Consider the following 144,179-nt stretch of genomic DNA (forward strand, 5'->3'; position numbering starts at 1 on the left):
TCCCATTTGACCCCTTAGAATTCCACTCGGCAGAATGTGCTGGTTGGCTGCCTCTCTGGACGCCTTAGTCTACACAGGCGCCATGTGTTAAGATCTCAACTCTTCCATTTCATAGAAAATGTTTTATGATATAATCCAGGTGTTTGCTGTTGAGATATTACGTCCCAAGCCTTTCTCCTGGGGGTCACCCTGGCCTTTAATATCCAAACAAAATGGAGTGGTACAATCAGAAACGTCAGGTACCCTGCAGCCCCCCCAAAATAGAGGTGCTTCTCATTGCTCAACACAATGAACATGTTTCTAACGACCTAGTATGTAAAAAAAAGTCAATTCTAAATGCCTCTAAGGTACTTAGAGATTAAAAGAGTGATGGTCCCTTCCTCAAGGGCTTTTATAATCCAGTGAATTTTCTTTCACCCTCAAACCAAATCTCAGAACAGCACCACACAAGAGGCAGGTGGAAGTTCATTTCCTATACGGGTTGGAAACCTGAGGCCCAGGGAGACAAAGTGACGTCAGACAGTCAGGGGTAAATCTTGGACTGGAAGCCAATGCCTGATTCTCTAAAATATCAGGGTGGCCTGCAGTAGGACTAATCATACAAATTACTAGATCAATTACTTGCTGTTTCTGCAGGCCTTTGGGACCATGTCACCTCCTTTCTCCTAGTTCTGAGGTGTTTGTCATCACATTTTGCCCACAGTAGGAGTTGGTAAACCCGTAAGTGTAACCAAAAGCTTCAGTGACATGGAATTTAGCTCCTCGGGGCTCAGTTTCCCCATGAGGAATGAAAATTATGAGGCCCCAATAATTTCAGATGAAATCAAGTGAAAAGTCTGGGGAAGAAAAGAAAAAGGAGAAATCTTGTCAAGTTCTTGTCAAGTTCTTGAAAAACAGGAAGACTCCGCTGTTGCCAGGCAATTCTCTCTCTCTCTTTCTCTCTCTCTCTCTCTCTCTCTCTCTCTCTCTCTCTCTCTCTCTCTCTCTCTCTCTCTCTCTCTCTCTCTCTCAGCTTCAGATTGGGGCCCTGACTGGGAACGACTTCCTTTGTCCTCGTATGTGTCTTCCTAGCTTCCAGAATGTCCTCTGATGGCTGAGATCACCTTATGAGACCAGAATCTCTATCCTGATTTGTGCCACCCTAGAAATATCTATTTCTGAGCTTCTTTCTTTCCCAGGAACCCAAAGTCCTTCTTTGTATGTCATAGATGTTATATAATCTATATGCAGACAGCATATATGAACACATTACACATGCAAATTGAGCCGGTTCCTTGGAAGTTCTCTGTTCCTTCCTTGCCAGCTGCCAGATTTGGCAGGCCAGCTGACACCCAGCCAGGCCATTTTATTCATCACGGCACAAAACCAGGGTTTGGCTCCTCTCTTCTTAAGAATCACAGAATACAAATGCTAGAAAGAGTGGAGGGTCCCTCAGTTCTCCCTTGACAACTCTGGCCCTTTCCTGGGGCTTTCATTAAGCATTTGGCCCAGCTATTGTAAACTTGTCTTCCTTGTGATGGAGTACTTGCGGCTTTATTCTTTGGGGAGCACTGAAACAGTGTCTAAAGAACAGCTGGATGTGTATGAGAAGGAGGATAGTCTCGGCCTCTGGGGAGAATGTCCATCAGGATCCAAGGTTTCTATGTGGCAGGAATGTGTGTGGCATGACAAACACTTCCATTTCATAGAAACCTTATGATGTAATCCAAGTATCTGGTTGGGATGTCAGCTCCCAAATCTTTCTTTGGAGGTGGAGTTGGGGGCACACTTCCCTTTAGCATCCAAGAAAAATAACTTGAGCCCATCCACATTCTTTATGAAGACTAGTGCCCCATGTCTCTCGGACGTCTCAGAGGGATTACATTCCTCTTGATGTTTCTCTCTCTCTCTCTCTCTCTCTCTCTCTCTCTCTCTCTCTCTCTCTCTCTCTCTCTTTCTCTCTCTCTCTCTCCCATCTTTCTTTTTCACTGAATTTTCATCCTCATGTAATATCACTTCACCTATGCTGTCCCTCTTCCTTCATTCCCCGAAGCATCACCAACACAAGATTACTGAGTGTAGAAGACAGTTTAGTGATAGTTGAGATAATAGAGGGAGAGTTACAGCAGTTCAGATTACATGAAACTGAGCATTAGTCACCACAGTCCTGCATTTTCCCAGCCACTCCCACCATAGAGACTTTCTCATAGGTGTTCCTTCCTTGTAGGACTCCTGCCTGCTGACATTCACTGGGGATCTGTGGATGTCTGCTGGTCTTCAAATTCCTCCCAATTACATCCTCTCTCTCGGGCTATGAGACTCTAACCCAGAAATCCTGCTACTTGTGATGCAGAAAATGTTGGTTCTTTTTCTAAGCCTCTTGCACCCAGCAAATAATGTGGTATTCCTCTGGGTTAAAAATAATCTAATTCATTACTCAATCTGAAAAAGAGATATACTTTCATTCTGAAAAGACTCCTTAAGAAAACCATCAGTAAATAAATCACTTGCAAGGTGATTTGGCAAGGCCTTTGGACGGCTTTGCTTTCCAAATGATGAATGGTATTCTTCCCCTAAAATGGAGGTTTGTAACAACCATTGTATTTGTTTTTACTGCCTTTATTTCCAACTACCTTGTCATAATGCTAATGGAATAGCAAATTCCCAGGGAAGTAAGTGGCTCCATTTCCCTGATGAAGTAGGGGTTTCCTCATCTGAAATATGAGGGAGCATGGACCAGATGATCTCTAGGATTTTCTCTAGCAAATACTGTTCTGTATCTTTTCTTTCCTGCAGATGTGGAGGCTGTGGTTGAGGGAGATGGGCAGGAAGTAAACCCAGTGGGTTCTAAAATACTTATCAGTGGTACATTGGAATGAGCCAAAAGAACCAACTGGAGAGTTTGTTAACTAAAAAATACAGGTTCCCAAGGCTCACTCCTGAAGATTCTAACTTAGGAAATCAGGCATGAGGTCCAGTATCTATATTTTTAAAAATAAAACAAATACCTCCACAGGTAATTTTGATGAGCAACAAAGTTTAGAAACCATTGGATTTCTTTTTACTAAAGTATAATTGGCAAACAATATATAATTTATTTCAGATGTACATCATTGTGATTCAAGATTTATATACATTACAAAATGACCACAAGTCTAGTACCCATCTGTTACCATACAAAGTTATTACAATATTATTGACTACGTTCCCTATACTGTATTTTACATCCCCATGACATTTGGGAACTGAAAATTTGTTCTTCTTAATCTCCTTCACCTATTTCACCCATCCCTCACCCCTCCCCCACTCTGGTAACCACCAGTTTATTTCCTTTATGTGTGAGTCTTTGTTTTGTTTGTTCTGTTTTTGTGTTTTTTAGATTTCACACATAAGTAAAATCACATGGTATTTTCTTTGTCTGACTTATTTCATTTAGCATAGTACTTTCTAGGTCCCTCCACATTGTCACAAATGACAAGATTTCATTTTTTATGGCTGAGTAATGTTCCGTTATATCTGTCTCATTTTCTTTATCCATTCGTCTTCTATTGCCTTAAGTTGCTTCCATATCTAGATTATTGTAAACTGGATTTTTGTGATAATAACCAATAATAACCAAAGTGATTGTTAAAACAATCAATTTGAATATCAAAGTGGAAAAATAATATTAATCTATTTCAATAGATTTAGTAGTAGACATGTCTAGGGCACAAGACAACACAAGCCGGGTATTTTTGTCGTGTGGTTTTTTTTAATGACATCAAATACCAAGTGGCTCTCCAAAGGGTTCATTAAATATTCATTAAAATATAAGTGTCAGCAAGCCCAAAGGGCAGAGCCTCAGTGCTTCCAAACATACAGCTTAGACTGGCAACCGGGGCTTAGCAAGGTCTCTTTAATATTTATGAGTAACCTAACATATCTTTTTAGCTTTTGCCCCATACTAAGGCATTTTAGCATAACTAAGGATAGCTTTGCAAGTATAGTATTCTTTTTGGATTAAAAATAATCCAACCAATACTTTCCTGTTCTAAAAGGAAAAAAAAGCAATACATATTTTATTCCAATTTATGTAATTATCAGAAAAATCTCTTCACTAAAACTATGACGTTTGCAGCATAAAGCATGAAGTCATTTATCAGTATGTACCTTTACATTAAACAGAGTAAATATTCATAGTTTCTCTAGATCTCAGTTGTCCTGAAAATAATAGAAATTCTCATTAATGTGGAAAAGCGCTCATTAGAAAAAAAGAAACTGAAAACTGCTTTTGACAAGACAAGTAAAACTTTTTGTTTCAAAATACATACATTTTTCTAGCTTTTGGATTAGTTGTCACGGCTACATAGCACATTGTACCAAAATTTGCTAACTTAAAACAATACACATTTACAATCTCACAGTTTCAGTGAATTACAGATCTGGGAGTGGCTTAGCTGGGTGGTTCTGGCTCAGGGTCTCATGAGGCTGCAGTATTCTGATTGTTGTGCTTACATGCCTGACAAGTTAGGTGCTGACCGCTGGCAGAAGCTCCTAACCCCTGGCAGAAGCTCCTAACCCCTTGCATGGAACTCTCCATGAGACAGTTTGAGTGTCCTCACAATCTGGCATCTGGCTTTTTCCAGAATGAGTGATCCTAAAGAGAACAAGATGGAAGCAGCAAGGTCTTTTATGACCCAGCCTTGGAAGTCACACTCTGTCATTTCCCTAATGTCCTATTGGCTGCACAGGTAAGTTTTATTCAGTACGAGGGGCCTCATCAGGGTGTGAATATCAGGAAGCAAGAGTCATGGCGGGTAAGGGGGTGTCATGGAGACTGGCTGTTACACTGCTTGAAACTATTATAACATCAGACCTCAATAAACACTGTATTTCATTAGGTCTAAAATATCATTGACTATAAGAAACATCTTTATTTTATGTAACAATAAGAAAGAAAAAGTTGGTCATATTGGGAGACACTCTGAATAAAGCTGATCTACTCATGAATATAACTTCTGTGTAGGTCTAAATGAGAATAAATCCACTCCACAAGAAGTAACAGCAGAAGACTTGCAAATTCCAACTTACCCTGGATGAAGGTGGGGGGAAAATTCCCTGGAGAATTTGAATCTGAGCCGGTAGCATCCCCAAACAGATAACTTTAAATAGAACTTAAGATCCTCTCATAAGAAACTTGATTTCAATCCAGGTTGAATGCAACTGAAGAGACATTTGAATTTTAGGGGATAGGAAAATGTGGGTAAATGTGCATCTTAAAAATCAAGAAAACATAGTCATATCAATGAAGATTCAGGTAAAATGTACAGAAACAGTTTATAGTCAGCATTTTGGAGAGCAACATTACAAAAATGGAGTCTTATAATATTTTTGAACAAAAAACCAGAACTTCATTCCATCTGCTATGTTTTGTTGGCCAATACTGTGTCCTTTCTCACATCAGTTTTGTAGTCTCAGCTAATTACAGAAGCAGAAAATGAAGAAAAGCAGAAAGTTTATGAAGGGAATCAGTGTAGAATCAGTAGAAATAGAATAAACTTTGAATTGGACCCACTTAGGTCAGGTATTTAAAGCTGTGTGATCTTGAGCAAGTTTCTTTACCTCTCTGGGTCTCTAGTCACATGACCTTCAGGTAAGGTCCAGGCAGTGCTCAACCTCGCAGAGTTATAAGAGTTAATATCACATGTATGAAACATCTAGCATAATGTTTACAGTATTTGCTCAACACGATAGCTATTATGATGATTACTATTTATCAGTCTCTAAGATTACACTCCTTTTTCTTTTCTTTTTTTCTCTCTCTTTTTTTTTTTTTATTAAGGCTCAACCAACAGGAAACCTGATACCCAGAAAGATGACTTTTCTCCTGCTGCTCATTCAATGACAACTATAAATAATGATGGAGCCCTAAGTCATAATTGAGCATGGCTCCTGGACTCGAGTATTAGTCCAACTGCACCAGCCAGGCAGCCCTGTCTCTGTCCCAAGGAGCTGTAAGAGAATGTCCACAATTAAAATAGTCTTTGATTTTGTAACCATGTGGTTTGCATGCTGAAACAGGAGTTTTTAAATGAGTAACAATAACCGTAGGTGCTGCCGTTCCCAAGTTGGTACAGAATGGAGAATAATCACTAGATGAAAAGGAGGAAGTAAAGAAAAAGAGGAAGGACATGAGAGCACACAGCTTTGAGTCTCACAACTGGCCAAGGGGTGAAGGCTCAGATCATTTTACAGAGAAGGAGAGGAAGTCCGCAATGGCTAGTGGCACGTCCAAGGTCACGCCAGTAGGTAGCGGTACACGGAAGGCTGGACCTCAGCATTCCAGGTGGGAAGCACACATCGGACATAGACTTCTGTGATCAAACTGGCTGAAACCACAGGGTTTATGTCAGTTTACACTGACAGTCTTGTGTTCCGTCACTTAAAGAAGTGGGCATTAGGTTGGGTGCCCAAAACAGCCTGGTGTATATTTTTGTCCATTGTAAATAACAGCACCCTTTCCACTTCAACAGTGTCTGGCTAACCAATAAATTATATGGACACCCTCGTATTTGGCCTCTGAAAGGGGGTGAAGAAGTGAAGATGCTGGGCACGCGTGCAGTGCCTGCCAGGCCTCAGGGACAAAGCACGGGGAAGTATTCCCAGACTCTGCTTTCAGAAGGCAGGCCCACGTGGAATGGCCTGAAACATATGTTCACCACACACTTGTTTTCTTCCCCCAGATCTTAGCTTAGGTATCAGTGAAGGTCAGAGTCTTCTGTCCTTTATACACTACTGTCATGTCTTCATGCACACAAGCCTGTCACTTGCTTCCAGCGGGACCAGCTCAAGAACAGGAGCAGGCCAGGTGCAGACACCACCATCGAGCACATCTGACCCCCTCCCTCATCCCCCAGACGAACACCAGAGCTGGAGAAAACTCTTTCACCCTTGAAGGTATGCTTGGAAATTTGGTGCCCTTTGGGAAACAGAGGATTAGCAGCATTTCCTTGGTGTTGACAAACACATACCTAAGTCTTGACAGAAGGGAGTTGGAGGCAAACACCATGTTTCCTAGAAATACAGCGTGACTCTACGCATCCTGACACTCAGTGAATAAAGGAAGGAAGCAGTGGGAGCAACATGGTTTTGAGCAGGTTTCCCAAAGTGTGACGTGTAGAGCCCCTGAGGGGTGTGGTAAGACGCCAATTCCTGAGGTCTGAGGTCAGCTGGAGGCTGCAGCTATGAAGAAGACTTCAGGTGATTCCAGTGCACACCACACGTGGGGAGTCACTGATTCAGGACCATGTTTCAGTAAATACCCTCTAGACCATTCTTCTCTCTTCTTATCTTTTACACTGCCTTGTGGTTGCTTAATGGGCTTTGTTCCTAGAACTGAAGGTGAGAGCCCTGAAGAGAGATTTTGAATAATGACAGAAAGAAAGAATTAATCAATCAATCAAAGAGAGGCAAAGGGAGCAAGGGAGGGAGGGAGAAATCAATCACGTGAAAGTTGGTCACTAGAAGAATTTCCAGCTACTCCATGCCTCAGGTAACACAGCTGACAGGGCTCATGGAATTCAGAACGTTTCCCTGGTGCTGTCCAAGTGGGTTACAGGTCTGTTACCTGTCTCCCAGGCCTCACCTTCCATCAGCTTGTCCGTTTGCTCCAGTGTGCCATCAAATATCTTTTCTATGTATGATGTAATGGGAAAAAGATTGGGAAGCACTGAAATTATTTCAGCACAAACATATGCGGTAACCTTCTAATGATTCTGCACCCACTTCTAACGTGTGTGGGTGAGGTGTGTGTGTGGCGGGGTTTCCCCACCCCACCAACAAGCAGTTTTCCTGCACCAGCTGAGTGTTACACAATTCAACTCAATCCTGACACTATCTACGCGGAAATAGATAGCGCCAGATTTCACTGGTTGAGGGCTCAGTCCTATAAGATTTCTTCCCTGCCTCCTCCAACCCACTTCAGATGCCAGTCACAAGCCCAGGTTGTCACTTATGCTTCTGACAGACAGGCTATAGATTAGAGGTCCCAGTGATCCCCTCCTTGGGTTTGATTCATTTACCAGTGTGGCTCTCAGAAGTCAGAGAAACATTTTACTTACTAGAGCATCAGTTTATTATAAAAGGATGGAACTCAGGAATAGCCAGATGGAAGAGATGCAGAGGGCAAGGTGTGTGGGAAAGGGCACAGAGCTTGTTTCCATGCCCTCTCCGGGCCTGCCACTCTCCCAGCACCTGCCCGCGTTCACCAGCCCAGAAAATCTCTGAACCCCATCTTCTTCAGTTTTCATGGAGGTTTCATTACACAGTCATGATCAATTAAATTATGATTATGATTGGAGATTGATTCAATCTCTAGCTCTTCTACCCTCCCCCAAAATCAGGGGGTGGGACTGAAAGGTCCAACCATTTATTTACAGGGTTGGTTCCCCTGGCAACCTTCCTCATCCCCCTGAGTGATCTAGGGGGCTTTTCAAAAGTCACCTTATTAACATGACAAAAGACACCTTTTTCCCCCCTCTTAGCACTTAGGAAATTCCCAGGGTTTTAGGAGCTCTGTGCCAAAAACAGGGCTGAAGACCAAATATATATTTCTTAATATAAATCACAATATCACACCTTCTGTTCACTGGTTTGTTTGGGGGTAGGGAGCAGTGCTGTTAGTTTTCTTGCTATCGCAAGAGACAAGGAAGCAATGTTGTCATATCCAAGTGGTTTTCGTCCACGTCCAACAATCGATACCTGACTGGCTTATCACCAAGAACAGAGGGGAACTTGTGCTGCTCTGTGTCTTCCCTTCAGAGAAGGCAAAGCTCACAGTATTAATCTGACATGGAAACCTCCAATCGCAGCCCCCCCTCCCCTCCCCGTTTCCATTTTCTCAAGTTAACTTCCCCCAGCCTTTGCCACGTTCCTGCATATTTCTGATGCATCAGCAATAAAAAGAAAAGCATAGAGTGGAATCAGAGTGGAGAGGAGAGTGAAGGAGAGTGGAAACTGGCCGAGGTGACTGGCCGTTAGCCGGGTGCATTCACTTCAAGATCTTTCTTAACGAAACATGGAAGAAGGCAATTCATTTCATATCCTTTGAGTCCCTGGAAACTGCACAGCTCCAGGAGAGAGAATGGATGTGTTTTTTCCTTTGAAAGTATCATTTGAAGACCGACTTGCCCTTTTGAGTCTTCCAAGTAGCTCAAAGATGTGTGAGGTTTTATTTAACCTCACACAGAACCCCAAACCTCAGCTGCTATGCCTGTTGGTTACTCAACCCACGAACCCGTCAGTTTAGCCTTCTGCTCTCACCCACATGGGATTAAACTAGGTCACACTTGCTGGGGAGTCTTCTGAGAAATGTTTAGTGGCAGCATGCCACAGACGCCTTTTATCAGAGCAAGAGCTACCACAGGATAGACAGACATGTCCTTGACCTGTCGTTTTCCACTGGGGACAGAGAAGGAAAAGCCATATGCTGACTTTTTGTGGGCTTAAGTAGCAGAGTCAGGGCATACGACAAGGGAGTTACATGGATATGCTGCCCGTTCAGCACAGCCTTTGTCCACACAGTGTTTTGAAAACAAAAAGACCCTTATTAATTCAGTGCCCTCCCTCACACCCCCTGGACACCAGCCAGGCCCTTGGCAATTCTTCCAAGCTGTTTTGTTGTTGTCTGAAAGAGATTGTGGGCCTTTCTTCATATCTTCCAGAGAACGAGGGCCAAATGTCACCTATCACCATGGGCAGTGGATGACGAAGATGGTCTATAACCATACCATACATTCAGCTATCGAAAAAAAATTTGTTTTTTCCTGACAGAGTGATGAATATTGCAACAGAATGTGGTGATGTCTCCCTGGTTATGTCAGCCCTCGCTCAGATGTGTGTAGATGTGAAGAGACTAACTGGTTCTCTTGGATTGCTTTTAAATTCCCACGACTTTGAGAAAAAAGACGAAAAGAAGGAAAAGTGCCAAAATGTAACAGCATGTGATACAATTATAGATAAGTGTTCCGTTTTCCCTACTGGATATATTTTCCAATGTTCTATGACAAGCATTTACTGCCTTTATAACCAGAAAAGAGAGACACTCTCCTGGCACCAGGACAGTTATCGGCAAATGAATGAGCTTAGCGGCAATTTCTCATTAGAGGTGGGGGAGGGCAAACATGCTGGGGGCATTTCCATGAGACATGCAGTTGGAATCAGCATCAAGAAGTCTTGGCTTGATGACTTCTTGGGGCCTTCCCTCAGGAACATGCCTGAACCTTCCTGACCCTGGACTTGGATTTGAAAGCATATACTTCTGAGGTTATCACCCAGCCACACTTTTAAAATCAGTTAAGTGCGGGCTTCCAGAAACCTCCTTGGGAGCTGGGGAACCTCAACTTTAATGAAAGCTACCATCAACACATCCAATCTTGGCGAAGGGATTTGGGAGCAAGATTGAAAGAGGAAGAAAGGGAGATTGAATGGACTGGTTCTGGGCCATCTCAGTCTCTGTCTCTGGCCCATAAAAGTGTCCATTGTCAGAAATTCTTTTGGGGTTTGCCCCACCCTGGTTTAGCAAACCGTTTCTACAAACTGTGCTTGCCTGGAGCACAGTTTGGGAGCAGAGGACAGAGAAGTGTTGGGATCTTTCTAGGAAGACCTATTAAATCTTAAATGCTTAAAACAGGAAGCTAATGAGAATTTTATCTCTTGCCAACTCCCAGCATTGATCTTTACTGGCATACACTGGACAGAGAAATATTCAGATGCTTAGTGCAGTGGAAATGGTAACTTGGTAGCTCTTTATTTATTCCAACCTTCTTCTTAGAACTTTCATATACAGCAATCATTTTGAAAAGATTAAAAACAGAATTCCTCAGACCCTTTGTGACCGGGGTTTCCTATGATTGACGTGTGCCACTCAAATGCACTCATGCAGCCTTGAATTAGGGATTGAGGTAAGTGAGGAGCGAGGCAAGACTGCCAGGCATGGCTTGGTTTCATAGTCAAGGGGTTTAATGGTAGCTTTTGATCCCAGGATCTCAGCTGGAACAGAGTGTCCCTAGACGACCCAGTACGTGCAATAGCTTCCTCCTGATCCTTGGAGTATGGCTGAGGGGGAGGACCCAGGAGCCCTGCACTTGGAGATTCCCTGATTCCCCTGTTTCTTGATGTTACCTAGAAAGGTCTGTCCTGCAATCATGTTCTTCTGAGAGTCGCTCCTGGGGGCCTGGACTAGAATCCCACTCCTTTTGTCCTTCCAACAATTTTGTAAGCAGCTAATATTCTGTATTAAATCCCTTTCTGCTTAAAATAGTGACAGTGGACTCGATTATCTGCAGCCGAACCCTGACTCTCAGCAAAGACATGCTGAATGTCCATTATGTACCAAGCCCTGTGCCACTGGATGAAAGTACAGACATTACGTCATCAGGATTGAACACCTCCCATGTGCCACCGATGACTGATAGCCATTCTCTTTGAGACCTTGTTGATGAAATCACATTTGGGTAAACATAAAAATAATTACAACCAGTTAGTGCTATAACAGGAGTTTACCTGGACGCGAAGCGGGGTCTGGAAGGCTTTGCAATATTTGTTGAATCTACTCACCCTCCACATTTTCCCCTATAGCATAACAGGTCCCCCAATACAGTCATTTCATGATAATGTTGAGGAGATGCCTCGGGAACTTAACTCTTGTTTGCATCAGTTAGCCTAGAGCCAAATTGGTTTCCTTATACATCATTTTGTTTAAAGTCGCAGAACTTATGGATGACGTTGAGGACTTACTGGAGTACATTTGACCAATGGAAAGGTCTAGTCTGCTGCTGAGCTGAATATGCAGTGAGGGTGGATAAACACCAAACTAGCACAAGCAGAGGGATGGCTCTTAGATGAATCCAAGAGTTTTTTTAACTTGGAACTCGATGGCCCTCTCTTTTAACACAGAGACTTCGGCTCATGCTGGCTCTTCCCCAGTGATTCTTCCTAGACACCATTTATTCATTTAGCTGCTCCCAACAGAGAAATTACTCCCTTCGTGTCAGGCACTCGGGGAAGGCACTGTCACTCTCTGATGCCACTGGGGACTCATCCATCACATGCTGCCAGTTGTCACATCTTCAGAGCAGAAGGATGACCTGGGTTGTATCTTTTTGGCAAGAGGGAGGCGGGACTCATCCCCAGGGGCACACTGGGCCCTGTCCCAGCTCCCTCCAGACCTCCAGCCTGCCTCCCAGTCATTGTACAGCACTGACGCTTTGCACAACTACCCTAGGCAGACATTTCCCCTCATTTGTCTAATGACAAAAAGAAAAACAAACAAACAAAAAACCAAACAACAACAAAACCAGGCCCAGATGGAATTAATGCCTTGGCCAACATCACACTGCACGATCCTCTGCAGTGGCTGCCCATTTGGATGAAGTCCAAACTGCTTAACGTGTGTGAAGCCCTTGGTGACCAATGACCCGGCTTCACCCTTCTGCCTCTCTCTGCAGCCTCCAGCCAAGCTGAACTCTGATGTGTGAGACTCACCCTCACCATGCCTACGCTTGGCCAGCCACTTGAGGCAAGCCTTTACCATCCTTCTTCAACTTCTAACCCCACCACTGCCTACGCTCCCTTCTGGCTCATTCCCACTCATCCTTGGGGGGGTCCCAGCACCTCATTTATTCCATCAGTCAGTCCATCCACAGGCATTCTGCTAGTACGTACCCTATGTGCACCAGGCCCTGAGGATACTGCCATGAACACACAGAGCTGGTCCCTGCTTATGGCCCGGTGAAGGGACACAATTAAACAGGTAATAGCATAATGGCAAAATGCTTTGATAGTGGCATGACAGGATAAGAACAGAGTGTCTGTATTAAGTGTTCTCCAGAGAAACAGAAGCAATAGGCAATAGAAAATGTGTGTGTGTGTGTGTGTGTGTGTGTGTGTGTGTGTGTGTGTGGAGAGAGAGAGAGAGAGAGAGAGAGAGAGAGAAGAGGGAGTTAAAGGATTTATTATAAGTAATTGGCTGATGTGATCATGGTGGTGGGCAAGTCTTAAGATCTGTAGAGTGAGTTGGCAAGCCAGAGACCCATGTGAGCCAGCAGGCTCAAGACCCAGGAAGAGCCAAAGTTTCAGTTCTAGACCAAAGGCAGTAAACGATCTAATGCCCCAGTTCAAAGGTAGAGGAATTCTCCCTTACTGAGGGAAAAAATCCGTCGTCTTGGTCTACTCATGACTTCACCTGATTGGATGAGGTCCACCCACACAAAGAAGAGCAATCTGCTTTACTTTGTCTACCAATTTAAATGTCACTCTCATCCAAAAACACCTGCACAGAAACACCCAGAATAATGTTTGACTTAATATCTGGGCAGCCCATGGCCCAGCCAAGTTGACACATAAAATTAACCATCATAGGATGCTATGGGGACACATAGCTAGAATCCTAACCCTGGAAGTGTTTTCATGATGCCTTCCCAAGACTCCATTCTGGGTCCTTTCTCTCTGTTCCCATAGTTTTCATCACACTCCTTCTCATGTCATAATTCAATGGCTTCCTGGTCTCTCCCACTGGACTGTAAACTCCTCAGTATTTATATCGTGCTGTTAAGACCTTGCTCTGAAGTCAGATCAACTAGGTTTACTTTCTGGCTCTCCTACTTTTAGTTGGACATGTGGGCAAGTTTCTTCACCTTACGCCTCAGGTTTCTTATCTGCACAAAGGTAGAGTATTAGGACCTACTGGCCTCACAGGAATGTTATGAGGGTTAAATGAAGTAACACATGGGAGGTGCTTAGTGCTGTGCTGGCACATGACAGGGCCTCAGAAAAGAGTAACTATGACTTTCATTCACTGTTGAAGTCTAGCCCCCACCAGGCTTTCCAGCACATGACAGGCTCTTGATTAGATTTGGATGACACTATCCTGACTCTTGTTTCCTGTCCTGCCAGCAACTGTGTCTCTGCCCGAGAGCATCTCAGGACCTCATTCTCCCAGAGCCCTGCTGGCATTGCACAATTCTCTCGAGAGAGGCACAGTGGAAAGGGGAAGTGTCTGATCTCGTCTGAAGGAAGGTGATGACAAGCTAGATATTCGTGGAAGGCTGTGGAGTGCCTGGAGCAGCTGGACTGAGAATTATTTCCAATAGGTGACAAACGTGTTTTATTTAGTGACTGGCACCGCCCAGCTTGATCAGTTAACAGCAAGACTAACTTCAATCAGGCAATTGATTTTTGGCCAATCATTTTCAAAAGGATACCTCAGGACAACTCATTATCAAGCACTTGATTTCCACTTCAAGGTTAAAGAGTACCCAGTGGAATGAATTGATGTTGGGCAGTTTCATCTTTTCCCATCATTAAGGATTTTCCTGTCTTTCTGAGAGAGTTGGAACCAGTTCCTTATATTGTCTGAACTCAGCAGTGTACAGATATGAAAGAGTGTTATTGCTGTCCTAACAGGGTCTTCCACCTGCAGCCGTGGAATGAGCCCAGAATGGGGTCTCCATACAGGCCCTCACCTGTAAAACAGAGACGATCATCCTCCCCTATATGCTTTAGGGTGGCAGCTTGTGATATATTTAGATCAACTACATGGTACTTGTGACAATGCTGGTGAGAGAATGCCACATTACACACTTAGAGGGTGGTAGCATTGTACGGGAGGAATTCAGCCTGAAGTCCTTGCAACACCCGAACTAATTTTGAAATGGAAATAAATGTAATGTGGGAGTAAAACTTCTCACAGCACGTAAATCAACAACCATTCAGTAATGCTTTTTAAAACAATTATCTAGCATTCGATCTACTCTTTCAGCTAACTCTGTCTTCTGAAGCGAACAGCATGGTACATCATGGTGTTGGCCTTTGTCATAGCTTTTTATTTCTACACCACCAACTACATTAATTCTCATTGCAAGATATACAAGTGATGTTAAATATAACAACAGTGAATGTTAAACTAACAACACAGTGGCCCCCAACATCACTCTGGTTAGGGTCCCTCTGTACATACCACTATGTAGTTTGGAATTGGGTATTTATTCATCAGCTAAAGGGCACTGCCTCAGGGCCAGAGCATAAGCACGGTTTACAATTCACTGAGCCCAGTATGACAGCTGGGTGTTATGGATTCAACTGTGTCTCCCACCAAAAGATACTGAAATCCCAACCCCCTTTACCTATGAATATGACCTTGTGTGGAAATAGGGTTTTCACAGGTGATCAAATTAAGATGAAGTCTTTCGGGTAGACCCTAATCCAATATGACTGGTGTCCTTGTAAGAAGGGGAAATTTGGACACAGACACAGGTACACATAGAAAAAAGACAATGACAATATGAAGACATAGGGAGAAAAGGGACACCTACCCGCCAAGGAAAGCTAAGCTGCCGGAAGCTTGGAGAGAGGCGTGGAACCAGCTCTCCCTCACAGCCCTCAGAAGAAACCAACTGTGTCAATGCCTTCATCTTGGATGTCTGGCCCACTGAACTATGAGAGAATGAATTTCTGTTTAAACCACTTAGTTTGTATCTAGGATAGATGTGTAAATAATAATAGAAATAACAGCTAACATTTATTATTTCTATGTGTCAGGCACTGAGCTGAGCCACTCACTTAATTTAATTTGCACAACATTCACTTAATTTGCACAACCCTATGTAAGAGATACAATTATCACCCCCATTTTTCAAATGAGTGAGGTTTAGTTACTTGGCTAAGGTGGTACAGCTAGCACATGGGAATTCTATGATTCAGTTCTTGGCAGCCACAACACACCTCTTATGGCTGGAAAGACCTAGAAGCCACTAGTTTTATAAGATAGAATTAATTCCATGATCAGAATCTCTCAGATAACATGGTGGGCTTACACATATTCCTTCATCACATACCCTCTGATGGCCTATAATGCCAGGAAATATTCTGGGTGCCAGACATCCAAACCTGGTACAGATTCTGCCTGCAGGGGGCGCAGCATCTAGGGAACAAAGGCCATTGCATAAATCTTCCGCTTCATTTTCACCCCTCTGTACTAATGCTTAGTTCTGCCCACCCCAAAAATGGAGACTTATCCTATATTACGCTTCTACAATATAATTGTGATGGTTAGTTTTATGTGCCAACGTGGTTAGGCTCTAGTACTCAGTTCCTTAATCAAACGGTAATTTAGGTGTCGCTGAGAAGGTACTTTTAGACGTGGTTAACTTCTATAATCAATTGACAGTATATAAAGCAGATTAACCTCGGTAATGTGGATAAGCCTCATTCAATCAGTTCAAGATCTTAAGAGTAAAAATGGAAGTTTCCCAGAGAAGAGAAATTCTGCCTCAAAACTGCAGCATTAACTCTTACCTAAGTTCCCAGCCTGCCGGTCTGCCCAACAGATTTTGAACTTGCCAGCCTCTACCGTCACATAGCCACTTCCTTAAAATAATAATTCTCTTTTTATATATATAAAATGAATAATATATGTATTTCCACAATTATTTAAATAATACATTTTATATAACATGCACACACATACATATGCATGTATGTATACATATATATGTGTGTGTGCAATTGTATAGCTATATGCATATGTGTATATGTGTGTTTACCCTATTGATTCTGTTTCTCTGGAAAAACCTGACTGAACAATAGTTTAGTTGAAAATCATAGGATTAAGAGTTGAAAATTTGGGTCTGACTCATTACATACCCGCTCTAGAAACTTTGGAAATTTCTGGAAGGCTTAAAATTCTCTTCAAGCTTTAAAGTTCTCATCTATAAAGTGGCAACCAATTATTTTGAATAGTAACACTTGCCTCACATTCTTCATAGAGTTGATTTGAATATCAAATGATACAGATGAAAATACTTTTTAAGAAAATGCCACACTAATAGGAGTCATTAAATTCTAAGGACCTATTTCTTACAAATGATAAGCAACTATTTTTCTCTTTCAGATTTTGCAAAATTGGTCTCAAAGCAAGAATGAAAAGGGGGCGCTCAGCTTCAGATGAAATAAATGAAGATGGAACACTGGAGGTCACGCACGGTGAGTCAGTTCAAGGACATAATCCATACACTGCCGCCAGCGCTGTCCTTGCTGGGGCACAGAGAGGACAGAGGAAGACAGACAGGACCTGTAAGCTCACTGTCGGCGTGGAGATAGAAGGAAAGAAGATATTTTCCATCAGTCCTGCAACCTCCTTAGGAGACGCGTGACCAGGACAACAAATGGGCTGTGTGACTGCAGAGCTTGTGTCGGGATGTCCCTAAGCACCAGGTGAGCAAGCCACTGTGTGCTATGAGAGGCAGGGAGAGAGCCACCAGACCTACCACAGAGCAGAAACGGCCTTCAGAGACATGCATGCTCTTTGCTGTGTTAGGCACCGTGTCACCTGGAAGGAAAGCCACCTCACAAATGCCTCCTTGTAGGTTAGAAGACATGGGATAAGAAAAGAGAGATCCAGAGCTTGGAATGCCAGTGGAACCATGAGGAATAGGTGTTGTGAGGGTAACACCCCGTGCGTTCATGCAGGGGTGCAGGATGGAGGGATGGACATGCATGGGAAGGATAAATATCAAAGTCAGGTTCACAGTTATCTCTACAGAGGGAGAGGGATGGGTCAGTGAGGGACACAAAGAGGGCTTCAATTTGACCTGTGAAGTTTCACTTCTTAAGCTTCGTGACAAGTAGGTAAATAGATGATAGGTAGATATAGCTATTGATATAGATATAGAGAAATATGGATATTTTAATAATCCTTAGATTTTTTTAATACACCGGAAATTCTTGTTATTATTTTTTTAAATTACTGCTGAGTAATTTATAGCTCTAAATAGATATTCCATGAAGTCAAAGTCTTTTAGGGTGAATATGAAAGAAACTCCATATTTTCTGGTCCCAAATGATTAATTTATCAAATGACGATAAAAATCAACGACTCTTTATAATCATTTTAGACGGAAGTGTCAGCAGGTTCTGTTTGATTAAGGAGACTCCTCTCTTTCTTCCCCTAGAGGTCCTTTTATACTTGGGTTTTTCTGTCTTAAGAGGGGAACATCGCTTCCTAAGCTTCTTTCTGGACACAACTGGAAATGCTGGTCAACATCCTTATTAAAATACTGTGGACCAATGGAAACAGATTTGGAGGGTGGGTGAAAGCCAGGAGTGGTAACCAGTGGGGTGGAGATAGGCAGGGCTAGTGGTTTAAGTGGTAGAGCTGGCTGTGGCCTTAGCCAGGCTCACAACAAAGACACACTGAGAATGAAAAAGAATGCAGCCTAAGGCAGCGTACCAAAAAAATCCTATGGATGAAGCTTCCTGGGAGCATCAGCTTGTAGCTGCCAGAGAACGGTGAGACCTGCAAATAAAGCCCGGAGGCCAGGAGGAATTGGACTGAATAATTTAAGAGGTAAACACAGCCCAAAACCCCAGAGGGAGTGACTGCAGGTTTAATTAAAGATGATCTTCCATAATCTTGCCCTTGATTTGAAAAACACGGCTCAGAAATGCTAGAAAAAACATGTGTGCCTCGTTAGATGGATTTCTCCTTCTTTGAACCTCAGATGTGGAGGGCCATTTTCCCACCTGGAATTTGGCCTTCTGGGATGGTTATTGGATTTGGGATTCTTGCTAAACTTCCACCTCCACCCCCGGCCAAATATAACTCCAAGTGGGAGAAATGATACAAACATATTTCAGTGTTAAGAAATAGCAAGTGTAATACACAGACAACAAAGAGCAAAATAAAATTTTTTCAGATTCTACAAGTGTCTAACTACAGCATTCGAGCGCTTGAGAATTACGGGTGACAGACACCAGACCCTCCCAGGCAGGTGCTCCAGTCTTGTTTCTAGAGACACGTCCTAATTGTGGCCTCGCAGCCTTAACTCCACTGAACTTCCCTGGTTCCACACTTGTGCCTGAACATGGGAACAGACCACGAAGGCAGAGGGAGAGGAGGGCCTGCCTGAAGGGTAGCGATCATGTTTTGAAACTGGAAGTGAGCAAGAAAAGTATTCTAAGTACCTACATGCAATATCTTCTATTATGTAAGAGTAAGAAGATGCTGTATGTATGTGTATGCTTATATACATATAAACTCTAATCCTGTTATTTTCCCACTTCACAGGTAAAAAAGCAAGGGCAAACACCTAAGGCAGCGCTGGAAATCACATAGATAGCAGGTTGGAGAGCTGGACTAGTATGCAGGACTAATCCCAAGCCCAGGGCTGTTGATTGATTGATACAGTGATTATTGATTGGCCCCACATCCTTGCAGCTACTCAAGCTTCCAATAATGAACATATTACCTTGCTTCTGTAGATGTTTATACTGTGCCAGACCTTTCACATTAATTGCTTATTTGCTCTTTCCTACCCTGTGAGATAGTCAAGACGAATGTTCTTCATTTTACAGATAAGAAGACTGAAGCCCAGACAGAATCACTTACCCAAAGACACCACGCTGGGTTGTGACAGATCCCAGTGTTCTTTTCATTCTCTCAACCTCCTGGAGTCTACCTGAGACACACAGTGGTTTTATCACAATGAAGCTCATACCTGTCCCCAATGCCTGTGCAAGCTTCCATCTCATGGCCCCTCTGGTACTGTTCTGAGCTAGACCTTTCACTACAATATTTGCATTGTGCGAAGTGTCTGTGGAAGCAATATTCAGATGGGCAAACCAGAACCACAAACTGCTTAATCTAGCACCAAGGGCCTGCCTCAATACAAGTTTTGCTGTTTTTTATTTTAAATACCAAGAGATGCCCATGCGTTGTTTGAGGAGGCCTATGTCACAAGATGGGAGCCCAAAGGCATGATGGCTCACACTTCCCCGGCTCAATTAGCTGTCTCACTTGGCATCTTAGTTTCACCTACAGCCACAAGCTATACAGGTTAGCAGATCTGGCTTTGTAATTGTTTGTCTACCTTGAAATAGAAACTTTGTCTACTGATTGTTTGAACCCAGGCAACTTAATCTCTCCAAGCCTTGTTTCCTTATCTGTATTGTGGGAATAGCAACAGCCTCATGGGCAAGTACAGCAAGGAGGGTTTTCTGGGTAATGCATCCAAGTTCACAGTTCACCCAAGTACACCCAGGGGGAGGTAGCTGAGGTTGCCATCAGTTGCTCAAGCCAGGGGTTGGTGAGCATGACAGCATCCCCAAGTGTAAGCATCTTGAACTTAGAAACTGTTTCTCTGTACTCTGTACTCAAGCAGTCACGTGAGCTGGATAGACAGAACAAGCAGAGGCTGGGTGGGCATTTAGGATTCACAGGAAAAGGGCCACCTGAGTCTGTTCTAGCTGCCACTGCTTTCTACTATTCTGGAGAGAAAAAGTAACCCTCCCCCTTTTCTTACAAATTTTACAGAAGGAAACCAATCCCCTCTCCCTCAATTCTTCAACATGTCCTTATGGATATATTTTTACCGCCCTGCACTTTCAAGGTCTATTTAATCCTTTCTACTGGAGGTGGATACTATTTTGTCCTGTTTTCTCACATTCCTCACTGGCACCCTTTGTGAATCAGACTGGGATCCAATTGACCGTCAGCCTTTTCTCTCAGAGGAACAAGCTCTCTGGCTAAATTTTCTCTGCTAGGGCCTGTTGGGACCTTCCAGATGCTCTGTGCAGTCATGTGGGCCCAAGGGCACAGGCCAACCTTTGCTGACCACCTTCATGTGGCCTTGGACACAAGTGTGAGGTTCACAGAGGCAAGGGGCAGGGACCTTCTGAAAAGTTGTCTTATTCCTCAAGCTTTGTTTCCTAACTCAAAGAGTGAATATATTCTTACTATGAAAAATGTACTAAAACGTTACAGAAATGTAATAGACAATAAGTGGTTTCCCTACTCCTAACCCCATGTTCTTACCCCAAGATAACTACTGATGACAGAATAGTCTTTCACTTTTTCAAAAATGTATATACTGGTTTTAAAAAGTGGAGTTACATTAAGTACTCTCCTGTAATTTCCTTTTCCCTCTAGTAACCAACACCATGTTGGTATCCCATTCTTTTTAAAACTGTGTAATGTTTATTGATGGGCATGGGTTGGTTTCTATTTTTCTCTATTATAAACAATACCGTAATAAAGAGTCTTTACATTATATATTTGTACAAGTATTAGGTACATTTAAAAGAGTTTAACTGCTGAATCAAAGGGTATTAATACATTATATTTTAATAAATATTTCTAAGTTGCCCTCCAAAAGTGTGGTTCCAGTTTACATACCCACCCTGCTCTGTCACGGGGCAGAGTTTAACCTTTTTCAGTTTGGCTCCTAGTTAATAATTCTGATAGCATGCTGCTCATATCACAGGGTTTCTGTAAGAGTTAACTTAAAAGGAAATAACATAAAAGTGTTTTGTCAGCAACCTAATGACATTTGAATGACAGTTATGATGGTACTCCTTCCCCTGCCTTGAAGTAGCCCCTCACAGACCCTCCCCTTCAATAAGAAACTTGACAAAAGCAAAGATGATTAAAGCTTAAGATCAATCCCTGCAAGGAGTATGTGCTGGTTAATATGAAGGAGAGTGCATGTTGGAGGGTGAGGTCTTCACACTAAGAAAGTAAGAGATTGTGGTTTGCTGGTGGGAGGATGGCAGGGCGCCAGGAGGAGTCCCTATGTCTGCTGAAACCTGATCCTCGTACCTCGCCTGCTACCTCTACCACTCATAATAACCTAAGCTTGTTTCTTGTGGTTTTCTTTCTTTTAAAATCAGTGCACTATAGTTTGGCCTCAGGGCCATGATTTAAAATGAAAGAAGGGAGGACAGAGGCAGCCGCAGCAGCATTATTTTAAAAACCTGAAATGCACTATTGTGGCAAGCTTCATCCACCTTTTTGTGAAGACAATTCCCTCTGACAACTACCGATAATTTAAAAGCTTTTATGAAGCCTTGGATGGAAAACCAATGAAACTTCCAAACTCGGCCAATTCAATATAAGCATCTGAACAGTTAGTCATAAAACATTCTTCCCTAATCCGCGGCAAACATTAACATTGACTTTCCCAATTACCAGTGAGTAACCACCAAGGACTTCTCATTAAAACTCTGACAACACAAAAATAACAGCCCCCTTAGTAATGAAATGAGTATCTGAGGGAGATTGTTGAGAGAATGATTGGTTATGATTTTAAAAGCTCATCATTTCTGCTTGTTTTTCCCTGGACAGTCATCACTGAATGCACATTAAGTCTGATATTTGTTGTTGACAACAAAATGGGAAACTGAACTCTTAAAGGGTTTCTGCCTTCAGGCTGTGGAGCTGGATAGAAATGTGCTTTGCCTGATTCATCATAAGGATGGATGAGTCATTGTTAACCTCAGGTGGTAGAAGGGTGAGCAAGTGCTTACACAGGGGCAATTTCTGGTCCTAACATTCAAAGTGAAGCCTGTTTGTAGTGGCATTAACAAGTGTCTTTCTTGTTCCCTCCATGTAAAGATCGTCAATTATGGAGCAGCACTTTGGATTAAATGAGACTCGTGATAAAATGCGAGCAAAAAGAGCAATTAAGAGCTCATTTCCTCCTAAAAGTTATTAAATATTTTATGGGACTTAAATTTCCAGCCCAAATATAACATAATAGCTTTCTTTTTTGGCACACCTATGAAACAACAGAAGAATGCACAGAAGGTAGTTTGTCACGGGGCAAGACATCATGCTCACCCTTTCCCATCTTGGTTTTTTCCCCAGGGACAGGATGACAAAGCATGGAATTTTCTTCCACCCATTGCTCTGTATCATACACTGGTATTTACATGCTTGTCTTAATTTGTTTGTTTGGTAACCTAAACAACATGAAAGAAGGTGAAGGGAGGCTGAGGAAAGGTATTTCTCCAGGTGTCTTTCCAGCACCTCGTGTGCATTGGTGAAGCAAATGGCGATAGCAATTGAAGCACACCATATTGGAGGTAAATCTCCACCAATGGCTTGTGATCATGAGAACCCATGGGCGAAACCCATCACGGAAAGCAGGAGAAAGAGACGTGACACCCAGCTCCTGAACAAGCCAGTATATGTGTGTGAGGGGGTGTGAAACCAGCCCTATTCCCGGCTTCCCTGCCAGTCAGGCTGTTACTTGTTCCTGGAGCAGTGTCTGGGGAGAAGCTACCATCCATGGAAGGAATTCAGCAGAGTGGAACATCTGAGTAAGTGGTGTAAAGAAAAAGATGCGGAAATCTGATCAGGGAGTTCTGAGGCTGAGGAGAGGAGGCTGGGCTTGCACCCCACTATTCTGGGACACTCGGAAACCCTGGCTTCCTGTCTGGCTGTGGCCTTCAAAGCTCCAGGACTGGCTTTTCATATGTTCTAGGTATGGACGTTTGGAGAACCCAATGACAGCCTAGAGACTCTTCTCCCTGAAATATTCACACCTCTCTGCTCTTTTCTCTCTGCCACTCCCTGTGTCTTGCTTCTTTTCTGGCACTCCCTCCTTGCCATATGAGCTGTCTCTGTGGCTCTGACTCAGCCTGCTCTCTCTTCTGCAAAGTTTCAGAGGTTGTGAGGACCCCCTTAAACCTATATGAGCTGTTGCTTTAAGAACTCCTAGCTTAAAAATACAGGCAGAAAGTTGTCAGCTCTAAAAGGAACACAAACGCTTAAAACAGAAATAAGATTCAAAAGAGAAAAGGATGCTATTTTTTTTTCAAACAGTGTGTGAGGTTTTGTTCAACTCCTCACTCATCCCGATTTCAGAAAGTGGTGCTTCATTAAGGCTTTGGGGGTATCCTGTTACAGTAATACCAGCCTACACGACAGACTGTAACATTGATCTCCTATGTTGGGATTACAGCCAAAATAATGGGTGAGGTGCTATGCTAAGTGCTTCAAGTATTTTTAAGATAAATTATCATATTTATCCTTTCAGTCATGAGCTATCAGAAAGGGGGATTGAGTAAGTAACGCCCTTTTAAGAATCTGATCAGCACCAATGAAACAATTTCCTTTTACTAACAAAACTCTCCAGCAACTTGTGACCCAGCAGGGTATGTTGGGTCACACTTTATATAGACCACTTTCTGACCTGATGAGAACCAATCTGGTAGCACCAGATATTCCATGCGCTCATTTTCTAATTTTAGTTTCAGTCACCACTGGGTAGACTGTGATACTGCTGAATTACAGTCATAAAACTGCTTTCGGAAATTTAATTTGGAAACTTCAAAATAGCAAGTGATAATGTGCTACTCATATTAGATAGGCACATATTTTAAAGAGAAAGATGTGAGGCAAGAACTGCCATTTGCTTGCCTTCTCCACCTCACTCTAGGTTGCCAGTTTTTTAATAAATTAGTTTGGCTTTCTTCCATCACTCATTTTCCCTGATATCCACCAGTCAACATTCCTTTTCTGTTGCTAACAAGGCAGAAGAGAGAAAGGGGCTTCTGTGAAAGTAAATTCTGTCCACAGAACAACCGTTTCCAGGCATGAAATCTCTTTAAAGGAAAATTCTGATCCCACATAGTTGAAAATGATTTATCAAGTTAGGATCTAAATATAAGAAAGTATTACTAGCTACATGAATGGCACAAGTCATATTGAAAGAGACCAAGAAAACTGACCATTGTCAAGATTTGTGCAGGTTATGAGAGCTGACCCGACTGCACTTTGGCAAGTTAGCCAGTGAGAGTATCAGGGATGCAGTAGAAAATCCGACACTCCTGGGTCAGAGAGAAAGGACAGTTTATCACTCGCAGCAATAGCAGTAACCAGAATAGCAGGATATTTTGGCGCTGATTTCTCAAGTTCCAATTCCCATAGAGGGTTGCAAAGAAGGCTAGGTGACAGCTGCACATGCAGTGGGCTACTATACAGGAGCAGAATTCTGAACTCAAGGAACCCTCATCTTTTATAATGGGCAGTAAGCTTGACTGCTCTTTGTTCTAGAGGGAGAAACTATCTTTAGTGTCCAAGGCTGTTTACTATACATAAAAACATACGTGAACACAATTGTTCAGATCTAAGGTAGTCTCTGTTCACAAACATGCAGAAACAGGAGAGACTCATTGTCGTGCGGGGCGGCAGGTGGGGTCTCTGGTTCCGCTCCCCACGTAAGAATGCAGGACATGGTGAGGCCAAAAAGGAACACCCATGGAGCCATAAGTAGGGGAGTCAAACCAATATATTCTCACCGGCGGCATCCGCCTCTCTGCAATCCGCTCTTGCTAGCCCCCATCTTTTTCTGCTAGCGTAGCCACGGCAGTTATATTAGTGGCCAATGGCTTACGGGTTACAGCTGACGGCCAGCTAGCCACAGCTGCTGGCCATCTGATCACAGTTGATGGCCATTTACTACCCGAGCCAGCACCTTTCTATGTGAGGCCGAGAGCCTGGAAACTGCTTTTTGGGGCTTTGTCCCCACATTCATGTACAATTATTTCCCAACAAACATTAACATTGAATTAAAAATATGTATATAAATGTGATCAAGTGTATACAGTCATGTGTCTCTTAACAATGGGGATAGGTTCAGAGAAGTGCCTTGTTAGGCAATTCCATCATTGTGTGGACATCATAGAGTACACTTACACAACCTAGATGGCAGAGCCTACTACACACCCAGGCTATATGATATATGATATAGCCTATTGCTCCTGGGCTACAAATCTGTACAGCACGTTACTATACTGAATACTGTAGGCAACTGTACCACAATGGTATTTGTGTATCTAAACATAGAAAAGGTACAGTAAAAATATGGTATGAAAGATAAAATATGGTACACCTGTATAGGGCACTTACCGTGAATGGAGATTACAGGACCGGAAGTTGCTCTGGGTGAGTCAGTGATAGAGTGGGAAGTGAATGTGAAGGCCTCAGACATCACTGTCCACTCCCATAGACTTTATAAGCACTGCACACTTAGGCCAATTTATTTCTTCAATAATTAACCTTAGCTTACTGTAACTTTTTTGCTTTATAAACTTTTTTTACTTTTTGACTCTCTTGTAATAACACTTAGTTTAAAACCCACATTGTACAGCTAGCTATCCGAACATATTCTCTCTTTATATCTTTACGCCATAAGCATTTCCTATTCAAATTTTTTTTTTAAATTTTACTTTTAAACCTTTTTGTTAAAAACTAAGATGCAACAAGAATGACAAACTCAGTCTTAGTAAGGTGAGTGTGGAGGTGGGCCCAGCACAGAACTAAGCCATAGGGCAAATATCTGGGTCCCACTTGCAGCCTCTCCAGCACCATGGGAAGGAAAGGGGTCATCACCCAGGTGCTCTCCCACCTGCTTCTCCAGGTGGTGGGCCTAGAGCCTGGGCCAGACTGGCTATCTCAGTAGTAGTCATGGCTCAGAAAGAGCTCATGTTCCCAACCACTGTGTCTTCTTGAAAAGAGCCAGGTATAATCTCATATTCATCTATTGTGGATAAACTGATTATGCACAGCACATAAGTCTTTCATGGGGAATCTAAGTGGTAAATGAAAAACGGATATTTGTGTGTTCCAGGAATTGCAAACCACCGTACCCTGAGCTGCACTTTCTCCCAAAGCTGCCTTCTCAGGGACTGATGCAAGGCTGTTGAGCTGCTAAGGCCAAGTCCAGGAGCATTTTGTTAGGGAAGAAGGCAAGAAGAGCCTGGCAATGGAGGGGCAGCAGCACAGAGCCTGGCTACACTCTGCTCAGGAGTAGGGAGCCCCTTGGTTCTCAGGAGAGAGAAAGGAATTACTGGTAGGTGGCCAAGGACCCTCTCCAACCACAGAGCATCCCACCCCTCCACCCATTAGCTCAGGGGCCAGCTCACATTAGCTGCAGCTCCTGCCTTTCACTCATGATGGTGGGACAGAGAGTAACCACGTGCAAGAGGCAGGAAAGCTTAATGGCCAAAGGGTATGGAGTCAAACAGGACTAGGTGTGAACCTCACCTCCATAACTGTGTGACCTCAGGTAAGCTGCTCAACCTGTTTTTTGGCGTGTTTTTTTTCTTTTCTCATCTGTAAAATGAGGATAATGCGATCTACCTCATAACATTAATGTTGGGATTAAATGAGATAAGGCTGTAAGCTATTAGCACGGTGATAAATAAATGGGAACCATTATTACAATTGCCGTAAAGCATGCCACTCCCAGTGTTCAAGTGAGCACTGGACGAGAAGCTGGAGACTTGAGAGTCATCCCTCAGTGCTGTGCTTTCATTCCTCTCCTGTAGGGAATAAAGTGAGAAAGTCAATGTGCTACTGTCATAGCTGCCACCTGCTATAAGAACATAAACATGGTGAGCTGAGGTCAAACTCGTGCATCATACTAGACAAGAATGACCCAGTGGTGCACAACCTGGGAGCTTGTAAAGAATGCCTAAGCTCTGCTCCTCCAGCTTCTGATGCAATTGGTCGGGACTAGCCTCTAGTCTTCAGTTGTCATTAAAGCTTCCCAGGTGACACAAATAGTCATTCATTCAGGTCTAAGAACCTGAAGGTGTGTGTTGGAGGCAGCGATGAGGCAGGCATCCAAGAGGAGATCCACGCTTATGGCTTGAGCACACAGGGGGAGTGATGCCAGGTCCTGAGCCAGGAATGAGGGGAAGGCTGGGAGTGTGTTACAAGGTAGGGGTAGAGGCCTGAGGAGGAAAGGTTCACTCTTACTTCATCTGAAGACCCTAACTTGGGCTAGTTAAGCCTAAGGGAAATCCTACAAATTCGTTTTTCTGTATTCATAGGGTGCGTGGCATTCTAACAGTAATTGGAATATCTAATTAATTTGCAATCTTCTTGAGGATTTATATCAGATAGGTAAATGGGAATTTTAATTAAAGAAAGGGGCATGGCCTAGGAGAGCATTGCGATAGAAGGCAGGTAGGGCCAAGTGCACAGCGATCGTCTTGTTTTCTTCTCAACCCAGGGATGTGTCCCGGCTTCTTTGCTTTCATCAGGAAAGGGCCAGGATCAAATGCCTGAAAAGGAACAGCTAGACATAACTGCTAGGTACCCTCATCTGCAGAGCGCCTGACAAAGTCAAATCATCATGTGAACATCTTTTGTAAGGCACACGTGTAAGCAGAGTTGTAAGCAGCTCCATTTATTTGAGTAAATAGCTTGTAAATAAATCATTGGTAAACATTACAAAATTAAATACAATTTTTCAAAAGCTTGCCAGTATACATAAATTTCACAAACATAGTTCTTTAAAAAATAAAATATGTTCAGAGCACCCTTGATAGAAAATGCCTGAGCCCTGTCCTCTGACGGGTCCTCCTAGAGACACCTTGCGAGAAGTGGGGTTTCTGTGGGGAGGCAATGGGGACCTCCTGGAGGGAAGAGTTTCTACTCTGACCTTTTACCCCACCCACGTCCATCTGAATTTTGAGCCTCCCCAAGGAGCTGGTATGTAACAGAGGGGCCGGGCAGGAGCCCCAGGCCTAGCTCCAAGCAAGGGGATAGGGGTGCAAAATTAGGGCCAGGGGCCAGAGTCCTCACGACAGGCCACTGAGAGAAACCGGAAATGCAATCTCCACCATGCTTCCAAACCAGCAAATGCTCCTCTATCAACTTTCTTGAGAGAATGTGAAGCTTTCTCACTTCTCACCTGTTCAAGTCAGTTTCTCCCCTCTGGTCTGACGCTGTCCAGGCACAGAGTGACCGGAATCTACTTCTAAGAAGGAAGATACATAATCTGCTAACTTCCTTATGACCTGCTTTCATGGAGAAAGACTAACACACAGTACTTGGTTGAAAGCAGAGAATTAATTGCTACACAGTGCTTCCATTTTCCATTGCAAAACACCGCTCAGCTAGCATGGGCATTTCTCGAGTGAAGTTCTTCAAATTAAGGGTTCATAAAACTTTAAAATACCACAAATGAGGCAATAAGTAAATGACCTGGCAAAGCATCCCAATTAAGGAAATAATATAAAGTCCATAAATTAAGCCCTTGACTAACTCAACATTTTTGTAGTGTAGCTCATTAGAATAACGGATACACTGAATTCTTTCACTTTGGTGCATAAAGTGGATGTGGAGGTCAGCAGCTCTCCCATGAGGAATATTTAGTGGCCTCTTGGAAACACATGTGCTGTGACCTCCAGGTAAGAGATGACCACAAGTTTATTTCAACAATGTGAAATAAAACTCACATCTACATTGTAACTTACTTGTGTGTAGGTATATACAGGTATGAGAAATTCGGTATTGAGTCAAATGTACAACTTAAAAAAAAAAAGTATTACCAAACTAGTTGTAAAAACAAAACAAAAACAAAAAAACCATCATCCCTGTATAGTTAGGTCCTAAACATCAGATTTCCCGAAGAAAATACTGTCTGGCCCAGCCCATCCTTGGATGTCTACCTGGTTTGATAATCCCTGGTTGGGCTGAAACCAAAGTCGTTGATCTCTTTGCTATTAAAATAGTACAATAACAACACCTTTAAAAAACAAACAAACAAACAAACGCTCTAGAATAAATGTCTAATAGATCCCTCCCCCCCAAAAAAAGTTGCTCATAAGGACAACTATTCTTTAATAAAAGTCCTTGTGAAGTCCAAATCCCAGAACCCTTTTTTGATCTCCGGGTGAGTTCCACCCTGCTCCAGAATTACACAGTCTTCTTCTGCGGGGGGCTCAGTTTCCTCATGCCTCTTATCCGAGAGAGCAGCTCCTTGATAAATTCCTAAAAGAGATCAGAAGAAGTTAATATGAGGAGGCTCTTATTAAAATGTGGGTTTAAAATCTGCATGAAGTAATTGATGTCAATTGAGGTTAACCTTAGTTGATGAGTTTGGGTGGATATATTGACCCCAACTGGTACAATACAGTAAATTTAAATGATACTTACTATACACACTCTACATTTTCTATTCTGATTTCATTGAAAAGATAATGCTGTGGCAGAGTCACTAAAATGATTCCATAACCTATTCATGGATGAGAACCCACAGATTGAAGAACAACCTAGAATGGTACCCAGTTCATACCGTCAGGCATCTTTCATTGTTGCTACATGCTTTAAAATATTTGGCTACCAAACAAGTCGCATTTATTACATGATAATTACTTTGTCTTCCTCTTTTGATTTGTCAGAGACGAAGCTGACAGCCAGTCAGACTTTCTGATCTGCAAATGACAACCAGTGAATGCCAGGACTCAACAAAAACTCTAAGAAACCTTCCTCTCCATTATGGCCTTCTGCAAAACAGCTCTCAGGCAATCTCCCCCACCAGTTACAACCCTCAGTCAGGAGCTCCCACACTAATGATCCTGCAACTCCTCTCCAGCTCTAAAACACAATAAGCTTAAATATTTAATCAGCCACTGCAATTTCCTTTTTTAATAATCTTTTGGTATTATCAAAGTAATATGTACTTTTTATAGAAAACTTAGAAAATACAAACCAGCAACAAGTACTGCTCAGAATGAACTACTATTAACATATTTTCTTCCATGGAAATTATTTTTACCTAATTGAGATCACACTGTATAAATGTGTTCTTTTTTTTCCCCACTTAGAATTATGTCAAAGCTTTTCCCCACAACATTAAATTGTCTTTCCAAAAATTAATTGTAATACTTACACAATTCCTTATTATATGGATTTTCTATAGTCTGCTTAATTCCCCCATCACTGGATATTTGGTTGGTTCCTGGCTTTTCAAAATTATAAACAAAGCCACAATTCACACCTTTGTGCATAAATCTTTGCCTGAAATTTGGATTATTCCCTTTGGAGACTGATCCAGAAGTGGGTCAAAGGCAAAAACATTTTAATCCCTACCATTTCTGAACTTGGAAAGAGTAAAATCCATGTGAAGTAAAATGAGGCCCAATTTTAATTTTCTGAGTACTATTTTATCTAATTTAAAGAATTTTCTAGGATGAAATAATGCCAAATTTTCCCACTTGTAATCAATTTTCATTTTGAAAAGTTAAATGTGTTTCCTATTGCCCCTTTTACTATGTGGTTTAAATAATACATCATATGCTGCAAATAAAATTTCAATTCTGTGGTTTTTTGGGAATCTGTTACTCAATTGACCCCTGTGAAAAGTTCCAGCATTGGAGTGTAGACTTCCTTTCTTTTTTAAAAGCAAATGTCAGAATTACAAACCCTACCATTTATCTTGTTAATAACTCTGGTAATTTATCTGCACTATGTTAGTAACATTTTTTCATAAAGATCATTATAAAAATAAGGACTAAAGAAATCATTTAGAGTAATGTACCCTAAACTACAGACCTTTTTTCTTCAAGACAAAAGTAATTTGGTAATTTGTATCAAATTCAAATTTTCTCAAAAAATTGATCATGATGTGTATAAATCTGTGATTAAAAAGTCAATAAATAACTCGCTTTGTACTTATGATATATTAACATTAATGAAAAATAATTTTAAATTTATATTAACATACTTAATTTATATATCTACAACTTAACATACTGTACATATTTCAAACTGTTTGTTAAATTTGAGTAATGAGGTGCTCAGCTAAGTTAAAAAGTAGCAAGACCAATATTTATTCCCCAGGTAGAAACTTGACAACACTTCTGGCAATACAAAGAGTTTGTTGATTACAGATGAGTCACAAAGAAAATTCAAGGATCTCTAATCAAAAATATTGATTGATGGCTCTTCGTTCATCATTATTTAAAAATATTCTATATAAGTAACAACATATCTCATATGACTTTGGGTTTCAGCTTATGGCTGAAGGCATAAATATGGGTACCAGCAGCACCTAGATCGGTGGCTTTCAGCCAAAAAAAAAAAAACCACATTAAAAAAACTAAAATACTATGGGTGACTCACACATAGTTACAGTAACCTAGTAGACAGAGACACAAGACTAAAACAAAAGTTTTGTGAAAAAAATATAACTCTTACTATATGACATTTTCCATTCTATTTTATTTTCACAAAACATTTCCATTCTATTTTATTTTCATGACGAGCTAATGGGTTATTACCAATAGTTTATAAACAATGATATAGACCTGGGCTATTCAATACCATAGCCCCTAATCACACGTGTCTATTTAAATTTAGATTAATTAAAATAAATAAAGTTTTAAATTTAGTTCCATAATCATACTAGCCACATTTCAAGTACTCAGTAGCCACATATGACAAGTGAGTGCCGTATGGGACAATGCAGATACAGAATATTTCCATCATCTCAGAAAACTATTGGACAGCAGACAACAATACTTTGAATCACAGGACTAGATGAGATAACCTTGGCAGACAGTGTAAACAGAGAAGAAAAGAAGGCTGAAGAGGCCCTCTAACAGGTGAGGTCTTGTAGGAAGTAGAGGCAGCAAAGGAGATGGAAAAAAGAAAGCGATAGGAAGAAAAACCCAAGAGAGTGTGCTGTTAAGAAGCCAAGAGAAGTGGTGGCTAGAAGGTTTTCTAGTGTTTCTAGAAGGAAGAGGTGCTCAATGAAGTCAAGAGCTGATAAGAGGTTAAATAAATCAGAGACAAAGTCATTAGATTGGCAAGACAGGGGCAACTGTGTGTCACTTGGGGTGTGGGTGGGGGGTGGCTGGAATTGCCCAAAGTATCAACTGACCCCAGCTACTATGGAAGAAGGTTCTAGAGGTTCTCCTTTAAGCACTGGAAAACTAGCTAATCTGGGGAAAATTAGGGAAGAAGAGAGGCATTTGGGGAAGGGCAGAGCCTGGGATCCTTGTGCACACACACACACACAAACACACACGGGAGGGAGATAAAAGAAGCAATAGAAAGAAAAGAAACAGTTCCACTGACCTTGGAAACTTGACTTTATATAACATGCAGCCACTTGATTTATGAGAGACTTCTAAGAAAGAAAGAAGCCAAAGCAGGTTTCTAAGGAACCTGGCAGCAGGTGTGAAAAACAGAAGGCCCTTCCTCACTCTGGAGTTTTGGCCATGTGGCACCATAAGAGGGCATGGCATCGCAGTGGCCACCCTCTACTCTGAGTTCTCATCCCTGATCCCTCTTGAGCCCTGTAGCTTTCAGCTTCCAACCCCTCCTACCTGCTTCAGACTGTGCCAGAAGCGGCAGATGGACACACGTTTTGTAATTATCACCAGAGCCAGGCGTCTGGGAACCTTCCCTCGTCACTCAGTGATTCATCTGTTACACTCATTGATGATATGGCAATGCTTAAAGAAAGATGGGTCCCTCAGAAAGTAGGAAAAGCAGAAACCACAGTATCACTGCAAATCACTGCTTTGCGGCTAAACTGCACTTATGCCATTCTTTCCAGCCTATCGGGTCATTTAAAAAGATAAGTAAGATAAATGGATATCATGCAGTAGCCCTTTGAGTAGAAGTGTTTCCTGACAAAAGCACTTTTGAAAGAAATGCCTAAAAGTGCTGCTCGGTGACTGGTGTCACCAACTACAGTAACTGTGTAGATTGTGCCAGCTCCAATAAAGTGTGCCCAGCAGAACGCTGGATGCCCAGCCTGCTTTTCAAAACAAAAATCATCTACCCCTTACACAGAGTACATGTGGGGTGAAGTGAGACAGCAGTGAGGATTCTGAAGGCTGGGATCCACGTAGGTCAGCGACTTCCCCGAGTGCAGTCTCCTATTTGTCACCCCAAGAAATACACCGGTCACCGCCTTAAAAATACTCATATGTGTTCACAGGGACCATCTGCTCCTAATCTGAGTCTCACCACCAGGTAGATGACAACAAATCAAGTCAGCTCCCACAAGTTACCTGACACTTCTTCCCAAAAGCCTGATATTCAATAGATGAGGTAGAAATCAGGTGAGTGACCAGGTGAAGAGAGAGCAGAATTTCTTTTTTTTTTTTTTTAAATTTGAGACATGATTAACATAAAACATTCCATTAGTTTCAGGTGAGCAACATAATGATTTGCTATATGTATGTACAGAGGGTGCTAAAATATATATAGACATTTTAAGAAAGGAAAACTATTCAAATTGTAATACACAAATATACCGATAACAAAAGATGAATGCAAGTCACATTCGACTTCTGCAATTACAAGAGTGCTCAAAGTGGTGCCCATCAGTGTCCAGACATTTCTGATTATGGTGAACTACTGCTTGAGCCACGTGGACCAAAGTGTCCACTTGTGTACATTTTTTGGCACCCCCGGTATTGTGAAATCATCGCAATAAGTCTAGTTCACATTCATTGCCACATAGTTACACCATTTCTTCAGTGATGAGAACTTCTAAGATCTATTCTCAGCAACTTTCAAATGTACGATACAGTGTGGTTCACTATAGTCACCAGCTGTACGAGAAGAATTCCTAGAACCAACAAAGTTTAGATAAGTGAGGACAATGGAAGAGTAGAAAGTACCTCTTTTAAAACATCATGGCAACCCTGAAAACTGTTTCAAATGACAAAATGTCCTCACCCGAAGAACCGGCTAAGCATTTAAAAATCACACCTTAAACCTTTATATTCAGGTCACCCCGGAGGCCAAATGGGGCAGGCAGTGAATCAGCACTGACGCACACAGCTTTGGGGGTGTCCCCAGCCCTGTGTGACGCTAGGATTCGCTCCCTGCAGTCACGGGCATTATTCAGCTTCACAAGTACTATCATCGCTTCCCACTGAAATACTTATTTCCCCCCTTTTTTGGGGGGGAAAGGGGTGGATCGTGTTGTTTATGGTGAGAAAGGTTCTTCTGCTGACAGAGCACACCACAACTGATCCTATTTTTCATTATCTGCAAAGAGGCTTATGACTCTATCCCTGGTAAGAGTTTGCACCTGCTGTTACAATCTCTTCTGTCAACAGAAATTTCTGGAGGTGTTAACCAAATCCTGGGTGGTTGTTCTGTCCCCAAACCCCTCTCCCCCTTTCACTTAAAACCACTGACACTATTTTGTCCATTTAATTTCTTGACTATCTGCCTTTAAAGATTAATCTGTTCTACTGGTGATTGCAGTTCCATTAATCTATTTTAGAGATTCAGACCATTGCTCTTGAGCTAATTTATTTTGTACCTAAATTCTAGCCTTTATTGGTATACAGAGGGACAGTTTGTTTGCTCTCACAATATTCCACCTTACTGGCATTTAATTCTTCCTTCACACACTTGCAATTCAGACAACATAAAATAAAATCCACATAAATAATGCACCCAATGTAAATAATCAATGGAATTAATTCAGCAAAATTATAATCCCCACTTTATAATCCCCACGAAACTAAAGTAATTTCATCAAGGGTCGGTCCCATTACCAAGGACGGAGAATAGCATTTGCTATAAACACCTCAATCTTATCTAAATGAAAGAAATCCATTTCCAAACTGTTTGAAATTTGGTTTTGATTGCAACTGCCTTTGCTGAAAAGTACAGAAATCCGAAAGTCATGTGTTAAATTGCCTTTAACTCATATTCTTTCTTCTGTCCAGGTAAGTCTGAATACTAGACGAGAACACGGGACTTTCTGATTAGCTTTGAAAACATGATCCATTGTTCTGAATTTAATTAAAAACAAAATAAGAGGCCATAAAATCACAATCAGTCATTCAAAAATGCCAACCATGTAAAGGTCCATTGCCCTTTAAAACCTGTACTTCCTCTGCTACATCTTAAAAAAAAAAAACACCAATCATTAATTACTGGGGGAAAGCATCCAAAGGCAGGATGCATGTGGCTGTCCCTATTATGGCATTTCTTTCTTCTTTCCTTCTGTTACATCACAATTACTATTGTCATCATCATTCTCACTATTCTCATAGACATCCTGCTTCTAAGAGTGTGTAGTCAAGAATTTAACCTTGCCCCAAAAGAGGTTTGGTCTTTGCCCTCAGCTCCTGGGAGGCAAGTTCTAAGCCTTTAGAATTTCATTGCCTGGTGAAAATGTCTTTGTTTACCTGGGGGCTTGGGGCCCTGCAAGACAATCTAACAATGTGATTTAGGGTAGGGGCTTTGGGTCACATGGTACCAGCTTGATATCCCAAAGGACTGGAGACTGAAATTACCATGAGGGCAGTCAACCATGATTGTGACCAAGTCCCAATAAAAAGGATTGGCTCATCAAGTGAACTTCTCTGGTTGGCAAAATTCTCTATATACAGCCACACATCATAGGCCAGAGTCCACACTGTGAATCCAGTGGGAGAGGACAACTAGAAGCTCTGCATTTGGGATTTTTCTGGATTGTGTCCCATGCATCTCTTCCCTTGGCTAATTTTAATCTGTAGCCTTTCATTATAATAAACCAGAACTGTGAGTATGACAGCTTTCAGTGAGTTCTGTGGGCCCTTCTAGCAAATTATCAAACATGAGTATGGTCTTGGAGACCCCGGAACTTGCAATGGGTGTCAGAAGTGAAGATGGTCCAGTGATCAGGTCCCTAACTTTGCAGAGTACGGAGTAGAGACCAGGAAATACATGCAGAGTTTTGCTCCATGACTGCACGTCTCTGGCTAGCTCACCTACCATTTCTGGGTTGATTTTCCTCAACGAAATCAATCTTAATCAGATTTATAAATAGTCCAAGGTGGAGACTGTGCTCCCCTAGTAAGAATTCAGACAAAGGCAGTGAGAAGTAGACGAGTGTCACAGGATGTCGACTCAGACATGGGCCCAAATGCCACCTGCAGCACATCCTGGCTCTTTCTCCTGGGCAGAGGAGGCCTGTTGTATAAAGAGCCCTATTGAAAGTGTGTGAGCAATGGACATACTGGGACCAAAAGCCTTCTGGTGTCTAGGTGAGGTTACTCGAGTTTCTGGTTAATAAATCCCACCCCTTTATTATAACCTAAATTACACTAAACATAATCAGGCTGTCATAGCCAATGGCTACAACCACTAACATGTAATTTTCATCTGATTACAGTCGTTCTTTGGAAACTCCCAATTCTCTCACTAGTCAGAAACATTGTTCTGAAGGTGACAGCTTTCCAAGGTTGCATTTCAACTCCTTCAGCCAGCATTCAAACTCTATTCCTCACCCTCAGCCCAAAACTACAATCTTTTTTGAGGAAACCCCATGAGAGGCCAGATGGCAAGGCTCTCCTGTGTGTAAACACTCAGACCCATTAAACTGAAGGGAAATGGCTGCTTCCTCAGCTTTCTCTACAGATCCCCTGATAATCACATTTTGTTAAGCAATTTGATTCCTAATTTAGAGAACCACAGGATAAGCTGAGACCCTGGCATTTCTGTCATTTTATTTCTAATTTAATATTCTTTGAGCACTTAAATTCTCACCATAGTTAACTGTGGCCTTATAAGGGATTGTTTTTAAAATGTACATACAAGTTCTTTGCTTCATTTAAGTCCCTGAATTAATTTCAAGCACATGGATGTCCAATACAAATTTGTTGAGCAAATGAATGAAGAGAATATAGCAAAATACCCAGCCTCATCTCCCTGATCACCCACCGTCTCTCTGTGTTGTAAACATCCAGTTTATATTTTCTCTCTTCTGCAATTAGCTCAATGCACAGGGACTATGTACAGTATACATAAACTGAACGAAATTTTAAATAACCGGTTAAAATGCTAAATGGATAGAGAGCTGATATGAGCAGGATGAGCTGACAGTGGTCACCACCTTCCCCTGGCCATGACATTTCCATGACCTCGCTGATTACTGATTACTGAGACCCGGAAATGCTTCTCACCACATAGTCTCAGACTTCGTCATCCTGCATAAACCCCTGATGCATGTCAACTTACAGGTTTTGATGGTTGAAGTAATAAGCAGCACCACAACCTCTGTTTTACAGAAATGAAATAAATGCACAGAAAGAAAAACCTGAGGATTATCAGAGAGCAATAGTACTGCCACAGTGAGCTATAAAAGAGATTTCTAGCAGTTCATCGATTGGACTGACAGCTCCCTGAACAAACGCTAAGGCAGGTGCCCTCAAGCTCACATTAAATGCATTTGCTGTCCACCATCCCAATACAATGGGGGTGTTCCTGTGTGATCCTAAGATTTGAAAAACATACAAAATTGGAGAGAAAATTAGAAAAAGCTCCTCTCTAGGCTGGCTCGCGGTCCCAATACCCTCACCCCTGATTTCTACAATTGTCCACAAGGCTGTCACTACTGATCCTCCAAACTCAAGTAATAACCAAAACATAATTACTCCTTTTCTTCTTGCATTGCATAGAAACATCCATTTGCTACCCTTCAATCAGCTCTACTGTAAGATCAGCTACATCAGAAATGCCACTTACTTAAGGGGAAAGGTTAAAACACCGTTCTTACTAATCAATCACTAATACATTAGTGTGGTGACTTACAATTACACTGCTGTGTTTCGAAGGATCCCAGTCAGGAAAGATTTGCACGTCAAGAGTTGACAGTAAGGAATATGAGACAAAATGGGGAAACACAAGTCCTTTGCTTATCAAGAAAGTCAGGAAACCACACAGGATGACGTGAACCCAAAGTGTATGACAGAAAGTAACACACCAAAAACAGTATCACTTCTGTGAAACTGGCAGATTCTTCAAAGTCAACTCTTCAATTTGAATCATTTGAGAACATTATTACTGGTGAAATCTGGCATTTTGTGTATTTAATATAGTACAATGGAGAAGAATCACATAGAACCAGATTCAACCAGCATGTGCCAAGCTTTATGCTATGGGCTTTCATACACGCCTTGACTTCTGCGCTTATTAACTATGTACCGTATGTGTCGAAGTCCCTAATTTGAAACAAATAGTGTCAACCTCTATTGTGAAGATGAGATGAGCTAATGCACGTGATGTGATTAGATTGGTACCTGGTATGTGCTTAGTAATTATTTAGCCATTATTATTGTTGTTGTAAGTATCACTAAAATTATCACCTTTGTGAAAATCCTTACTAAAACCCAGGGAGGTAGTTATTACTTCCATTTTATAGAGGAGGAACAGTGGTTCAGAGAGATTAAGGAAATTGCTGGAAGTCACACACATTTAGTGCTGGCACTGGAATAACACTGTTGATTCCAAGTCCAGTCTTCTTTCCACCACCCACCCTACCTATGCAATGACGCTATAAATAAACATTATCTGAATCAGCAATGATGTATTCCTTACATTCCTACGTCAAAGTGGCATCATAGTTGTATAAAAAATTCTTTTGATCAAAACAATAGCACCACCAGAGAAGGCTACTTCAAAAAGAACATCATTTACTATTAGGCATTTAGTTGAGATAGGACAAAATCCTTTAATGTCCTGAAAGTCTTAGTGAGTTGAGAAGCTTTGGAAGACTGGCAGGATGGAGAAACAAAGAGCACAGGATTAAGTGACAGAAATTCAAGTTGATTCCTGGCCTCTTTGCTCACTCCTGTGAGGTCTCAGATAAGTCACCCAAACTCTCTCCTTCAAGTGATGATTGTGAGAATTAAATAAGATTTTAACACTCGTGACCACAATGTGAACTATAGAGCTCTGGGGAAATATAAGCTATTATTTTTATCATCACAATCCAGGTGCCAATAAAACTGGTTGCTTATGAACATGATAAGCTCAAAGGTACAACTATCCAAACTTTTCTGAAATGATCCTTTAATAGACAAATGAACTTGACCGAAATTCCTTAGCATTTTAAGGCATTTAATTCCTAGAAACTGTGAGCTAAACAAAGAACAGAGATGTTCACATTTCCCCTCAAGCCAATAAATGAAAATGAAAAAAAAGTAAATAAATGCATAGATAGGAATGAAAGAGTAAGTAGCAGGGAAAAAGCTAAAAGTGTTATTGTATTTAAGAAAAACATAAATATAACATAAATATAAAAATATATACATCTAGAGAGGGAAACTGAGGGGTGGAAGAGGCACTGCTATTTTTTTTTATATAAGCACAATCATATTTTTGGTTTTCAAAACTATAAATATATATTATATTGATTAAAATATGTATATTTTAATAACTAAAATTAAATTAAAATCTCTATGACTGCAAGATGTAATCAATATGAAGAAAAACTAGAGACTGCAAGAATAAAGCTCAAATAGTAACTGGCCTCAAACCAAATGATCTTAAAACACCCTAGTCATTTAAATCTTACACACTGGAAAAGCATGCTTTCCTGTCACTTTGTAATTATACCACTTCAAAAAACAGAAGTCCTACCACCATTGCTTTGAGATTGCAAACAGACTCCAAAACATCTGATGAATCTTCTAAGTTCTCTGACTTATCACAGGAACAAAGTGAAAGCACTTCTTTTACCAATATTTTCATTAATAGATCAAATCCTACATTGTACTTTTGGTCATTAGAGTATACAAGTACATTAGATGTGTTGGTCTAATCAAAATAATAACCATTGCTTTCTACATTAATATTTCTACACTTGATAAATATCAAAACAAAGCATAAAATTTCTTCTTCCAACAGAGGCAACTGTTTGTGAACAACAGAATTGGCTTTAAGCTTCTTAAAACTACATACATATACACTAATAGAATGTATTTTCCTGTTATAAATCTAAACTTTTACTAAAATGATCCCAAAACCTCTCACAATTACCTTTGAAGTTTGGCTATTATATAAAAGCAAGCAACACACGAGATCTCATGAGTGTTATGTTTTCCTAAACCAGGCATATTTAAGCTTACAATTAAGGAAGTTAGTACTAGTCAAACATACGCACTTCACTTATGGATAATAATTGCCACTTAGTATTTACATAATCAAACCCGCTTATTGTGGGTTAGCTTTAAAAATAGATAACTTGATTTAATAAAATCCAATTGAAACATGGCATTTAGGAAACAGGATTTGTTTACCTCTGTTGGTTTGTGGCAGTCTACAAGAGCTTCCTAGAATGAAATACACAGAAGGTAAGTTTCATTATTTTAAAATTCAGTATCATTTTTAAAAATGAAATTAAAAATTATTTCATCTTTATAGTATAATTCTAAACATGGGAAATCAACATTTCATACTGACTGCCTAGCGTCACGCTTTAGTTTAGCACCCGTTAGTCATCTAAAGATATAAAAAGCTGTGCCCTTCATATGCAGGAATGCCTTGCACTCTCCAGAATACACACACACTACACACACACACACATACACACACACACACACACACACGCAAACACACGCAGACACACCCCTTTCCTTTGGGGTCCCAACTTGGTTAATAATAAACTGGATATATTTAAGTTGCGACAGCCTGTGAGAGATGATGACAATTACACTGGGCCGTGACGGGCCTGGCTGGGAGTCAACCACAGAGCAGCTTGTCACATCTCTGCAGGCGTCGGTGTCCTCCACGGGGAACCGAAGGGGGTGACCTGATGGCAGCTAATGCTCCTTTCAGATTCTCCACTTTAAGAAAACATTTTTGTCATTTCACTCTGTATAGAACTGAGGCCTGCTTTTTTTTTTTTTTAACTTTCATTTCCCAATTACATTTACCAACAAGAAATCATCATTAAACTGAGACTGTTCACCACTCAAGAGATGCCAGTAATTATTAATACATTAAATATATTAACACATTCAAATGTGCCCTTTAATTATGTGCTCTCTAGTGATCATTTGTCACTGGTGATGACCAACAGCCATTAACAGCAATTATCAGTGAACATTAAGAACATTGGCAGGTCAAAGGTTAATTGGTTTTAGAAACTTTCTAATACAGATTTTTAAATGATAGATTTGACCTCCTCTGGGAAGGGAAATGAATATTGCATTACTCTGGACTAAGGAAACATAAGACATCTCAACATCCATAGTTGTACTAGAATAATTATCAGGTGAGCAAACGCCAATAAAAGACATTTTATTAAACAGAATTATGTTGTAAACCATCTTATCTAGAAATTAATTTCACGGATGATACAATCCACAACTGCAAGACCAGAGTCCTGGGTTTAGACACTCTGGTTCCAGCTCAGCCCCTCTCCTCATACAACTGTAGGACACCACTTCCTTCTCTGGCAAATGGATCTCTGGAGGCCGAACCAGCTCTCCCTCCCAGGAAGATGAGGCACAGATCCGAAAGGAGCTTCGAGAACTGGCTGTAGTCAAGAGCTGCTTTATCACCAGAGATGAACTTCATGGGGGTGAACGCTTAGCGTCCCACTGCTTTCCTCTCTGCAAGCTGCCATGCCCACGTGCTGTGCCAACATCTCCACAGGGCAGAATTGGTGCATGCCAAGCTCTGGAAGCCCAAGTGGATTCTAGCATCTATGAGCAAAAGGTTCTAGATTTTGAAAGCTGCTTACCCGTAATTTTAAAGCTCTCTCTTCCTCACTGTCTGCATCAAGAAGATCGTCAATGTCAATTTCTACATCTGGCATTTCTTCTTCCTGGAGGACAAATGTGAAGGCATTCTATTTAGTGAGAAGCTGTATTGCACCAAACCAACTTTGCTGAGTTAAATAAATGACTAGTTCATCAATTAAGGGGGAAAGAGATACTCGGAGGAAGTGGAGGGAAAGGTGAAGGAAGGGGAAATAGGAGGGAGAGAGAGAGAGAGAGAGAGAGAGAGAGAGAGAGAGAGAGAGAGAGAGAGAGAGAGGAGAAAAGGTGTAAAGGAAAACAGAAGCAAAAGAAAGAAGAGGGGGAAGGAGGGGAAGAAAGAGGGAGAGAATAGGAGACAGGGAAAGAAAGGGAGGTCGGGAGGGGGAACAGAGGAGATTTAAGAGTCACAAAGCAATACAAAGTAATACACGTATTTCAAAAATGACAAGTTTCTACTTCTTGGCAGAAAACTGCGATTGTGAGTAGACAATAGAGACAGGCAAATTATAGAAAGAGTGCTAAGAGTTGCAGTTTCCTACCCAGCGTCTCACTTCTCTTGGTGACTACTGCATCTTTGCTCTTCCGTGAGGGTTCGGCAACTCCTTTTATGGTTCTGGGTGGGGTAAACCTGATTCTACCACAGGTTTCTGAGGCAGGGTGCGTGGGTGAGCCTCGCTTGAACACCAGCCCATTAGTGATTCAAGAGAGGACTCGTGTCCCTACTGGGACGAGTGGGGCTCTGGGAAAAGAAGTTCTTCCAATAGAAGCATCCTCCTCATTCCACTGAGGAAGCTCTTAGCCTGGAAATGCCCTGACCTTGAAGGGAATGACTCTGACTCCACAATGGGCAGAGTAGGAAAAATAAGAAAAGAGGGTTCTGGATAACGGCACTGAATCGCTGAGGCAAACCACCTATAAAGGTGGCGTATACCCTCAAGTAAATCCCTGCTATTATTATTTCAGCCAGTGTGATTGGAGTTTAATACTCCCAAAACCAAAGACATACAATCCAGAAAAGAGGGTAAGGAAGTCCAGCTGGAATGTGGTGACAGACCTCACTAATTTGGAACCTGTACTTCCAACCCAAAGTAGGTCTTTGCTACTTTTCATGTTCTTCTGTTATCTGATTTTCAGCATACCTATGAGAACACTGAAATCAAATCACATTTAAGAGAGGCTGTAATTTTGCATTTCACCTTCCCATTAGGAGTCACCTGTACCCCAACTCCTCCCAACCACAGGGATGGGTGAGGCGCGCCCCAGAAAAGAGAAGGAGACACCTGTGTGTTCATCTGGGACTAGCCCGTCTGTGACACCTGCATCATCTGGTCAGCAGAGGCAAGGCTGACTTTCTGAGTCTTTCTAGTAAAACGCATTTACTAAGTAATAGTTTTCAATCATTTTTTTTCCTATTCCAACACAAAAGAGGACCCAAGCGTTTTAAGGAAACTGAGAAATATGATATACTATTGTGAAATAATAAGAAATACACACACACATACATACACACATACAACCAGGGTTGCAAAAAAATGTATACAAGTGGACACGTTGGCCAACATTGCTCAAGCAGTAGATTGCCGTAATCAGAAGTGTCTGGACGCTGATGGTAACCACTTTGAGCGCCTCTTGTAATTGCAGAAGTCAAACATGACTTGTATTCATCTTCCGTTATTGGTATATATTAAGCATTACAATTTTAATAGTTTTTTCCTTTCTTCAAATGCGTAAACATTTTTTTGGCACCATGTGCATTGTGTGTGTGTGTGTGTATGTGTGTGTGATTCCCACCCCTGCTTCCTGGCACAGTGCTCCTAAAACCCTTCTATATAGAGGTGCTAGGAGAATTTTTTGTTCTAATAATTAGTCTTTGACCTCAGTTCCTGACACAGAGATCTTAAATCCTTTGGAATTTCTTGGGTGATAAGAGCATCTTTTGTTTAATGAGGAGACTCTTGGTGGGCTCCAGGATGGGGGCTGGTCATAAGACCAAGCCATAAATAGAAGCTTGGAACTTTCCACCCCAACCTCCTTCCTCCTGGAAGGGGAGAGGGGCTGGAAATGGAGTTACTAATCAATCATGCCTATGTGATGAAGCCTCCATAAAATCCCAATAGAATGAGGTTCAGGGAGCTTCCGTGTTGGTGAACACACCCATGTACCGAGAGGGAGGTGCACTCACCTGCACAGGGACAGAAGCTCCTGTGCGGGGACGCTTCTGGACCCCACCCTCTGTACCTCTTCAGTTGGCTATCGCCTTTCTTATGTCCTTTGCAGTAAACATATGTACTTCCCTCCGTTCTGAATCCGTGGAGGGGGTCTGGGAACCCCGATTTAGAGCCAGTAGATCAGAAGTACAGGCGGCAATCTGGGACTTGAGGTTGGCACCTGAAGTGGGGGCAATCTCATGGGATTGAGGCTTTAACTTGTGGGACCCGACAGTATCTCCGGGTAGAATTCAGCTGAATTACAGGACATCTAGGTGGTGTCTAGGAGAATTGCTTGATTTGTGGGACACCCACACATCTGGTATCAGAAGAGTTGTGAATGTGGAAATAGTGTGAGAGTAAAGGAGAAACATAAAGGAGTGTGGTTTCCTACCCAATTACCCTCAGTCACACTAGCTCCTGAAGTCAGGTCCTCAGTGGGCAATGGACAGTTCCAGAAATAACCCTCTAGTGAACCCCGAGTGATTTATTTCTGTTCCTATGGAGAATTCGTTTCGATCCTTTGATTGGGTGTTCAGTAGGATAATCAATGTGTCTTTGGCCTCATCTACAAAGTTCCACCCAATAGAAGAGAGGTTTTGTATTCATCAACTTTTATATTTATATTTAATTATAAATAGGAAGTGTAAATGTTGAGAATAATGCTGCCGAGTGACCATTCAGTGGCTAGGGGTATAGGTCCAGAGCAGGCAGCCTTCAATCAGAAGCCAGCTCTGCCACCAACTGCTGGTGGCAACTGGGCAAGTGCCTTTCGCTCTCTAGCCTCAGTTTCCCCACCCAAAAAATGGGAAAGTAAATAACAACTACCTCACAACATTGATGTATGGGTTAAACTAGCTAATTGATATCAAGTTCTTAAAATAATAGTACCTAGCACACAGCTAAGACTTCTTGATTACTGATTATTGTTTCTTTACTATTGTAAGAGATACAGTCCATATTGGAAAAGCTCAGATAGAACAGAAATAACATTGAACGTAAAGTAGAGGGCACTTCTAACATCCTTAATCTTATTAAGGTTAAAATCTTACGGTTAAAGAAATTAATAATAATATAATACTAACAAGAGATGAGAAAAAGCACATCTCCTTAGAAAATTCTAATGACCTTGAAACAGAATGATGCTTCTTGCTAGAGTAGTGATAGACCTCAAATTAGAACATCATCCCCTAGCTTCCCAGGATGTCAGAGCGCAGTACAGGGGTGTGAGTGTGTATACAGCTATGAGACTATTGGACTCATAGCTGCCCGGCCCTGGAGACTCAATCCACATGAGTCAGTGAACACAGGTAGTATACACTGCCCTCCTCTTAGAGGCGGCTGGGCTGCTGTCCCGCATTAGAATCCATCAGTCCCACACCTCTTCAAGCCAGTCTGTCTCTCAGACTGGTACAGAGCCACTATTTCAAATGAGATGCCGCTGGGCACAGGGAGTGTGGGGAAAGGAGGGAGGTGGGTACAGATGTGGCCTCCAAGGGGGTGGAGGATGGCAGAAGATGCCGGGAGGGTCCCAAGGCTCCACACTGTTGTCAGGACACCAGGAACGACCTCCCTGGATGTGCGTGCTGCTTCCCCCCCTCCATGGGGACCCACCTCCCTGGCCACCCCATTCCCCTCCCCCACACTCCCTGTGCCCAACGTCCTCTTTGTGTGTATATGTGAAACCTCCACTGAAAGGAAGCCTGGGGGAGAGAGGGCACCATTGAGGGAGTCACAGATAGACAGTGGGACAGCTGTCAAGGATTTGTCAGACTTCTCATGGTCAAAGAGCCAGTGGGGACTGAAACACCATCCAAGAAACTAACCAGATTACAAGACCACGGGTGGAAATCACCAGGGCAAGTGTAGGTAATGCCAGAAGGGCGAGCTCGCCCAGGTGTAGAGCCCAGGCAAGGGGGAGGAGGTGAGGAGGCTGACAGGCACTTTGCTCATCCAGCTGTGAGGTAATGGGGCCTGAATGCCAGTGGTGGCAAGAACAAAAGGAACATTTCAAAGAGTGATAAACAGGAAGGGAAAACCAGATGGAATTCGGAGGTGAAGTGGGTACTGGATAATGGAGAAGGAAAAAGTAGAGAAGGTCCAGGTTTGGAGCCCGAGAGCTTATAGACAAAGACACCATAGTAGTACACCTGGGACGTTGAAGACATTTCACGAGTTAAGCCTTCTCCAGCACCCCTAAACTTCAGAGCTGTCACGGCTCAGAGACACACTGCAGTGCTGAGTGACAGAGGCACAGACCCTACAGACAGAACCTGCAGCCTGCAGCTGGACCTGTAACAGCCAGGCTCAAGCGACAGGCTGCAGTAATGCAACTGAGGCAGTTTCCCGAAACACTGTCAGCCTGTGGTGAAAACATATCACACACACACACATACACACACACACACACACACACACACACACTCAACACATACCACATGTACACGCGCTTCTAACTAGCCTGAAAATTTACACCATGAACCCTGTCAAGTGTGGTGTCAGCTTTTAAAAAATATATACACTCACCTCTCTCAACAACAGTGAAAGGAGCAGGAATACTTAAGCTAAAACAGCTCGAAAATGGATTATGGTTTTTAAGCTCCATGACGGAGAGCTTAACAGCTCCCTAAAAGTGACAGTGGCTCACAGCACAGTCTCCATCTCAAAATAGGAATGTAAAGTACTCTGGGATTAGAGTACTATGAAGGTGATGACAGCTGAGGGAGACCGTGGGGCAGCCAGAGGCTAGGGAGTAGGGAACGGCCTATTACGACAGCCAACACTTCTGAGAGCTCACCTTTCTATAAGTCTACAGGGGAAACCAGCACAGGCAGAAGCTAAAAAGAATAGAGACAAACTGAATCCTGAGAAGTACGGAGTTTTCTATGAGAATATTTACATTTCATGTTTTCATTTTTAATGGCAATCCAAAATAATTTATTGAATGGAAGCCTGTTGAGTCTAAGAATCGTCTGAATGACCATTCTATAACCAAGTTGGCTGTGTTTACACATTGGCATCAAGCAGAATTACGTTAATTGTCATGAGCTAATGAGAAAAAAAGCCAAAGTGTGGATTTAATGCGTAAATGACTTATTCACACCAAGCATAGTCAGAAGGCATCACCCAAAGGACACTGAGCTGTAGCACTCTGTACCTAATTCCTAACACAAAAAGAACAACGTCAGCCATCATGGTAAATTCATGTTGAGTCCCGTTGGCTGGGTATTTATGTTTAATTTGCGATTTCGATTTGACTTTATAATTGGAAGAACTATAAGCAGAAGGAGTTTATACTTAGTTTTGAGTGGTACATAGTTAAATGTTATAATATTAAATATTTAAATCAGCCCTGGAATCTACAAAACATTTTTCCCACTTAAAAAGGAGCCTCGCTTACCTACAGCACATTATCATGGGATATCAGAACATCGGAGATGAAGGGGAGATCCGGGAAGCTTTCAGAAGGAAGACAAATCACACACAGAAGGACAGAGAATCAGTGTCATCAGGCTTCCCAACAGCAATGCTGCCAGCTGGAAGCCAAGGGAGTAACGATTCCAAAATCCTGAGAGGACACGATTTCCAACCTGGATGCCTTTCTCCCCCAAACTGTCAACTAAGACAAAAACCATAAACATTTTAAGACACATTAGTTCTTATGTCTTAATACATTTACCTCCCATTTCAGGAAGTACTGCTCTAGCAAAACAAAGACACAAACTAGGGAAGTCATCTAGAGCTGTGAATCATTGAGGCCAGAGGGCATACACTAAAATCAGGACTGAGGAGGGGAAGTTTGAAGCCAGGAAGTGAAGAACAAAAGTGAATGGAAGCTTAAAAAGCTGGGAAGCTGAGTGGAAGGAATGAAGATGAGTTTATTTTATTCTGAGCATGGAGTCCAGCTCCTGAGGGCATACGTCTGCACAGGTGGCCAGGCCATTCAGAGGGGCTGGGGTAGGATGGCCTCAACTTATACCTGAAACAGAACTAAAAATGGGGTAAACAAGCATAAGTCATTCCGGTTTCAACACCCTTGGCAAATGAGGTTGACCCCATGTTACTAGTATGTCCCCAACAGACACTTCTTGTAAAAGTTCAGTATCCACCAATGGTGGAAGCTTACTCAGAGCCAAATGGCAAAATTTCCCAAACTTCTCCTCTAAAAAAATCAAAGTCCCCTGACCAAACTTGATCCTATGGTACTGTGAAGAGATGTTTGTTTGTTTGTTTTAATACTCATACATGATGACTTTTATTGCATCTTTAAAGTATCACAAATAATTCTGAGGAATCACTAGACATCTTGGCATTTCTATAACTGGACAACTTAGATCTTATTCATCAGCCTGCTGAACCGTTCCTTTTTCAGAAACAGACACTATCCCCAAATGTTTTGATGTCCTTGTTTTTAACTGCTGTGGCTTGTTGAATCAAAGCAGCTGAATTCCATATAAGTTCAATATCATTTCCTTCAAGAATTAATTCATCTTTCTGGGCTTGAGATACTGAACAAGCAACAGCTGACCTCATCTGAACCCTGTGGATGTATTTTCAACCCAAGAAATTTTGGATTTCAACAAGAGAACCATTCTCCTGAGTAACGATGTTGATGGGCAAGTGAGCACACACAGACCTCATGTTGTAACAGAAGCCAGTGTAAGACCCTTAATCACGTTCTGGCCATGACTACTGTGGGGACAGAGCCAGGAGTGCAGTTTCCAGGCTCTTGGCCTCACGTGGAAAGGTGCTCACTCGGGTAGTAAATGGCCATCAACTATGATTGGATGTCCATCATCTATGGCTAGTTGGCCGTCAGCTGTAACCAGTGAGCCACTGGCCACTAATATAACTGCCGTGGCTACGCTAGCAGAAAAATGGAGGCTAGCAAGAAGATGGTGGCTGAGTTAGCAAGTGAGACTGGTGCAGGAAGACTCCTTGTTGGGGTGCTGGCGGATGTTTTCTTCCTGTGTCTCCAGCCCAGCCGCCAGCGAGACTACAGTGGTATGACTCCCCTGTCTATGGCTCCGTGGGTGTTCCTTTTTGACCTCACCATGTCCTGCATTCTTATGTGGGGAGCGGGAGCTGAGACCCCACAGGACACCCTGCATGACAACTACAGATAGTGCAAACAGTAGCCACTTCCTTTCTCTTTCCCCACCATTTGTCAACCCGGAGCCTCTTCTTGTTCCTTCCCAGGAGACTGAGTTCTGCATTGATGTAACTAAAGTCCCTCCACAGGGCACCTCCGGGGCCTTCACAATAACTGTGCGTCCCTGCAGAGTGACGTCCACATTTTCTGGGACATCCACTGTCTGATTACTGAGAATGGTCTTCATCCTCACAGGAAATGCAGCAAACAGCGGGACATTTTAAATACCACCCACCAAGGCTGCTGTTCTTGCCACCAGGAGAGCAGGTCTGACCCTCTCCCCTCTCTTGATCCCACACACCCCACAGCGAAGGTTCATTTCTGGACCACTCAGAGCATAAACACACATGACAGCTGCAGCAGAGAGAAAAGCCACAGGACATGTGCTATCCCCAGCACCCAGCACCCAGACGGAGTGCCATCCTTTTCTTCCTGCTCAAGGAAACAGACTGCGATACGAGTGATCAAGACAAATGTGTTTTTTTAATACCCTAGACTACGTTTTAATTTTTTTGATAGTTCACTAGCTTTATGTGTTACTTTCACTCTTATCACTGAACAAATCACTTCTGACATAGCTTCGTGTCATCGCAGCTCAATAGAGAATTCTTGCCCTAACAATCAACAAAAGAAATGCCAGCTCATAGACATAAAGACGCACGTTATTGTTCATGTGAGAGTATTCTAGAACGAGGCACCTCTGCAGCAGGCTTTAAGAGCACTGGGCAAATCCATACAACATCAATTTCCTAAGTACCTACTATCCTCCAGGTACTTTCTAAATGTCAGAAATAAACAAACCACAATTGACAAAAATACTTGATCTCATGGAGACTAAACCCCATTGGGGAAGACACACAACAAATACATTAGTATAATATCCTGTGTAGCGTATGGTGATAAATACTTTGAAGGAAAAATAAGCAGAAGAGAGGGAATAATAGGATAGCTGGAATTTGAAATAGGGTGGTCAGAGTAGTGACAGAAATATCTGAATAAAAGACTTGAATTAGGTGAGAGCAGAAGCTGTGTCAGTATTTGGGGGAAGAGCATTGGAGGGAGAACAGCAAGTGCCCAGGTGTGTCTGAGAAGCTGCAAGGAGCCAGGGTCAGTAGAGTAGGTTGGAGGTGGGGACCCTGTAAAAACTCTAATTGGATCAAAGAGTCCCTGGGTTTTGAGCAGAGGGGTGGTGTAATTTGATTTACCTTTTAGAAAGGATCACCCTGGATGCTTTGGGAGGAATGGGCTGTTGGCGGGGGGTTGGGCCTAAGCAGGACCACTTGGGAGATCACAGAAGTAACCTGGTAAGAGAGGACACGGGCTTAGGCCAAGGCGGCAACATGAATATATTCTATTCTTATTTGGGTCACTGCTAATCCAAACCTCAAAGAGCAAACAATATGTCTGCAGCTGCACCAGTTATGACGGTTGTCTGAGCGAGAGCATTTTACAGGTTTCAGGTATCAAGAGCACACCTATTAAGCAGAGGCAGCCGGTGGGTGGGATGGTGGGTGTGAGCCCCTGGCAATGCTGACACAGGGCTGAGGGAGGGCACTTGGCGAGAGTGTGCCCAGGCGCAGACGTGAGGGGAAGCGAACTGGATGCTGACTCAGGCAGGGAGGAGCGGCCTGGGCAAGGAGGAGCCAAGCTGAGGCGGTGCTGTCCCAAGTCTGAACCCCCTTTCCCTCCCCCGCCCTCCATGTAGGGTGTTCTTCCTCTGTAAGGCATCAGGCCTCCTCCACCGCTAAACATCTGCCTTTCTTAAAACCCGGCATTTAGCAATTTGTTTTAACAAATTAATACCTCTGGAGAGAAAAATCATAGCTCTCCAGATACAGTTTGAAAAAAAAACCTCAGAGTCAGGGCAGAGATGGTGTTCTATGTCCCATCCTTAGTCTCAATGGCTCATAAGGCCACTTCCTTCTGTGATAAAAGGACCCTGCGTCTGGGTCAGCAGGGCACAGAACAGGAACCCGGTGACCAAATCCTCCATCTTCCCACACAGGCCCCCCGCTGACCTGTTTCTCAGCACAAATGAGACCAGCAGGGGTGGGGTGGCAGCATGCCCAGGGCATGGAGTCTGCAGAGAGGCCCAGGGTTTAATATACCTCCTCTGCCACTGAACAACCTGTGTGAGCTGGAGCAAGACAACTCACGCTCCTCACCCTCTTTCCCCATGCCTGCAAAATGGGGATGACTTGTCTAATTCTCAAGGCTGCATAGAAACCTGCAGGAAGGTGCCGGGGCGTGTAGCGCAAACCCAGCAACAGCCAATTCGTGACACGACCTCAGAGGGTGCTACGTTGACAGGAGACATTTGATCAGTTGGTTCCTCTTCTTTTAAAAAGTGCCATATAAATGTCTCTTCTAAGAAATGTTTCACTCCAGAGGCCTGGAAATTTCAAGTAAAGACTTAACACATTACCAACTTGTTGAAAACCACAAGGATGAAAAGGGGAAAAAGGGTTGTTTATTAATGTCCTAAAACCAATAAGTAATTTTTATAAGTAGTACTTGTTTTTCTTTTCTTTTTATCCCCCGGAATCAAAAAACCCGTATACATTAAGGTATCTAAAACTGTTGCAAATATTTTTTATCTAAAATACAATTAAACTTAATTATAAACCAAAGGAAAAAAAAGAAAAAGAAAAGGGAAAAAAGAAAGAAAGAAAGGAAATGTAAGAAAAAAAATCCCCAGAGGCAGAACTGTCTGGAAACAGTAACACTTTGCTCTGCGTTTCTGCATGTGGTCACCAAATGTACACAGCAGCTCATCAGCAATGCCAAAGTGACAAGAGAGTCAGGAAGCTGTTCCTAATAAGGTTTTGAAAATCAGTGATGGCAGTTCATAAAGATCGCAGGTACACCCTTCTTAGCCACGGCATAACTGAGGACGCCCTAAAAGCTCTGCCTACAGCAGACAGACGGCCAGCATCCCCTCCGACCCTCAGCTCTCCCTGACGGCGCCTACATCACAACAAACCATGCAGGTCCTGAGGAAGCCGGTGGAGACAAACATTGGGATGTACATCATAAAAAGACAGAAGGGACTGGAAGCTCAAAAATCTGGACAAGGCAACTCAGCAATGAGTTCAAACTGGTACGGGGCTACAGGCAATGGATAAGCACACTGGGAAAGAATAAAGAAGTGCTCCAAAGGGAAGGGCTGGTGTCCCCCAAGGAGAACAGGCAATAGCCGCCCAGCCTGTCTCCAAAAAGTCACACTTGACTTCCCATCCATTTAGTGGCCAGGGCTACCTTCTGATAGAAGATGGTGGATACCAACTTTGTTAGTAAAACTGCTTAGGGGCCAAACAGAACTCTTTAGACTAGAAACCCCCAATTTGCCCCTAGGATGCCACAAAGCCAACAATAATTCAAAGCCCTGTTACAGCCCAATTCTTAGAGAAGAGACAGTGCCCCACGTTACCAAAACTGCTGCCACACTGCCGGTGACAGCATCATTCCGACGGAAATATGGAGTCACCACGGTATTTGAGTTCCTAAACACAGAACAGTGAATCCAGATGCTGTCTACCTCCTATCTTGGGAAGGCTGCTAAATCAGCTATGGCCAAGTGTGTTCAGGTCTGACAGGCGCACAGAAGAGTTAGACTGAGAAGACGGTGTGGAAAGGCCACTTGGAAGAGATGCCAGGCAATGAAAAGAAACTGTGATTCCCCTATGGGGACCTCCAGGTGCAGACCAGCAGCCACGATGCAGCTGAAATTTGAAAGACTATGGTTGAGATGAGCTATCAAGCCACAAAAAGACATGGAAGAAGCTTACAGGCATATTGCTAAGTGAAAGAAGTCCATCCGAAAACACTACTTGCTGTATGATTCCAACTATACGACATTCTAGAAGAGGCAAAACTATGGAAACAGTAAAAGAAATCAGAGGATGTCAAAGGCTCGGAAAGGAGAGGTGAACGGGTGAAGCACAGGGCATTTTACAGCAGTGAAATGATTCTGTGTGATCCTGTAATAGACACATGTCATTACTGTCAAATCCTCTAGAATGCATAGCACAGAGTGAACTCTAATGTAAACGATGGGCTAAGTTAATAATAATGTATCCACCTTGCTTCCTCAATTATAAAAATACACCAGACTAATACTAGATGTTAATCACAGGGGAGGTAGAGGGACAGGTGGGGATGGTTGAGAGGGTATATGGGAGCTCTGTAATTTCCTCTCGATTTTTCTGTAAACATAAAGCTCTTCTAAAAAATAAAGGCCACTACGTTAAAAACAAAAAACAACAAAAAAGAAAAGCTACTGTTTTGGTGGTGCTAACACATGGCAATTATGAGAGACTGACCCTCCCATTAATGGCTGTGCTGATCCTTACTACAATACATGAATGGGTAAAAGGTTGTGAGTGTGAGTCAAACTGCAACATTCAGCCACCTGAGGCACATCCGGGCACTAAGCTCAACCTCAGAAACCAGAGCCAGTGTGAGGGAGGTGCCATGTGGAAGCTCCCAGAGAAGGAGTCACTGGGGGTTGTCCCTGCAGGAAAGGAGCTGCAGTCAGGACAGCCTGCTTGGCCTGAGTGGAGAGTCCGACTCCTCCCTGAAAGGAGCCAGGGTTACTGCTGACAACATGTGCCAACCCTCAGAACAGTAGAGAATGCAGATGGGAGAAGGAGAAGCAAAGCCGGAGACCAAGAAAACCTGGGGCATGAAGGTGTGGGCGCAGTCTGGGGAAGCAGGCAGCACCTCTGCCTGCGTGGCCCAAGTTGGGGTACAGAAAAGGGCTCAGGACCACCCACGAGAGATGTTCTGCCTCAGGAGAACTTGCAGGAGTTTCTTTCATTATCTTCCTCACACTGCTCAGGAGGAAAGGGAGGGGAGCTCACACTTGACCCAAGGACCACGCCAGGGTCAGAGGAAGGTCCCTGGACACAGGGGCCCAACTACCTTTAGTCAAATTCCAATCTTAAAAGAGAGGCCTGCCCACCCCTCATCCCCCAAAAAAGTCACGTTAATGTGAAATGTGCAGACCAGTGAGTGTTGCTTTGTGAATAATTACCATAATAATTTACACGTAATGAGTGCTTATACTGTGCAGGCAATGTGACTAGTCTGGGATATCTGGCCCCTACCCCTGCCCCCTCCTCTCCCTCTGTCCCCAATCCAGCACCAATTCTATGGCTTAACCATCTCCAGAATCCACACTTGTTAGCACCTCCACTAACCCCAAGTCTAAGTTAAATTATCTCCTGCCTGAATTATAGGAATCTCCTAACGGCTTCCACACATCCACTCTCATTCCCCATCCAATCCAGTTTCCACTCCGTAGCCAGAGTAGCAACTCTCTAAGAACACCAATCTGTCATTGACTGCCCTGCTGAGAATGGATTCCTACTGATCTTAAGACCAGAATCCTTAATGCAGCCTGTAAGGCTCTGAGTGCCAGGCCCCTGGTGACCTCTCCAGCCATATTCAACACACTGCTCGCAGGTATGCTGGCCTCCTCCCAGGCCTTCCTCACGTTCCCCACTTAGGCCTGCCCAGGGCCTTTGCACATGCTGCATGCATGTGGTGTGGTATGCTCTTCTCATTATTCGAAGTCAGCAATCACTTCCTTGGTCTCCTCTGTGACAAGGTCAACTTCCCCACCCCCGAAACTGCATTCCTAACACCATGTCCCTCTCCTCGGTTGCATTTACCACACATAAAATTTTACATCTGTCCATCTCTCTCCCTAAATGATAAGTCCCTAGAGCAGTGCCTTACACAGTACATTGCACATAGAAAGCCCTTGATAATCATCTTTTTGAGTTAAAGAATGAACAATTCCCGGAGAGGAGTAATATTATCGTCTCTATTTTACAGACGGGATATTTGAATATCTCTACCACTGGTGCTGAAAAACTTTGTTTTGAACCCGGATAATCTGACCCCGACATGTATGGTCTATGCCAGTGTGTACTGCATGCTTCCCAGGGGACAAGATCCCTCCCCTGATTTCAGTGACTGTTAAAGCAGCGAGGGAGAATGGCGGAGGCCTTTTAGTAGTGTGGGGACGGCAGCCAGCCACTGCCATGGCTCCAGGCACCTGACACGCAATCTGACACATCAGAAGCAGCCAAGACTTCCACAGCAATCTGGCACCCAGGAAACAACTCCAAGTTTCCATGGGTCACACCCTGTGGGAGACGGACTTGAATGGACTCAAGGTTTTGGGGTGAGTTTGGGAATGACTAACCATTTCCAGAGAATATGTTAAATAAACACCCAGCTGGAAGTCTGGGCCTCACCTATTACAAATATGGTGGAGATGGTTGATTTAGGTATTGTTATATTCTCTTGACTGTCAGAGGGGAGGCCACATCTGCACCTGAGGGGCTTGTCCAAAGAGACGGGGAGCCGAGGGCTGGGCCAGTCTCTAGTACCCTCCACTCAGTGGGAAAGGAGTGCTCCCCAGACCCAAAATGGGAACTGGGTGGCAATGATTCACCTAAGTCTGCAGACTTGGGTAGAGAAGGGTTCAAGATGAAAGGGGAGAGGAAAAAAGGCAGCTGTTGCACAAAAGCAAGTAATCAGGACCCTGACATTGCCAGTCTCCAGGGGATAAAATAAAGTTTTTCTGGTATTTGGAAACTTAACTGGTTCTTAAATGTATGTCCAGTAATTTTGTGTTGTTGCTCTCCTATAAAAATACTCAAGTTTCTAAATGTTAACTGTCTTCAACCATACCACTGAAAATATAAAGTGTACTTGAAGAGAATTTTAAAGTGTACCTAGAGGACAAAGGAAATCAAAGGGTGGAAAAACCCAGGGGTAAGATAAAAGCAGTGGCCATGAGCCCCAGTTCCTGTCTCCAGTTGTTGACTTACCACTTGGAGAACCTCCTTCCAGAGCACTTCTCAGCTAGAAGTTTGACGTGCTTTTTCTCAAGTTGTGATTCACAGAAACGCCTGTCTCAAAGGTCCCCGGTGAAAAATGCAGATTCCTGGGCAAACCCCAGGAATGTAGGATGGAGCTCAGGAGTCTCTATTGGTAACAGGAGCCGCTGGGCATTTGTAAGACGATGGAAGCTTGCAAACCCTTGCTTCAGAAGGTTTGAGTGTTTTTTTAAGTAAGGGAAGCCATTCTGTCACCAAGAAAGGAAAAGGCACCCCTTATGCATGGTTGCTGATTCCCACACCCCTGTAGGACCTTTCATGACTGTTTGCTGGCTGCCTGTTGGAAGCTGGGCACTGCACTGGGTGCTGAGGATTCAATGATCAACCAGACGTCAGACCCACACCCGCAGCTCGAGGGTGAGACAAAACTGTAAAAAAACTACGGATTGAGGCAGATGGCTGCGACACAAAGGAACACACTGCTTGGCTGTGGAAGCGGAACTCAGCTGCCTGAGTGAGAGCCTGCTGCGCTGTCCTGACCAAATCAGGGTGACTAAATCAGGGGCCACAGGAGGCTCTCTCCCTGCCCAAGGCTGCTCTGCTGCTGCTTCTGAGGCCCTCTGCGAACAGATGGCATTGCTGAGGTCACCAGAGTGCTTCTCGGTGCCCGTGGAGGACTCCATTTTGAAAATGAGTCAAAAAAAGAACCCCACCTTCCACAGCTTTTGTAATTGTACAGGTCTTAAACACAGGGTGAGACAAGGTTAGTGAAAATGCCAGGGATAAAAGGAGTTCGGGCCAGGGAACAGAGCCATTCCCATACCGTCTTACCAAGGAGCAGCCAGGCTCCTCTCCCGGGGATGGAGATTGTCTGACAATGGTGCGGCCAGAACAGGGGCACACAGCACCCCTCACTCAGCCCTGCCCCTCATCAACTCCGGCAATCAGGGGCACAGATGTCATCTCCAGATTGCCTGCACCACATTGGGAAGCCATGCTCCAACTACCCGGATACCATCACCACATATCCCATAACGGTCTGGAAATCAGCAATTTGCCAACCTACAAAGCAACTCTTTCACTTCTGGGCCATCTGCCCCCCTTCTCCCTAATCTCATAGATCCCAGGCAAGCAACGAACCTTTCACTCAATTCAAACATTTGTGCCTTCTGCACGCATGCCAAATGCCCAGAGGTCCACTGGTGCTTCTTCTGGGAGTGACTGATGGTGGTAAGAGTCACACACGGCAACTTCCCAGATAAACAGTAGTAACTAGAAAGCCAGTCTTCACATGAAGTGGACCTGCAGCTGGGCCAGCTTAAATTCATCAGGCCGGAGCCGAGCCTCTTGCACTGGGCTCCTTTCTATTAACTTTCTCCTCTCCCACAAAAGTACTTCTCACCCAGTACCTCTCCAAGGCCTACAGAAGGAAGTTTGGCTGATAGCCCTTGTCACCCTTCTGCAGCCCTCCAAGGATTGAGATTTGAGTCATTCTCCATGGTTACATGTTTGGAAACTACAGGGTTGACACAAGTAGCAGAAGTTCAAGCTGTAGTCAGTGGTGGGTGGAAGGGCAGGTTTATGTGAGGGGGTGGGGAGGGGAAGAAAGAACAACCATACCATCCTCAGCCCTGGAAATTTTCATCTGTCCTTTACAAATGCTGTCAGTCTGATATGCTAGAGTTTCACCTTTACAATAACAGCTTTGTAGCTTAGACTCCAGGCAAGTAGCATATATTATAACTCCAATAATTCCCAAAACTCCAATTTTGTTGTTGTGATTTGGTCACAAAGTAAGCTTCAGTTTGTAAGGCAGTAAGGCAGTAAGTCGGTACCTCACCTATATCTGTGACATTTGCTCCTGGGACACTCCTTTCAGATCACAAGTAATGGCAGATGGAAAGGGAGAAGGGGCTTTATCTTTAATTTCAACAAATGAATTGATTTAACTACAGGTTTACTTTTCAAAAGAGAAAAAAAAAGTGGGTGGCAAATAACAAGGGGGCAAATTCCTTACACTGATCTACATTTTCATTCCTGGGAAGAGGTGTTGAATGGTCAAATCTCTCCCCAAATCTTTATTGATTTTCTCCTCAGCAGGAAACAATTTGGACTGAAAAATGACATACTCAAAACAACCTTGCAAATTAAAAGAAAAAAAAAGGGTCTTGGAACAGAAATTAGGTTCAAGAATCTGATGTCCTGCTCCTCCTAAACTGCTAAATATTGACACAAATACAGAGGAAACAGAATGTTTCACACCTAGTTGGCACTCCACAATTATCTGTTCAGTTACTGACTGAATGATGTATTTTGAGTCCCAATGGCTGTCTACAAACTAACTCGGTTGTTATAAAGGCAAGCAGGGTTGAATTTATGATTGCCCAGTTGCCCATGATGACCATAAATCCTTGCCAGCCTCGAGCTGTTTCAAGCAGCTCAGCTAGCAGTTCAGCAGGCATAGGGACAGCATATCGTGATGAGTCCCTTCTGAACACCCTGGTGGCGTTATTTAGAAAGAAAGGGTCTACTAGGTGGGAGCACAGTTCTCAGTCTCTATGACATAAGACGGGAGAATCCCACTTCTCCACTCACTGAGACAGGTTCTTCAGCCCAGATGATGACCAGGTTGAAGAGTCTCAGGCTCCTATCTTCGGCATATGGTGCACATCAGGAGACGGGGAGAAGACCGTCCAGGCCAACCACTGCCCGAGACCTGACACTGACTTAGTACCTGGATTTCCTATCCGTTGGCCTCCCACAGCTCTGTGGTTCTTAGCACATTAAATCTCATCAGAGTCACTAGCATATTCAAATTCATCATGTGTATCTGTTGTCTCCACCAGCACACTGAGGGCTTCTGAGGACACGGTCTGTGTTTCATTTATTTTTGTTACCCCCATACATAGCATGGTATGCAACCCACATACTCTCACAGTGAATTTTTTTTCTACAGTGTGAATACATAGAATTTTTTTTCTACAGTGTGAATACATTTTTTTTCTACAGCGCTCTCCCAAATAAAATGTTTTGGCCTAAAACTACCACTAAACAGTTTCTAGAATATTCAAGTTAAGAATAAGAGGAATCCATATAATTCTATGGGTTATTAATTTCCTTTTGAAACTAACCCAGAATTGGAGATGAGATGGTCATGCAGCTTATATAAGAAAAGCTATAAACAGCAGTTGCTCTAGGCATGTAAGAAAGTCCAAGGGGAAAGCAGAGATACATTCTTTTTATAACTCTTGCCTTCATTGATCGATTCATCCCAGACAGAGAGCCTCTTGGATCAATTGTTATATTTATGAACTGGCTCAATTTGACCTTTAAATTCCATGTCAATAATTGTATTCAAGCCGTATAAGTACTTAAGCAGACTTCCGCCTTTACTCACTGAGCTGCTAAAGAATACCAATCGTCTACCACCAAGCAATTTAAATAAACAAAACAGGGTCTTAAATTAAGGAACAAATTGTAAGAGCAACTTTTATGTTTTACAGCCGCCCTGGCCAGGCGTTTTATCAGGTTAATGAATGACAGAAGTGTTTGTGCTACAGGCGACCTGGAATGAGAGTAGCCACCCGCCTTCTGAGTAAAAAGGTCAGTGATTTCAGAGTGAGGAGAGAGAAGCCAATGTAATTTAATGAAATGTAAAATATCTTAAATGGAAAGTATTTCCTCATTTTAAAGCAGCATTCAAAAACCATCCTAGCATAATAAACGGTTGCTTGGTAGACAATTGGAGAGTTATTCTTTCAATTAATGGGAAAAGATTGATTTGTAATTGACATACAAATGGTGGTGGGACATCATTTGGTTCTCTTCACTATGTTACACACATCACTGAAAAATCCTGTTGACGGTATCATTTTGTACACATTCTTTAAACAGATAACAAACACGGGTGTGCAATACAAAGATAAATCTTGGCTCAAGCTGTGTCCAAATCCTCAGAAGTGTTATGAATTGGTTGAGTAACCATTTCTTGGGATAAGGGAAAGGTAATCAAAATAGAAGAGGGATATGGGGTGGGGGGGGGGAAGGAGATAAGAAAACCATGCCCACATCAGCATTCAATAAATGTCTGCTAAAGAACTGGAGGAAAGCCAGGGTAAAGAGGCTTGGGACATTGGGTCAGGAGCCACATCACAGGAATCACAGCTGAAGGAAATGGGGACTAAGCTATTATCACGAACAGCTGTTCAAAATCAGAATGGGCTGTCTAGGAAGGATATTCCAGATCCAAATGACCCAGCAGAGGCTGATGGGAGAGTGCCCTCCCTCCTCCATTCTGCTTCCTAAAAAAAAAAAAAAAAAAAAAAAAAAAAGGGCCTGTTCTCTGGACAGGCTGATTAAGAGGCCTGGAGTGGCTTTTAAAAGCTCCCCAGATGACTGTAAGCATCAAGTTTGGGAAACACAGAACTTGGTAACCTCTAAGCTTCCTTCTCTCCATGAATCCAAGCCTGGCCCATATCTGCCAGTGGACGACTATATATATAAATGATTTTTTACTTTGCAGCTAAACAAGGGATTAAGAAAAGAGATTTGCAGCAAAAGAGAACTGAACACTCAGTATATTCCAGGGTCTATCTCTTCTCACTAAAAAGTTGACCGAATGTACAACTGTGCCCATGTCATTCTGTAGCACACTCAAGTACAATTCAAATAATCTGGGCCAGGTCTTAGAGACAATTAAATGACTACATACAAATCAAGTCCACAAAATGAATGAGAAAAGTAAAAATGGATCAGCCTAGTTCTGAAACCAATCAAACCTCCAGTACTGAATTTCCATGCTTTGTGAGGACCCTAGGCTGGGCATTCAGTACCCTTCTTAGGAGACACTGCACTTCATAAACTGAAGACTTAGAAACAAATGGTATTGCAGACCAAGTGACTCATTCCCACACTGAGTCTGAAAGCTCCCATCTCTAGGAGCATCCACACCTGGAATGCTCGTCCATCTCCATCTACACTTCACATTCCAGCTCAAGACCACTCTGATGCCTGAAACAACTTCCTCCTAGAACAGCAGGTAGGGACAGGTGTCTCTCTTTTAAAGTCTCAGCTTGCTATGGCACTTAATAATTGTATAAAAGTAAGAGTTCTGTGCATGTCTTTTGTCTTATTATGTCTGATTTATTTTAGTGTCCCTCCCAATTCTAAGTGCTGTTTTTTTGTGCATAGTTACAATAAACATTTGGTGGATAAATTCATTCCACAGATATTTATTGAGTGCCTACTATAAGGCAGGCATTGTTGTAAGCACTAGGGATAGAGCGAGAAACAAAATAGACAAAATCCTTGCCCTCCTGGAACTTCAACATGCAAAATAATGTTAGATAGACAAAAGTGCTAGAAGGAAAATTAAAGCAAGAAAGGGAAATAAGAAGGGTTGAGGGTGTTGCAATTCCAAAAAAGTTTATCATGGAAGGTTCCTTGTGAGTAAAGCTCAGAAGGTGGTGAGGGAGTGAGCCATGCAGCTACCTAGGGAAAGAATGTTCCAGGAAGAGGGACCAGCAAGTTGCAAAGCCTCAAGGAGGAAACACTTTTGGCCTGTTTAAGGAACGAGGAGGCCAGTGTGGGGGAGCAGAGTGAGTGAAGGGGAGAGAAGTGGAAGATCAGAGAGGTAATGAAGTGGGGCATGGGGGTCAGATCACGCAGACCTTGTGGACCAGTGTAAAGACTCATACTGTATAATTCAATTTATATTAATCGTATCACTCTAGTTTCTGTGTCGAAAATAAAGTGGTAGGGGATGAAGGAGGAAGAAGGGACAGCAGGTGGAAGCTACTAAAATAATCCAGGCAAGAGAAGTTGGTGTTGTGGACCAAAGTAGAGGAGCTCGGGCTCTAGGTATATTTTAAAGTTAGAGCCAATGGGATTTGCTGACCAGCTGAATATAGAAGGCAAGGGTCGAATGACTCCAAGGTTTCTGACTTGAGTAGCTGTTAGGATGTGGTCACCGTTACTGAGATGAGCAAGACAGGCAGGAAGGGCAACTGGGAAAGGGACAGGGCTGAAGATGAGAGCTTGGCTTTGGACAGAGCAAGGCTGAGCTGCCTAATAGACATCAAGTACAGGTGTTGAGGAGACAGCTGAATATAGAAGAATGAATTCTGGTGGAGGAGTCCAGGCTAGAAATATGAATTTGGGATTCATCAGTATACAGATGGCAATCTAAACCATGAGACTAAATCAGAGCCCCAAGAGGTGGAAATAGGAAAATCAGAAAAAGAGGTCTGAGGGCTAATCCCTGAGGCCTCCAATGCGTAGAAATTAGAAGGGTGGAGGAGAACCAGCAAAGGGAATGGGAAGAGTTTGGTGTATGGGTAGCCAGATGAAGAAGAAGGTATTTTAAGGAGAAGCTGACTAACTGTGTCAAACCCTACAAGTGAGAAAAGGACTGAGAATGGGCCACTAACCAAGCAACACAGATGGCCCAGTAACCTAACAAGAAGAGCAGTGTTGGTGGGGGGAACCCAGAGTCAGTTCAAGAGATGAAGGGTGGTTGGGACTGGGTCTGGTGTTCAAAAATATAGAGGAGTTTTTCAAAGAGTCGTTTTGAAGGAAAGGAGAGGGTTGCTAATTAGAGGAGGAAATAAGAAAGTCAAGAAAGGGTTCTACGTTTTCTTTTTTAAAATGAAGAAATAATAGCATGTCCATACTCTGACGGCAATGATCCACCAGAGAAGGAAATAATTATGAGGGAGGAGAAATTATCAGAGCAATATCCCTGAGTGGGCAAGAAGGATGGGGCCCAATGCATAAGTGACGGTCCCTAACTTGGGACGTGGAGAGTTCATCTACCGTAAGGAGATGCATAGTGTATATGGGCACAGAGGCCGGTGGGGACATGTGGGAAGCTCCCTCTGATTCTCTCTATTTTCTCAATGAAACAGGAAACAATCTCCATGGCTGACAATGGAGGAAAGAAGAATGGTACGAATTTGTCACCTAGGAAAATGGGAGAACAGATGGACTAGACAAACGAAGTGTAAGTGCTGCTGCCTGCTCGGAGTTAGCCATCATGAATTCCTAGTGAGTCCAGGCAGAGAAAGAGCAAGTGAATTAATAAATCTTTCAAAAGAGATCAACAAACCAGACCCTAGACAAAAGAAAGTCTGGGTAGCTCTCTTTTTTCCTCCAGAACAAGTAACAGCCACACTGGGTACAGTATGTAATTGGACACTTAAGGCAGGTTCCTTTTCAGTGGACTTCACACATCACTTTGCACACTGTTGACACTCCACTAAATATTTTCTCTTAAAGGAACATTTCTCAAACCCAACATCACCTTGACCTTCAAGCAATAATAGTATTTCAGAACCAAGACTTTAAGCCAAGCAGACCAGGGTTCTGGTCCCAGCTCTGCCAATTACTATCTGTGTGACCCAATCTCTCTGCACCTCAAGTTCCTTAACCACAAAATGGGAATAAATAATAGAATCCACTTCACTGGACTGGCTCAAGATTAAATAGTATGTCCTTTGCCTAACAGCGCCTGCCTTATAGTAAGCGCTTCACCAGCGAGGGTGGCTATAAGTCTGATCAAGTCAACAGTGGACCCAGGCAAGAAAAAAGATCAGTCTTGATTCAAATTTGTTATCATGAGTGATGCCTTTGTTTACAGAGCTCAAAATATAAGTTTTATTATTCAGTTTTTAAGGATTACTGGCCTCTGACCAGAAGATTGCTTAGCAACCATCTGATCTACACCCTCTAACAATCAGTAAATCGGTCCCAGAGTGGGGACTATTCTGTCCATTGATTAATAATAAAAAGTCAAAGTCCTGAACCATAAATCAGCTCTGAGTCAGTGACTTAGAGCCAATGTGTTTAGATCCTTTAAAAAACCTCTGTAAACACAAACTATTACAAAGTACAGTCCTTGGTCTGGTCAAGAAGTGCAAAATTGAATAAGACAGTCTTCTTTTTTCAAAACAATAAGAGCTAATCTATATCAGTAGCACTGCACCAGTAACTCTTACAATTAACAGTGTACTTACTTCTCATCTCAGTCCTAGTTGTGGGTGCAATGATTACAAGTGAAGAAATGAAGACTTACGAGAGCTTATGTGATTTGTTCTGAGTCAGGCAGTGTGACTAAAGTTGGTTTGACCAAAACCATCTTTCTCTCGCCTTTCACCTATAAGTGAGACAAGGAATGAAGGCCAGGCTGAGACTGGAAGGCCTTCTGAACAGTGATGGTCTTGGCCTTTGTCTTCCTGCAGCTTCCGGGAGGTGTTCTGTGTCAGGGGTGGGGGTGGCGATGGGGTTGGGCCTTACAACCCCACAACACAGGGTATGTATGGGGTTACAACCCACAAAAGATCTGTGTGACTCACTATACAAGACGTAGGAGGAAGTGGTGGGTTGTGGATTCAGTATAGAACCAGCCTAGGTTAAGATTCCAAACTGTGGTTGTTGGTGTTAAGGTGTCTACTCCCTTGAAACTCTGTCCAGAGGCACACTTGATAACGAAACATTCCATGCTGGTCTGAAGAAAGGTTTTAAAGGTTCCCCAGGGGAGCAGTCCTAGAATGTGAGGTAAGAAAATGCTCCCACTGAAAGAAAACTTAAAACAATCAACATCAACATGATGAGCTTAGCTGTCACCAGAAATCCCTCTAATGCAAAAGATGGTTTGATGATACATTGCAGATGAGACTTTATTTCCCTAGTCTTCCACAAGAAGACCAGAAAGTTGGCTGAATTCAATCAGGGACACCTGGGGGCCTTCCTATCCAGTCAAGAGACCAAAGTCTTCCTCAAATCCCGTAATAGTCACCATGAAAAATGGGACAAGGACGTCAACTAAGCCAACAAAGAGCACTGCCATCTGCTCGACTGCGTTATGACCTCTGTCTCCTTAAGCCTGGTCAGCTTATTTGAGACAAACCAAAACTATCTCTTCATCTTAGCCTATCACTTCCACTCATAGCAACACAATAACCAATTGCAAAAAGATCCTCTTTAGTATTTCTGATACAGTATTTTGTATCACCATAATTTTGAAAGCCAGGTGTAATGTATTTTAATGATTCCAAAAAAAAAAAAAACCATGAAAGAGGAAACAGCAGGCAAGACAATGCATCTATGCTTAGGTTAGATATGCAGTCATCTCTTTGGTTGAGATATTTCCAGTAGATCTACAATCAATCGTGTTGCTGTCACTCAGATTGAAGAACTGAACTTCAAGGGCTGGTCGTACGTATTAGGAGAATAACAAATCTCTACCTGCTGTAACCCCCTTCCCCTCCAATTGTAGCCCAGAGTCTCCTGAGATTCTCTAGCTGGTCTTGCCCCCTCTGTCAGCCCACATAGGGCGTCCCTCATCCCTGGGGCCCCCCAGCATGCTCCTCTGCCCACACTTGGGTTGTCCTCCAGCCTCCCACATGGACTGCGTTATCAGACAGGCTACCTGGAACCTTAGTCCACACCTCCCTCCACAACTCCCAGAGGAGGCACAGACAGGCAGGTCACTGCAAACCTTTCCAGTGCGGTGCCAGCCCCTGATCACAGGATGCAGGAAGCCTAGCGGGCACAAAACCTCCACACAACAGCCCCAGGGTGTCTGCAGGGGGGGTGAGGGGCTGCCTCGGGTGCCAGGAAACACACACACAAAGCCCTTGGGACATTATGGTCATGGTACTCGGCCATGTGGGGAAAGCACTCTCACAAGCGAGGTAAAACATTAAGCTGATGAGTAACTAGCCAATACTTACACCACAACCCAGGCTAACAGCACAGCAAAGAGCAGACACAGACAGAAAAGAGAAGCCCATCTTCCCTGCCCAGGGATGAGGTCTGCCCCCATCTACTCCCTGGGAGACTCACTGGGCAGACCCCACCCCTGCGGTTCTGACACAGGTCCAATCGGCCCAATTAAAGTAACTCTCCCCCACCCACCTTCTGCCCCCCTCTACCAGCGAGAGAAAAGCAGGAAAACAGAATAGAAAGACAGAAAAACCCAGCTAAGTGTGAAACCACAGCAACGTCACAAAAGCTCTATGGCCCTTGGATACTCCACACGTGACCCTGTGTTTTCCCCTGTTTGCTATCAACAGACAGGGCCCAGTCCTCAGTCACAGGGGCAAGAATTTTCACGTCTTATCTACCAAGATAGTTCCCTTCCCAATATAAACCTGGCCTGAAAGCACCATTAAGGGAGACCCATATATGGGCCCAAACTATCACTTAATTTTCCCTCTCTTCTCTGCAGATCTCTTCACAGAAACAACAGGAGAAGCCATCCCCCCTAGTTCTTTGGGAAGTCTCGATGCAGAAGCCCATTCCCTTTCCAAACGACACAGTGCAGGGGAAAGGCCTGCGCCCTTTCTGCTGAATGTTAAGACTGGCTTAATCCTGTTCAAACAGCAACCCAGCATCAAAAACATCTACAGCAAAACCCCATAGCAAGACATCTGTCAGGAATTAGGGCCAAGTTTGCAGGGTGGGAAACACAGATGTTAGAATTTCTGTTAAAGGGAAGGCAGAACACAGGACATAAAGTCAGGAACAGAGGAAGCCAGAAGGTGGAGCGACGGGCGAGCTGACACACGGGGTACGGCTACATCGTTTGCTCGGTGGGACCCGCCTTAAATAATTGGCTGTGCCTAGCAGTCTTGCTTCCCACTTCCCTGAGTGGCCTCGTCAATCAGTATAAAACCCACCGCCCTGCCCACAGGGTCCCCTACGCAGTGAACAGGATTCTCCTGATGCAGCCACCCCTTCAAGTCCTCTGCCAAAGCCAGACACCTGTAGCAATGACACAGACCTGCCCTCACAGGGCCTCACGCCCAATAACAGCTTCAAAGAAAAACCTCACTTGTATGGCGTGAAAGGGGTTTGTTACTATGTGGACTACTTGAATATGACCATAAAATCTGCCGGCCCCTGAGACACCACCAATCCACTAGTCCACCAAAATACCAGTAGAAAGAAGCAGATCGTGAATTAGAGAAAGAACAGTTCCTTCAAATGAACTATGGAAGTTCTCACATTTATTGAGCCTGAATTTATTTGGCATTTTAAATAAGATAGTATAGAAAGAAGTAGGGTGTGACTTCTCCCTGATCCCTTTGGCACTAAGACAGAAAATCAAGAGGGCATCCCATTTAAACCTAAGCTACTGCCTTGAAGCAGAAAACAAGACGAGGCAGTTGCCAAAGGAGCCAGACACTGATTGTACCCTGGGCAGCCTGCCTCAAACTTGATTTTTAGGAGGAGTTGCCGGCTTGATAACTCAAGGTGGCAAGGGAACCCCTGTAGAGACAGAAAAGGCCCATCCAGATTAGTCAGCAGGGCAGGCTGCAAGCATCACGTGGGCTCTACCCTCAACCCCACACCCCCTCACCGGGTGGTGCCCAACAGGATCCGTCCTGCTGACCCCAATCCTGAGAACCCTTCCCCCCCAAAAAAAAAACACAGGTCCACAAGAAATGAAAAAGATCAGGGCCAATGTTCTAAATAACCCCAGTGACGTCTTGAATTCTTCAGTAGAGTCACTTGTGACTTGAGTATGGCGGTGTAGTGCTCTTGTTACCAGAGAGAGACTTTCAGAACCCACTGTTGAATTAAGACAAGAAAACCAAATAGTGGTTAAAAACACAACAGGCGTGCTGCATTTGTGGTTCAGATGGCATTTCCCAGAACAGCACAGGGGTATGACATCCAGGTTTTATTTTAACCAATTCTGCTGAAAAAAACACCAGACTTAAACCTAGCAGAGCCAAAAGCCAGGTCTTACGGTTACCCAATAACAGGAGGTTCATTAGATGCTGTAAAATTATTAAGCACTGAAACAGGAAAAACACACAAAGTAAGAGTTCTGGGTGTCCCCTGCGTCCTGGGGGGACCAAACCACCACCCAGGAAACGTCAGAGCCACTTCCTTACCGTTACAGATGCCCTCACAAGAGCCACGCTTGAGGCTGCCTTACCTTGTGCTATTTGTGTTTATTTGCTGAAGGAATACTTTACAAAGGAAACCATTAAGCAGTCCTAAAGAGCAAGGAGTTAAATATTTATAAAGGCTCACAGCATTAACAAACTCCCTTTCCCCAAAATACACTCAACATATCAACATTCTGTATCCTTAGTAAATGACCACTCTGATCTCACAAAAAGAGGACGTCGGGTTCCATGTCCATCTGTGACCTCTGCTGGCAAAGACACCACAGAAAGAGAGCCCAGGGACCTGGACCATGGGGACAATCCTTCCTGCTCCACTAACCAGCTTCTCTGTGGCTCTCAGTGAGTGACTGAACCCCTTGGTGCCTGGTTCCCACCCTTTTAAAATGGGACTTTGTGATAGTAGCCACCTCATAGGTTTGTTAAGATGATGAAGAGTTAATGTGAGAAGGGTATTAGCATAGAGCCAAGAATACAATAAACATTATGTGACTTACTGTTCTTACTATTGGTCGCATTATTTACAACAGGGACTAAAAGCCATAGCAGCCCATACGCCATGTTGAAATCACTGATAATGTTTCAAATAGAATGAGACCAAAAAGAAATCACTCTCTTCACTGTTAATCAAAAGATATTCCAAAAAATCACACTTATTTAAAAAACATTCATTCAACAGAGAATATCTGCTGGACTTTTTGGAAGCCGCATATATTGTAAGCCAAAGTCCCTACCCTCTAGGAGCTGATAGTCGGATTGGGAAGATGCATGCACGTAAGAAACCACATCACAGGCAGCCTGTAGTAAGTGCCAGCTGAGTAATGCTATAGTGTTTAGTTTTAATTGATTTATAAATACTAAGAAGGGCTGGGAAAGCAGATTTATTTCAGCCTACTATGAAAAGCACCATGGAGATGGGATCCGAGTTGGGATTTGGAGGCTGGAGAGGATCCTCACGGAGAGAGGGAGGGTTTGGGGAATACTGGGAATGGCAGGAGCAGAACTCACGGGGCCATCTTGAATTTGAGATGAGAGACTGGGGTGCTTAAGAACCTAAGTTCTACGGTCAAACTGCCTCAACCCAAACCCTTCTTCATCCACGTACTAGCGGTGTGAGCATCCACGGCCGATTATTCACCCTCTTTGTGCCTCAGTTGCCTAACTGGTCCCCCTCATAGGAAGTGTCCTAAAGACTGAATAAGATAAAGCACGTAAGGAGCTTAGCACCATTCCTAGCACACAGTAGGACTCAAGGTTAGCAATTGTGAGATATTAAGCAGTGTTAAGGAGGCTGCCAAGAGATCAAATTGTCTGTGGAAGACATTGAAGTTGAAGCTGCAAAGTGGTATAAGATAATGTTGGAAGGTTAGAATGGAAGCTGTATGGAGCTCAGCTTGCATTCAAGGTGAGATTTGAGCCACCTGAGACGAGTCATTTTTACGATGGTTCACCAGGCAGCTCTGGGCAGCTTGCAAGAAGGTGGGGGAATCTGAGGATAGTGCGATAATAATGTGCCAGGGTCCATGTATGAGAAGTAAGGGGTTGGGGCTGGGCTGTGGCACTTGTCACAGGAAGTGGGTGTGTAAGGGACCGGATTAGGTCATTCAAACAGTAAATGGGAAATGAGAGGAGTTAAAAACTAACTCCACTAAATGCAATGTGATATCCTGGATTAGGCCTTGGAAGAGACAAAGGACATTATGGGAAAACCAGGGAAATCTGAATAAAGACTATAGTTTAGCTAATAGTATTGTGCCAATGTTGATGATAACATTTGAGGAAGCCGGGTGAAGGGGATATGGGAAAACTCAGTACTATCCAGTACTTCCATAAATCTAAAATTATCTCAAAATAAAAGCAAAATAAAACTCCAGGTCTTTTTGTGCAATTTATCATAACATTAATAAAAAGAGGAAAGTAAGGGCAAGTACTGATTTGGAAATAAGATGATGAGTTGATTGAGCAACTTAGCAATATGGCTGATGGGAGACTCAGGAGACGCCCAGGCCTGACATGTGAGAGCACATCCTCATTCCCACATCCAGCCGCATGACGAATCCGAACAAATACGGCCTGTTAGAGACAAGGAGTGGCTGGACTGTCCTCTCAAGTTACCATGCTCACATTCCTTGTCATGAGCCATCTGCCCACCCCATCACACACAGTACCCCACACACCCAATGCTTCTTGTTACAGCAACTTTGCCCACGGGGAGAGGTGGCAGATAGTATTTCCAAAGAACTTTATCTCCAGTCTAAGAAGCTTCTATTTTGAGGCCCATAATAAACCCAGGCTTCTTAAGGAAAGAAGAAATATGCCTAACATCAGCTCTCAATAGTCCAAACAAAGAACCATCACCAATTAGTGAGCAGTAGGACTGGGCTTTAGGCTGAGGACTGCCTTGCTCTGCAGGCTATATTCTTCCCATGATACCCTGGGCCTTGTACAGTAGGCCAGCTATGGTCGGCTGCATTAACAAACCCACACAAAAGTGCAGCTTTACAAAAGAGCTTCACCTTGTCATAAAAGTATCAGCATCCAGAGTTAGAGAGATCTTCTAAAAAGCTGTCTAGTCTCACTGACCCGAGAGAATCAATTATTTTCTAGCTATAGTAACTTGAACCATTAGTTCTAAATGTCAAAAGTATCATATAATGGATATATATATATATATATATACACATATATCTATGTATAATATATATACCTAGAATGAATATACCATGTAATAAATATATATAGGTTATATAAAACCTATATAATGAATGTCTTTTATAGATGAGTGATGAATCTGTAAAATAAATTCTTTAGCAAAAAAATAGGAGAGATTCTGAACACCTACCATGTAATAAGTGCTAGTAAACATTTGTTGATTTTACTTAATGACCTGGTTTGGTGGTATTTATATTAATCCCTACAAATAATGTCCTGTGCTAAATAATGAAATCAGGAATTGGGTTGTTTTCATGAAAATGAAGTTAGAGAATACCAGGAGAAAGAGATTAAATTCCAATCCTGGTTTGGAGCCTGAAGAATGTCCCTTAACTTTCAAATGTGTGCGTCAATCATGGGTTCTGCACTGGGATGTGAGGAATCTGGGCAGAAGCCCTGGAATGCCTTTTCACCAGGCTGTGGATGAAATTAATGTGTCAGGCAGAGAGATCAGAATAGATGCTCTAGGGTCTCTCTTCTGAGAGTCTCATAGATTTTAGGTTGTTGTTATGGTCGAATAAGCTTACAAGGCAACTCTCAGCTATAAGGTGTTGGTACCTACAATGGTGTGTTGGAGCTGGCTTGTCGCAACTCGCAAGAGAGACAACTGTTAAATTTTCAGGAATTTTACAAACCAGCTGTTAAACACAGTCATTATTAAAAATTAAATGATATAAACATACAAATAAGTTTATTATAACTAAGACAAAGTTAATAAATACTCAAAACTCATCACTTTCTAACAATTGTATTCCATTCTCCCTCTTACCTATATTCTTGAGGTTGTTATTGTACCTATATGGAGGAACATTGTTACTGCTCCATTTTCAGTGATTTCACGATGGTAGCCTGAAGTCAACCATGGTGGGAGTATTTACACCAAGGAAATGAGTAAATGCTATCAATCAGGGGGATTTTGTCCTCAAAAACATGTTGTTAAACATTTACCAGCAACCCACTGGACGTTAGTGTCCTTCAGAGACAAAGAAACATGGGAAACTGTATTGTGTTGGAGAGGGGAACAGGGGTGGGAAGAAGAGAAAGTGAAAAGGGAAAGAAAAGCAGTCAGGAGAGATAGTGAGATAAGTAGAGGACGTGGGAGTAAAGGAGAGTGGGGAGGAGAAGAGGGTAGAGAAAGGGAGGGAAGAAAGCAAGAGAGAAGACAGAGGAAGAGGGAAGAGAGAGGAAAGAGGAAGAAAGAGGGGAATAGAGAGAAAGGGAGAATTATTTTATTTATTTAGTATCCTGAGGAAAACCATGGCTCTCTATATAAGCAATGACTTCCACATAACCAACATTTAAACTCTTTTTCTGAAAATCTCTCTAAATATGTTACTCATGCACCTGCCTTCAGAGGCAGAGGCTACCAATATAATTCAGTATTTTCTCAGTGACTCAGGTCAGCCCGGCGATCAGACTTTCTATTGCTCTGCATTACCCTCCAGGCCACTGACGCACAGAGCACTTTTTGTCTTCCATAAAATGGCTCCAATCTTCTGAGCTTTTTATAGATTCTCTGTCAACCCCCTTACTGTCAGGCTGTCAGCTGTCACTTCTAGACAGGTCTCCCAGTACTAGCAGCCCAGATTGTTGCTTCTAAATCATAGTGAACTAGCAAGTCAGAAAACCATGCTTGTGAGAATTGTGGCTAAACCAAGAGTCAACAAGCTCTCACAAAAGCCTATGGGTCTCTCCAATCAATAAAGAACATAAACTCCAGTACAGCTCCTCAGGTTCTCAAAGTTACTCAACCTGCTTTCTTTTAGGTTCTTCCCTAATTCACCAAATGATTGAGGTGAGTGACCTCCGGGTAGGTGAGGTTTCACTAAATCTATAAAACATTCCACTGAGACAGACTAAAAAAAATAAACAGAAGCAACATTCACTACATAAGAAAGTCCTGTTATATAAGTGAGAGTTGACAGCACACTGTGTTCTCTTGCCAGTCTATTTCCTTTTCGTGAGGCAGGGGCAGAGCCGGCCATGGCCCAGCTCCACGGATGCCTCTCCCAGGGTCCACAAAATGCTCTGAGCGGCTGGAACTGGCAACCACCAGAAACAGACAGCAGCAGACCAGGAAGTGCTGGCAGAGGCAGCCCCACCTTCCAGCAGCTAATGCTGGGGGTTGGCCCCAGCTTAGGGTATCTGTCAAAACTGCCACTCTGCTTGTACATCCCCAAGGGAGGCAAGGAGCAGAGGGGACCAGTGACATGAAAGATGGCCCTGGTGTGACTGAGCAAGATGGCAGCCGGAGAGAAGCCATCGATGGACAGGTGCCCCAATGGACAGGTGCCAGGAGCAACCACAGTGCCCAGTGTGGGACCCACCTGCACTGCATCTGATGTAACACCAACTTCCTGAAAATACATGTCTCTTTCTCTGAACGTGGTCTTCGGCCTGGCACTTAATTCTGAAAATGAGGAAAGTATTTAACTGCTTGCAGAATTCACTGGATGAAATAATATGCTTTTTAAACATTAAAAAATAATAATCTCTTTTCTTTCGTAGGGTTTGTTTTAAAATATTTCAATAGCAACATAAAAGCTCTAATTCTTAGGTCCATTGCCTATTACCCAGACTGTCACACAAAGAAATTTTAAACAACTATAATAGAACAACAAAGCTATCCCAGAAATAGAAGAAAATTCCAAAAATTACCCTCCTTGCACTGAGCATTTACCTTATAAAGAAAAAAACCCAACAAATTTCTAATATTAAAAATAGAAACTCTGAAAAGAATCCCATTATTTCATAGCTCTATTTTATGCCTGGCCCATAAGAGGGCCAGAACAAATATGAATTGGGTGGCTGGCTGGCTGGTTGAATAGATGCACTACTAATAACTGGGTGGTCTGAGGCTGACTGGCTTTCCTTAGGAGTTTGGCCAGCAGGACCTGTCCAAAACCATAGTGGGGCCAGTTGAAAAAAAACGTAACTAGTCACATAAAGGCTTCTCTGAGATGAAATCTGAGTATCTTTTCCTTGAGCCTGAACCTAGGTGTTTTAAATACTCCTGCCTAAAGGCAAGTTCAGACCAGTCAATCAACCTGCTAATATTTACTGACCATTCATAGCACATGGGCCATTGTACCAGGAAATGGAGATGGAGTATAATGAGCAAGATGGGAAGGCCCCACACACATGCCAGAATCTATAAGAGACCCACATATACAAGGTTCCCTGGTCTGTGACTCCAGTGCCATGAGGAAAGGATGATCTTTTCAATGAATGGTGCTGGGTCAGCTGGATGTCCCAACAGAAAAAGGTGAATCTTGATCCCTACATTATACATACATAAAAATCAATTTCAGATAGATTACATATCTAAATATAAATGGTAAAACAATGAAGCATCCAAAAGATAACATAGAAGACTATCATGATCTTTGAGCAAAGATTCCTTTAAAAGGAGGAAAAATGCACTAAGTGTAAAGAAAAAAAACTGATAAGTTGGGCAAAATTGAGATTAAGAACATCTGTTCATCAAAAGACACTAAACATTAAAAGAGTGGACAAGGCAATTCAGAAAGTAGGAGAAAACACAACACATATTTCTGGCAGTGGACTGATATCTAGGATGTATAAAGATTTGTTTATCCAGGATATATAAAAACCAGTAGAAAGAAGACAGACCACTCAACCCAAAGTTTGGTTGTTTTATTGGGAAAAGAGTTGAGCGGGCACTTCACAAAGGGGCCACCCAAAAGGCCAATAAACATATGAGAGAGGGCTGGACATCATTAGTACATAGTAAATGCAAATTATAACCACAATACAATATACAACGATACACCTAACAGATGGTTCAATGAAAAAGATAAAATACCAAATGTTGGTATATAGCAAAACAACTGGAACTTTCATTACTACAGTGGGAATGTCAGTACAATTGCTTAGGAAAATCAGCTGGGAATACCTAGGGAAGCTGAACATATCCTATAAACCAGAAATTTCACCGTGTTCACCAAAAGACATGTGCAGTAATGTCCACAGCAGCTCACTTCAGAGTCATCGCAAACTGGAAACCTCTCAAATGCCCATCAAAAGCAGAATGGATAAAAAATAATTGTGATATATTAACACATGGAACACTATATGGCAACTAAAACGAACAAACCTCAAGGGCATGCAGGGAATGGGTGCATCTCACACACTTAAGGCTGAACAAAAGAAACGCATAAAAATTCTTCCAAAAAGACAAAGTCTACCAGGTTACACTGGAGTGGGGTGGGAGGCTAATGATGGAAAGAGGGCACGAGTGGGACGCCTGTGATGCTCCCAAGATTCTATTTCTTGATCTGGACAGTGGTTACGTGGTGGGCTCAATTTGAAAAAATCCATCCACCTATACACTTAAGATCTGTGTGTACTTTGTACGCCATACTATAAGAAAAAAATTCTTTGATGCTCTAATTCATTATCATCTCACATTTCTTCCTGTCCCAACCCCTTGTCTAAGTCGAGCTCCATTCATCCTCAGGGTCTCAGCATTAACTGAGGCCGTTGCAAGAAAGCTCATCCTCCCAGGCCTTTGCACGGTCGGGGGAGAGGGGTGTTCTCTCTCATCATTTAGGTCCAAGTTCAAATGCAATGAACACCCTCAAAGAGGCCCTTCCTGGTCCCACCAACCTGGCCAGCTGTTCCCTCTTTATCCCATTAGCCTATTTTATTTCTTTCATACCACTTCTTAAGAGCTGAAACCATTTTGACTCCTTCATGTATATCTGTTTTGGGGGCACAGAGACTCTGCCTCTGATTCATTGTTGTAGCCCTGGCACCCGAAAGTGCACCTGGCAAATCTATCCAACAGCTTTGAGACTTGTATCCACACAAGAGCTTGCCTGCAAATGTTTACACCAGGTTTACTCATAAGCGCCCTAAACTAGAAGCAGCCAAGACGTCCTTCAAGGTGGATGTGAGGAGCCTTGCTTCATCCTCCTCAATAAACCAAGCCTACCCCAGGAGAAGGCAGAGTCTCTCAGAAGGCAATGCCCTGCACCCGGCAATAAAAGATGTAAATAGAACCCCTGATTGCAACCAGTAGGCATCTCTGAAATGAGACAAACTAACTCCTACCACCAGTAAGAAAGCATATCTAGGAACTTTTTTTTGTTTTGATTTTGTAAAGTGGAGCCAAGAGGGAGAAAGAGTGGAGTCTCAGTTCCTGGAGGTGGAGGACCCAGGAGGTGGAGTGAGCCAGTGTCTTAGTCACAATGACTGGCTGGAGAATTTGAGTTTCACTTTACTCAGTGTTTCATATGGGCTCGGCATCTCATTTTTTTGTGCTCCTTCACTGTTTTAAGTTGCTTTGTGCAAGGGCAATTCATAGTAAGGTGTCAATGATCAATAAACAAGTTCCTCATTTTCTCCTTCTTTGGAGTAGTAAGTTAACTCAAGCTTAGGATGTTTACTTATTAAATGCAGCCCACCATCCCTCTCCGGAGTTTAACATGGGAATATCTCAGAAGTTTGAGGCATAACTGGTAGCTAAATGCTTTTAGAGTCTCAGGCTAGTTTAGGTGGTAGTCTGTTTACCTAGATACACAAACGTTTTCATTATTTAAATATCCATTTATAAAAAGTGCTTGGGCATAAGATTACTAAATATTGAACCATCTAGGGTTTGATGAAGAAATGGAGTATTTTGGCTTAACAAAAGTCACTTGTCTACTACAGAGAGTACATGTTATTTTTTTTTCTTATAGTATTTGTAGGATGTTTTCATTATAGCAAGTATAATCATGTTTTAGCACCAAATCAATGACTCATTTTCTCATTTTCTCAAGTCATTTTCTTGTGACTTGTCAGAGAGCTTCCATGCCCCATCACAAACAGGAGAAAAACCAGTTTACTAATTAGAATTGGTATGTAGAATGTTAGCGCACAAGAATTAAGCAGAAAAGTCATTTTTGCCAATATGAAAACTCAACACCTTACCCACTTGACTTGAAACATTTAATTAAATTAGCAGAAATGAATGAAGCAGTGATGTCAGCTGCACTCCTGACATATAAGAGAAAAAATTAACAGATGATTGACCAAAGAACTCAGAACAAAGACATCCTTTAGCAGAAGCAAAACAAGTTGTTAAGGGTTTTTCACGTTACATTTAGAAGAAGCATTATATTTTCTTACTTCTATCATATCAACCGTAATAATAGCTGGTACTTTTAAACATGTAGAAAAAAATACTCACTCTGCATCCTCTGGCTTATTTTAAATGAGTTTCTAACTTTTAACCTCAAAGTTCCATCTAAGTGGATAGATAGGGAGCCTAAGGGCTTTAACACTAACTGCTCATGCAAACCTGGCAAAGAAATAAGTAACACACTCACGGTGATACATACTTGAGAGCTAAAGGAACTGAATTTTTTAAAGAGATAGCTGAATCCTGGAAATGGCTTATTTAAGAAATAATGGGGTCCTGTAAATTGTTAAAAATGAAGCGTATTTGAAAATGTATCAAATAAATTCAGCAGAAAAGGCTTCCCCGGTGTATAGGTAGAACATACCAGAATTCACCGAAATGATCAGGTGGCGAAGGTGAAACTGTTATTCACTGTTTCCAAGAGCAGTTTCAAGGAGGGTTTCCAGGCGGGAATTCCTGCCCATTCTCAGGAATTTTTTTCCCTTTCCCATTCCCGAATCCCAAGATATAAACTGTTTTCTGTTCTCCACGATGACTCGTTTCCACAAAGTGACGACTGATACTACCAACCATCTGGGTTCAAGGAGCCGATTTTCCCGATTTTCCGACCACATTTTCTCAAGATTCGGGAACGGAAAAACAAAAAAAAATCCCGAGAACGGGCGGGAATTCCCACCTGCAAACCCTAGTTTCAAGCGTGTCTTCCTCCTCTTCTTCCTGGCAGTTTACACTTGAGCATGGGACCAAGTCTCTCCGAGCCTCAGTTTTCTTTCATTTAAAAAATGAGATAACTACTTATATCAGAAAGGTTTTGTGAGGATTGAATGGCATTGTCTGATGGATTCTTTATGAATTCTGTCATCATACAAAATAAATATAAAGAGGAAGAAATTCTGCTTTTCACTTCCTACAGAAACTGTCCATAAAAAAAAAAATAACTTCATTTCTTTTTCCTATGCTGTCATGTTAGTTCTAAAACTAACAATAAAGTGACATTCCAGGAATAAATTCCCCAGTGAAAATTAATTTGTTTAGTACAGATTTATTCAGCCTCTTATTTAGGCTAATTTGTACCCTTCACGTTTTTAAAATTTGATTTCCTAAAGCTGCTGCGATTTTCCCTCTTAGACGCTCATTTTATAGCTCAATACACATGCTGCTCAAGTTAAAATAAATACCAACATTAGTTAATTAAGAGTTGCCAAGATAAAGGACAAATAATAAGAACAGGAAAGGCCCCGCCCCAACAGCCAATATTATAAATTATATGCTGAAAGTTTTTTAGTCAAACATGCCAGCTCTTCTTAAAGGTTAACCCAATTAAAGCAAAAAAAAAAAAAAAAAGAGCAGATAGGGTAGCTATGAGTATCTGTACCTGTCAGATTTCAAATTTAACTTGGAAGTTAATAGTGAGGAGGAAGTGCTGGAGCGGGAAAGAAGGATTTCAAAAGAAAAGGTTTCTCAATTTGATCCTTTCCATCCAAGTCACATCACACCAGAGATGATGCCAAGGAAAGGCTGGAAAGATACACTCTCATTTTAGCTACTAAAACTAACTATGTACATTAGACGATCTAGTGACTAAGGCTAATTCTTGTCTCCAGTTTACCTTGAGAGGAACAGACCCTTCTGTTACTGCTTTGACTATCACCGTCTCTTTAATAAATCTCACTTTCTCCAGTGCAGGGCCAGCTTTATATAGCATCTCTAAGGTAGAACTTGAAAGCCCTAGACCAGCCTCATTTTTTTCAGAGGAGAAAAGTAAAGCTGGAAACAAAAGTCTATCAGGGAGATGGCTTGTCAAAGTCACCAAGCTGGTAAGCAGGGCCCAGGCAGAGTGTCACAGACCAGGGCCCTGCCCAAAACATCGTATTGGGAACAATCGACGTGTTTGATTTCATTGATTTCATAGATGCCAACAAGGTCGCACAGCCCACAAAGAATACAGCCTGCTCAGACTTATTCCTGAACTTCAGCTGTTAGGAGATTACTTTCTCTTACTTAAGATCTTAATTCCTATTAAAATAAAAGATGAAGTGTTTTCCGTCATTTACACTACAATGTCAATAAACGTATCATACCCTTTTCTGAAAGCAGGCTTTGAGTAAAGGAAATACACAACCACTATGCAGTAAATATATGCTGGACACACTAATACAACTGCAAGCAGGAGACAGTCTGTGCCCTCAAAACACATGCTCTCATATGAACTCCTCCATTCTTCTGTGATGAGAAGGATCCCTTTACTTAGTCTACTTTTTCTCTTAGCCAGTTTAAAAGGATAAAATCTTCTCGTTCCTTTTTCCTCATCTATGTACATACCTGCTGAATGAATGAATGAATGCATGAATGAATGAATATTCCTGCCCTCCACACTTCCTTCCACAGTTTTCCCCAAGGATTCTTTCAAAAAGCAAAAGCCCTTCTTGGATCATTTTTTTCCTCAACAATGAAGTGATGCTTTAGAGCCTAACCCACACTCTGGTCTCTTCTTTTTTCGAAGCTTTTACGCAGTGGAACAGATTTCCAAAATGCCAATGCCGACGAAGAAAAACCTGGTGAGAATTTATTGGCCCAAACTTTTAAGCAGAGGCAGGAATCCTGGCTTTCATTCCTGTTCTATCAAGACTTGTGTAAGCCTGTTACTCTGAATGTTATCCGCTGGTGGAAAAGCACTCCCCACTTCCTAGCACAGCAAGCGTTTCTGCTCCCAAAGAAATGAACGGTTACAGCATAAATAAAACAGTATTCTTGCACATGCTGAAAAATTAAAATTACAGAAAAGAATGGCAGTAAACTGTGATTACTTCCTTAGAGGACTTTTATCATCAATGCATCTGTGCTTTATTCCATAACAACTTCCTTTTCGTTCACTGGTTCAAAGGACTGTAGAGCTATAACTCATAACCATGAGAAAGAACCAAAATGTCAAGTCAGTGAGGAAAGGGCAGATTTTCAATACAGGCAGAGCCAAATTACATTAATGCAAGTAATCTGTGGTATGTATTTCTGAAAAGCACAGCACTGGAAGATGCTGTCAACTGCCCTTAAGAGTCAGTTTCTGTCTCATTCGCTTGACAGCCAGGTACAGGGCACCAGGTGTGCGAGAGGCACTGGAGCTGAAAGGTCACAAGTTCCTGCCTTCTTGACGCTGCAGCTAGGGGTGGAGGGAGACAAGATTACAGGTGGGATACCGAGGAAGGGGTAAGAACAAGCCAACAAAGGCCTTGTCAGCCAGCCTGCTGATGAGGAGACATGCCAGCGAGGTTTCCTGGCGGAGATACCACAGGGTGAGCCTGACGAACACGTAACAAGTAGACAGGTAAGGTGGGGGAGGGAGAGAGAGATGATTCTGGCAAAGGGAGAAGCAAGTGCAAAGGGGTTCCTACCTGCCCCACATTAGATCTCAGTTGATAACTGGAAAAGCAGGGGTGGGGACAGTGACAAGAGATGGAACTAGAGAGGTGAGCAGGGGTAACCGCTGAGCCAGCTGCTGTCACAGGCTAAGGTGTTCACACTTTATCCTGAAGGCTGTGGGGAATAACAAGCTCAGGTCTGGATTTTAGAAACACTCGGGCAGTGTGCAGACAGCATAGCAGGAAACGAGGGCTCAGAGGAGGAGGCCCCAGCCCTGGGACCAGTGACAGGACAGGGGTCCACTCCTGACTCCACCCCTTGAGACTTACGTGACCTCTGACAAAGGCCTGTCGCTCCAGCTCTCCGTTTCTACCTACCTTACAGAGTTAATTAACCCTTATAAGGATTAAAGGAGAGTTCATGAAGGATGGGGTATGCAGTAGGAACTTAATAAATGTAGCTGCCAGAAGCGATGATAGCATCCTGGCTGTGTGACTTTGGAATCAGCATGACCTTGGACAAGGACAAGTCACACCTTCTCTGCCAGTTTCTTCCTCTATAAGGAAGAAGTGAAGATGATACCAGCCACCTCATAAACGTATTGTGAAGTCTGATTGTAGAAGATAAGGTGTCTAAGTTACCTGGGCCTCCCTGAGAGCTGCACTCGTGGCAGAAGTAGTAGTAATGACAGCAGCAAGAGGAGAGCGCTGGTAGTGGTAGCAACACCAGTACGACAACTAGCAGTAATTTGAAGGAAACGAAACTGAAGTGTATATTGCCCTGATTCAGGGGAGGAATCCTAAAGTGTTGGACTAAAGCAGTGGCAGTGGGAAATCAAGGAATCAGATTCCAGAGCCACAAGGAGCAAGAGCCACAAGACTTCATGACTACTGGGTGTGACAGGCAAGAGAGAAGGATGCCAGCCCCATCTTTGGCTGGGACCTCTGTAAAACGGCAGCCCCTGCCTTTCACTGAGGGAAGTGAGGAAGAGGAGCAGATTTGCAGAGGAATCTTTCTCTAAACTCATTTTTAGAGAAGATGAGTATGAGGTTCCCATGAGGCATCTGAGTGGAGCTGTCCATTTCAAAACTCTCGGAATATGTCTGGTACTCAGAAAACAGACCTCGGCTAAAAACTTAGATTGAAGAGTTGTCAGCTAATGGACAGGAATCGAAGCCACGGGAATATTTGTATCACCCAGAAAGAGCGTGCAGGAGTGAAAAACAGCAGAGAAGAGAGAGCAAGGGTCCAAAGGCAGACGCCGTGTGACATCAGCATGAAGAGGCGAGGAAGAAAACCCAGGAAGGAGGTTGGAAGAGGAGTGAGGGAACAGGATGAGAACCAGGAGGGGACGGCTTGAGAAGCCAAAGGCTTCCAAAAGAAACGATGACAGGTACCTAATACCACAGAAAGCCAAGTCAAATAAAGACCCCAACAAACCCACTAGATGGAGAAACCACAAGGTCCTCAGGGAAGCCGTGGTGGGAGCTGACACCAGGTGTGGTAGATAAACAGTGTGCGTCATGGGTAAAGAGCTGGGCAAAAATATAGTAAGGGAAGGAGAAAGATAGAGTAGCAACCAGAGGAGTTACAGGATTGAGAAAAGAAAACATTTTTTGTGGTACGGGTTAGTTGTCGACAGAAGAGAAAGACTTCAACTTGTCTGTAATACTGGAGTACAAGGGGGGAGTGTTGAAAATGCAGCCAAGAAAGGAAGGTCAGTAAGGGAAGGAAGCGCAGGGGGTGTGGCTGGACTAGCCCGAACAGGAGGAATTTGGAGGACACTGGCTGAGGGGGAGCGTGTAACAGCCAAGGTGCCTTGAAAAGACAGGTGAAGGTTTGAAATAGCCAAGTGCAGGAAACGAGCGACAAGAGACGAAATGAACTGTGCACACACCACATGGAAAAGAGAACGATTCAGACTTCCTTCTTCTTTCCACCTAGAGAGAGATGGCGTCTTTGAGGGGAGTCATGAGCTAGGCGGGGTATGCCCTATGGAGCTGGTTGTTTCAAAGCTCGGGAGGAAAACAGAAGACACTGGAAGCAGCCACGGGTCAGAGATGAGACCAGCAGGCAGAACTAGTATGGCAGAGGACACAGCAGACGTGGAGAAAAAGAGTAGACAGGAGACTCCGGGAAGACCAAATTTTCCAAAGAATTCTCTCAATATAAGCCTAAAAATCAATTTGCTGCCCCTACTACCTTTAAATTCCTGTTTGGAGCAAATAAGTCAGTGGAGGCAGGTGTATTTTTCAACAACGCTGACATAACACAGTAATGATGCGAGAGTATGATATGGATTATTATAACAAAACCATGGATCCATTTTTTTTCTCCTAGCCATGACTATGATAAAGAAACACCACCAACAAATTCAAACATGGGTGGCTAAAACATGGGTGACTTTTCCAAGGTTTTCTGAAGATTTGACCCTTTTTCATTTATTCAAGCAAATGCTTAATGGTTAAAGAACTGGGATCTATTAGGGTGGAGACAAAAAGAATTAAGACAGATCCTGTGTTCAAAATTGTTGAAGTCTAATTTCTCTGTAAACATATGGAAATCCACAGAACTTCCAGAACAAGGAAGGCTCTAGGAGAAAGGGGAATGATACAGAGAATGTTTGCCCATGTTCAAGTTCAAACACACACCAACATCTCTGACCTCAAAATACCCACACATCCTTCTCCAAACTGTACCAAGTAGACATGAATACCTTGTTTTCTTCTCCTTTCTGCCCTTTCCCCTCATCATACACAATAACCAACAGTTAGTGGCTAGTTATAAGTCAAATTACAACACTGACTGTACCTACCAAGTTCCAAGTCTTACCCATTCGATCCTCATAACAATCCTGCAAAGATTCCTTTAAAAATGGGGGAAAGTGAGGCTCAGAGAGGTTAAGGAAATTGCCTAATCTCTGACTACTCCTAGAAGTTCGGGCCATGCTAGAACTTCAGGCACATATAGTTTTGAAGCCTTTATTCTTTTAACCACTGCCTCCACACCAAATGTCCCTAACCGTTATTCCAAAGGGAAACCTGTTCAGTACAGTTTTCTTTTCTTCGTTTGGCAACTTAGAATTCTTTTATTCATAGACATTTAACATGTTTCATTTACTCCTTAATATTTTACAGATTGAGCTTATAGAGGTTTTTTTTTAAGCAGTTTTGTTTAAAAGGCTATTCATTCCCAAATACCTCCACGAATGGGGCGTCACCAAATAATCCACAAGCTGAATTCTAAGCAGCAGTTTCTGCCACCAGCGGAGGAACTCACAAACTAGCAAGGCAGGCGAATTTGATGTTGTAGAGAGAGAATCTAGATACACAGCAAGGACTGAAACTTAAATCGAGGTCTGATCGAAGTACAAGAACAAACCCACTGAGTGTGGTGTCCTTCTCCATGCACTGTCAGTCAATCAGGAGCTCCAACAGCTGTACCTGGGGGTTACCCAATACACAGGGTTCACAGAAGCCCGTCCTGCCTCGAGAAGCAGTACAGTGCAGGAGTCAAGGGGCATCTGAATTCCCAGATGCATCCCAGCTCCGCCACATCCCAGCTGAGCGCTTGGGCAGCTTCTTGACTTCTGTCTCAGTTTTCACACCCATAAAATGGGAGTATCAGAGGTTGTTACTAGGATTCCATGAATCATACCTGATCCATAGAAAGCATTCAATAAAGGTCAGCTAATTTTATTACATATATTTAGGCGTTTCCCTTTCTGGAGCAGTCTTTTTTAAACTATAGGCCATAATCCAAAAATGTGTTATGAAATCAATCTAGAGAATCACAACCAGCAACTCTGGGAAATGAAACAGAACAGAATGTCGTATTTAAATATGAATAAAGTCACATTTTATATTACTTTTGTCATTTTTTTTCTTTAGTATACACAGTAACATTAATGGGGGCTTTGTGTGTCTGTTTGTATATATCCATGAGTCTATGTATGTATCAGGCAACAATTTATAGGTATTTCTTCCTATGAGTCACCATCAAAAATAAAACTTTGACAAACACTGATTTGCAGCCTGAGGATGGTAGGGAGTCAGGGAAGATGAAAAGGGGCAATATGCCAGAAACCACTTTTTAAAATGCAGACAGCAGCAACCAGAGGAAAGCGCTCCTAAATAGACAATCAGGAAAACAATTCAGGAAACACCCTCTGTGTACAAGTCTGTTTATGACAAGGCTGCTCCAGGCGGTTCCATAATCTGAGGTTAACAACAGGCTTTCATTTCAAAAGCAAATCAAATTGCAAACCTGGAAGTACAGATGTTATCTTGATGCTGGGCAAGATGGGGAAAACAGATATGACTTACCCAGTAAATCATCTTGTAATACTTGTCCAAGCAGACACTAGGCCAGATTTAAAATGTTCTTAAAAACCCTCAGGGTTTGGAAGAGATAGGAAAATGTCTTAAACAGAAAGCCTTAAATGTGTATATAAATTTAACCAAAGAGAGCCATTATAACCAAATTCCTAGCTGAAGATTTAACTACCTGTAGAAGAAGATGAAATGCAAAAATAACTGTAAACACATAACTAAGCATTTTAGAATCCATGAAAATATTTATCTATGTATCCAAAAGGCTGTATGATGTGGTGTTTAGTCATGCCCCCTTAGATTAGGTAAGGAAGGCCATAATCTGGGCCCCAGTTCTGCCACACCCCTTTTCCTGAAGAGTTCCTGGGACCAAGTGGACCTATCTACCCAGAACTGGCATCCCTCCATCTGGTTTTCAGCTATGCTCCAGGTCCCCAGAGCTCCCTGACCAAATACCAAGTTGCTTCCAAAGGCATGAATAGACTCCTCCCAGATCTGTCCTTCCAAGGGGGGACTTTGCCACTGGTCTGAGCCAGAGGTATGGCTAAGGGGTGGCAGAAGGTGTGGACAGAGATTGGATATGCAAGTGGACACAATGCCCTCCACCAGGGACTGTATCAGGGGTGGGAAGCAAAGGGAAGCAGATCCTGGGTCCCGGGCAGATTCTCCCAACCGCATTCCAGCTCTGGGCCCTGAATTCTGAGAATTAAACAATCAAACCCAACCTTCCAGGCCATGATGGGCATGTTGTTGTCAAGGTAGGTGGATAGAATAAGTTTTATATAAGTGCTCGTTAGCTTAATGTATAACTTTTGAATATTTAGACATATGCTCTGAGGGCCTCCATCTGTTCTCTTGCACAGGACCCTGCAAAGTTACAGGCAGGCTTGGGTTCATACCCCCACCCCTGCCATTCACCAGCTCTGTGACCTTGGCAAAGCCTCATAATCTCTCTGTATCTCAGTTTCCTCAACTGTAAATCAGATAATAACAGCACCCTCTTCATAGGGTTGTTAAAGACTAAGTAATGAGTGCATATAAAGTGCCTAGAACAGCACCTGGTACATAATAAACTCTCCAAAAATGTCGTATTCTTCATCTAAAACTGATTGGCCAGTACAAACTTCTAGGTAAGACCACAGCCAGGAAGTTATTCTAGATCTCAGCCAGGCAATGTATTTCTCCTTTCCCACTCCTTTCTAATTTTAAATATTAATCTTTATGCCAGTCCAAAAGATCATTATTTTCTATTCTGCAAAGGACAAGTCATCTGCTGACCTGCCTGATAAAAGTTCTTCTGAAATTAAATATGTATTCATCTTTCCCCCACCTCCCCAACTTGGCAGATAACTCAGGCCTCTTACAAGTTTAAAATCTGGCAAATTGGCTTTCTGTAACAATTTCATGTAATAAACATTTGAAAACATTACCAACTCTAATTGTAAAAAGAACATTTCCTAAACTCCATATTCATGAGATTCAGAGCTATAAGCCAGAGTAGGTCCTTCTAGATTCACAAATCAGAGGCTGAACTACTTGAAGCTATCAGCAAGGACAGACTAATAGAGTCTTAAAAATAGAGCCCTACCAGTGGAGAAATAGATGGAAGAACACAATACTTTATATGGCTACTTATTACTCCACATGCTTTCGATTATTAAATGAAAGTGGACTATCAGCATAGTAATTACAAATTGACAACCTTCTCAATGATTTATATTCTTTCAGTCTAAAATGACAGAACAAACAACTTGAAGAGAAATGCTTGCCACATTTTAATGACATGTGGGCAGTATACTAGTATAGCATCTTGTATCATTTCACCACAAAACCTGTCTTCCAAATCTCTAGCTGTTTGCTATACGTTGAAGGTCTACAATGGGAGAAAACAAGTACCAGGAAAAGAGTCAAGGTCATATTTACCCTTTAAAAGTATACCTAACCTACATGTTCAATACAGTGAACAATCAATCCTTCATTGTTTCCCAGTTATTCTGAAGAATGTTTAAAATAGAAGAATTGCCAACCTACGAAGGGGCTGAAACTCTTTCTACCTTAGTTCTCCAAGTTACATCTAATTAGTCTCCCATAAAACGAGCATTGCTAAAGCATTGTTAATTTCAACAACAGTTTTTCTATTAACTCAAATCTTCTCCAAATCCAAAATGGAGTATAAAGACCAGTATGAAATAAATGAAAATTAATTAGATTCTACAGAGGCAAGACTGAGCGTATCCATCCATCCAACAATAATTCCATCTAAATCAAACATATTGTTTCTTTAGAGAGTTTTGCCAACTTCCTATTTTAAAAAACCATGAACACTTCCGATGTTGGCCAGGTTTTTTTTTTTTTATGCAACTAAAATGGCTTTTTATAAGAGCTGGGCTGGAGAAACAATATATTTTTACAAGCCCGTTTAGTCATATAGTCACGCTTCATTATATCATAATCATTCATCAGTAGTGCATAATGAGAATGCTGTTTTCCCTGTGTGATGAGAATATTAAGGGAAATATGTATTCAAAATAGGCCATAAAAATGTATGAAATACAGAATATGCCAAACCAGTGGAAAAGCCAGTGAGTTCATCTCGCTTTCATTTTTGCAGAACAGTTGTATGGGCACAAACCTAGCTTTAACTCAGGGGTCATATCCTAAATTATTAATCCTTTTCATTCCTCCACCCTTTCCAAACTCCACTCTCTTTAGAGAAGTAGAATACTTCATGTATAATTACTGTCATTAATGATTCTCATAGGAGATCGTGTTGGCTTTGGTCGCTTTTCTAGCCTACATTTGTTACAGCTTATTCTAACTATTTCTCCTAACATGAAATGCATGCACGTCTAACTGGTGTATAACCTGAGCTCCTGAAGTGTGGGAAATCATAATTCCGGGCTCCCGCACACCAACCACCCGCTGAGCTACCTTCCTCCCACCCAGGCACCCTTCCAGGTTGCCCACCGCTCTCATTCTGCGCCCATCCGCGGGAGTAAGTGAGCTTGAGGAGGAAACAAGAAAGCTGCTTCAACAAAGCTCAACCAACGTGTGCACCTTCGGTAAAAGCAAGGGCGAATTGTGGGGACACGCGTTGGGGCTGGTGGGAAAAGGGGAAAGCTTCATCTCATGGTTTTGATGTAGAATTTCAGGAACCGCGGGGGCCGCTGACATTCCCCAGAACCTCTCCTCTCCGTTAAGCAGCTTCGGGTCCCTTTCCTGCTCCCTCTCCCCCAAAATCGGGGCTGCCAGCATCCCCGCAGCGCGTGCTGTTCTCGGTAAGTGAGGCGCAGCTGGGGCGAGCCCCCCCAAACCCCGCTTCATGTAGCCGCAGCTATTAGCGCCGGGGCTCGGAGAAAAGCAATGCGCCCCTTAAGACCCAACCCCACAGCCACCAGGGGAGCCGCAGCTCTCCCGGCACGCGGCAGCCGAACCCAGGCAGCGGCGTCCACATCGCCGCGCCCCGGCGCTGGAAGACACCTTGGCCAGGGCACTCGCCGCGCTTTGCTCCCGGGGCTGTGTCTCGGGGAGTCGGGGTGCGCGGCCCGGAGCCCCGGAGAATTCCCGCGTGGGCACAGCTGGCGAGGGCGGCCGGGCCCCTGCCGCCGTGGCCCAGGCACGTACCTCGCAGCCGTACAGCTGTCCCAGCTGCTCCACGATCCACTCCTCCAGCACGAGCCGCTTCCGAAGCTCCTTGCGATCGTATTTCACTGTCACTTTTCCCTGCTGGTGGCGCCGCTGCTGCTGCTGCTGCTGCTGCGGAACCTGCCCAGCCGCCGCCGCCGCGGCCGGGGGCGCCAAGTCCTCCCGGGAGGAGCCGCCGCTCGAGCCCGGGCCGCCGCCGCCGCCGCCCCGAGAGCTCTGGAAGAAAACCCGCGCGCCGCCGCCGCCGCCGCCGGCCCCAGCGGCCGCCTCGCTGCTGCCCGTCGCCACCGACATGTCCCCGCGCGCGGGAGTCCGGGGGCCGCCCGGAGGAGGGCGGGCAGAGCGCGCCGGGCGCCGCTACCACCTCCCGCCCGGCAGCCGCATGCAAGGGGCTCGCCCGCACCTGCTCGGCGCGCCGCGCACGCCCAGCCGCGGGGCGCGTGGGGAGGTCGGGGGAGCCGCGGCGGCGCGGGGAGGCGCGGGGAGGCGGCGCGGGGGCGGGCACCGCGGCCTTAAAGACGCCAGCGAGGCCCCTCCGGGTCCGGCCGGGGAGGCGGGTCCGGCGCCTGGCGGCGAGGGGGCCCGGGGAGTGGGAGTTGCGCGCGGAAGCAGGAATGTATGCGCGTAAATGCGCGCGGTTGCCCGTGTCTAGACAAGCGATTGGGCGGGTGTGGGTCTGGTGCCAGACATGGTCCTCGGCGCGGGTGACCGTGTCCTCTCCTCCCGGAGACGGGATGTCGCTTCCCCCTGCAGCCCTGGAGCGCGGCCTCGGACTGCGCTGCGGCAGGCAGGGCACCGCGGGAAGGGGACCCGGAAAGGGGATCGCGCCACAGGTTCCTCGAGGGAGGGCGGGGAAGTGTCTCCTCCGCTCGCGGCCCCACCCCGGAGCTCCAAACACACATTATTCCTATTACTCATGCCACTTCCTTTCTTGGCTTGTGAGAAAAATTGACGAGGCGATGTTTGTTCAATCAGGCGGTCGCCGCGTCTGAGAAATTCTCTTCAGACCAGTTTTTCTCTCCTTACAAAGTGTCTGCTTATTCATAGGCAGAGCATGGGGGTATCTTTATGTCTAAAGGACAGGAGACCTGCTATCTCTTGGTCTAAAGGGCTGGGGGGGACATCCAGACAGCAAACATTTCTCTAAAAGAGTCAGGGACGGTTTACTGGTCTTAATTTCTCGTGTTGCGTTCCCTGCGTAGCCAGCTTTTTTCTCTCTCAATACGATTTCCAAGCTACCTCTTTTTACCCTGCAAAGCAACTGCACTGACTACTTTAAAAACATCATGCAGCCAAATAGAGTTAGGAATGAATGAGCTCATTATAAACTTTAGGGCAAAGAGACGTGGAGGGAAGTTATAAACAGAAAACTGCATGTGTGTGCATGTACAATTGGAGGGAGACACTAATATATTTCTGTTGTATATAACATTACTTCTCTGTTCTGGCAACTGAAAGAAACCACAAAGATGCTCAAACACAGTAAGGACCTTTTATGATTTTTTTTTTTAAGCTCTTAAAGGTGAATGGCAGCTCTCAAAGAAGTTTCTCAGAGATAAAATAGATAACCAAGTCAGTTTCCTCTGAATACTTTCCATGGTGAGATTCTAGACCAACAGCTGTAAAGGGACCAAAAACAATAGAAGTGCCCAGCAACATTCTCCTGGCTCTTCTGGTTCTTCAAATAATGGTGCCCAGATTGGCTCATCCCAGATTTATAATTGGCTCTCTTCCTTCTCTTTGGTGTTTTGCAGCAAGAGCCTGAGTAGGAATTTTCCCAAAGTGTTCCATGCCTGAAGCTCATCATCAAGACAGGTCAGGCCTTGAAGAGTGAAGGGAAAGGATCTAGTGGGGATTAAGTGAAATAGGGTGGCTGATGTGGGTCTTGGACCCTTGTCATAAGTAGAAGACGTCAAGACTAAAAGATCCCTGTCTTATGGAAGAGTCCAGCTGTCCTTAGCAAGGTAGCTTTCCCACCCAACTTTTCATGGACAAAGGAGACAGAACTACTGTGATTGGGCCCTAAAGATTGATGGCCATTCTCCACGTCACCTCCACCCACACCTGCCCTGAAACATCATAGGTCATTTTTAAACCATGAACACACAGCCAGGAGGGTGAGAGCATCAATAAAAGGGGGCTCTGTGGACCAGGAGGAAGAGGAGGGAAGGCTGCAGTGAGACAGACAAGACAAGCCTGTCTCTCTCCAGACATCTGGCACTCATCCATTTAGCTAGCACCAGCTTTAACCATCTCAGCTAACCAGATGATATCAATCAAAACAAAAACAGCTAAAATTTTAATTAATAAAGGAGAAATTATATGAGCCCTCTGCCTCATTCTGGCTCTGGGACCTGGCTATACCTATTAATATGAAAACTGTGCCTGTGATCCAGGAGTATGGGAAAGAGTGGGGAATTCCAACTCCTGTTGTTGAGTCTTTGGACAATGACTTCAGTAATTCAAGAATAACTTTAAAGAACATATAAACATTTACTAAGTTCTTTCTGAGAAATTTCTTGTGTCAATGTTTTCTTACTACATAGCTTAACTTTTTCTTTGTGCTTTAAAGCTCAATTTTCACTTATGAATTCAAAAATGACAGGTATGAAGAGACATTTAAAGAGAAATTTAGGGTTTTAGGCATCTTGTAAAAAAATAGCCAGTGAAGAGTCAGTCAGGTACATTGACTTGTAACTAGGAGTTCTTCTTCCTATAAATCCACTTGCTCCACCCTGGACATAATTTACATTTAAAGTGAACTCCACAGCCCCCACCCCTAATACACAGACACACACACAGTTCCATGTTTCAAAATATTTGGGGATAAGGGAATTATTCTCAGGCCAGAGACCCTTTACAGAGATGACTGTTTATTTTTTTTTTTATTTTTTTTTTAATTAATTAATTTATTTATTAGTTTCAGGTGTACAAAACAAGGTAATACTTAGACGTTCATCATTTATATCCCTCATACTGTGAACCCCCCTCCCCCCATCCACTATCCCTCCGACCTCACACTGAACCATCACATTATATATATAAAATTATAGTTGGCATTCATTAATGTTTAGCTTCTGGTGTACAATGCCATGATCAGGTATCCACAGTATCCCTGAGGTGGAGAGATGACTGTTTAAATTCAGCAAAACCAGCAATATTTCTCATCTACAAGACAGATCTATATTTAGATATAGATATATAGATACGTGTTCAAGGCAAATGCTTTTGTTTCTAACCCATTTAGACAAGTTTTTAAAAGTGCTTTAATCAAAAACAATGAATAGTTTTTAATAAGTTGAGTGGTGTGAGAATTTTCTAGAACAGAAAGGATGCGCTTTTACCTTAATGTAATTACTCCCTGCTATGAGAGCAGCCTAAAGAGATTCATTTGTCAATATCCTTTCTGCACTGCTTTGTGTTTTCTTAACTGAACATTTTTTTACTTGCTTTCTCATTTGGGGGAAGTTTCTTTTAGGAATTACATAGGTCCTTTACCTCTGAAAGTTATCTTTAAACATGCTTTTTGTCTAAGCATGTTAGACAAGGTGACTTAATCAGGGGTCCCAGGGCTTTCTTCACGTCCTAGGAAAACAAGGATTAAATACAAATGTTTATGCTCAGATGCAAATTTCCTCACTCCTTGAAGACAGGATGTTGCAATAGTTATGCAACACCTAGTAATCTACCTTGAGACTGTGACAATTACAGTCCCCAGGTCCACAAACTTCAACATGAAATTTTTACCTTGAGTAACAGTGTAGGGGATAAGGTGCCTACATCCAGATTCTCTCAAAGCAAGAGGAATGTTAAGTCTGGTTTTCCTCCTAAAAGTAGAAGAAATGTAATCTGTCCTTGGGGAGTCTATCAGTTACCCACAACATTTTCAGTTTGCAGAATACAGTCCAATATTTCAATATTCTTTATGGAGTGATAGCAGCAATGTTGTTCACAGTGGACCAATGTGGTCTCTCTTTTGGCTACTGTTTCATCCTCTTGTGTTTTTTCCCTCCTCCTAATTCTGGATCTTTGATTGTATCGTGCGCTGCAATTTAGAATCATACTTCCAAAATACACTTAGTCATTACGTGCATAAATAACCAGAGCAGTCATGGTCACAATTGTAAATTTTTGTCTTAGCAATTAACAGAAATTCTTACCTGACTGTTCATAGATGATGAAAAGTGTTGGCGGGGGTGTGAGGGTGGGGCTAGGGGAACATAGCTTCAGCTCATTCCTTCTAACAAAGATTAAATATCCCCGGGCCTTCCTATAAACCTAGCTTGTGGAATATTCTCTCTTTTTTAAAAACTAGGGTCAAATTTGTATTTAGAGGAGTCAGTTATCCCTGTCTAGCCAATAGCCTCTTGCCCTCCCCCTTTCACTGCCAAAAGCTTTGTAAGAGTTGTCCATTGCCCCACGTCTCTGTCTTACCCTCTCACCACTTAGCCATCTGCATCCAACTGCCATCAGTGTACTAAAGGCATCAACCAAAGTCACCATCAAACTCCATGTTGCTCAATTCAATGTAGGTTTTTCAGCTCTTACCTAACTTGACCTTCCTCTACCTTTGAAAATCTTGAATCTCTCCCTGCTCTTCGAACTCTCTTCTCTCTTGCCTCTTATGCCAACACCCTCCTGGTTTGCCTTCTACGTCTTCCTCCTGGTTTGCCTTCTACTTCTTTTTCTATTTCATCTCAGCTCCTTTTCCTACATCCCTGCCTTAAAGGTAGGTGGTTCCTTCAGATCTTTCTTGGCTCTTTCACAGGCTCTCTCCAGGTGATTTTATCTCCTGCTGAAGCTTCTGTTTTGACAACCTACCATCTGCCTGCTACAAACTCCCCAAATCATGGTGGATTTCTGGTCTGAGCTTCAGATCTATAGGTATACTGTTTGAATGACAATGCGCTATGCAAATACATTTACAAGTACACAAATAGACACCTATATCAATGCGTTAGAGGACAAAATAGTGAACTGAATGTATTTTTTACTATGGATTGACAGCACAGTAAAGAGTGCTCTAGCTCAGCATTTTCAAATATTTTTTTAACCAGAAACCACAATAAGAAATACATTTTATATCATGGCCCACATATATATCCACACACATAACTTGCCTGTATTACTTGTGATACACTCTGACACATCCCATTCTGTTGTAGTCTGCCTCATTATTGTAAGGGATGCTGCTCACAATCCCCTAAATTCATTTCCCAACCCACTAAAGGGTTGCAACCCAGAGTTTGAAAAATGCGGCTGTCAGCCAGAACAATGCCTGTGAGTGCCAATCCTGGGTCTCCTTAGTTTTAATGGTGCACTCCAGGCTTGTTATGTATTTCCCTGGCACTCTCCTTCTGTCACTGTTAAGTTATTCAGTGTCCTGGTAAACAATGTTGACCCCATGAGGCTGGCATAGGGCATGTGTGTGATCCTCTAGAAGTGCCACCAAAGAACTAGAGAAGAAGAATATTCTAGAAGTTAAGAGGCACCTTTGCTGGAGCTCCGTGCTCTCTCAGGAAATGATGGAGTGTCTGGAGGATAAAGACCAGAAGGCCTTAGGGACCAATAGAACCTCCAGCTTGAAGAGAAATACATTGTGGTGGGTTCCCACACAAACTGCTTGGATTGAATCCGGCCTCTGCCACTTAGGCACTGTGTGACCTTTGCAAGTTACTTAACCCCTCTGTGCCTCCATTTCTCCATCTATAAAAAGTGCTTGTGTCACAGGCTGTTCTGAGGGAAAATGAGTTACTGGGAATAAAGCACCTAGAATAATGCCTGCTAGTATGTGTGAAGGGATCATAAACATAGCAGAGAGGACTGACTCGCCATTGTTCCAACAATGCTCCAAAAAATCATGGGTGCATCGCATTCTGATTTCAGGGATGTGAAGAGAACAGTGAGGAAACACCTCCAGAGGGATTTTACTCGCCACACAGCTCTATTCAGTTACAGTTCCCATTGACAAGTCCCAATAAGTGGAGGTCAACGCCTACCTCCAGCTCCTGCAGCTGCTTCTTCATTTCACACCTGCACCTGGATATCTGGCAGTCACCTCAAAGTAACAAATACCAACTGAAGTCACCATCTTCTCAGGCTGAACCCACTTCACTTCCCGTCATCCTTTTGCTGGGACTGTTGAACACCATCTACTTCTTCGTCTAATCTAGAAACTTTGTTCAGTGTCCAGTCAATCAACAAATCCTATTGACCCCACATTTGTCTGGATCCGTCCCCATGCTCTCTCCTGGATTTCTCCTGGGCGCTCCTAGCTTGTCTCTCTTAGCCCTGCCTCCCACCCATTCTATAGATTGCTCCCACAGAGCGATTGCTAAAAGCAAACGTGATCATATCAATCTTCTGCTTGAAGTTATGTTTAAAATTCCCTCCATATTCCCCATTCCCTTCAGGCTAAAGTCCAAACAACTTAGCATTGCACATGGGACTTTTCTTCCTCTGGCCCTTGCTTTCTGCTCCAACATCTGTTCAAACGCTCCCCACCGCACCCTGTACATGTGCACAACTCATGCTGCGCAATACCTCACTGAATTTGCAGTTCCCAAATACAGGACTACCCCTGTCTACTTTTGCCCATGCCCACAGCCTCCCCTCCCAGTTCCCCATAGTGCCAGGCTGACCCCTCATACCCCTCCAGGATCAGCTTTGGGTCTTACATTTTCTTTGCTCGGTTTCCTAACCAGGTGTCACTCTCACGATTGCCTGTTGGCCACCATCTCACTCTCTTTCTCGATCTCATCACCCACCAAGCCTTTTTGTGATCAAGTCTCTACCACATGTCACCTCCTCAGACAGGCCTTCTCACTGCACCCTCTATCCCCTCACTCTCTATTTCTCTTCCTCATTCTTATGACTACTTGAAAATTACGTATGTATTTGGTAACAGCCTCCCTCTCTCACCAGAATTTAAACTTCATGAGGGCAGAGACTCCATGGTTCACTCTGGTATCTCCACTTCCTAAAACAGTGCAAGACCAGTGGCAGCATGAGGCATCTCAGTGAGGGCAGGAGTCTGTTAGGTCATCTGTCCTTCCTACTGGACGGTAAACTGAAGACAAGGACATGGCTCATTGGAGTTTGTGTTCTCAGGTCCAAGAGCAGTGCTTACCACGTGGCAGGGGCCCCCAAATAGTGGATGAGTGAAACTATCTCCACCTCTGACTGTGCACATGTTTTTTTCTTGATTCTCCAATGCAAACATACAAAAACACAAGTGTCTCTCATCTCTCCTCAGTATAGTCCCAATCCTTTAAATCATAGAAATGGTTGTTCCTTTAAATCATAGGCAGTCACAGTTTGCCCTCCACAGATCCCTGGGTTTTTACTGTTTCCACAGTAAACAAACAACTGTCACCCCATTCTCCCAAGGTTCTACACAATCACCTTTTTCTCCAGTATTCAGTTTCAGCCTTTCAACACCTTGTTGGTTTGAGGCTGTCGTGAGACAGTGGCTGAGGAATTAGGTGTAAAAGCAAATCATAATTACTCTTACCCAACTCTGCCACCTGCCAAGAGGTTGCTTTTGCATCTGCAAAAGTAGGAATGATTTTGAAGGCTACCATCTAAAGCTGTCTGTGGTAAGGCAGTGATTTTTGTTCCCCAGGTGTGGCCCTGCAGCTTGTGTCACCTTCGACTCACCAGGCAGCCTGACAACTCGCGGCCTGGTCTAAACCCTGTCCTTTGACACCAGTCTATATATACCATTGGTCCTATAACAATGTCTCTGAAAGGTTTTTTCCCATCCCTGCAATCCCTTCCCATCTAGCAAAAGGTGAAGGGATTAAGAAATACAAGTTGCCTGTTATAAAAACAGTCACAGGGATGTAAAATACAACCTAGGGAATATAGCAAATAATATGGTAATAACTACATATGGTGTCAGATGGTTTCTAGCCTTTGTGGGGTGACCACTTCTTAAGTTATATAAATGTCTATACTATACGCCTGAAACTGATATCATATTGTATGTCAACTGTCATTGAAAAACAATTAATGTCTTTAAAACTTTCTAAACATCTACTTTTGAGTTCTGTTCTTATCTCACCATGGTCCAGAAACAAACAGTTCACCAACTGGCACCACACAGTTCAGGAGCCACACTCGAAAATCAGTGTGCTAGAGGCCCCATTTTATAATTATGAATGGCTAATAAACTTTCATAGCTATAATAATAGCAATAATAATTGGGCATTGCCCACCATCTTGAGAGAATGAGACACTGGTTTTAATGTGCTCCTCCATAAATATTTGATAAAAATAGACCTGACCCTAGTGACCCAGAGAGATCCTCGCCTTGTGATGAGGCTGAGTGGCCATCGTATGGTTTGGCTCTCGTGTCCTGAAGAGGATGGCGTGAGAATCCCTCCTTTAGAAGTCAGCCCATTTCTTTATGTGTCTCTCATGACTGCATCGTGATGAGTGTGTTACATTCTGTTGCATTGTGTGTTGCATTGTGTTCCAATGGGCTCCATCCCAGTGGACAGGGAGCTGAGTATCAAAGAAGGGCCTGGCAGTCCAGTGTCAATTATCTGGAGAACTGGAAGGTCCTTCTAGAAGCCAAACTCCTTAGAGAGGCAGAAGCAGCCGTTTTTCTTTGGCCTTGTGATTAGACTCTAAGGAAATGCCTAGACCTAACTATGCTTGTAGGTGTCTTCCACAGGAAAGTGCACCCACAGCCGGGGTCGGCAGGTCCTGAGCTTGTCTTACCTGGAGCAGATGACCCAGGTTTATAATAGTTTGGGTTTAATAATACCAAAAGCTATCCATCACTGACACCTGCTGTGTGTCAGGCGTTTTATCATAAATGCTACCTCATTAAATATTCCCACAACCCTGGATGATAATCTATGTATCTGTAAGACTGATGATTATGCTCATTTGAAAGATAAGGAAACCAAGCTCCGGGAAGCTAAGTAACCCCTACATGCATTCTGTGGTTTTATGAGGAGTAGAGCTCTTATTTTTTATCTGCTGGCCTAGTCGTTAGTAAAATCTTACTTGAATGTTCTAGCCTTCTCTCAGTTCTGTGCAGGGTCTTTAGGGGCAGGGCTATGTATTTAGGGTTGGGTCATGGGGTTATGGGCCCACAGCATCCCCTTTCCTCCCATTCCAGCATGGTTTGGTGGAACCTGGGGTCTTTGTGAGAGAGCTTCAGGGACAGTTGACCTCAGAGGAAAGAACACGAGCCCATCCCCCACAGAGATTGCTAGTCCAGTTCCAAATTTCGAGTGGCCACGTTTTGTTTTTATTGATGAAGGCAGTTTTTCCTTTCCCCTTTTCTGCTTTGAGGACTGAGAGCTTCTGAAATGGATTCACAATTATAAATGGTATCTGCTAGATGTTCAGTTCCATGGTCCCTGCCACCTGGGATGTAAATCCCATGCTGCGGGCCAGCCTGGGCATTGGTGCTGTTTAAAATGCCTGGGTGATTCCACTGTGCAGGTAGTGTTGGGGACTAACGTCCCAGACCATTGATGATAATCTTGCAAATGACAACTGGTCTCCTCAAAGCCTGCCCTCTCTTCTCAGCCATCTTCCACTCTTTCCCACTCTCAACTCCTCTCTCCTCAATGGCTTAGCTGCACAAAAACCTCAGAAGTATCATCACCAACTCCTCCTTAAATGCTTAATAGAAACTCCAATAGAAACACTCAATTCAGTCATAGTGCAAAATTCATTGTACAGTTTAAAACTGGTGAAGCAATTTAGCAACTGTTTTGAAATATAAAAAGAGTGGATCTTTATGGACCAAACACTTCAATTATAGAATAAAAATGGGATCAGATATAGCTATCTACTTGTATCAATAACTAAATCTATCATATCACCAAGAAATCTGATTATGTAACCAGAAGAAAAAGAACAACAATAACTCGAGGATGTGAATCAAAACCTTGTGTGGAGAATTATGTTGACACTAGGAATCATACCAGGTTGAAAAACTAGATGACGGCATTTTTTTCCAGCTGAAAAAAACTTTTTCCAATAGAAAAATCTATTGCACTATGCTGCATACATAATGTTTGAAAAGCAGACCACATTATAACACTGTATGTCATGTACAGCAATAAAGCTACAGTCCAGAAAAGGAGTCAAGCAATAAGTGTATGTAACGTCTTCAGTGTAGACAGCAAAGCAATAAGCTATAGAATAAGTAATAAATGACATTAACCTCCTTTGCTCCGACTGCCCAACCCACAGAGAAAATTATTAAAAATTCCACAGATGCCCTTTGGCTGTCTGACCCTTAGAAAGAGGTTCTATACAGAAAAACCTGGAAATGCAATAGAGCATAATGAATGAAGATAAGCCTCAAGGTACTTCCAAAGCTATAATCGTATAGATTGCAGAACTGCGGTGATCATCACCGCCATAATTTCAGAAAATAAAAATGCTAGTAAATTCACACTTCCAGTGAACCAAGAAATGTGGAATCTTCCTGGGAAGCAGGGTAGCCCCTCCTTTGTCCTATAAAATCAGTCATGCTGGGCAAGGACCAAGCCAGACCCCACCCACGGGGAGCTCCCCTAGGTTGGTTCTAAACGCAGTTCTGGGTCGGTTCAGAGCTAGATTCACGCTGTGAGTCGATGATATGTGTCCTTCTTCCTAGTTTCCAGGTCCCCCACCTCTCCCTCCCTCACCACCATGTGCTGGCAGAGCTTCTCACCAGCCTGTCCCCTGACACATCTCTCACTCCTCTCTGTCCCCATCGCCAGCCCTCCTTCTCATCATCCAGGACCAAGGCAGCAATGACTGACTGGGATAAACCAGCTGTGTGATAATGGCAGAAGGCAAAGGCCTGTGCTGGGTTGTATGGTGTCCTCACATTTCCCTACCCCCAAATTCATGTCCTTCCTGGACCTTCAGAATGTGACCTTTTTTGGAAATAGGATCAGTGCAGATGTAACTAGTTAGGATGAGGTCATGCTGGTGTAGGGAGGGGCTCTGACCCACTCTGACGGGTGTCGTTGTACGAGGAGAGGAGACGCAGAGGATGCTGGTGATGATGGCTGCAAAGACAGGTGTGAGGCGTCTACAAGCCAAGGAACGCCAAAGAGTGCCAGGCACCACCAGAGAAGCTAGAAGAATTGAGGACGGGTCCTCGCCTGGGGGCTTCAGAGAGAGAACGGCCCTACCAAGACCTTGATTTTCAACTTGAAGACTCCAGAACTCGGGGAGAGTACATTTCTGCAGTGTTAAGCCACCACGTTTGTAGTACCTTGTGATTTCAGCCCTAGAAACTAATACAGAGCCTTTAAAGATAAGTGTGCAGCTGGCTGCTAACCATAGTCTACTGCAGATTTGGGGCAGAGAGTAAGTTTCATCTCAAATGGAGGCTCATGTTGCTTCACAGGGGCCACTTAGCACTGTGCTTGGAGGTGGGCTGTGGGGCTGTGTCCAGGAAGAATGTTGCCGGGCACTAATGTTGTCTGCCCTGACCCCAGAAGAAAGAGTGACAGTTCATACCACCTACTGCCAGCCCTGCTGGAGGCACCTTTCAGGGTTCCCAGGCTTAGCACCCACATTCTAGCCCGTGGCCCCCACTCTCACTCGCTATCCTACCATGTTGAAATGTGTTCTGTTTCTCACTTTATGGGGGGGAAAGGAAATGAATACAAAACAACACACTTAGAATCAGAAGTAATCTTTTTCAAATGTCTTTTTCAAATATATCTAATCTTTTCAAAACTGTGGAATTATTAATTCTTACACAAAGGCACTGAGTGTCAGTTGATTTTTAATTAGTAGGAACTGGACCCAGTACCTAGTTAGTAGGCCAAGATATTAGAAAAGAATCCCACAAAAAAAGGACGAGCTTACAAGAGTTTAAATATTTAAAATGTAAAGTCAAAGTGGTTTCAGAAAATTTGTGAGGCTAGAAAAAAAATGGCTTAAGCAACAGGGTTTAGATTGTAAAATCCCAGAAGAAAAACAAAAACTGATTTAGCTCACCATCTTAGACGGGTATCCCTGCTACCTAACATGGTATTTGACAAGCTGTAAATTTAATGAATAAATACATGACTAAATATGCTAATTTTTTAAACATAAAGATATTTAAATACCAAATGCTACTTGGACATAAAAATATCATCTTGATAAGCTGTAACTCTTCTGAGCTCTTCTACTCAGCTTGTTAAGACAGAAACATTAAGAATCAATTCAACCTTCTGAAAGTCAATATTTGGGCAGAATATTAATAATGCTACTGTAATAACGAAAACAACACTTATATAACCCTACTAAATGCCCGCTACTGTCATAATTGCTTCTTTTATACCTACTAACTGTTTAATCCTCACAACTCAGCATTTTGCAGATGAGGCCAAGGAAATACAGCCCAAATCGCACAGCTGGTAAGGGGCAGAGTAACCCCAGCCAGTGTAACCCCCTTCCCTCTCCAGCCTCTCATTAGGAGTCATTCCTCCAATAAACATTTATGAAGTGTCCACAGCACACAAGTACCACGTCTGGCCATCTCACTGGGACACAAGCACCACTGAGTCTCTCCAGAACAAGCTCTTCCTGGTCACCGCCCATTCATCTCCCTCCAAACCCAAGATTCTCACACTCCACAGCCTCCTTCTGAAAGCTGATGTTCACACTCAGCTCTCAGGTACAAGGAATCCTTTAACAGGTAACACCCCATGCACAAGGCATACATCACAGTGTAATTAGGAAGGACCTAAAGTTGTTTTGTGGCTTCTCTTCCTAAGGGAGCAAGTTAGTGTTTGCAAATAAATTAATTTTGCTTATGTAAAAAGCTAAACTGTTTGTTTAAATGGCTATCTTCCCAGATGTCACATTTCCTCTGGTAATGGTTAGAATGGCCAGAATTGAAAGTAAATTTTAAACAGACAAACAAGAGGACAGCAGTGATATTTCTATTCACAGCATCAAGATTGATGACGTCCTTTTGCCAAACCTCCTAGAGGTTCTAGTAAGTTTTCTGAGTGCGCCTGAGAAATCAGAATGGGACTGAGGGGGTTTTGCTAATGAGGATCATTTACTTGATGCAGTCAAGACAATACGTGGCTTATATTTATTTATGAAATCCTTAAACCACCGCCAGGACACCTCCCAGGCTGCAGCTAGTTAGTGGACCCTTGGTTGGCATAAAATGATACCTTAAAACTATTCAGAAAAACTTTAGTCGATACATTTATTTTTTCTGGGAAGTAATACCATGTGTGGATTTTGGGGGCACTTATCTCCACATGGCCTCTGAGCCACCTGCTCTGCTTCTGTATCAACACAGTGTATGGTCATTACAATCCCTAACTGCTATGGCAAAGACCCGAAATATGCAATAGCACCACCACTATAGACGTGTCTTCTGGGCTTACATATTAATTCTGGGTAGATGAACAGCCCTCTTCCATTGCAGCCCTCCTCCACACTGTCATTTAAAAAGAGACCCAGGCTCATGAACACTCTGCCATCTTCAGCTCATGACTTTCCAGGTATCCTCGGTGATGAAATCGAGCCTTCAGAAGGGGGAAAGCCTGGAAGAGTAGGTTTTCATAGGCCAGGCCAGGAAATGGCACACATCACATTCTATGGGTAGGACTCAGTCACATGGGACACTCCTCATTGCAAGGGGACCTTGCAAGGAAACAGAGTTTAGCTATGTGCCCAGGGAGAAAGGAGAGCAAGGTTTCGATGAGCCCATAGCAGTCTCTGCCACATAATGAGCTATGAGATTATGGGTAAATCTGGAACCTTATTTTCTCCTACTTTCAATAAAGGTGCACCATTTTGAACAATGTAGACTATAGGAAGAACTTTCGTTAATATTTTAAAGTTCTGTTTTCAGGGCTTTCCTGAACAATTGAAAAAATGACAAAACTCTTAACTATTGCAGTAATCCGTATTAGGTCCTAGAGTCAGATAGACCTGGATTTTAATCTGGACTGTCACGTAGCAGCTGTTGACCTTGGCACGACATTAAATGTTTTAGCCTCAGGAAAATGGGTACAAGAATAGCACGTACCTCCTGGAGGTGTTGTGTGGATGACATGAGATCATACACTTAGACTCTGTATTACACAGTGATGAACGTGCGGCCTGGCACAGAGTGTCAACCCTTGTAACAGGGTCTATTACATTTCACTGACCCCAAATGACACCGGATCCACATGCCAAAGCAAGGTGTGAGACCACCATGGAGGACTGCGAAACAGAAGCGGGGGCAAGGGTCATGCCACTCTCAGACCCCTCTCTCACATGAAGAGTATTCATAGAGAGGAGTTGGGGGTGGCAGTTGTTGCTGAACGTCCTCCGCACCCACCCTCGAGGGGCCAGGTAGAAGATGCGTGGCCCCTACTTTAGAGTCGTGAGGGGTGGGCTTCAACCGTAATGCCTGGAACACGGTGGGCCAGGGCTTGACTCAAGCCTTAGGAACCTAACTGAGCCTGACTGGCTGGCTTCTGAGCCAGCAGAGCAGGAAAGGGAGGCTGCGTTCAACCAAGCATGGGCCCCGGGTAACTGACCGGTTGAATGGCCCTGAGGCAGGCCTGGAGCTCCACCCCACCTCCCCCAAACTGATTTACTTGAGTTGAGGCTGTGGTAGCCTGATATTTGTACTATATTCTTTTGGAAGGAAAATAGCAATCGTGAGCAGATGTGGATACTTCTCCAGAATTGCAGGTCCCCACCAGTTACTCCACATGTGGTCCTCGCTGGCTCTGCTCCTCGCTGGCCCACCCAACCATCTGCAAAATGTCTTAGAGCAGGGATGTTAACTTCACCCTCCCTGAGACAGCAATAGCTTTCTGGTCACTTAACAATGTGTGAAGCCATTCCCATATTCTCCTAGGAACTCTATCATCAATGAACTGGATTCTCTAATTTCACTGATTTGCATAGTATTACACAAAATTACTCTCTGCTCAGCACCCCAGAGCTACAGGGCATCCATCAACATTTTACATGTCTTTAAAGCATCCAATGTTCAAAGATCCCGTTGGTGAGGTCGGGGTCTTGCTTTGGTTAAGCTCTGCCAGGACCACCTACACAAGTTTGGGAGGGTACATAGTGCAAAATGAAACTGTGGGACTCTTGCTCAAAGATTATCAATAATTTCAAGGCCACCTCAGCAGAACATTAAACCAAGCATGAGGCCCTCCCAAGCACGGGCCCTATATGACTGCACTGGCCGCAGGGCCCTGTGTGACGCACAGGTCACCGGACCCTGATGCCGGCTCTGAGCTCCACCCCGCAGCTCCCCAGAAATGATTTTCCTTGATCTCTGAGGAATTTCCTGAATAATCCAGCCTCAGAGCTGGTTAGAAGTGTTGACATCAGCTTCATTGTGAAATCATGTTTATTCAGGTGCAAGTGTATCACTTTGGTTACTTTCTTTTGATTCTAGGCATGCAGATTCTGAGCAAAGAATCTCAACTCTGACTTCCTCCAAAATTGAACCTGGCACCAGTCACCCAGCAGCCGGGTGGCACCTCACCTGAGCGAGGCCTTCCCCAGCCTGCGGCCCTCAGAGTACAACAGACCCATTTGCTTATTAAAGACAGGTACATTCTTCACATCTACCAAGATCTATTCAGTCCGCGCAGGGCCAAGTCTTCAGGTTTTCAGGAAAATCCAGAAGTACAGATTTTTTTTTTTAACGTGAAATCCCCTAATCATAAAATGTTGACAACTAAATAAAAAATTAAGAAAACTGCTAGCAAAACAAAAGACGTCTGTGGGCGCTATTTAATTGTGAGCAGAAGTTTGCCAAGTTTGTCTCATCTGAGGGTTTCCTCTGCAGGACCTACACTGCCCCTAGGAATGGTCCCCACAGCCTGTCCACAGTTATGTCCCCTTCTTAAAGCTGCACTTCCTTCCCCCATAGGCCCTTCTGGGTTACAAAAAGGTGTGAAAGTTACGTATTCAGAGAGTCTTAGGTTTTACCTGTGCTTCCTCAAAAGCAGAGAAGGCGAGGGGAGTGCTGGGGTCTCTTTGATGGTCCCATGAGTGGGGGGGACCTTCTCAGATTACAGGCCAGGAGAAGGTGAAGCCTGGGGTGTCTTAGACAGAGGGGAAGCTGGCTTGGACGAAGCCGATTGGCCTGAGTAGTTGGGAGCCAGTGATGAGAAGGAAACGGCCCATGGAATAGGAGTGGTGAGAGTAGATGAGGAAAGCTGGAAAGGATGTGCAAGAGGACTCGAAGGAGAAATACCAATAAGACAAGCCCACCCACTTCAGAGTTTTGTCCAAGGCTGTCCAGGCCTCATCAGGGAACTGGTCACGATAATGGCCTTTTGGTCCTGGTTGATAGATTGTGCTCCTGGAGACAGCGGCCCTCCCAGACATTCCCTTCAGAGCAGTATGAATATGTCATGACTGTGACTGAGTCGGCTACCTGGGCATCCCCCAGTGTCTTTCCAAGGGCAAGAAGCACAACGTACTCTCCTCTCCTCGCAGCCCGAGAGGAGCAAACACTTGTGGAATTTGTTCATACCTCTCATTGTGTGTTTCTGTTTGATGAATTACTCGTTCCCAGGAAGTGCCCACAGCAGTTTCAATAATACAATAATAGCTCTTGTTGGAGTAGGGGTGTGGAGGGACAACTTTGTAAAGCACCTGATTGACACCATGAAAAGGAAAACGCAATCAGACACCATTCTGTCCCAGATGTGCTGTGTTACCTGGAGCCAGTCTTAATGGGCCAGCCCCAGGGCAACGGGGAAGAAAGGACAGGCCTGGACTTGACTGTGACCCTGAGGGAAGAAGTGAGCTTCCAGGAGGCCTGAAAGGACCAGATTCCTCTGTCCTCCCTTAGTCCCTGGGGCTCTTAGCCAATGGACACTTAGCCAAGTTTGACCTGTTCATTGGACATGAGCATCAGTAGATTGAAACCTAAAGTGATCTGAGGTGGGCAGTGGCAGGTGTTGCATGTATCCTGATAACAGGGATTATTGATAAAATCTTTCAAATCTTTCTAATCTGTCTGTGCAATATGGAGCCAAGGGAAAATTTGGCAGCTACATTAAATCTTGCAGATTTAATCAAAGTAGATGAAGTATATTTTCTTGCCTGAATTACCCAGTATGGTCTTGAACACTGAATACATTAACCATGCAGATTTTAACTTTCACTTCTCTCTAAATTGTATAGATACACAGCAAATATTTAAGTTAAAGATGGCTTGTGTTCTCAAACATCTTATGGGAAACATGTATACACTTAATACATTCGTTTCAGTTTTTATCTTTCTAAAGTAATAGAATTAATCCTTACAGAATTTTACACAATGTTTTCCATACTCCTTGCGTATAAAGCAATGCAGAATTTCTACTAATTAACTAAGTTCCTTAAATGTACTATTTAGAATTGTGAAGGTTGATTTTATAATTGTGCCAGTGTATAGGAATGTAGAGAAGGAGGAGAGGAAAGGGAGGATGGGGGGAGAGGAGAAGGGAAAGGTGATACAGAGGCTCCTTCTGAAATAGACAGGAATGGGCGAGGCCGTCTTTTCCAAGGCCAGAGGGAAGCAGCCCAGGATTTGACTAGTTGTGGATGTCTCCAGGTGTACTTGTCAAAGAAATGCTCTGCCATGTCAGAATCTGAGGCTACATCTAGTGCATGTAACCTTTGGTGGTTTCACCTGCTCATTCAGGTAATGGGTGTCAGGGAGGTCCCTCACGTGGGGTCGTCTGTGTCTGGGGCTGGTCTGTTCTGTTGAAGTAATGAGTGACTCACATTCTCTCCCCACACAGTGAAATGCTGACTTCACTGCTTTCAGCCCTTTCGTTTAGTCGCCAAAAGATTTGGTCTCCTCGGTCGGTGATTTTGCACTTGAATCAGTTCCTCAGTGTGTTGTCTCTCCTTACGGGACTGATGAAGAAAATATTTCATGAAGTCCTTCAATGTCACAGCACTCCCATCAGAGCAGTTGGGCATGATAGTGGATGTCAGGACCGTGACGGTTCAGATTGACCCAGGGGGTTGATGGGTTCTACCTGCAAGGGGGGTGAGGTGGCTGAGAGAAGGGATTAAAAGGGGTCTTGAGGAGGAGCTGGTAAGAGGAGCATGTCTCAGGGCAGTTCCAGAGACCCAGGCACAACCAAAGCAGGAAACGGAAGCAACCTCTGTATGCTGACTATCTGACCAAACCGTGATTATTTTCCTTGCATGCCATTGATTTGTACTTCTACCATACAAAGAGTCATGCTCTATATACTGCCAAAAATATTGTTAGAACTGAAAACGCAAGACTATGGATTCACAAAGAACCAACCAGTAAAATCAAAATTCATGTGCCATGTATATTAGTTATACATGCTGCTGCATAGCAAATCACCTCAAAATTAGCTGCTTAAAATCCATGTAAATATTTATCATCTCACACAGATTCTGTTGGTCAAAATTTTGAGAACAGCTTGGTTGGGCTGATCCAGCTCCAATCTCTCATGAATTAAAATTAGGGCTACTAACATCTGAGGGCTTGGCTGGGGCTGGAGGATCTACTTCCAAGATGGCACACTCACATGGCTGTCAAGTTGGTGCTGGCTGTTGGCAGGAGGCCTCCATTCGTTGCTACATGGGCATCTCTATAGGATTCCTCCCGTTCCTCACATCCCGGAGGCTGGCTTCCCCCAGAGCAAGTAATCCAACAGAGCAAGGTGGAAGCCACATGTTTTCTATAATCCAGTCTTGGAAGTCACACCCTGTCACTTCTGCAATATCCTACTGTCCATACAGGATCGCTTCCCTATTTAGTGTGAAAGGAGACAATAGAAAAGTGTGAATACCAGGAGGCGAAGACCATTGGAGGCCATCTTGGAGAATGGCAGCCATACCATGGTAAATGCGTGCCTATGTAAGAATACATTTCACGCCAATACATTCTTGGGGGAAACGATCAACTGAAATCCTCAGAAAATTCAGTTGTGTTCACGTTTCAAATTCATCCTGCATTTAAATCAGAAATTCTTCTAGCAAGTGATCACACTCCACTTTCCTTTCAGGGTTCTGCCCACCCCTGAGAGAAAAGGACTAAGGTTTCGTGAAATGCTCAAAGGTGAGACTTGCAAGGAAAAAGAGAGGCAGAAACACTATCCTTCTCTTTTCTTTCAACTGATTGGACCGTATATTACCGCATGCTTGAAAAGCACCACAGGATAAAAGATTGCTCTTAATCAATAAGTCAAAGCTAAGAAATAATTGAAATCCAGTGAAATTCAGTTCTAATATAAAGACCAAAGGAGCAATTTGCTCACATGACACAGATGAAGTGTGATAACATCAAACTCAGAGAAATGACAGCAGACAGAAGAATTAAGAAAAAATGCTCTGATGCTAACAAAGTCACTTTCACACAGTGTGATTGGGAATTCTAAGCCATTGTGGCCAAAGTGAGAAGGGATAACATTATTATCTCCTGTGAAATAACGAGGCATGCAAGGAAACTTTCCTTTCAATTAATTGCAATCAACATTTATAACACAATGATTGTGTGCAATGCACTCATTACTTAGAAAGGCGATCTAAAGACAAAGAACACATGATCCCAGCACTTAGGGAGCTTCTACTTTAGGGAGAGAGATAGATACATACACAAAAAAGTGAACCATGAGTGCCCACAGGGAAGTATAGACAAGGATTGTGGGAGTGCTGGATGAAGATGACCCAAGGACAGCTTCCCAGAGGAGGTGACTAGTGAGTGGGGTGGTACAGGACGCACAGGATGTTGATACTTAGGGCCCAGGAGGAAAGGCAATGGAAAATAGGACAATTCTGATGCAAGAGCTTGGGCAATGAAACAGAGGTTGACAAATGCAAGATCTGTTTGGAGAACAAAAACAATCTAGACTGTAACCAGGTTGGAAGTAGTCAGAGGTGGAGGGTTGTCCTTGATGAGAGAAGAGACTGAGAGGGTACACTGAGACTAGAACTTAAAGGGCCACTAATGCCATGAATGTATTCAAAAACAATGGAAACCATATTGACAAAGTTCAAATCCCAGCTCTGCCACTTATCAACTGTGTAAACTTGAACAAGTTACTTAAACTCCCTGCACTGCAATTTCTTCAACTGAGGAGATGATAATAGTACCCACTTCCCAGGTGATGAGATTAAATGACTTTTGTATAAGAATGAAGAACAGTGCCTGGATCAGTGTTCTGTCATCGTCATCGCTGTTACATTTGTTCAGGAACATAACTATGGCAGCTCTGTGAAGGAAAAGTAGGGACAGACCTGGGGAATGCTGCACTCATTCTCCCAGGGACCTGATGGAAATCCCACCATCACAGAGCTACACCTCTGGGACAGTAGTTCCTTCATCTCTGTGACAGGGAATAATATTGTTGTCACCCACAATTGGGACCAGACCTAGTGCATGGCCCCACCTAACTACAGGTGGGCATGGCTTTCTAGAAAATTACAGGGTTATTCAGTGAACAGTAAATGCCTCTGTCACAGAATGAATGAGTTTGGATAGGGAAATGATAAATTTGCTCTTGGAGGTTGTATTAGTTTGCTAGGGCTGACAGGAGAAAATATCATAGATTGGATAGCTTAAACAATAGAAATTTATTTTCTTACAATTATGGAGGTTAGAAGCCCAAGATCAAGGTGTTGGCAGGTTTGGTTTTTCCTGAGGCCTCTCTCCTTGGCTTACAGATGTCCATCCTGTGCCATCCCTAGTGTCTCTCTATGTGTCCAAATTTCCTCTTTTTCTTCGGACATCAGTCCTATTGGATTAGGGACCACCCCTAATGGCCTCATTTTAATTTAATCACCTGTTTAAAGGCCCTATTTCGCAATACAGTCATCTTCTTAGGTACTGGGGATTGGGGCTTCAACATATGAATTTGGGGGAGGACACAATTCAGTCTGTAATGGATGTGTTAAGACTAAATCATTTTTGTCAGATGTTGGCAAGTTTTACCCTAAGTCAAATGAGTCTATCCAACCTAAGGAGCAGTGATCATAAATGGTTTCTCTGTTTACTTTTTGACAGAACCAACAAGTTAAACATCCTAAAAACATGAAACAAAAGGAAAAATTCTTCTGATGTAAAGAAAAAAATTCTGACCTCTGGAATATGCAAATGTTCATGAAGAATGGAGCTCATTCATAGCTGTGAACTAAGTAATGGGTTTAACCTGGCATTTATTAAAGAAATTGAGGCCATAGTAATGATCCTAATTAGAATAAGATTAATCTCAGTGTCTTACAGTAAACACTGACAGAAGGCAACATGTCCATGATTATTTTCTTACAGCTCTCATTAACCCATGATTAGAATCTCTGCCATTTGCCATGTCTCAGTCAACATGCTGCCAACATTTGGAAGAACAGTTGAAAATTAAGTCATGCAAAGTAAGCAAAAAACAGAGATGACTGCATTTTTCTCTCTTCATTTCACACGTTTTGCAGCACAGAGAAATAGCCAGTAAGTAGAATCACAAGAAAAGTGCCTTATGAAATTTCAGTGAAACTCCAATCAGGTAAAATATTTTCTCACCATACAACTTTATGAAAACCAGACAAACAAAAACATTGGATATGTTGTGAAATACAATATAAGCCCAGGGTGGTTCCTTATTAGATTTTCCCACGATCGGCTCACCATGATGCTGTAAAATCTCTAACAGCCTCCATCTCTGCCCCACACAATTCAAAACTTGATTCTCTGATGTTATATCAATGGCCCATGTGTGTAAGTTGCTTCCTACATTTTGAGGCATGTTTTACATCCTTCTCAATGTCTCTCCCAAGACTGAACAGGGCTCTCCCATGGGAAATCCTTATTACTATAACATTTGGGGATAATTTACATGTCATAAAGTACAGGGCTGTTCTACTGATTCAACAATAGTTTACAACAGTTACTCAATTAAAGCTTCCCTCCTTTCCTTAGAGAGTTTGACCAAAATCATTTTTCCCTCTTAATCAGCAAGTGAGACAGGAAATCAAGGCCAAGCTAAGAGCCAGGAAGGTCCTACTTGACCGTAACTTCTTCCCGTGGGATCACACACCCCAGTAAAATCTTCATACATAAGCCTTTTGTTCAGCCTCTGCTTTCTGCAAAACCCAGGCTAAGACACAATGGAAATGAGCAAGTGAAGAAATAAAACAATCAACCTGCTTCTAAATACTCAACTATATGGGGAAAGGAAAGATGATGACATACTTTCTGGACTATATAGCCTATTCTGAAAGTTGTTTTTTATAACCCAGGCCAAATTATTTCCAGCAGAATCAACCAACGAAGAGATATGCAGTGTGGTCTATTTTAGATTTTATATTCTAAAATTCATGATTTCAAAATGTAGAATATCAGGTAGCCAAATTGAGTGCATATTACTTAATGAGTTCTTTTATCAAATTTTATCTTCAGTCATTTTCAGGAATTTGCTCATCAAATATTTTATTCACTATTCTTGGTACAGTAAATGCACTCTCTTTTTCCTTCATCTTCTGTCCAGTTAACGATAATCATCTATGCTTTAGTCTTCTTTCTCTGTTAATATCCTCCTTCCTCTGACTGGTCATACTAAGAACTAGCAACCGCCATAAACTCCCTGGAAATAGGATCCAGGTAAAAACACGTATTTGGGACACCCAGTCAAAGCCTATCTGTCAGGCGCCAGCCCCTGGCCCGTTGGGAAAGAAGCAGGTAGTGTAGAAACCCAGGAACCAAGGAGATTAATCACCACCCATCCCTGGGCTGGGCCCTGATCTGTCTGAGGAAACACGGAGAGGACTTCGGGGCAGAGAGAGACACATCAGGACCCCTTAATGATAGGAAAGTCACATTCATTCATTTGACAGATGTTTACTGTGTACCCACTATGTGCTAAGAGACGCAGCATAGAGCAAGACAAGGCAACTTTCTGTCTTCTACTGAAGGCACAAGATGTCTCTTGCCATGGCAGGACAAACAGGAAGACACAAGACCCCAGATGATTATCCCTATGGCTATTGCAGACTCCAGCTTCTCGCTTTCTGACTTCAGACCCTGTCCTCCACCTGTTGGCTAAATTCATCAGCTGTAAGGCCACACAGAGAGGCAATTCAGCCCACAGGTGATGTCTTGGCATGAACCCTGTTTGCGTGATTCGTCGCACAGTTGTTGTTCCCTTGCTCCCTTAGAGAGCCCCTCGCCTGGTCTCTTGGCCTACAGTGTTGTCTAGGGATGAGAAAGCCTCTGTAGCCCTGCTTCTGACCGCCACAGAGACCTGGCATCCGAATCCAGGAAACTGCCTAATGCCACGTGTTCTGTTTCATCAGTCGGCCAGTGTCCTGCCCCCTTTAAACCAATTACTTTCAGACTTTTTGATCCTGACTCATTTCTTTCTAGAAATATATTTTACATAGTGTTAAGGAAAATTTTTGTCAGTCTAATTTATGGGTATATTTTTAAGTTATTATTTTTATAATCTTGCTGCAAAGGAATAGCCCTCTGGTAGGCCATTAAAAGATTTATTTGTGGTGGGGACACTTTATTTAAAATATATGGTTTATTGTTAGACTAACTACTAAAAGAAAATAAATGTTTGGGTAAAAGTCACTAGATTCTTTTTTTTTTTTTAGTTTCAGGTGCACAAGACAAGGTAATACTTAGACGTTCATCATTTATGTCCCTCACACTGTGGACCCTCCTCCCTTCATCCCCCCATCCACTATCCCTCTGACCTCGCACCGAGCCATCACATTATGTATATAAAATTATAGTTGGCATTCATTATTGTTTAGCTTCCGGTGTACAGTGCTGTGATCAGGCATCTACAGCATCCCTGAGGTGGTCTCCCAAATGGGGCACGTGTCCATTGGATACCCTACAAAATCTTTACAACATTATTGATTACTTTCCCCAAATTAATTTTCAAAAACCCTGAAGCCATTTTGTGGTTACCGACTGTTTTCTAATCCCCTCACCTTCCCCTTTATCCCCAACCCCCCGCCCATCTAACAACCCTCAGTTTTTCCTCTTTGTCCCCAAAACTGTTTCTGATTAGTTCATTCACTTATGCTTTTCTTTAGATTCCACATATAAGTGAGATCATATGGTACTTGTCTTTCTCTTTCTGACTTATTTCACTTAACATAATCTTCTCTAGATCCATCCATTTTGTTGCAAATGGTAAGATTTCTTTTTTCTTTATGGCTGCGTAATACTCCATTGTATAAAAATACCACAGTTTCTTAATCCAGTCATCTACTGATGGGCATTTCGATTGTTTCCATGTCTTGGCTATTGTGTATAGTGCTGCAATAAACATAGGAGTGCATACAGATTTTTGAATTAGAGTTTTGGATTTCTCCGGATAGATGCCTAGGAGTGGAATTACTGGATCATAGGGTAGTTCCATTTTCAGATTTCTGAGATACCTCCATACTGTTTTCCATAGTGGCTGCACCAATCTGCAATCCCACCAACAGTGCACAAGCGTTCCCTTTTCTCCACATCCGCGCCAGCACTTGTTGTTTGTTGATTAATTGATGACAGCCATTTTGACTGGGGTCAGGTGATATCTCATTGTGGCTTTTATTTGCATTTCTCTGATGGTTAGTGAGGTTGAGCATTTCTTCATATGTCTGTTTGCCATCTGTATGTCCTTTTTAGAAAAATGTCTCTTCATGTCCTCTGCCCATTTTTTAATTGGGTTGTTTGGTTTTTTTTGGAGTTGAGTTGAGTGAGTTTTTTATCGATTTGTAATATTAATCTCTTATCAGATATATCATTGGCAAATATCCTTTCCCATTCAGTAGGATCCCTTTTTGTTTTATTGATGGTTTCCTTTGCTGTGAAAAAACTTTTTAGTTGCAAAAATTCTCAACAAAATATTAGAGAACAGAATTCAGCAATACATTAAAAAGGTCATACACCATGATCAAGTGGGATCAAGGGTGGTTCAACATCCGCAAATCAATTAATGTGATACACCACATTAACAAAATGAAAAATAAAAATCACATGATCATATCAATAGATGCAGAAAAAGCATTTGATAAAATCCAGCAACCATTTATGATAAAAACCCTTAAGAAAGTGGGAATAGAGGGATGATATCTCAACATAATGAAGGCCATATATGACAAACCCACAGCTAACATCATACTCAATGGGGAAAAGCTAAAACCATTCCCCCTAAGATCAGAAACAAGGCAAGGTTGCCCACTATATCCACTTCTATTCAACATAGTGCTGGAAGTTCTAGCTACAGCAATCAGACAAGAAAAAGAAATAAAAGGCATCCAAATTGGTAAGGAGGAAGTAAAATTGTCATTATATGCAGATGACATGATACTATATATAGAGAACCCTAAAGACTCCACCAAGAAACTATTAGAGCTGATAGATGAATTTAGTAAAGTAGCAGGATATAAAATTAATATTCAGAAATCAGTTGCATTTGTATATACCAATGATAAAATACCAGAAGGAGAAATTAAAAAAACAATTTCATTTACAATTGCTCTAAAGACTATAAAATACCTGGGAATAAATTTAACCAAAGAAGTAAAAGATCTGTACTCAGAAAATTATAAGACACTGAAGAAAGAAATGAAAGAAGACATAAATAGATGGAAACACATTCCATGTTCATGGATAGGAAGAATTAATATAGTTAAAATGTCCATATTGCCTAAGGCAATATGCATATTCAACGCAATTCCTATCAAACTACCTACGGCATTTTTCACAGAAATAGCACATATAATCCTGAAATTTATATGGGACCATAAAAGACCCCGGATAGCTTCAGCAATCTTGAGAAATAAGAACAAAGTGTGAAGTATAACGATACCTGACTTCAAATTATACTACAAGGCTACAGTAATCAAAACAGCATGGTACTGGCATAAAAATAGACACATAGATCAATGGAACAGAATAGAGAGTCCAGAAGTAAATCCATGCCTATATGCCCATTTAATCTATGACAATGGAAGCAAGAATGTATGATGGGGTAAAGACAGTCTGTTCAATAAGTGCTGTTGGGAAACCTGGACAGACACATGCAAGAAAATGAAGCTGGACCACTCCCTTACACCATATACAAAAATTCAAAATGGCTTAAAGACTTAAATGTAAGATCTGAAACCATAAAATATCTAGAAGAAAATATAGGAAGAAACTTCACAAACATTACCCGGAGTAAGATTTTTACTGATATATCCCCTCACGCGAGGGAAGTAAGAGAAAAAATAAACACGTGGGATTATATCAAACTAAAAAGTCACTAGATTCTTGACTGATACTAACAGTCAACTAAGTGGGTAGGTAACCAGTTTCCTTGACCAAGTCTTAATCCTTTTAAAGTTCATCAGAAAAATCACTTCAGTATTTTACCTGGAATGCTAGTTTCTTCCCAGAAAGAGGTTGTGAATTCCATCACATTCAGGGTTCTGTCCTAGATGAGGTTTGGGACAATTTTCCCTTTATAATTGAAACTCAAAAACACTTGAATGTAAAAAAAACAAAAACAAAACAAACAAACAAAAAAAACCACACTTGAATGTATACTAAAACAGAAGTCCTAAAGTACACTTCTTACCCTTACCAGGTCTAAAGAGTTTTAGTCTATCTCTTATTTTCTATTTCCTTAAAAAAAAAATTGTTTTTTTAATTTATAACACTGATGATTCCCAATCTGCAGTGAACTCTTCTGCTTGTGTGCCAAAGGCAAAAATAATATCAGAAAACACTCTGTTTTACTATGTGATTTACTTAGGAGAATGACGCCATCTGAAACCATCATTGTCCTTTACGTTTGGAGGCTTTCAATTCAATGTTTGGTTTTTCACATTACTCATCATGGTCAAAATGTTTTCTAGGAAACACATCTGAAATTTCATAATGGAAGCTAATATCAAAAGAGAAGAAAGTTCACAGCAGCTTTCCTTATAACAGGTAGAAACCAGAAACAGCCCCAATGCCCATCGACAGTAGAACTGTTGGTGTAGACAGCAGAATTGTGCGTGGTCATACAAAGGAATACTACTTGCCATTTCCAAAAAGAACAAAACTACTGGTACAAACAACCAGAATGACTGTCACAATCATTACAAGAACAAAAGAAACCAGACAAGAAGGAGACCATGCTGTATGATCCTATTCATATGTCGTTAAAGAATAGGCCAAACGAATCAATGGTGTCAGAAGTGGTGACTTCAGGAGGGGAGGGGTATTGGCAAGGAAGGGACATGCAATTCTTCAAATGCTGGTTCTCAGGCGTCCTTCTCCCCAGCCTTTCCCCTGCTGTTCCAGCTGAGCTGGATCTAACCTTCTCTGAGCTCCACAGCACTGGCTGTGGACCTTCATATTTCACTATCACCATCTAGCTCTGTTACATAAGTCAGCTCAGATCCTGGGTTCTCCAAGTCTAATTCATGTATGCTTTGCCCAGAGCAAACAGTGCAGTTCCTAGGTATGGTAATATTAATAAAACGTATTGAATCAATGGAAGACTGTAGTCTTTGCACGTGCACATGATATGGGAATGTATATGCTCTGTCTTGACTACTTCTCTTTTCTTCTTTCTTATTGGCTTCACTTATTTATTGTTGTTGCCAGCCCTTTAAATTGAAAGTCTCTGTTCCCCAAGCTCTACCTTTAAAGTTCACCTGTTTCAAGAAATCTGGTTCCTCTTCTTCCCCCCATTTTATTTTCTCCCCATATAAAATAACACTCTCTGACTAGAACAGACAAAACTGTAAGGAATGAAAAAGCCATAAGTCAGGAGGAGGTGTGATTTTCCCAGGGCTGTGTCAGGATGCCGTGAACTTTACTCACAGATTACACATGTGTTAAAGACCATAGTAGGATGCAGTTCTAATGAGGTCTTGTCACAATCCTTTCTGAGACCCCAAATCCCTCCCCATGCTTTTCATGTCTTTGTCAGTTCAGGTGGCCGAGACTCAGCCTGCATCGTCTCCTGAAGGAGCAGCCCCCTCTCACACTGCCCCTGGGGCTGTTCTCTGCCCCAGTTCCCTAGGTCAGCTCAACCATCAACCTGCTACCTCCTCCTCATCTTTTTTTTGCTGCCTGGAAGCAAGTACACAGAGCCCTGCTTTGTAAGTGTTTTCCCAATGGGAAACAGGCACTAGCTAAACAAACAGGACATTTATGGAGTTCCAGAAGGTCCATGATCATGGTTCCTGATCTTTAAGACTTGGGCCTCCACTTTCTGAGCCTGAGCTTGGAGTGTACTGCTCCCCTCACCCTCCACCCTTCCTTCCATGAAGGCCAGCGAATCCTTTCCTCCAACTCCAAGCCCTGTGGGTAAGACAAGAAAGCAGAATAAGTGTGACCCCCTTCTATCAAGTGGGCAATCCTTCGTCCATTTCTCCCTAGGAAAAATAATTAGAAATGAATTTAAGCTTGCTAGGTGGGGGAATTTGATTAGCTATTAGAAATGATGACCCAAATGTTATATGCGTACACCGGTTACAGGGAACAGTGAAATCTCCTTCTCTAGGGAGCTTTTTAAACTGGTAGAATTTCATCTGTCTAGAACAATTAGATATGGCTGCCTAAACCCAGGAAAATAAATTAACCAGTTGCTCAAAGTCCTCCCACTCTACAGCAGCCACCATTTATATTGACAGTTTTATTTATTTGAATATTCATTCCTTCTAGCCCATGGAAGTGTCTTCTTCACCAATTTGTCATAACATACATCAAAGCAGTTGGGAATATCCCAACAGAAACTCCTCTAGGAAACCAAGACTCACAAAGCGATGGATTCACTCTGGCAGAGAGGCAGTGGGTGGGCTGTCAGTTACAGAAGAGACCATGTTTTACCTGGAAGCCTTCCCAGGGCAATCAGGAAACCAGGCAGAACATCACAAAAGTGGGGCAGCCGCCACCCCTGAGAATGGGAGGATCTACCTAGTTACTTAAATGTGGATTAAAGGCCAAACTTCCTGCCAGGTTGAAAGAAGAGAGGAGTTCTGTAGGGAGAGTTAATCTTCTCCCTCGTGAGTGAACACGTGGATGTCACTTTAAAGAAATTAGTTGTAGAAACAATAAATTTTAAAGGGAGAGAGGGTTTCTACAGCATAATAGAAAGAGCATACGGGCTTTGGGCTCAAGTAGCAGAGAGGCTTCATTTGAATTCTGGCTCCTGCCCTACTTAACACCTTGTCCCAGTTATTTAACCTCTGTAAGTTCCGTTATCCCAATCTATAAATAAGAAGAAAACAGTACCCACCTCACACCATTGTTATGGGGCTTAATAGGAAGTGTTTAGCCCAGTTCTCCGAACATAGTCAGGGGTAAATAAATTAATATTACTGTGGTTGGTATGATTATTATTCTGTCATATATATGATGCCCCCAGGAAGCTCCACCTTTTGTGGGAGGGGGAGGAAAAAAGGGCTTGTCCTTGGACTAAATTGGGAAGTAGTGGTGAACTAAGAATAATCAACGGGGAGGCTGGTTGGCTTAGTTGGTTAGAGCGCAGTGCTCATAACACCCAGGTCGCTGGTTCGATTCCCACATGGGTGAGTGAGCTGTGCTTTCCTAGATGGAAGACAATGATTTGACTTAAAGCTGATGGGTCCTGGAAAAACACACTGTTCCCCAATAATCCCCAAATAAAAATTTAGAAAAAAGAAGAAGAATCAAAGTGGCTGGACATGCAGGTCACTGGTGCCTTGGTCCATACATTTCACAGATGGACTTCTTGGACTAATTATGTTACAATGAGGCCAAAGAAAGCCTTGAACAATAGACCCAAATCTTAGAAGGATTTTCTAAGCTTTTTCCTCTCAAGGAACTAAATCTCAAGCTTTAAAACAATAACACAGTCATCATCCAGCACCACATTGAAAGATTGGCATTAAACTAGACTTCAAAGTCTTAATAAGTATCCCAACTTTACCCTCATCCCACTGAGGTGCTAGCAAGCTTTGGTTGAAATAGCTGTCTCTCTTATAAGAGTAAGCAATAAATCCAGCTTTGTCTTATTAAAATAAATAAATAAACATATAAATAAATAAATAAAACATATGGAAAACAAAAACAAACAACACAACCATTGGGCATGAGACGTCTGCCTTCCTGTTTCCCAGACTGAAGAGAGTTTGGGTGTCATAGACCCCTGAAATGCCCCTCTTTCGGGCCTTGTAAAAACTATTCCCACGTTCCACCTCATTTTTGACAGTCGAACTATGAAGTCTGTGGGCAGATTGAAATAGAGACCTGAAACTGGTCGGTTTCCAAAGAAAATTGCCATAAATTGGAAACCTGAATACAGCTATTCATCCTCTGGCCTTGGGATATGAATGGATTATTAATTAGGGCCAGAAAAAAAAATGGCGCTGTCTCAGACAGGATGGCAAAAAGAAAGACGCTTCATAACCGGTGTGAGTTCCATGCAGGCACGGGCCATGGTCAAGACCTGGATCCCCCGTGCATTGGCCATGACACATGGCAGGTAATCCACAAATGGGGAATGAATGAATACAGATTGCTGTCCAGTGATTTGGGCTTACATCGCTGCTCTTCTATTTCCAGACAGCACAATCCTCTAAAACTCCTCTTTCCAAATTCTAGATTTCCACTTCAGACAAAAAGAGACTAAAAACAACACACATCTCTCAAATGGGTACTAGACACATGGGGGGATCCCATCGTAAGTTATATACATGTATAACCACTGTGCTGTACACTTGAAACTAATATAATATTGAACATCAGCTGCAGTAGAAAAAATATTTTTTAATTTTAAAAAATAAAATAAAGAGGAAAAAACTAACAAAATTACCCAAACACACATCTTCTTAAATCATTGTGAGAATTATATACGCTAATTCAGATGAAAATGTTTACAAGCCATAAATAGGGTCTGTGTAAGAAAAGGAGAAGGGAACTTTAGTTTTCCTTTAGTGCCTGTCATTTGCTCAGCACACTGGCAAAGATTCTGTATATGTTACCTTGCGGAATAGAATACAGTTGGATTACTATTAGGTATCCATTAAGACAACTGTGTTGATTGATTGATTTTCTAGGTGAATTCACTAGCGTCCTCCAAAGCCATCATCACTTTACTGGTGACGTGGCTACGTCAGGACCGGTACCGCTCAGAACCTGCCTGTGGCTCCCGCAGCGTCTACAGCAGGGATACTCAGGGCTGCGGGCCTTTCCTGGGTGTATCATGGTCCCGAATGTCAGGAGACCAGGGATAACACAGCTAACCCTAGTCAGGGACATGGTATCATGGCTTATCATAAACTACTGAGGGCTCTTCATTTATAACAGCGTCGTTTAATATAAATTTGTCTTGGATATTATGGCAAGTAAAATGAACAAGTCAAGTTAATTATTGACTAACAGTTCAATAATGAACCTGAAAATGGACAACTCAGATGACACTTCAAACTCAAACAGAACTTATATAAAGATCTCTTTGGCGTCCTCGTTTCACCTGCTCCTCACCCACTCCCACACTGCCCTTCTAGAAGGAACTAAGAGGAGGTGCTAACAAGTAAGATTCCTAAACTTACTCAAGAAAGGGCAAATACCTGTCTACCAGCATTGCTGGGAGAATTAAACTATGCAATACATTTAAATAAAAACAATACCTCCCATTTACTGAGCACTAACCGTGTGCCAAGCACTATGTGCTGTTTTTATTCTCTTTGAAATGGGTATTATTGTCCCCATTCTACAGATAAGGAAACCAAGGACCAAAGAAAATAATTTGTCCAAGGTCACAGGGTAAGCAACATAAAGCTTAACTAATTTATTTCATTAAATTTGCCAATCAATTTAAACGTACATGTGTAAATATAGATACGTGCGTGTCTATATTTAGATATATGTGTGTGTGTATGATCACTATTGATCTATTTAATCATTATTGATCTATTAAATCTATTTCCCCTGAAGCCTTAAACTGGACAGGATTTGGCAGTCACTGAGATTCTGATTCCTTTTGGAGGCATAGAAGAATATATAACGCATTTACAATATCTGAGCAACCCAGTTTGAATCATGATTCTACCTCTTACTGGCTGCCTAGTTGGGGTTTCAGATGCAACAGACAGAAACCATCTTTTGCAGAAAGGATCTATTGAAAGGGAGTCTCTCCGGATCCCTGGGACGGCTGGGGATCCAAGCTTGCGAACCACGGCACCAGGCCTGGAGAGAGGCCCAGCTAGGATCACCCACAGGGACGTTCTGCTTAGGAAACCACAATTACCCCACAGGGCACTAGTTCCCTGCTGCTGCCATGAATCATCCCAAATTCTCCCTGCACCCTGGCCAGTCTTTCCACTTCAGAATCCCAGGCAAAAGCATCCAGTCCGCACACTCAGGAGACAAGCCTGCCACCTGGCTGCCAGGAGCTGGAAGAGATGATATCTACCCTCCCACATCCTCCTACTTTGGAGCATAAGGGAGAGCCATGGCAGGTGCCCCATAAATGTCAACTCCCTTCTGCTCCATCCCCTTCAGATCCCCCCACCACTGATGAAGGAAGCTAAAACTACCAGACTCCTGCAAACAGCCCAGCCACCAGTCAGCCTCTGAGACGCACAAGCCAGTTGACACAGAGCCATGCTATCCTTTATTTTTAGATTAAAGTTTATTGGGGTGACAATTGCTAGTAAAGTTACATAGATTTCAGGTGTACAATTCTATAGTACATTATCTATCTCTCACATTGTGTGTTTACCACCCAGAGTCAATTCTTTTTCCATCACCATATATTAGACCCTGATTACCCTCTTCTAGAGCCCCCCTTCCACCCTGACCCTCTGGTAACCCCTAACTTATTGTCTATGTCTATGAGTTTTTGTTCCTTCATTTGTTTGTCTTGTTCTTTTGTTATTTTCAGTTTTATATACCACATATCAGTGAAATCATATGGTTCTCTACTTTTTCTGTCTTATTTCGCTTAGCATTATACTCTCAAGATCCATCCATGTTGTCACAAATGGCACTATTTCATCTTTCCTTACCACCAAATAGTATTCCATTGTGTATACATACCACAACTTCTTTATCCATTCATCTATCAAAGGACATTTTGGTTGTTACCATGTCTTGCCCACCGTAAATAAAGCTGCAATGAACATGGAGCACATATATATGTCTTTATGGATAAATGTTTTCAGATTTTTTGAGTAGATAACCAGGAGGATTGCTGGGTCATGTGGTAATTCTATTCTTAATTTTTTGAGGAACCTCCACACTGCCTTCCATAACGGCTGCACCAGTCTACATTCCCACCAACAGTGTATGAGGGTTCCTTTTTCTCCACAGCCTCTCCAACACTTGTTACTATTTGTCTTGTTGATGATAGCCATTCTAACTGGGGTGAGATGATATCTAATTGTGGTTTTTATTTGCATTTCTCTGATAATTAGTGATGTTGAGCATTTTTTCATGTCTATTTGCCACTTGTATGTCCTCTTTGGAGAAATGTCTCTTCAGGTCCTCTGCCCATTTTTCAATTAGGTTGTTTGTTCTTTTGTTGTTGAGTTGTATGAGTTCCTTGTATATTTTAGATATTAGCTCCTTATCAGAGGTACTGTTTGCAAAAATTTTCTCCTATTCAATCAGATGCCTCTTTATTTTGTCGATGGTTTCTTTTGCTGTGCAGAAGCTTTTAAGTTTAATATAGTCCCATTCATTTATTTTAGCTTCTACTTCCCTGGCCTTTGGAGTCAAATTCATAAAATGCTCTTTGAACCCAAGGTCCATAAGTTTAGTATCTACGTTTTTTTCTATGCAGTTTATTGTTTCAGGTCTTATGCTTAGGTCTTTGATCCATTTTGAATTAATTTTGGTTCACGGTGACAGATAGCAGTCCAGTTTTATTCTTTTGCATGTGGCTATCCAATTCTGCCAGCACCATTTATTGAAGAGGCTGTCTTTTCTCCATTGTATGTTTTTGGCTTCTTTGTCAAAAATTATCTGTCCATATTTATATGTGTTTATTTCTGGGTTCTCAATTCTAATCCATTGATCTGTGTGTCTGTTTTTCTGCCAATACCATGCCGTTTTGATTATTGTTGCCCTGTAGTACACGCTAGAGTCAAGGAGTTTCATACCTCCAGCATTGTTCTTTTTTCTTAGGATTGCTTTGGCTATTCGGGATCTTTTGTGGTTCCATACAAATCCGATGATGTTTTGTTCTATTTCTTTTAAAAATGCCATTGGGATTTTGATGGGGATTGCATTAAATATGTATATTGCTATGGGTAATACGGCCATTTTAACTATGTTGATTCTTCCAATCCATGAGCACAGAATGTCTTTCCATTTCTTTGTGTCTTCTTCAAATTTTTAAAACATGTCCTACAGTTTTCAGTGTATAGGTCTTTCACATCCTTGGTTAAATTTATTCCTAGATATTTTATTCTTTTTTTTTTTGCAATTACAAAAGGAATTGTTTTTTGTATTTTTTTTTTCTGAGATTTCATTGTTAGTATATAGGAATGCAATGGACTTTTTGTACGTTAATTTTGTAGCCAGCAACTTTACTGTATTCGTTGATTGTTTCTAATAGCTTTTTGGTGGAGTCTTTAGGGTTTTCTATATATAGCATCATGTCATCTGCAAAGAGTAACAATTTAACTTCTTCATTCTCAATTTGGATGCCTTTTATTTCTTTCTCTTGCCTGGTGGCTCTGGCAAGGACTTCCAACACTATGTTGAAAAGCAGAGGTGATAGGGGACAGCCCTGTCATGTTCCTGAACGTAGAGCAAAGGGCTTCAGATTTTCACCATTAATTATGAGATCAGCTGAGGGTTTGTCATATATGGCCTTTATTATGTTAAGGTATTTTCCTTCTATACCTATTTTATTAAGTGTTTTAATCATAAATGGATGTTGTATCTTGTCAAATGCTTTTTCTGAATCAATTGATATAATCATCTGATTTTTGTCCTTTATTTTGTTTGTGTGATGTATCACATTGATGGATTTGCGGATGTTGAACCATCCTTGTGCCCCAGGGATGAACCCCACTTGGTCGTGATGAATAATCTTTTTAATGCATTGTTGTATTCAATTTGCTAGAATTTTGTTTAGGATTTTAGCATCTGTATTCATCAGAGGTATTGGTCTGTAGTTTTCTTCTTTTGTGTTGTCCTTACCAGGTTTTGATATCAGGGTAATGTTGGCCTCATAAAATGAATTAAGGAGTATTGTCTCTTCTTTAATTTTTTGGAAGAGTTTGAGCAGGATTGGTATTAGATCCTCTTTGAAGGTTTAGTAGAATTCACTAGTGAAGCCATCTGTCCCAGACTTTAGCTTTTGGGAAGGTTTCGGATGACTGATTCAATTTCCTTACTGGTACTTGGTCTATTTAGATTTTCCAATTCTTAGTGATCAGCTTAGGAAGGCTATATGTTTCTAAGAACTTGTCCATTTCTTCTAGATTATTGAATTTGGTGGCATATAGTCCTTCATAGTATTCTTGGATGATCCTTTGTATTTCTGTGGTATCCGAGATAACTTCCCCTCTTTCATTTCTGATTTTGTTTATTAGTGTCTTCTCTCTTTTTATCTTAGTTAGTCTTGTCAAGGGTTTGTCAATTTTATTAATCTTTTCAAAGAACCAGCTCTTTCTCACATTAATTTTTTCTATTGTCTTTTTATTCTATTCCGTTTAACTCTGCTCTGATTTTTATTATTTCCTTTCTTCTGCTGACCTTGTGTTTTATTTGTTCTTCTTTTCCTAGTTCTTTAAGGTGTAACGTGAGGTTATTTAGCTGGGACTTTTCTTGTTTCTTGAGATATGCCTGCAGTGATATAAATTTCCCTCTTAAAACTGCTTTCAGTGCATCTCAAAAATTTTGATAGGATCTATTTTTGTTCTCATTTGTTTCTATGTATCTTTTCATTTCTCCTCTAATTTCTTCTTTGACCTGGTCGTTCTTTAAAAGTATGTTGTTTAATCTCTACATATTTGTAGTGTTTCTTCCTTTTTTTTTTTTGCCGTTGATATGCAATTTCAAAGCCTTGTGACAATGAATATGCTTGGTATGATTTCAATCTTCTTAAATTTGCTAAGGTTAGTTTTATACCCCAATATATGGTCTATCCTTGAGAACTTTCCATATACTCTAGAAAAAAAAATGTATAGTCTGATGTTCTAGGGTGAAATGCTCTATAAATGTCAATTATGTCCATTTCATCTAATGTGTCATTTAGGACTGCTATTTCGCTATTTATTTTCTGTTTGGATGATCTATCCATAGCTGTCAATGATGTATTTAAGTCCCCTAGTATAATTGTGTTTTGGTCAATTTCTCCCTTTAGTTCTGTTAGTAGTTGCTTGGTATATTTCGGTGCTCCCTGATTGGGGGCATAAATATTGATGACTGTTATGTCTTCTTGTTGTATAGTCCCCTTTACCATTATGAAATGTCCATCTTTGTCTCTTGTTATCTTTTTCACCCTGAAGTCTGTTTCATCTGATATCATTATGGCTACACCTGATTTTCTCTGGGTACCATTTGCTTGGAGTGTCAATTTCCACCCTTTCACTTTGAGTCTATGTTTGTCCTTGTAGCTGAGATGTGTCTCTTGGAGGCAGCATATGGTTGGGTTTAGTTTTTTTATCCAATCTGCTACTCTGTGCCTTTTTATTGGTGAGTTCAGTCCATTTACATTTAGGGTGATTATTGATATATGAGGATTTCCTATCATTCTATCTTTGGTTTTCTGGTAAGACTGAAAACCAAAGACCTGTGCCTTTTTGTTATTGTCTATTATTTCTGTGTGGTGGTATTCTATGATTTTTCCCTCTGTTTCTTCTTTTATTACAGTATATATTTCAGTTTTGGATTTTTTTGAGTGGTTACCATTAAGTTTATGTAAAAGAAAGTTTCATATTTAGAGTATTACATTTTCTTCAGCACGCTTACTTTCTCCATTGCCATATTTCGGTTCAGGCCTTCACTCTCCCCCCTTTTATGTTTTGCTTGGCATAAGTTATCCCTATTTATGCTGGTCAAATAGCCTCCTTCATTATTTCTTGTAGTGCAGGTCATGTGTTAGGAAATTTCCTCAGCTTCTGTATGTCTGGAAAGGTCTTTATTCCTCCTTCATAGCTGAAGGATACTTGTGCTGGATACATTTTCCTTGGCTCATAATTTTCCTCTTTCAATAATTTGATTCCACTTCTTCCTGGCTTGTAGAGTTTCTGTTGAAAAATCTGATGATAACCTAATGGGCTTTACTTTGTAGGTTACCGTCTTCTTTTCCCTGGCTGCCTTGAGAATTCTTTCTTTGTTGTTAATTTTTGACAGCTTCGATGCAATGTGCCTTGTTGGGGTTGAGGTAATGAGGTTTTCTACTTGCTTCTTGGATTCGAGGATCCAGTTCTTTCCACAAGTTTGGGAAAGTCTCGTCGACTATTTGCTTGAACATATCTCTGTTCCCTTCTCTCTTTCTTCTCCTTCTGATATGCCCCTTATTGTTATATTGCTCTTTCTGGTGGAGTCAGAAAGTCCTTGTAGAGTTCTTTCATTTCTTTTAAGTGTCAAGTCTCTTTCTTCTTCCATCTGTGTCATTTCCAGATTTCTATCTTCGATGTCACTGATTCTTTCCTCCATCTGGTCAACTCCACTAACTAAGCTGGCTATTTCATTCTTCATTTCTTTTATTGAGTTCTTAATCTCCATAAATTCTATTTGGTTCTTTTTTAAAATTTCAAGCTCTTTGGTAAAAGGTTCATTTTGTTCTTTGATTGTGTTTCTGAGTTCATTAAATTGCCTTTCTGTGTTTTCTTGCATCTTGTTGAGTTTTTTAAGAACTGCAGTCTTAAATTCTCTGTCATTTAAGTCACCTATTTCCATGTCTTTAAGTTCATTTTCTGGAGACTTTTCATTTTCTTTCTGAGCTGTCTTGTTATCTTGGTTTTTCATGGCAATTAATGATTTATTATTTCTTTTCCTGGACATCGGCAGGAGTGTGTTCTGCAACAGGTTAATAGAAAGAGGTCTTTCTTTTGTTTTCCAGTAGGTGTTGGTAGAATGTTTTATTTTCTCTCCAACTGCAACCATATTCTCTCTCACACTGTAGTGTTATATTTTCTCTGCACTATTCCAGCTTCTCACACAATGGGGGGATTCCCTGGAAGGCGGTCTATCCTCTGTGAACAGTTCACCTGGGTCATAGGGCACCACCTCCGTGGGGGGATGTGGAGAGCTTCTGAAGTTCCAAAGCTCTTCCTGCACCACATTCAGAGCCCATGTGTTTCAGCATCTCTGTTTACTCCTGCAGGGATCCACCCAGATAGGTGAGGACAGGGGCAGTGTGGGTTGTGAGAGGTGGCCCAGAGCAATGGGGGTGACCACCACCACAGCCAGTCCTGTTTCCAAAGCTCCCTCCCCTTTGCCAGAACTAGTTGGGCTGCGAATCTGTGTCTGCAGACCACAGTTCTCAGAACTGCAAATATTCTGTTCTTTTGATCTGACACTGCTACTGTTCTGCTTCTAGCACTGAGCAGGTGGGAGAGGGGCGAGCTCTGGGAGGGTAGGGAGAGGTCGGCTAGTCTCATGCCTAAGGCTTCCGTTCTCTGCTCGGCAGTGAGGGCTTAAACCACCATTTTCAGCCTTCTGCCCTCAGTCTTTGCTCCGAGGTCTCTGCCGTGAGCGTTGGGTTCAGCCGTGTTATATGCTGCCCCCTCAGCCCTGTGGGCCATAAGCGGAGCCCTAGCAGTCCGAGTTCTTCCCTCTCCCGCAGCTATGTTAGTTCCGGGATGCAGGGAGCTCGGAGCACTGAGCTAGGTCTGCGTCCTGCGCCCGTGTGGCTCCATCTCTGCACTTCTCCCTTCCCTCCTCCGCCGCTCAGGCGATTCGCCCACCTTTAGGTGAATTCAGTAGTGGGCCTCTTCATCTTGCCTGTCTGCTGCACAGGGAGTCCTTTGTGGAATTATAGTTGTTCAATTTGTTGTAAATTCCAGAGGAGATATCAAGAGACCCACCTCACGCCACCATTTTTATGACGTCATGAGCCATTCTATCTTGACACTTCAGCCCTCTTTGCTAGAGTGGCAGCTTGCTTTCCCATAGCCACAGGATGTAAGATTGTCATAGTCTCTGACTGGTTCTAAATCGCCGGGTCACAGAGGATGTTATTAACACTCTGCTAGAAGTTTAATAATGGAAAGGCAGCAAATCAATGCAGGAAGTATTTTGAGAATTTCTTCCAGAAGTCACAAGGAATGCAGAGAAAGCATTACATTTCACACCAAGTGATTTGGGTTCAAATTCCACAACACTTACTAACTAGTGTGTCCTTGGGCATGTTGGTTCACCTTTCCACATCTGTTTCCTCACCTAAGAAATGGAGTAAATCACATTTCCTGACCAACCTGCACACAAAAGTCCAGTGGGTACCATGGAAAGAGCTGCCCAAACAGAAGTCTGGCTTTAAAAGTGAGACATACGGACAGAAAGCCAAAGGCAGCAAAGCATCCTCCCAGCCTTCTTTGTTCAGGCTAATGACAGATCTGATAGAGGTTCCCCAGCCACATGCCCCAGCTTGTCTACAAATTGTGGGCCTCTCCCTCTGTGTAACCAGTGGCGCCTGTGCAGAATTCTGCTTCCTTAAAACTATATTCACTTTCTCTCTCTAGTTTTCAAAAGCTCATTTTGATGCACAAGCTTTAAATATTTTTATCCTTTTGGTATTTCTTTTCCTTTAGCTCTGGGTATATCGCACAGGGTCGCACTGTGGAATAGTTAGGGTAGCTGAAACGCTATCAGAGAAATTGTGCTTCATCCCAGATAAACACTTACACATTCTCATAAACTGAGGGATCATCTTTGTAAAAAGAGTGAATTTATGCCCTCCCCAGTTTGGAATAAAGTAACTATGTTTACAGAAGAAAACAGCACTGAAATTAACCTTTAAAAAAAAAAATCTCACAGTACCAAGATTTGTTTCTTTCTGAAGCTAGAAAGGAGGTCGATAGAAATGAATGGCAGTTCAAAGTTGAAATGGAGGAACAGCGTGGTTATTCCTAAACATGCACTACAGTGGAGCAAAATACAGAGGATGCCAAAATAATGTAGACACATTTTAAGAAAGGAAAACTGTGTTAAAATTGTAATACTCGATATATACCAATAACAAAAGATGAATACAAATCACGTTTCACTTCTGCAATTAAAAGAGGTGCTCAAAGTGGTTATAATCAGTATCCAAACATTTCTAATTACGGTGAACTACTGCTTGAGCAACATTGACCAAAGTGTCCAGCTATATATATGCTTTTGGCACCCTGGTATTTCTTCTCTTCCTAAGGTACCTTCATTTTTTAATTTAAAAAATAATAATTTATGTACCTACATTCTTAATTCCAAGATTAAGATTCTATGCTTGCGTTTTCTCCTGTGTTTTTTCCTGGGAAATCAAATAACTTGCCAGCTGCACATCAAAAACAAAATACAAAGAAAACAAAGGATCCACAATTGTGGCTGAGATCCATGGCCACTCAAGAGACACTTTAAAAATACAATGTTTAGCAATATGAATTGTTTCAAAACCCAGACTTTACACATAAAAAATGACCTATCTCAGACAACAGAGAGAGAGATGGGGGGAAAAAAATCACTCATTGAACAATAATTTAACAAATCATCTTCAGAGAAGCTCTACTAGAAAACTTTGCTTTATACACAGGATCAGAGACTTTCAGAGCTGGATGAAGCCTTGCTCCACCCCTCATTTCACATCTGGATGAGCTAACTGGACTTATAGAGGTCAAGGGACTTTTCCAAGGTCCCTTAGCAAGAGTCACTAAGAGAGAAAAGGAAGCCATCCACCTCTTCTGGCATGGGTGTCCTTCCCCTGCCCCACCTGTAAACAGCAAGAATTAACGTACTACCTTGAAGGTGAAATACATCAAAGATATCATATCAGGATAAACAAAGCTTACCTAATAAAAAGACAAGTCAGAAAACATTTGGCAGGATGAGAGTCATTTCAGGTAGAGACAGGTTTTACTCTAGTTTGTATTAGAGCAAGAAAAATGCGTGGATTTATCCTTTCTTTCAACCAAGTGAGACCACTAGCTTTTTATGGTCAGACATACCCATTTGTTAAATGTTCTTGCCTACGCTAATTTGTGTTGACAAGTATTTCAACAATCAAGATTTTAAGAATTGTTTTGAACTTAAAATTATTATCATTACTATTATAACCTCAGCTTACAAACAGGCGACTTTCAAAAGTTCATTTGCATGTCGTGTTTAGAATCTAGAACCTGCTTTCTGTCAGACATGATTCTATAAATGGGAATTAGGTTCCCAGCAATTTCTCCCCAGCGGTCTAATCAGTAATGCCCATAAAGTAGCTTGACTAGCTAGCACACTGGGCACACAGGGCCCTGCAGTAGGAACCCCTCTCTTTCCCACTCCTCCTTCATTCCTGTGGAGTATAGCACTATTCTGTTCCTTTGCCTCAACCAATCCCCAAAAGAAAAAGCAAACTCACAAACAAAAAAGGAAACCAAATCTGCAATTTCAACTCTCCAATCAAACCAAGAGCCAATGCTGCAGTGGTTATGGAACCAATTTTGTTCCTTTGGATTCTTCCTGGGGCTGGGTGAGAAAAACCTCCCCCGGACTCTCCTTCTGCTCAGACTAATGGGGTGTGGACCTTGTGCATTAGGAATTTAGGAAAATTTTGTATTACAAATCTAGCTGACAGTGAAGGTTCCTGAAAATTCTATAACTTTCTTCCTAATTCCAAGATACATCGTTCAGCAGTTCACAGTGTATACAGACGTATACAGGCTTCAGAGTCAGACCAAATGTGAGTTTAAAGCCCTGGACTACCTACCACGTTCTAGTGTACCAATCACGTAAGATATTTAACATTTGGAAATGTTTAGATCTGATGATGTTGGTGCTTCCCATGGTATGGTGCCAACATTCTACCAACTTCACCTTCCATCGCTTTCCTACAAGTAGCTGTTACTAGCCCTTCCCTAAATGTGCCATGCTTTCCAGTATCATTTCTTTACTCTGGCAGGAGTCCCTGTCCCATCACATGTATTTGTCCTTCAAGTCTTCCTTCCCTGTGCCATCTCTGACCTGCAGGGGAGATTTCCCCAAGCACTCATGTTCCGGTGGCATTCAGGTTGTTTATGTTATTTGTGTTATTTATTTGTGTTATTTATTATAAATCAGCTCCCTGAAGACAGAGCGTCACACATCTTGTACTTTCTGCTGTGGCTCCCACACCATGTCTCTTAATGCCATGGGTGTTTGCTAAATATTTGTTGAAATGAATTGAATCATGAATTAAAGATTCCAAGTTCAGACCACAGCTGGCAAATGCCCTATCCCCAATATATTCACCCCAATTCTAAAGTAGAAGAAGGTAAAATAAGAAATACTAACCAAAGGAAGGGCAATCTTTCAAAGATTTCTTTCGAGTCTTAATTCTTTACAGTCTTATGGGATGGAGAGAAGGGGGTGATGCTCTCTTTCACAGGAGGATGGAGCAGGAAGGAAATGCAGGTTCTTGTTATCGCACTCTGATCTGCGTCTTCCTGTTCACCAAGCCCCACTCTCACTATGAGATTCGGTCCCCAAGTAGGTCTAAAATTCATAAGTATTTTTGTGTACCCGTGAGCAAATAAAAAAAACTTCATCTGCTTATGCTTCATCCTGCCATGAAAAGTACTTGTAAACATCAGGGAATTTCTCTGTGCTAACTGGGGAAGACATAAATCTTAATCTTGTACTTAATCATGTACGTTTATTTTACAGAATTATCCATCACTTCTTCCCCTGGCAAACCCCTCTGATGTTACAAGAACCACTTTAAATGCCCCCACCTCTGTAACACTGTCATGACTCCTCATTCATTCAACAAACATACATTAAATACCTACGATGTGCTAACCACTATGCTTAGCTGGAAATACAGTGCTGAGCAACACAGATGTGGTCCCTACTCTATGGAGTTCATGTCCAGTACAAGGTGACGGAGAGGCTTATAACAGGGATTCAAACTTGTGTAGAGAATCCGAGTGGGCTTCTTTGAGGAAGCAATGTTTTCCACCCACTGTTTTCCCCTTGTTGTTATATCAGTGATCACAGAGATTTGGGACTAGGGGCCCAATCTATCTGTGTGTCAAAGATAGGGACGCATGTCAATAACACACTGACCAGAGAGCTTCGTACGAGGTAGTACCCAGTAAGTGAAATGAGTGAACCAGCTCTGTGGCCCAGCTCTGCTTCATGGAGTGTACAGTGGTCACTAGGAAAGGGCAATATCAGCACGAAATCAAAGAGATGCTGTGGGGAGCTCTTTAGGGGATACTTAGAAAAGGCTCTACGCATATGTGACCTTCATAAGTTCAAGGTGAATTTGTATCCCAGTTTTACTGAGATATCGGGTCATCAGCCTCTTGTTCTGAAATAGGTGCAGCCATCACATGGGTGGGAAAATAACACTTTCAAGTAGAATGGGCCAAGTTTGAGATTAGAAAGATTCCACAGCTCAGAAGCATTAAAGTGACTCTCGTCCCCCCACATGTCCATCTCCCGGTCATTGCTAGCAGCTAAGGTCTTAGAGTCATAGCTCTGCTCTTCTCTCCCTGGCATGACTGCAGTGGGTAAGAAGTCATATTACTGCCCTCACGCACCTTGTAAACCAAGCCCCAAGCTCAAGGGTGTTTATCAGCTTTTCTAGAAGGGGTCCCCTTTCAGTCTCAGTTATTTTATTTCACACAAGGAGAGAACTCCTGGGGGCCATCAAAATCTTCTCTGAGACCAGAACAACTTGCAGAGAATTTGCTGTCTTCCTAAAGACACACAGAATTATCATAAAATTAATTATGGGAGGGCTGAAAACAATTGCCAATTTTTAAAACAATTGCAAGCTGTTTTAAACTGGCCGATTCCTACACAAATTGTGAGTTTTCTTCACAAAACACTGCTCCAACAAGGAGCTTTCTGGCACAAGGCTCAGCAGCGACTTCAAAAGAACTGACTGGGCTGGAGCCAGCAGGATCTAAACAGATTTCTAAACATTGTCTCAGTGATAGCTGAACCCATACGAGCTGGGATGGCGCCAAGGCTGTTAATAACTGTAAAGAGGGAGACTTGATAACAAATTCTAAGGAATCATAAACCAGACTGAACTTCTCATTTGGGGACTTACTATTTTATAATATTGTTTATTTATTCATGTGTGTATCCATTCAGTCACTTATTCATGGGTTTCGCAAGATTCCCTATGCCAGACTGCACTAGGTGACAGGGACACGAAGTCATATATGCACAGCTCCAGCTCTCAAGGCAATCACTCCATCTCAGGGGACAGAGGCACAAACACTGGGGAGAAAAGTGAGGAAACCATGTGTCACCACATCACGGGAACACCCAGGAGGGGTCCCTAAACTGGATGGCTCCTGGGGCAGGTGACAAAGAGCTGGGAGACAGGGCGAGTCCCTCATGCAAGAGTGGGGGTAGGCATTGCAGATAGGATACATGAATAAAGCACTTACCTTCTGTAATCTTCCATTTCCTTATCCATACAATGAGGGAAGGCACAGACCCAATCTAATGACGTTGCTGAGAGGATTCGCGAGCCTGGGGGAGCACAATGCCTGCCAATCACACAGCACTGTAGGGGCTTACCCTCTGGTGGGTCCTGGTATCCCAGCAGTGGGGCGGGGGGGAGATTGATGGAGATGATGGAGATTCCTTTTTGCTCACCCATTCCTCCTAGTGCCCTGGGTGTGTGTTTCTATAGCATCCATGGGCCAGAATTAGGAAGAAGGTTGGAGCCTAGCAATGCCCACAGGCTGTGCAGACAGAACAGCATGAAGCACCCTAGCTTGAAGTTAGAATTGCTCATGGTAAAGCCACTCCTATCCCTTATCAAAGCGCCTTGAAGCACTGGATTTTAATATTTGGGCTCTCTCTCTCTCTCTCTCTCTCTCTCTCTCTCTCTCTCTCTCTCTCTCTCTCGCAAATACACAGAAACATAAATTTTACTATCTTAATCACTGTTAAGTGTACAGTTCAGTGGTAGTCAATACATTCACGTTGTAGTGCAACCATCACCACCATCATTCCCATAACTCTTTTTATCTTGTAAAGCTGAAATTCTATACCTATTAAATAATAACTCCCCATTCTTCCCTCCCCCCAACTCCTGGCAACCACCATTATACAATCTGTCTTTAGGATTTTAACTACTCTAAATTACCTCACATAAGTGGAATCATACAGTGTTTGTCTTTTGGTGACTGGCTTATTTCACTTTGTGTGATGTACTTAAGGTTCATCCATGTTGAAACGTATTGCAGAATTTCCTTCCTTTTCAAGGCTGAATAGTATTCCATTGTGTGTATATAACACATTTTGCTTATTCGTTCATCTGTTGATGAACAATTGAGTTGCCTCCACATTTTAGCTACTGTGAATAGTGCTGTGACAAGCATGGTATACACATATCTCATCAAGATCCTGCCTGAACTTCTTTTGGGTATGTGTCTAGAAGTGGGATTGCTGAATCATATGACAATTCCATTTTTATTATTTGAGGAACTGTCATACTGTTTTCCAAAGCAACTGTACCATTTTCATTCCCTCCACTAGTGTACAGAGGTTCAAATTTCTCCACATCTTCTCCAACACTTGTTGTTTTCTGGTTTTTTTGATAGTAACAATTCTAATGAGTGTGAAGTGGTATCTCTTTATGGTTTTGATTTGCATTTCCCGCAATGATTAGGGATGTTGAGCATCTTTTCATATGCTTCTTGGCCATTCCTATCTCTTTTTTGGAGAAATATCTATTTAAGTTATTTGCCCATCTTTGAATCAGGTTGTGTGTGTTTTTGTTGTTGAGTTTTATTAGTTCCTTCATAGTCTGGATATTAATCCCCTATCAGATACATAATTTGTGAATATTTTCTCCCATTCTGTGAGTTGGCTCATTACTCTGTGGATATGTGAGTGTCTTTTGTTGCACAAAATTTTTAATTTTCACGAAGTTTAATTTGTCTATTTTTTTCTTTTGTTACCTCTGCCTTTGGTGTGATATCCAAAAAAAAATCATTGCAAGTCCAATGTCACGAAGCTTTTGTACTGTTTTCTTTTAAGACTTTCGTTGTTTTAGGTCTAACATTTAGGTCCTTGGCCCACTTTGAGTTAAATTTTGTACATGGTGCCAGGTAAAGGTCCAATTTCATCGTTTGGCATGTGGATATCTAGTTTCCCCAGCCCCATTTGTTGAAAAGCGGGCTCCATCTCTTTTTATAGCTCTTCAAAATTCACTTCCCATTTGTTACCTGGTTTGATCTTTCTAACAACCGCACAAGGCGAGTATGATGGCTATTTTTACTTCTTTATTTAAATGTATTTCTTTATTGCTGAGGGACTGAGATATTAAACCCTTTTTCCAGACCACCCAGTGGTTGGTGGCAGAGCAGGGACTAAACTCAGGGACTGCCCTGTGCTCTTCATTCTCATGAGATCATGCTTTCTTGGAATTTACTAGTTGGCCAGGGCTGGGAGTGGGAAGGAATATCCAAGGTTAAATCAAAGAAGGAAGACATATAAAGCCTAAATCACATTCATACATTAGAAGTTTTCACTTTGGGCTATATTTCCTTGGATGTCAAATGAGGTTGTTAAACAAGAATTCAAAATATTTCCCCTAAAGTACCACTAATGGCAGAAGAACGCGAGCAAGCATTCGTTTTATTGCTAAGGCCCAAGAAAACCAGCCCAAAGCAGCTCTCTGCAAGACAGAAATTTCTTTGAAGTTCCCTTTTTCCACCGAGAACAATTATGTGTGCAGTTCTGTACTTTACTCCATAATATACTTGGATTTGTTTTAATAGAAATATAAATTAGCAAGCTTATCCCATACAAAGTTTTAACCAAAATGGATTCGCTAGGGCAACGCACAGGCTTATCCCGTGGTTTCTTGTAGTCTCTGTCGCTCAGCAGTGTGTCGACAGGTGCACACCGCCCAGTATGAGATGCAGAGAACTAGAAATCTCTTAAATCTCCACTCCCACAGCTTGTAGTCCTACACTTGGGCTTCAAGTTAAAAGGTGTAAAGTCACCCTCAAGCTTGATAATGAGTACTGAGAAGGAGGCAATTAAAAATAATGATTTTTACAGTTATATGAGCTCCAAAATGGGGCAGACCCTCCTCTTGCACAAATACCAGCCTGGACCCAAGTGTCCTCCGAAAGAAGGTCAGCCAGTTTCCAGGCAAAGAGTTGTCTATCAAAGGTAACATCTGCTCCGTGCTGAGCAAATGAATACACCACAGATCTTCAGAGTAACATGCAGCAACTAGAAATTAGACTAAACATTAACTATCACTCCATTTACTAATCCCTACGCAAGTCTATTGTCAACTTCTTATGAAAAGCATCCATGCTTCTTTTGATAGCTCTTGTAACCAACAGGATTTTTTAAATTGTATTTAAGCCCTTGCTTTTCTGGAAGTAACTAATGCACGGTATAGATATCTGGTCAGTTCTTAGAATTTTCATAAATGAAAGCCAGAATGTCCATTCTTCTCTATGCTTATGTCAGCTACATTTATAGCTCTCAAGACTTTCTAGACTTCCAACTTTCTGAACTTGCAGTGCTGAGATTAAGAAGGAGGTCAGTAGTTAATGGAAGCCTTTTGTTACTCTAAGCGGCTTCATTTATTAGACTCATGATTTCTGAACTGTAGGGCAGTTTATTGTATTATAAAAGGTCATTTGCATAAAAATCTTTATTTGTTCCCTTGACATTATAGTATTAACTGGGAAAAAGAGTATAGGACAGAATATAAGGCCTTATCTCATAAACAGATATCGGAAGATAATTTAAGAGCCCTGTGTAGAACCTAATGTTCATGAAGTCCTAGTCTCTATAAAGTTTCTCGTATTTCTAATTTTTAAAATGTATCACCTCTGTGAAAGTTAAAAATGGTTCAATTAAATAATATAATTTCAAGGAATTATATTTTAATTATTACCCATTCATCTTTATCCATCTCCAATATTTATTATAGTCCTACTGTACATTTCTTTGAATCTAAATTTTCCTTGGTGACTGAAGTCACTGTGTGTATACTGCCACAAAGTTCATTTATTTCTGGGGGTCCTCTCCCCCACGTAACGTGAAAGCCTACAGTGTGGACAGACACTATAAACTAGAACATTTTCTTGTTCACTAAATACTAGAATCCTAGAAGTACTTCCCACTGCATAGGAATCCATAACAAAAGTAAATGTGCTTCAGTTTTTGTTATTTTTTTCATTTTATTAATGTGACATTTTAATCTTCATAAAACAATCCAGATGAGGGTAACCAAGACATACACAACCACTCTCCCAAAGCAATGCGCACGCATGTACCTGAAGACTAAATTAAATAACCTTTTTCACTTGGCTTTTTGGAAGATTAACATCCTATTACTTTCATTGCCAGACCTCTGCTCACACTTTTTTCTCACCCTCTCAAAAGACTGGCTACATTCAATCTTTACTTTCTTCCACCTCATTCTTTAACTAAAGAGTCTTCTGCTGGTTTAAGAAAGTCATTGGTCTTTGTGTACTATTTTAAAGTGTTCCACGGAGGTAGTTTTGTCATCTGTTTCTCTTACATCTACAGATAAATTAGAATTACGAGACTCTGTAAAAATAAAATAAAATAAAATATAATATAATATAATATAATATAAATTAAAGTAAATAAAAATACTTTGAAGCCAGATTCTGCAACCTGCTTACTTATAATAGTAACATGCCTCACTTTCTGAAGTAAGGGACTTGGAGATTGTTAGCTCAGGAACTCAGTTCACAGAGCATGGAAGACAACTCCCTCGTCTGAAAGACAAAGAAATCAAGACCCAGAGAAGTTAAGTGACTTGCCAAGGTGATATAATCAGTTGGGGTTGCCACCTAGATCTTCTGCCACCATATAATAAAACGAGCTAAAATTTCCTAAGTACTTATCACAAGCCAGGCACTATGCCGAGCCTACTATACCCATTCTCTTCTGTGAGCCCCACAGTAATGTTTTTAAGTAAGTGCTATCACTGTACCTATTTTACAGATAGAGAAATATAAGCTTTGAGAGAAAGGCTGAGGAAACTTGTGTGCTCCAGGTCCCACAAATACAGGTTTTGAACCAGGCAGCCTGATTCCAGAACCCATGCTTGAAACGACTACTGGTCTCTGCTTTTATATATATTGTATACATACATGTATATATGTAGATATATAGATACAGATTTATAGATAAGCAGGTACATATATGTACCAATAAGGAAAATATAGTATTATTTTGCATATCTTAATGAAACTTTAAATAAATAACATCAGCTTTTATAACGGTAAAAAAAAGGAGAGAGAAGCAATAAGGGGGAACACTGTGGATTGTAACAGATTTGGAAAACACATAGTTTGGGGGCTTTTTTGTTTTTCAATGGGCAACTTTAAACTATAGTGTCTAAGAGTATTTGTACTTGGGTACAAACATAAGAAAGTGATTATTTTGGGAAAGTCAGGAGGTTATGTTGGCATGGGATACTGGGAGAGCTGCTGGGGTGGCTAATAAAATTCTGTTTCTTAACCTGGATGGTGGGTACATGGATGTTTGTCTTACAACAACTCATTAAACTCATTAAACAATACAAATAACAATAAATAGCATCGTAATTTTATGTACCTGGGGTAGATGGGGAAAAGGGGTGACTAACATCCATTCCATCTTCTTTCTGGTGTATCTTCCTATATTACAGAGACATGGAAACTAAAAACTACATTTCCCAGACTCCTTCACAACCACTGTCCTAAATGAGATTTAGATTCTGCCAATCAAATGTGGCAGAATCGGAGCAGAGGCCAGGCTCCTGGTTCTGTTGGCAAGCTCAGTTGTGGAGACATTTGGTTTTTCTGCAGCAGCATTAGCAGAGCTCCTAGGCTCTGATTACGAGCTCTGAGATGTTGCTGAGATGGCACATGGCATTCATTTGTGCAGATAGTAATGGGCACAGTTTGGTTCTGGGTTCATCAGTCGCAGCTGTGGCTTCTGATTATGGGAGTTTTCACCCTTACATTGTGCTTTCCTCTTTGTGGTGGTTGTGGTGTGGTAATTGAATCAACAGCTCCTGAATCATAGAAGGAGCATAGCTCTTCTGATGACTTACGAAGGCTTTGGGTAGTTTCATGGGGCAAAAGCTAACAAATACTGAAATCTAGGTCCTACCAAGGGAGGGAGCCCTGAAAAACTCCCTGCTCTTTGAGTAGGAATCCTGAGGGTCTGGACCCTAGGAGTAAAGGTGAACTACAGGCAAACCAGTCCTCAAGCAGACTGCAGTCCAGCTTCAAAGCATCTGCATGGCCAGACATATCTCCATTCCTGAAATGTAATGAAGGGATTCTAGATTGATAGTTACCAAGTGCCTGAAAATCATTTCTATAGGAAGAAAATACCATCTTAGACTTCTAATTCTTTCAACAGCAATTTGAAAACTACAATGCCCAGCACACAAAGACAACCAACCACATGCGGAAATAAAACAAGAATGAGAACCAGCAGCAACATACAATACAAACAGAAAACAGAAGCTCTAGATCAGTGCTCTAACAGAACTGTAATGCAAGTCACAATGGGAGCCACACACATAATTTAAAATTTTCTAGCACCCACATTTAAAAAGTAAAAAGAAACAAGTGAAACTAATTTTTAAAATATTTTCATTTAACTCAGCATATTTTAACTCACATATTTAACCTAAATTATAATTTCAACATGTAACCAATATAAAAATTAATAATGAGATATTTGACATTTTTACATTAAATCTTCAAAATGTGAAGTGCATTTTATACTGCCAGTACATCACAGTTCAGACGAGCCATATTTCAAGTGCTCAACAAACAGATGTGACTAATGACTACATTATTAGATCTTGCAGCTTTAGAGTTTAGAATTACCAGGAAAGAATTTTTAAATCATTATGCTTACTATATTTAAGGAGCTTAAAAGCAGAAAAAATTAATGTAGGACTGGAAATTATGTACAAGTGACACAGGAGATATGACTATGAAATAAGCTATATCTATAAAATTGAATAACTGAAATTAAGAATTCAATAGATGCCGTTCATACCAGATTATACATACTTGAGAAGAGACTTGGTCAACTGGAAGGTAGGTCAGAAGAAATTATTTAGAAAGAGGTACAGAAAAACCAAAAGGTAGAAAAACACAGAAGAAAGAATAAGAGACATAGCAGACTAAAGGGAGAAGTGAAAGAAAATAGGGAAGAAGTTCGATTTGGAGACATAATGGCTAAGAATTTTCAAAACTGATTAAAAGTGTTGTCTATTTGATTATCTTTCCATCGAAGGTAATCTTATCAATTGTTGCTTTCAATTTTTTTCTCTGTTAACTTTTTTCTCTTTAAAGATCTTGAAGATACTCTGTAATTTCACTACAATGTGCCCAGGAGTGAACTTATTTTTATGCATCTTACTTGGGATTTATTGTGTTTCTAGAAATTGAAGATTGATGTCTTTCATCATCTGGAAAAGACTTAGCTATTAGCTCTTTGACAATTTCTTCTCCTTCATTTTCTTTCTTCTCTGCTTTTGCATGTCCTATTAGATGTAAGCTAGACCATCTCATTGTATATCCATATTTTTATACCTTTCTCTCATAGTTTCAGCCCCACTGAATTTTAAAGGATGTCTTCAGAGTAATCATCCTGTTTACTGATTCTCTCCCCTGTTATGTCTAATATGCTGGTTCACCAGTGTGTTGGATGTTTAATTTTAAGAACTAATTTTTCATTGCTAGTTCTGTTTATTTCTATTTCAAACATAACTGGTCTTTTTTTGATAGTGTCTCATTATTTGAAATGTTTTTTATTCCTTCATGCATGCCTTTAATGATTTAGGTATACATATCTTACAGTTCTACTGATAGTTCTAATATCTGTACTTCTTGAGGGCCTAACCTACTGTGTTGCATTGGCTTATTTCACTTACTGTGGTTTGAGTCTTGGTGTGTTCTGCAAGTTTAAATCTTGAGCTTTTCTTGGTCAGGGCTTTGTCAGTAGGAAATGTCTGCAGCCTGCCTGAGGTTGTGTTCTTTTGGAGAAGATTTATGTTTGATTCTGCTAGATACCCATGGATTTCTACTAGCCGGGAATAATTTTTATCTTAATTCTGTAGCTTGAAGAGTCCCAGATCAGTCAGGCAGAGTAAATTCTAAACCTAAAGCCAAGTAAAGACAACCTATAGTTGTTAATTCTTATGAGAATTTTTATTTGTTTGATTGTTTTGATTGTTTATTTGTTTTACACACAGAATCCATGCCAAGACAGAGAAATGTGCCTTCCATCTCCTTTTACATTGTCTCCCTGTGCCCTCGAGCAGAGTTTTTTCCTAATACACTTTTTCACTATATCTCAGCTTTATATGGTGTCTCAGTCCAAATCCTCACCTTGATAGAGCTCAAAGCCTGATCTCAGGTCCCTAAACAGGAGTAAAATTTACACCCCTGTATACTGAGGCCAAAAACCTATCCCTGCCCCTCCCTTCCTTGTCCTTCCACCAAACTTTGGAAAGCCACAATGTTCACCCTTGGTTTACCACTCTGCTTTTCTGTTTTCTTCTCATGTTTGGCGTTTATAAATCTCCCTCTCGTGTAAACTCAGATGAGTTCTTAAAAAGGGAATTTCAGATCCCTCTCGCTTTAGAGACAGAGAGCCAAAACTCTAAACCTAACATGTTCATATTTCTCAGTTAAAGATAGCTAAATTAATCTGGAATCTTAACCAGTTAGGACCCATAGGAAGAACAGCAGCCAATGATTCTCAGGTGTTAACTTTCAGAGAATAAAATCTAATCTGACCTGTGTCAGCTGAGTGGACTTTATTGTAGCAACATAAAGATAAACTAGATTTTTCTCTACGTATTTCCACTTTCCTTTCTCTTCATATAAGCCAGAGCTTTCTGGGTTCCTTCCCTCAGGGGAGATTCATGGCAGACAAGAAAGTAGAAAAGACTTCTTTCTTTTTTCCAAAATCCTAAGGTCTGAGAAAGAGGCCTAGATAGTGTCTACAAGAAGCATGGAGAGAAGATTTCCCCCACACTAGAGAGAGTCCAAGGAGACAGTGATAAATTAGTCAAAGAATTCTTCAGCAAATATTCATCACATGACTTAGAGAATCACAGTTCTCTAAATACCACAGTTCTCTAATCTCTATATTTGATTCATAGGATACAGTCTCATGTTTCTTCTCCTTCTCCTTCTTTTCCAGGACACGTCCTTGACTGCTATGCTATGACCCCAAATATTCTCTTTCCCACCAATGGCTACTAAACAAATGATTAAACCTGGCTTTGTAAGAAAATGAGTATTGCTTGCAGTAAACTTTGACTCAGCCATGAAAGGCCAGTGACCGGCCTAATGTTTTCCAGGAGGGGAAGCAAAGAGACTAAATATAATAATTTCAAAGATGAATCTTTTGGGCTCAGAATGGAGACCGGGAAGTGTTCTTACAAAAAAGAAAAAAGAAAAAAGAGAGGCAAATGAGAAGTTAAATAACATCAGATAATAATATTCTGCAAGCAAAAATCAAACAGAAAAGCACATTCCTTTGAGACAAGGTTTACTTTTATGGAGACATAAGAAATATTTTGACAGTAATTAAAATGGATGGCATTCTCTGACAGGAGCAATTTTTTTCAGCATTCAGTGTTGTGGAAGAAAAAGCAAGAGAAAAAGCAATATGTGAGGAGGAAGGTCCAAGATGGCAGATTAGGTGAACGTTATGCCTACTGCACCCAGTAGGCCACCAAATTTACAAATACATTATAGAACAATCAACCTCAAGAATCATCTCACCAGCTGAACAGAACCCCTGTAACTAAGGACATAAAGAAGAGGCCACATTGAGACTGGTAGGAGGGGCAGAGGTGCAAAATAGGCTGACCCTAAACCCACAGTTAGTGGTTGAAAGCTGGGAGGGACACCTGGGCAGTGGCAGAGGTCCCCTTGAAGAGGGAGGGGCCCCAGCTCCCCCCGGGGCTGCCCGGTCTGAAAGAGGTCCTTTCCATGGCACCTTGCAGTGAAAACCGGCGAGGACTCTGTCTGCCCTTCCCAGTGGGGCAGAAGGCGGCTGGAAACCCAGACACTTTCTTATAGAGCCGGCACACAAATTTGCTCACCTGTGGGCACTCACCTGGTTTCTGGTGGAGAGGAGGCAGCTCAGGAGGCCCAGGGACATGCAGAGAAGGACTGAGTTGTATGGCTTTGGCAGGGGAGCTGGAGGAACAGGAGCCATGGTCCCTGTGTGGAGCCTAACACATGTGTGACCTAGAGGATGGTGCCATCTTTCCAGTCTTAAGCCCTCCCCCAAAGGGCCAAGTCTGGGACTGCATTGGTCAGGTGGAACCCACACATGTGCACCAGGCTGGTGATGCCCTGGGTCCCCGCCTCCTGCACAGCTGGTGCTACATCACCCAAGAAACTCCTGACTGCTGGCTTCCTGGCCCCACCGCACAGGGTTCGGAAGCCTGTTTGAAGTGGGCAGATGGTCTGCAGCAGCCCAGGAAACGTTTGCGGGTGGGCGGTGACCCAAGATCTGCACTGCAGCAGTTCTTGGGAAGCCCTCAGGAATCTGTGCGCCTGAGACAGGTCGTGGCTTGGGGCAGTTTTGCAGGGTGGTCATGGGCCCAGCACTGGTATGGAAGCCGAGACTGCATTGACTTTGTAGACACCATTGACCACACCCCCCCTTAGCTCCCTGAAAGCCCACCCCGCCCACCGACAGCTGCATTGCCAGGGTCACTCTGGTTGTTTGGATATCCATCCCTGCCCCACAAGCCACGGAGGCCTTTTACAACAATGGGCAATTAGCGACAGCCTGAGGATATTTTAGTGGTGGACAGTGACCCAAAAAACTGTGCCGCAGCCACTCTGGGGCAGCTCTCAGGAATTTGCCAGCCTGAAGCAGTGACTGGCTGCAGTGTTCTAAGAAAGTAGCTTAAAGTCCTCACAAGCCAGGCACTGCTCCAAGGGAAGCAATGGCTGGCCGCAGTGTTCTCAGGGAGCTGTGCAAATTGTTCACAGGCCAGGCACTGGCATAAGAACTGAATCTGCATCTACTTTGTAAAAAGCATCGGTCACATCTCATGACTCCTTGAACTCCACTCCACCAGCTAGTGCTGCATTGCCGAGGGCACTTGTCATGCAGGGTCTCAGCTCCCACTCCCCACACAAGAACGCAGGACATGGTGAGGCCAAAAAGGAACACCAACGGAGCCATAGATAGGGGAGTCATACCACTATAGTCTCGCTGGCGGCTGGGTTGGAGACACAGGAAGCAGGAGCCACAGGATCCACAATCCACAGTCTGCTTCTCTGCCAACCAACTAACCCCCACTTGCTAGTTGCAATCCACACTTGCTAGCTCAGCCACAGCAGTTATATCAGTGGCTAATGGCTAACAATTAACAGCTGATGGACAACTAGTCACAGCTGAAGGCCATCTACTACCCGGGCCAGCACCTTTCCACGTGAGGCCTGAAAACTGCTCTCTGGGAATCTGTCCCCACAACACTCTCAACACTGGGTCAACCAGCCTGGCCTGTGCACCTCAGGAGGCTCTTTCAACGTCTGGAGTCTTATGAGCAGCTAGCTGGTGGCAATAGGCCTAGGGGGGCCTGGGCCTTTTGCTAAGCTGCCTCAGGCCCACTATTGGTGGAAGCCAGCCTTGGTTCACAGTGAGGCCAACCCACATTCCTCG

At 42.4% G+C, this 144,179-nt stretch overlaps 1 protein-coding gene across 1 annotated transcript; it reads right to left on the reverse strand.

Annotated features, from left to right (window-relative positions):
- Positions 1-27,965: 27,965 nt before the first annotated feature.
- On the reverse strand, positions 27,966-88,858 carry PPP1R14C (protein phosphatase 1 regulatory inhibitor subunit 14C). The gene is made up of 4 exons (XM_081044966.1): positions 88,406-88,858; positions 42,084-42,167; positions 40,636-40,668; positions 27,966-29,581 (listed from the first exon to the last, which is right to left on the reverse strand). The coding sequence occupies exons 1-4, from the start codon at positions 88,718-88,720 to the stop codon at positions 29,507-29,509; spliced, it is 507 nt and encodes a 168-aa protein (XP_080901092.1). The 5' UTR covers positions 88,721-88,858; the 3' UTR covers positions 27,966-29,506.
- Positions 88,859-144,179: the final 55,321 nt, after the last annotated feature.

Source organism: Rhinolophus hipposideros (genome assembly GCF_964194185.1).
Source record: "Rhinolophus hipposideros genome assembly, chromosome: 3".
Taxonomy (NCBI): Eukaryota; Metazoa; Chordata; class Mammalia; order Chiroptera; family Rhinolophidae; genus Rhinolophus; species Rhinolophus hipposideros.

Bases quoted from the DNA above. Each gene is read 5' to 3' on its own strand.
- PPP1R14C (XM_081044966.1), bottom strand. From the start codon at position 88,720: ATGTCGGTGGCGACGGGCAGCAGCGAGGCGGCCGCTGGGGCCGGCGGC. The intron at 40,669-42,083 runs GTAAGCAGCTTT...ATTTCATTCTAG, and splicing joins AGAGAGCTTTAAAATTACGG to GAAGCTCTTGTAGACTGCCA. The intron at 29,582-40,635 runs GTAAACAAATCC...GATCTCTTTTAG, and splicing joins ACTGCCACAAACCAACAGAG to GAATTTATCAAGGAGCTGCT.